The sequence below is a fragment of the Falco punctatus genome, assembly GCF_963210335.1.
Source record: "Falco punctatus genome assembly, chromosome: 1".
In the NCBI taxonomy this organism is placed as follows: Eukaryota; Metazoa; Chordata; class Aves; order Falconiformes; family Falconidae; genus Falco; species Falco punctatus.
Genome location: NC_137580.1, coordinates 53798379 through 53942557, shown reverse-complemented (window position 1 = coordinate 53942557; position 144179 = coordinate 53798379).

Below are 144179 nucleotides of genomic sequence, written 5' to 3'. Positions count from 1 at the left end.
AACTGCATAGTCCTTTACTGAGGAACGGTTACTTCACCTGTCTGTAATACAATATTCTTCTAATACTTTCATCATTTCTCTGAAATTATTTTACCTTTCTTTCATTTTGCTAAAATCTTAAATGGCACAGAGCTATTACCTAGCCCCAGAGAAAACTCACTAGAAACATTGCTGTCTCTCTGTTTCCATTTATCATTTAAAACCTATCAAAGAACTAACTTCCTTTCTCACTTAATGCATGTGAAACTGGGTTTGGTTTCACTCTCATTTCTTATGTGACTCAAAGCTGAATGTCTTAGAGAAATTCAGGACTATTGTCTCAATGCTGGTGCCTTTATCAACAAAACTTGTAATTTTAAAAAGTTCTCAATATTGTTTGATATGATTTTTTTTCCATAAACCTATTGTTTGCTATTACTTCTACTATTAGCCCTAAACTCAGATCTTTTATTTGCTCTTCTGCTGTGCTCCTGGGTTCCCTGTCAGAGCAGCAGGCTGGGCCTTTTGTTCTTACAGTCATTGGGGCAGCATCAGGTCTCTTCCAGGTTGCTGTAACTTAGCGACTGCTTTACTGAAAACCAATAGTAAAGGTCTGATGACCTTCTCCATCAGCTCTTAACACTGAGACTGCAAGTTACCTGGACCAGTTCATTTCCATGGGTTTAATCTTATGTACCTCGATCTCACTTCTTGAGTATTTCTGCCTCCATTGCTGACCTTTATATGGTTCTTAACTGTTAGGTGATACTTACTTGTTGCTCTCAGATTTCAATCTTTTGAAATAATTAGCCATATTCTTATGGTTCTTTTATCTCCCTTTTTAAGCAGGTTGGCATCTTAATCACACCATTAAAAATTATGGTAGTTTATTATTATTTTATATACAGTGTATATATGTAATAAGATTTATATATTTTGATCTTTTTCAGCACCTAGGAAAATTGTCTTAGGCATTCCCCAGCTATTATTGGTATTTTTCTATTTAAGTTTTCTCTTCCAGGTGATTTTGTGCATAACTATTCTTAGCTTTGTGAACCTGGAACTTCCACGGAGCCAAGCATATAATCCTGTTTGCACATAATTACATCTGTTAAATGACCTAAGCAACAGCCAGTTTCTGTTCTGTGATCAGTTTTTCTGTGGCAGTTTGAGATGTGAGGCAGAATTCATTTCATGTGGATACAATTCATTCTGAGCATGAAAACTGACATATAAAATGTCTTCAGGAAACTTTGGTGCTGGCACCAAGAGAGGCCCAGCACATTTCACTTTGAAGCCTGTGTCAGTGCAGCATTTTGTACAGTTTGGGAAGATACTGAAGGAAGAAGGCTCCCTGCGCTCAGTTGTGGTTGCCTAAGCTGCCTGTTGCCTCTTCTTGTGCTTGTGCAGTTAGGGCATTCAGGGCATCTGCTTCTCAATTGTCCATGACCCAGGAATGGAAAATGACAGTAAGCCACTTTCTGACATTTGTGCTCACTGAAACCTTCCTAAATTGGAGACTAATCTTGATGTTGAAGTTCCTGCTATGAGTATCTTGTTATCAGCTTTCAACAGATAAACTGGGGTGAATTTGTGCTCCTATGAGTGGTCTCAATCCCTTTTGTCTGTGGCCTGTGCCCATACCACTTTGTGCAGAGGCCATTGGAGAGCTTCTCTCCAGATCTCATAGTGATGTAATTAGTTTTGTTCCAAACAGCTTTCTTTTGAGATGAAAATATGATTTTATTCCTTCTTTCTTGATTTCCTCCTTTTTATTATAGGATCATGTGCTTTGGTCTAGTCAGCAAGTAAGCTGGAAAACTGATTTTGTTTCTACCAAGATGGAGATGGCCTGAACCCTGCCAGCCCTTCTCTCTGTTCAAGGTAAGATGAACTTCCTCAAATCCAATTTCATTAGATACTCACTATGTACCTCCTGATTTCTTCAACAAAAATTCCAGAATTATCCCGTGGATGATAGCCAGCATCCTTAAAGACCTTCAATTCAACTTCAGAGTTGATTATTTTTGTATAATTTTAAAGCGGCAGCTTTGTGCAGAAAAGTAATTATATAATTAAAAGTTGTATGAAGCACACAAGGAGACTGAATTATGATGGCACCGGCAACATCTGTTCCAATACATTACAACTTTTGAATGCTAAATATATAATGGATTTACGCTGATTTGTGTACATCGCATATATATAAAGGGGCTTCAAACCTTTCCATTTTATGTGTTCCTACATATTTTCATGCTGAAGTATGAATCCTTTTAGATGAAACTTTTCCTAGACACTCTCATAGATCCCCTGGGAAAAAACAAAAAAAACCCAAACACCAGAGATCCCAACAGGGTGAACTACCAGTCAGAAAAACCTGACATACAATAGGGACTCATTCAATTATGGTGATAAAGCATTTTCTGAAAAACAGATATTTTCCCTAAAAACTCTGGATTTGTCTAGTCTCGTCCAGTAGCTTGTTTTGCAACTGAACTCACAAACAAGTGTACTTTACCTCTGTTTGCTGGTGGAACATCATTTACTAGCTGAGTTGCAGCTGGAGATGTGGTCTTTGTTACGGCTTAATTTTTTCGATAAGTTCCTGGCTTTTGAAACGGATTGGGAATAAATGAGGAAGCAGTGAGTAGCCCCCCAGGGCGCTCTCCCCTCTGCTTGTGATGGGAGCTGTCCCTTGGCGGTGAAGCTGGAGCCTTGGCACAGCCTCCCTGTGTGGTTCAGTGGCGGTAAGTCTGCCTAGAGCTGAAGGTGATATTAATCACAGTGCATCCTTGCTGGCAGAAAGGTCAGGGGGAAAAGCAAGCATATTTCATCACTAATACCAAGTAATAATAACCTGAGTTTAGCTACAAGCAGAGGGATGGTGGGAGAGGTGACGGAGGAGGGTCAAAGGGGTCTGAAATAGGCACATGGTCGCTGCTGGAGCAGCCAAAGACTTGAATTTCTACCATTTCGCATGAGGAAGGCAGCAGCAAAGTGATTAATTTCTCCTTGGCAGGTGGCTAACTCTGTGTGGCTTTCAGCAGAGGCTGCCAAAGTTGGACAGAAATCTGCTAAAGGTGCTTAAATACCCAAAGGTGGAGGCTGGATGAGGAGGCAGAATTTACCTCGAAAAAAAGGAAGACTTTACGGAGTGCTTGCAAGGTAATGGTCCAGAGCTGATGGGTGGCTGTGGGCAGGGGGCAGGCCGATAATGTGCACTTTAAAGGAGAGCCAGGAACTCTTGAGTTTTAATCTGAGGGCTTATGCCAGCTCTCTCAGGTCCTGGGCAAGGTGAAGTCCACTCCCGTTGAAACCACGGGGAGTTCTCACTTTCTTGTGAGCAGGGCCAGGATGCCATTTTTCTTGAAGAAGGAGTAACGTTGACTGAAGGGAAGAGAGGAGCCTGGGAATAAATTAGTTGCCTTTTACAGTCATTCAGCTGTATGTTGTTATCACTGCTCTGAACCACATCCAGCAATCCCTTGCATGTAAACTTAAAGTTAGTATTAAGGTTTATTTAAAAAAACTACCCAAACAAGCCAGTCCAAAACACTGGCTGGTATCAACATGAGCTGAAAGGCTCTGCAAAGCCGTACACTGCAGAGTCTCACAGCCCCATTACCCAGTGCTCAACCCATAGCTGCTGAGCTGTTAACTTGCCAGAAACACCTTCAGTCCATCACAATCAGAAAGTAAACATTTAATACCTTTCACCCTGCACTTTAATATGTCTGGAGATGCAGTTGCAGTGTCTGACCCAGTGTTAGAAATTCAGTTTTCACATGTTGACCTGGGGGCAGAGCTGAGGAGGAGTGTGATGGAGAGAGCAGGGCTGGGGGAATGGTTAACTCGTTAACTCTCTGCTGGATGTTGGCTGGGTTTCTGGGTCTTTTCACACACAGGGCAAGGCTCCACTTCTGTCGGTGAGGGAATTGCTGATCACATCGCAGGCCAACAGGGACCAGAAGTGCCTTGTGCCACAGAGTCACAGGTTTTTCTTGTGATACCTGCTTATTCACGTTGCTGGAAAATGAAACAATTCACCACGAATTCAGGAAGTAATGCTAGTTTCAAATAAGCATACATGAAATTATTAGTTTCCTCGTTTTAGAAGATGTTGGGATAGGTGTTTTTTTTCCATGCAGGCAGGTTGCTCCAGAAAGGATGAGGGCTAACGAGTGAGATATCTCATAATATATGACAATTAAAAGGTTTCCGTATGGGACAGAAAACCTTTGGGTTTTTGGTGGGTTTGTAGGTTTATATCCTTTTAGTTTCACTTTAGCTTGTATTTGAGTATGCCCCAGAGTGAGAACCAAGGCTTACAATAGAAACGGTGTGAAACAGTAAAGCCTTTAACAAAGCTCCTGGTCTCGCTGGGCATCTGGCTCCGTTTGAGAAGGGTCAGGCTGCTAAACTATACGCCCCACAGAGTGACAGGGCACTGTGTTACACATGCAGTTTAGTGTTGAACTGCAACTACACAAGGGTTTGGGTCAGCGAAAGCTGTAAAACGTTTCGGTGTCCTGAAAAGACCATTTTATGAAATTACCGTCAGTTTAATTTTCACACAATTTATGCTAGTATTTGTGTTACATATAATCATAAAAAATGAGGAAAGGGCACGTGAATAGCAAGGTGACAACTTTTTAAGATAATACAGAGTTGTTTAGGAGAGAGAAAGCCAGGACTTGAATTACATGCCCTTAATTTGAAGTGGATAATTAGGTCTGTTTCAGTTGTTACCATTCAGACAAAAATATCTCGGAAACAGTGTATATAATTTTCAGAGAAATCTCATACTAGTATTCAGAAGTATTGTAAAGGTAAGTAACACTTTACAAATGATTAGACAAATAATAGAGAATTATGATAATACCACTATATAAATTCAGGTACTCATCCCATATACTAGGAGTAGTTCTGGTTGGTCCAGTTCAAGAAAGGATACAGCAGATTTGCAAAAAGTTGGGAAAAAATAAATAAGAAAATCACAGTAACTTGGCACTCTGGTTTGGAAAAGATAAAGTATCATGAATGGAATACTGCAATTTCTTATAAAAACTTAGAGGTATAAGAGAGAAAATTAGACAGAGTACATGCTATTCTCTTAGTCCAACAGATTCAGAGGCATCCACAGAAATAATGAAATAGAATGAAGTATAAACACAAGGAAAATCTGTTTCACACACTATATAATTATGTAGGATTCATTGGTACTGAATGATGTGGAGATAAAGAATATAAATGGTTTCAAAGGTATTAAATGAAAAAGGGAAGATTAGTCTCTCTGTAGCAAATAAACATAGTACATCACTCAGGGGTGGAAGTCTCTGAAGTTACAGATGGCTGGACTAGGGGAAGCTGGACCTGGGAAGGGATCATTCAGTTCCCTCGTTCAGTGTATCTGCCCACAAGCATCGACTGCAGCCACTGGAGACAGGGGCTGGCTGGTACAGCAGATCTTACCTTCCAGCTCACCTGTTTGGGGATCTGCCACTTCTGTATTTCTGTGTCCAAATTTTAATTTTGGAAATTCAGATTTGCTTACTGATGTAATAAAATCAGATCCGGGTGAGTTAGAATTTCCTGTGGGACAGACCGTCCTAATTTTGTGTAATTCTTACAGCTGACATGAATCAGTCTTATTTGCATGGAGAAGGGAGCCAGGCTGTTTTGAAAAGGAATCTGTGATTTCTCAGATAGGAAGTTTGTCTTTAGAAGTAAGTAATTTTCTTTCTGAAGCCCCACAACATTATGCGTAAAATTTTTGACCCTATGTGATATTATTGCTCACCTGAATACAAGCTGCAGGCAGTAATTCAGCACCTGAATATGGGTCTAGCTGTCAAGGAGTAAGCGTTAAGCAGATGTTAGCAATGTATTCAACTTCAAAGGAGAGTTACAAAACTTTGAATTCTCCCCCAACCTTGTAATGTGCACACAACGTAGCATTATCTGTATGTGCGTCCCAGTAATGCCCTGTAGACAGCACAGCAGAGGGCAGCTGTCAGGTCCACCCCCAAGACAGGCATCCTCGGACCCACACCCCTGGTGTAGCAACAGGGAGCAGGGCCGCTGCGTATGCAGGTGCACTAATTTGTGTTAGAAATTACCCCTGGATTTTTCAACAGTTTAACTAGGTCAGTTAGGGGTGTGTTTGTTTACTCTAATAATGAGTCTTGCGCATAGGCACCTCTTTCCTGGGGAATGAACTAGGAGAGTAATAATACCTTTACACTGGTGAAGTGGAGTCCAAAGGAGATGGTTTATACCTCTGTAGTATTAAAAATGCTGTGTGTGGATATAGCCTGGCAATGTATAACCCTGGGAATAGATCAGCTATATTTTTCCTTCCAGTGTTTCAACTCAGTTCCCAGTATTAATATTACAGCACAAGTGCTAGAGAAACTGAGGCACATAAGACATTATTAACTCCTCTCTAATGTGACACTGGCAGGAAGCCAAGAGCAACACAGGGTGAACTGAGGGGCATCATCAGATCGTTAACCTAAAGAAACCCACCCAAAAACCAGATACCCACACCCATGCTGTTATTCAAAAACCAGAATATCATCAGGAAGTAGTGAGTCATCACATGGCCATTGCCTCTTTGCACTATGATGTTTCCTGAATGTAAAATCTAGGCTTCTTTTCCCCTTTAGACAAAGAATGGAAGCAAAAGCCGTGCGTAATGGCAGGGAGAATAATTTGGTTGCTGGTGTGATGAATGAGCACCCAAAGGATTTGGGCACCAGATCCTTGGCTTCCAAGAACTGGGGAGACGTTTCACAGTGTGGCCAGCAAGTCTCTGCAGCGGCTCGGCTACGTGATGCTACAAATGCCCAGCATGACACTGGAGGTGGGGTGGAGGGCCAAGGCCCCTTGCCCCCAGCCCTTCCTCATCCCATGCCAGCAGAGGTGCTGGAGCAGAGGTCTGAGCTGAGCCGTGTGGGTGTAGGGATCTGCACCAACAGGTGTGTTTGGAAGAGGAGGCTTAGAAGGGCCCAAACAAGTTGCCCAGTGTATTTTTAATAGATTGTTGCCAAAAATAAATGACAGAGGATCAGAGTTATTGCCTCAAGAAGGTCATGGAAGTCATTTGTATTTTGAAGCATCTTGTTAGCATACATTGTGGCATTACTACTAAAGTAACCAGTTCAGCCTAATATAATACATCTAATTATATGATGTGAGCCTCATCTGATGACTTTTGCCAATTATATCTGACAGGGATATTTTAGATGAGAGGCCATGTGTTACAGCAATTTCGAGAGATGAATATAACAGCATATGTTTTCAAAAATAAAATATCCACAATGTTATTTGCCATGATTACGTACCTACGAAAGCAATTGTAAGGTAGGGAAGCAAGCCTTTCTGGTTTGTGAATTATGCCTCTGCTGAGTCATCGCTGGTTTTTTTAAAAAGATTTATTATGAATGAAGGGCTGGGTCAATGCCAAATCCCATGTTTCTGGCTGCTTCTTTTGTTCCCTTGCAAATAATTCAAATCCCAGGAAACAAGTTGTAAAATGAAAACTTCTAAAGTTGCAGGAGAAGTATCTTAAGCTCAAAAATTCAAAACAGCCACCAGAATGAGTGACCCTGTGTACCTGAATAGAAGATGCTACATAAAGTGAAGAATATGACATATACTGTCATTAATATGGTGGTTGACTATGGGAAAACAAAACAAACAAGCTATTAACATTTCTGCTGCAGAACAGAAATGCATCCTTCTATGAGAATGTCTGGGCAGAGGATAAAAGTAAAGTAAAGGCATCCTCCATTCCCTCTGAAAGCATCAGAGGGATGAGAAGTGGGTAGGGATTAGAGGGCTATTCTTGGTGCCTCCTGTTGCTGCTCAGACAGACACTGAGCAGAAGGGGTTCAAAATTCATGGACTAGAGAGAAGAGCACAGGAAAGAGGGAAAGAAATACACTTTATCGGATGTTTAATGTAAATGCACACACAGACTTTTGGACCTCAAAGGACTGTCCACAGCGCTGGCCTGGAACAATGTTCTGCCCTGTATCTGGGCTCAGGCCAAATGTACCCAGCACTGCAGAGAGGGCTGAAGCCTGCCTGTACCCTAAAACTCATCGCTGTGAGGAGAGGAGTGCTGGACTGCCGTCTCCCCAGGCCAGGCAGCTGCAGAAGCTGGTCCCTGACACAGAAGGCAGGTTGTCCTCCTTCATCTACTAAAAGCAAGGTGGTTCCAGCATGACGGGCTGTATCCAGAAGCTGCTGCGGTCCCTCCCTGACAGGTAGAGCCCAAGTCTGTCATTAAGTGTTGCATATTTTCAGGGCAGATGGGCAGTGTCAGCCCCCCTGGGCACGCATTGATGGAGAGGGTTTAGCCTGGATGGTGGCAGGGCTGGCATGCTGTGGGGCAGCAGCTTTGGAAGGGAGCAGCAGCTCGCATGTATATGTGCCACTGAGGCCCTTCTACTCTGTATCAGATGTTCCTAAAACGTTTGTAAATCCAAACCCCAACACACACTGGGGCTTTGCTGGGGTGATAAGCAAGATGCTCTGGTTCCTTCCAGCCTGCGAGTCCTGCCCCCGATGTGTTCCCAGAGCCTTCCTCTCCCCACATGCAGGAGAGCAGTGACTCAGACCCACACTCTTCTTCACCATGAGACTGTCACATTAGTCTGAAGCACTTATCTGAAATATAAGAAACTTTGTCTCCAAATCCTTTCCCTGCCGGCTGGCACTCAGATGTGCCTGTCTCCCAGGAAAGCCTAATGACTCCAATTCAGGGAATTCTGGGACAAATGTTCTCATAATCTCTCATTTAGATTTTTCAACTTTGGCTAAATATTTGCATTGTTAAGCTGCCCCTACCCTTAGCTGAGTGTGAAACCACTTCTCTTTTGCTTTGCCCCAGAAGATACCTAATTGCTTCAAGTAAAGTGGAGCAACTTCACAAGGAGGGACAGAGTGACCCCTCTGAATACCCACTGCTGGGTATTCATGGCTAGACTACTGTGCTAAATATTAGAAGCTGGGGTTTAAAATCCTTCAGGCAAATAAGGGTTCTTCCACCTCTCACCTGAAGTCTTTAATCATGAGATTATAGGATAAAAGGCCGTGTGGGTGAGGAGGAGGCATCATGTTCTTGCTGTAGTTTGTGGTAAAAGCCTGTCTTGGGTGTTGAATGCCAAAAGAGCATTTGTGGTTGAGAGTGCTGTTAGCAGAAGGAGATGATGTCCTCTGGCATGGGATCACCTAGACTTTCTTAAACGCTTAAACTTTGCATTTTTCCTTGACTTCTCTGAGATAATTTAGATGGCTCCATCTCCAGCGTGCAAACTGGAGGATACCTCTGAAGACACGAGCAGGCAGACAGAGCTGTTCTGCCTGTGGTCTGAGCTGGCCAGATGAGAGCTAGCTGCGACCCAGCAGCTATATATGTGATACTAGCGCATTGCTGTGTCTGAATCGATACATCCAGCTGAAAGGCAGGGCACATTTGCTCAGGTACAACACAGCTAAACAGCCTCTGAACCGCAACTGGCTTGCATCCAGCCAGCTAAGAGCCCAAGCCAAAGGAGCCCAGGTCTGCCTACATCTACCTGTATAAACCTGGTTATTAATTAGTGCCAAGCTCTCTGCTTGCTTTAAGGATTTTGGATGCCAAAGCGTTAGACGCTGCAGTGTTATGCGTTGTACTTGTAGATGTTTAACTTCTGATTGACTGGGAGAGTCAGGTCTGAGCTGAGCTGCTCTAAAAACTGCATTGGGACTTGCAGAACACGTAAAGTCCTCTTTTGTGGATGCTGTGATCTGTGGCCGCTAGCAATCAGGCTTTGGCAGTGGGAAGCCTGACTCTCACCTGAACATTGAATAAATACTCCCAACACACAAGCCTGTATCATGACATTTGTTCAAATTTGTCTGCTATCTTCAAGTGTGTTGCTTCCAGGAGAAGTGTTCTGATTCCTTCATGGTTTATTCAATGTCAGCTCCTACAGGTTTAGTTCACTGACACCAACTCAGGTGATAAACATTGAGACATAAACATTCCCCCAGGAAGTTGCCGAATCCTTTTTTCTGGCATCTATGAGATACAAGAAAAGATCCATATTTAGCATGGGATAAAAGTTATTTCCTTGGTTTTTTTCAATGAGTGTAATGGAATTTGATTTTTGGAAGGCAACAGACATCAGTTCTTTGCAGTTTTTGGTTAATGGGTATTCTGTGCTTCATTTTTTCATTCCGTCAGCCAGTGGTATAGTGCCGTGTAATGTAGGAGAGATTCAAGTTAAAGACATGAAAACTATATTAAAGAAAAATTACAAACATCTACAATTCTGCATTCGTATCGTGCATTTTTAACCAAGATACGTATATAACCATATTTGCCAAATTCTTCTAACTAGTGTGTGTGTGTATGGGATTTAAAAATGCAAGGAACCCCATCAAAGGGCCTCTAGCTTGTTGATTCTCTGAGAAATGAATAATCAGCACATTTTTTGGAAACCGCATTTAAGTCAATGCTGAAAGTAGGGCTGGACATTTAATATTCAGAGAATTTTAACATCTTCAACATGAAGTAGGAAAAAGTAGAATTGCATTTGGGATCCCGCTGTCTGCCAAAATAATACCCTCAAGTTTTTAATCTTCACAGCACTTTGCAGACAATGCCTGGATGGATTTAGGTGCTTTAGTCTTGAACTGTAAATGCGGTGGTGCTTAATGTGTACTGTATTCATAAATACATAGAGCCGCTTCCTGTTTTAGCAGCATTGTTTACCTCAGTGTAGCCTAAGGATCTGGCCGACAGCCTGAATGAGGTCCAGGGATGTTTGGCATGGCAGCTCAGGTGCTGATGCTGGATGCCTGCGACGGCCATCCCGGCAGGGGCTGCAGCAGCAGCTGGGGGCAGGGGGAGCTGCGCTGCCTGGCGAAAGATGGCCCTGGTGCCTGCAGCGTGTGTGCCTGTGCAGGGCCCGTGGCTGGGGCAGCCTCCTAGGCTCCATACCTGGATGCCCTGGCTTTCAAGGCTGGATTGCTTGACTGCACATTAGAGTTTCTGCAGGGCTCTTATTTCACTCAGAAGTGAAGACCTGCTTGCTTTGCTATTTGGACATTTTTCTGATGCTGCCAAAAATATTACGGGTGTTAATTTACTATCTTCACAACTTTGCTGTGAGTTTGGGTGATCTTATTATTGCCATTTTGCAACTGAGAAAATAAGTACAAGCTTGCTGAATGCACCTTCTAATATTTATTGTCTTTTCTGAGGCACTGAGACTCTGTGTCACAAAGCATTGAAATAAGTCCAGGCATCTTCACTCACAGCTGTAAGCACTCCTCCTCACTGCTGTGTATCTGCCCCAGCACACTGTAGCCACTGCTGAATATCCCCCTGCGTCTGGACTCTGGAAAACTAGGAGGATGCAATGGGTTACCAAACATTCCCATGCGAATTGGTCTGAAAACTTTGTCTGGTATCAGAAAGGGTCCTTCCGGCATATGATCAGAGAGAATTGTACCTCTAAATGGCATTTCTTTTTAAGCAATGGAAGTATTTTTGTTCTTTCTCTAGTCTTCTGCATTGTTCCGCTCTCAGTTTCTGCAGCAAATGCAGGAAGGCTGCCATGGGCATTTGAATTCACTGCATAACCCAGCTCTTTCCAGGTACACGGACTAAAGCACCGATTGTATTTTTAATAAAATAGCATGTGACTGGCCAGCTTCCTATCTTTGGAGAATTTGACTTGGCAGTCTCAGCAGCTCTGTTGTGCAATAACTTATAAATGTAATAGTAGATTAGGTAGAGAATATTTGGAGAAGAACGTGGATGTGTTTGTGTTCCTGAAACTAACAGCCCAAACACCATGTGATATAAGTAGGCAAAGTACCCTCTTTTTAGAGAGGAGGAAAAGGGTGTGGGTTGATATAGTGACTGGAAGCCAATAGCTGGTTTCTCAGCTGTGCTCAACTTGTATTTCCAGTATTTAAAGGACACACAGGAAGTTCCCTAGTCCTGGAGATGCCAGGTATCCAAAAGCTTCTCAGGTGCTTCCACAGAGCAGGGGTTTTACTACCAGTGAAGGGCAGGTAGGATCTCCTGTCCTGCTCTTTCCCTGTAGAGGGAGGCTAGGGTACAGTTGCACCAGCTGTTAAGCTTGTGAGACCAGAAGTCCTCTTATGCTGGTGAAGATACTCAGCTGGGTCACGAAGATTTGAGTAATTGTTAGATTAAGGTGAAGACCTGGATAAAAAGCTTTTGGGTCACCAGTCCACACTTTGGTCGTTAGAGCACAGATTTATGCGAGTGCTGGGAATAGCAAGAAAAAAGTTTGGGTTTTTTTTTTTTTTCTTTTTCCATGTTAACAAAAGAAAATGGAAAAGGGTGGCAATCTTTTCTCCTTTAATTGTGTGGTCCTGCTCTATTGAACTTAATGGCTATTCCTATATGCTTCTCAGTGGGAGCAGAACCAGTAATGACTGCCTCCCATTACAGTAACGCAGTCTGAGTGGATTTCCTCAGCTTTCTGTGGGGATGCATTCTGTCTCCTTGGCATGATCTTGCAGGCTGCTTGTGGTATGGGAGAGAAAAAAGAGAAATAACAAGAAAACAGTAACTCTCGTTCACCTGTTGGGAAGGAGCAATAATGGTCTGCTGGGCCCTGGTGCAAGCAAGAGTGGCTTCAGGACCTAGTTTGTTCCCCAGGGTTCTGCAGAAGATGTGGAGAGGTTTAGATCCCCTGTGAGTGGGGAATACTGCTGTGTACAGCCACAGGCAGGTGGGCAAGCTCCTCTGTTCAGCCAGTCTAGCTTGAAACTTCATATTTTCTCTATATTTTGTCACTCACATTCACTAAACCCACTCAATGTGGCTGCAAAGCCACCTCTGGGAAGGCAGCTTCACACTCTGCCTGGTCCTGCAGTCCTTGGACATCTCCCCTGCCCTCCCTGGCACTGTGTGCCACCCTGCCCGTCTGCAGGCAGCATTTGTCACTGAGGCTCAGCATCTATAATTGCAAAAGCTCTTACCTTCCATCGGATCCTGTGCTGATGTTGTACAGTTTGCCTGTCCTGACAGGGAATGATCGTAGCTTGATAACTACTCCCAGATCCTCTGCTTTTAGCTCATCAGCACACAACTCTTCACAAGAACAGCTCAGAAGTCTAATGGGTACAGAAAATGAGAGCTTCAGCTGCAGAGGCAGATTTCATGGCATTACAACCGGCTAGTCGAAGTCTCTGTGTTTGACAGGTCCTAGCTGCTTTTTCTTCTTCTTCTCCCCCAGTCCCTTTGCTAACACGCTTTTCTGCTCAGCGAGTGCTAACTATGCTTTTCTCTTAAGTGGACATATCAATTAATATAATTAGTTGGAACAAAAAGAAATTTGGCCTGAGTTTAGTTTGGATTTTGCTGTTTCTTGTCAGACAGAGGAAGAAACCCATTTTTTTTTTCTTTTTTCTTCTTTCAATTGGCCTGATAACAGCTATCACTTCTCTCTACAGACTTAGTCTTCATGTTATCCTCAGACCATCACTGCCACCATGAATAATAATAATACTGTAATTCTTCATGGTGTTTTCAACTCCAGTAGCACAGCCTTAATTTTTCGACAAAGACTAATAACTCTTTCTCAATTTTGAATTCTTAGTTTCACTTTCCAGTAAAAATCTACCACTACCAGGGCACATCACATACCAGTTTGTTTGTCTGGGGACATGTCTCTAAAGAAGTAGTTGAATAGTGACCCAAGAAGCCCCGCAGGAGGCGGGGAAATTCCCCAAAGGCAGCAGAGAGCCATATGCCAGGAGAAAAGCTGTAGCTAAGGAGCCAGGAGAGGCAGCTGGACTCACCTTGGGGAGGAGATATCTTTAAACCCTGTATCCAAGTAAGCCTTTTGCTAGGCTTGCCCATGTTTGACCTCCTCTGTGCTGAAAGCTGAGAGTAGCTGGGAACTGAGCCTGTGCTGAGTTTGTGATGGAAAGCTGGTGCTTTTGTACTGAAAAAGTTGGTAAAGGGCCTGGGAGGTGACCTGAATCCTGGCAGATGCTTTCTCAGCGTTGAAGGGATGGGTCACCTTCTCACATGCATACATAGACCATGTCTTTTGAGCAAAACCCATCTTGGCTGAGCCTTCTCTCCAGTATGTCCCCACAATGTGCCTACCCCCAGTAATAGTGAGTGGGCTCCAGGTTTCAGGTCCCTGTGCCTGCCTCTGGGGGACTTAGCTTATTTTTGTTTAATGAGGACACTTTCTTGAGGGAGTTTATTACTAGTTGTTATTGTGGCTTTACCTTTGCTTTTGATTTCTCTGCCTTTCTGATTTTGTTGTCTTTCCTGTTTTTTAATGGTGCTATACGTTTTCCACAATGAACATTTTGGTTTTCAGATTTTTCATTCTTAAAGGTCCTGGAGTTGTACATTAATTTTATTTACTTGACCGCTAGATGGGGACACTGAACACCACGAACCTGGTTTAGTTCCACCACGAGGTCACCCGTGGACCTGGAGCTGCAGAAGCAGCCAGAGGCCCCAGAGCTGGGTAGGAGCAGGTCCGTGGCTTGGGGAAGGAGTGAGCAGGCTCTGTTGCACAGTGGCTTTAGAGGTCCTCCAAGCACAGGGCAAATCTGACCTGTTTCTGCTCAGAGGAGTAAGTTGCTCAGATTGTTTATCCACTGGAGAGGGAGAGGCTGGAGGGAGTCAGGGGAGTTCCTGTGCTGCCTCTCGCCTAATCTCATCCCTCTTTGCTGGGGATTACATCTCAAGGACTGCTCTGATCCTTTGATCATCGCTTACAGTGAAACTATCTCAAGAAGTGGCCCCCATCACTTCAGAGCTTCTGGCTGTATCTGTGGAGTGAGGTGGGAAGTTGAGTATCAATAGCCTTTTTTGTTTCTTAAACAGTTCAAGAAATTTTTAAAAGACCAAGATCAACCTATACTTCAGATAGTGTTTCTGTAATTCATTTATTTACATTGTAACTGCAGAGAGGGTTTAAAGTGCCCATTGTCCACATTAGCCCTTGTTGTCTTTCATCCGCATTGGGAGGGCTTTGTTGCTGTGGTTTTCCTTCATTTTCTGGACAAAGCTGGGTGCTGAAGAGATGAGACTTTCTCCAAGTAGAGGCAGTGATGTTTGGACATTTCAGATCACCATTACAAAACAGAGAAGGAATGGGACTGAAAAGCAGATATTTTAGCCAGAAAGATCCATGTATTTAAAATCGTGAGGCTAGTTCTTGCTTGTTAAAGCTCAGAGATGAGGCCTGAGGGAGTAGTGATTTTTTTATTTTTTTCATTTTTTTCATTTTTTTTTTACATGGAAGATTTAAAATGAAGCTGTGGTTGCACGTAATGATCAAAGACATAAAACTACAACTCTGCGGTATGGCCAGATCATTAGGGGGATATGTCCACTGACCACAAGAAACAGCTGGGTAAGCTTTATGCAGATTAACTGATACCTGGTGGCAAGGTACTGCTGTCGAACAACCAATTTCTCTGCATAGTTCAGCCCTTAGGATAGGTTTGTGCCATCTCCTGGTAATCCCTAGCAGATGTTTAAAAGATATGGACACCCAGCAGCTGGCTGCAGTGATGTGACCTTGTGCAGCGAGGAGTCAGTACCACCTGGGATGGTGGCTCTGCAGTGAGGATGGACAAGCCTGGAATCCAAATGAGGACTGCACGCGCGTCCAGGGCACAGAGGGTCCCTGACAAATAGCGATAACCTTTAAGGGAGGCTGTGTAAATGATCCTTGTCAATACTACCATTAGATTAGTGAGGGACAGTGACTACTCCAGGGCTATGAACTGCATTACAGTCACTTAACAGAGCTCATTGGTAGTAAACTGACTCAGTGATTTGCTTTTCATCAGCTCTGCTGGCTGACTTTTGAGCCTCCCCTGTTCAAATGGCATGTGAAATCTCTGGTGTTAGCTGGCATCAGTGGGGTAATTTAGCAGAAGTTAGCATAAAAGCAACCAGATTGGTAACAGCTAGCCAGGTGCCTGTGAACTATAAGTAATGCTGGCGCGAGCTTAAGGCTTCTCCTCCAGCTTTCAGTTGCATCATATACTTGCAGAGATAGGGTACCTGTCTGATTTTTTTCCTGTCTTCTTGTTTGCACAGGTCTATATGTGAGACTGTGCCTGTGGTTTATAGCTTCAAAGGCCATCCCTTGGCCGTCACTGTGGCTGTCGCAGGGCCAAGGAGCAGGCTGTGGAGGTCAACCTGGATGGAGGGATGGTGGGTGATGGAAAACTGACAGCTCTCCTTGACTCCTCCACATACACTAACTGCCAAAGGCTTCTAATAATTGCTGTCTCCTGCCAATCCTTGGTTTACATACCTGTATGAAATACTAGATACAAGATGGTTAAATACTGAAGCTGTCAGCTTGAACAAAAGTGTCAAGCACTCTTTCATAATATCCCTAGAATCTGAGTAGGTGGAGATTTTCCTTGTTTTGCAAAAGCAGTTGTGTGGCAAATTATGTATGATGCATGGTTGTTTGGTGGGCCCGCTCTCCCACCACCCACAGCACAGGGCAGTGTGATAGGGCAACATGGCACTGAATTTGGAGCTCCTTGATAGCAGCCCTTACTGAAGACCTCCGTGGGCTCAATTAGCTTTGCTGTCTCTGCCTTTTGCTTATATTCCACAGGTGGTGTGAAGACAGATTCATGCTTAAAGTGATTGTGAGCACTGTTAAAAACTGTGTGAGTATTATTATTGGCTGCAGCAATATTGTACTTGGCAGCAAGGAGACTGGTTACAATTATCTCTCCAAAGATGCTGCAGACACTTAAATGCCTCCAATGCTCCCACCAGGGAAAAAGGACTTTGAACTGGTCGGTGCAAGAATATTTTGTCAATGGAGGTTGGGTTCTGTTTGTAGATGTTTGCATCTCTCACAGAAAAAAACTTGCTGGTGAGCTGAGAAAACCCCTCATCCCTGCTGCTTGAGTACTGCTATCTACCTGGGCAGCAGAACCCTTCAGGCCCAGGAGCACTGCTGAAACGAAACCCGTGTAGACACGCTATTGCTCCTGTCAGCTGCAGCTGCGGTCTGCCTGGCTGCTCGCACATGGATGTATGTTCAGCACAGCCCGTGCTGCGGGATGCAAAGCACTTCCCAGTCTGTAGTGTGCTGGGGACAACCCAAAGTGATACAGCTCTGCTGGCAGAAGGTTTTAAGGCTGAGACTACACTTCTACTGCCATGGCTCGTTTCACTCACAGAGATGATTTTGCTTTGCCACCTTGGTCCTAGTATATACAGCTCAGCTCTTTTTTGCCCTAGAGAAAATATAGCCATATTCCAGGGTTGAGTGATGGCCCTGCTGAAAAACTGGATGGAAAATGGTTTCATTGCAATATTGTTATCATTTTTTTTGATCCAAAGTGCGACTTTTTACTTCACTTGTGGTTTGTTCAAGCCTTTCAGAAATGGGTAGAGGTCTCAGAAGGATTTTATAAAGAAATGTTTCATTTTGAAGTGTCTAAAAAAAGATTTGAGAAGTTTAGGAAAGTTTAGGATTTTTTTTCAGGTTCAGTTTGAGATCCAGGTTCTCTGAAACATCAATGCACATTAGAATTGGGTTGGAAAACATCACCAGCTTTTTACTACAGAGTTGTGGTCCAAGGCCAAGGGTAAAGAATTGCTTTCCTAACAACACATAGAAATGAGGAACTTCTGACAAGCGCAGGTGTCCTCAGGCTTTCAAAGTGATTTTTATGTTGTGGAGAGCCAGTGTTTCAGGCAAATACAATTCTGAAACTTCACCCGAATGCTGTCCTGATTTGCATAGCTGATTAAGAAGTACCAGCACACATAGTAGCAAAGGCTGTGATTGCCATCTCCTGAGCTTCCTACACTGCAGCGTGGTGCTACTTTTGCAGGTTCAATGTCCAAGTGATTCTCGTGGATCCTTCTAGCCTGGCTGGTGGCTCCTCCCTCCCTGGGAGATGACGGGGAATAGGGGGCTGGTGTGAGATAGGAGATACTCTTGAAGGGATTTTTCCCTGCCTAGAGAGCCAGGGGATGATCCCAGCAGCTCACTTGTCCATGGCTCTGGCTCCATGTGAAGGTTAAGCCTGTTAGTTTCTGGAGCAGGGAAACACCAGGGACACACAGATGACATATTAGTGCACGTCAGAAGGTTTGGTTTCCAGGCCCTGGCTGATGAGGGAGTGTACGCAGCATGTCACCCATATCTGGTGAGCAGTCACCCTTGTTTGCTGTACCCTTTCCATTCCATTGCTGCTGTTTTAATAGTAAATCTGTTTGGGAACAGAGATGCTATTGATTTCACTTGTCTTCTCACTTCAGTAATCTGGACACCGTGGACTCATATGGAAATAAAAAGTGAGGTGACTCATTTGCTGAGTCCCTAATGCAGGGAGTCAGATGGAAATCAGTTGTTAGCCATTATACATTGCAGAGCAGAGGTGTCACGCTCTAGCTGTGAAACTTCCTAACAAGCCAGCTGACAGCTCCTGCTCCCCCCACAATTTCCGCATCAAGGGTGAATTGCAGTAATCCCACGTTAAGGTGACACAGGTGTGGATTCATTTCCAAAACTGCCAGTCCCTCCGGACTCCTTGTTTTTAATTAATTTTTTTTCCCTCCGCTGATGTCAGTACAGCAGCAGATTTAAATGCTGGTACTGCACTGATTAAAATTGTATTCCTAAAATAACTTTGTCCTTTGGTATCATTTTGTGAAATGCTTTTGTTTCTTTCTAAATTGTTAGATTTTCAAAGTGAAATCTGAAGCAGAAATTGGAAAGGAAGGTTGTGGAATAACTTTCCTCTACCACAGATATGCACTGCCTGCTCTTGGACAGTCCATTTTTTATAAAAATAGGTACAACCAGTAGAAAGAGAGACTAATAAGGGGTTGCTGAAGGAGCTGGCTAGTGTCCCCGACATCCTTGCCCCTCTTAACATGTAAGTTTGTATTACCCATATATCTCATGTTTTGCGGAACCTTTCTATGGACCAGTTGTGGAACGTTGTCCAGTGTCACTGTTAGAGACCTGTGACTTCCATTTGCTTTTGGTGGAAGTCTTCTGCTGTCCTGAGATGATAAAACAGAGCTTGGTTGCTGCCCCCACCCATCCATTCATTGCACATCCCTCATGTCCCCTAGCACTTGCTTCCTCCTGGGTCCACCCAACCTGAGTGACCACCCTGCACACAGCCTTCTCTCCTCACCCATCTCACACCTCTGGGCTCTTCCTTTCTTTTTTCTGCCTCCTTCTTTTGAGCTACAAAGCACTAAACAAACACTGTACTTTGTGTAGCACTTAATATTGATTTCCATATTCTCTTTAATAGTCCTAAGACTGTTGGTGGTCCTTTCCAGTGACCATGGGTATTTATAAGAGCTGATTCCTGCAGAACATATCAAAATCTTGGTTGCTCATCTCCACTTGCGGCCTAGATTGTCAACTTGGTGGCAAGTGTCAGCCAGTTCAGCCCCTTTCCTCAGTGTGGAGAGCTGGAAGGTAGCACTTGCTCATTTCTATGATAGAACTGCCCTGGATCCTCTGTAGCTGGTCTGCTACCACTGAAATGAGCTCTTTGTGGCACTGTGTCTAAAGTCTGCATGACTGCTATACAGTGCTTCCCTTCATGACCTGTGTTAGACCTCTTTCCATGACTTGCTATCTTATTTACATGTCGCATACCCCTGAAACCAATGACTCCTACGTCTTTTAGATCAGTGAACCTCTGTCATCTTTTTTTTTTTTTTTTTTTTTTTTTTCCCTATGTGACCATCATGCTTTTAATTGAAATGAGCAGTAAGAGTGGTACAGTGTTGTGGATGAGCTATAGGTGACTTGACATGACTTTGCAGAGAATTAGGACTCTACCGACTATGGTTTGGGAAAATTGGTGCAAAGCATTAAATAGACCTGAATGAACTCTTTGCACTTTTGGCAGAACATTTCTTCTCTCTGGCATGGTCAGGAGCTGCCATCTGCTCTGTCTGATGCTGTCTTCTGCCAGTACCTTGGATGCTTACCTCTGGCTAGATGTGCTCTTTGCATTCAAAGTCCAAAGAACAGGCTGACTTACAGGCTTACAGTTCAACCAAATAAACATATTTCAGAGGAGTGAAAAAAAAAGAAACTTGGATTTAAAAAAATCCATGGGAATTTTTCCTCATAACTCTCTCCCTTCTTAGCAATTCTATTTCCTTTCCCTTTGCAATGGAAAAAGGTAAAAGAGAAAGGAGGAAGGATCTGAATAGCAAAAAGTGGTGGGGTTTAATATTTTTTTTGCGGGGGGGAGGGGATAGATACTGGGAAAAGTACATAAAGTTTCTGCCAAGATTTGCTTACATTTTTAAGAAATGCAATTTTTCAGTGAGAATTCTGTGACCCCCTCTTTTTTAAAGAAGTCCTACTGAGGGCTACATTTAGAAAATATTTCATGTATGCACAAGGTAAAAAAAGATATTTGTCTGCAACAAACATAGCATGTGATTGAACCATGTAGGTCTGATAGCTCTTTTTAAACTAGAAACCAGGGCTCAGCTGTGGCTATGCTGGTCTAACAGCACAAAGCCCACCCTTTCTATGGTGAGAGTTTATAAGAGACCTTACAGAGGGCAGGAGGCACCTGTGTTTCCTATTTGCACTTCAGCTAACATAAAGCTGTAGAATATGGAATAATTTTATGAAGAAAATTCCAGGATTTATTAATGAGAGACAATACCGATATCTTCTCAGCTCAGGAGACTTATACACATGCAGCCTCTGGGCGAGGGCTGTTCTAGCTGGGGTTAATGGATTTGCCTGACCTGCAAACGCACTGCTATAAGAAAAAGGGAACCCTTGGAATGACAGTTTGCATGAGAATGGTGGCTTCTAGGGATGGCTTTTCCTAGGAATAGATTTTATATGCATATGAGCTATAAAAGAAAGGTGGGATTAGTGGGATTTGCCCAAGTGCTTGGTTACTTAGGCTCTGAGTGGACTTTTATTCATCCTTATATCTTTCAGCCACTTCGGAAATCTGACCTTGAAGCATCCAGCGCATCCTTGTTGCCACATTGCAGGAGCCATCCTCTCACCCAGAGGAGGATGAGAGGTGAGTAAGGACAGGTCGCAATGTAGCAGGGCTCTGCTAGCGCAAAGATGACCATGTCATTAATGCTCATGAGGCTTACCTAGTGTCTGTCTGCAGGTGTGCCTTCAAATAGACATCAGAGGTGAAGCTGAGACTGATGACTCCTTTGTTTCAAAGTAGGAAAATACCTACTCTAAGCATTGTTTTCCAACTCATTTCTCAGGCCACTAGCATTAATTACTTTTATGGCCGTTCCTGTGGGTCAGCCAGGGAGAGCCCCGGGAAGGTATATCCCACCACAAATGCATTGCTGGAGGATTACAGACAAAATTATCCTCAGGGTACTGAAGTGCAGAGCAGGATGTGGGGGCACAAAATTCACTTTTGTGTGAAATGCTTTTGAGACAGGCTCAGTGGGAACAAACTCCCTCCTCGCCCCCCAGGATGAGACCTCAGCATTGCCTTCACTGCAAAGAAGTGCAATCTAAGTACAGTTATTGCACTGGGCTGAAAAAAGCCCTTGTCCACGGCATGCCAGGTCCCTGATCTTTTTGCAGTCACTTCACAATGAGGTGAAGCTTCAGGTATAAGCATTTAATGTTGTTATTATTATTATTATTAATTATTACTACTATTACTATTATTTTTCATGTACTTGTTCTCTAAAACGATTGCACAGTCCTACATGAGCCTTAGGATGCACAGACAGAATGGATTATCTTCTAATTTTAAGATATGATGGAAAGTTCCGATTTCTTTTCATTGTTTTACGTGGTTTGTTGTTTTTTTGTTTTTTGTTTTTTTTTTTTAATACAGTGAAATTAAATGCAAGAACTTCATAGCACAGCAATAAGGAAAAAAAAATTAATTGAGCAAAAGTCAGCAAATGCAGAATTATGGTTCCCCCAGCAACTGTAATGAAGGCAGAGAACACATATATATGCTGGTGTTTTGAGTTAACGCTGCACACTGCCTGGAATACAAATCCTAACTGTGTTCAAGGGGCTGAGTGATGATTACTGTGAGAACCATAACTTTACATTTCCTGACTTTTTGCAATTAAAATCTCAACCTGGATGATGCATTAGCATAGGCTTTGCATTTAATTTGCTATTTTCTTTAGAATGTATGTGTGTGTTGATTACATTTGAACATTTCTTACCTTTTAATCTCATTTATTGTTTTGTAAGGAAAAAATCAGGAGAAAAACCATTTACCACATCAACTCCCTTCTTCTCCCTTACCAGCAGGGGGGAAGAGGGAGGGGAGAAAAGAACAAAAACCTTAGTGCAAGCAGTGCAATTAATTGTATTTTTAGCTCTAAGAGGCATTTACTGATGAATGTAAATTTATACCGCTGCTTTTCTGCTAATATTTGTACAGGGACAGGCCAATCCATACAGAGATGTGTCTCCTCCAGACCTTTAACCCATACAGAGTTGAGCTAAGCATCATTTACACAGTCTTAGAGTGCCAGAAACAAGTCTGACAAGATCTTTGGTGGCCCCAAGCTCACAGATTTTTTGAGCCCACTGGCATTAAAGTTCAGGACACAGGTCTGCAGTCCTTCCGACTGCATGAAGCTCCGGTGACCTGAAAAGCTCAAACTCGTGAACACGTGGAAATTTGTCTTCATTGTAGGATCTAACTGGACTCTCCCTGTAACATTGCTGTACCTCCTCCCTTAGCCATAAGGGGATTTCATGGATGTAAGGGTGCTTCATGCCCCGGCTAGCTGATGTGCTGCAGGGTACGGCCAAAATCCCACCAGTGTTTTCACTGGGGATCATATCCCTCATGGTGCAATGGAAGATCAGACTGAATTCCTCTAGTGCTGGTGAGATTATGTTTTTCTTTCATTTTCATCTGTCTGGAGGGGAAGGCAACTTTTCTCACAACCTGCTGGAGGCTGGGAGCACAGGCAGCCTTGCGGGCAGAGCCCACGGACCAAACTAGCCAAGTCTGTCTCTCGAGCCAGTCGCCCATATCAGCTCAGTAGAAAAGCTTGCCCTCTTCCCCATCACCCCGCCCAGGAGCAGTCACCTGTGCTGCTCTGGTTTATAGTCTTTGGGCCTAAAGACAGATCAGCGAGAAGAGAAGGATGCACTGTAGCAGGCTCTGTTTATGCTGCAATTTTTGTTGTTTTTTTTTTTTTTTTAATCTATTTGTTCTTAATGTGCTGATGCTTACATAATTTCGTGTAACCTTTGCTTTTGTTCTTTTGTACTTTAACCTTTCATAGCAGCTCTTTTTTTTGCTTTGTGCTCAACCATTTCATGATGGTGACTTCTTCCTATAATTAACTCTATTCCCTTTGTTCTGGGCCTTGTGCTTTTATATCCCACTCCCCGTAGAGCCATCAAAATTCTTTTAACCTAAAGGCCCTCTGCCACCAAGGGTAAATCAGCCTTGTCTAAGCTCATTCACTTGAGCCCACCAAAGAGATATTCCCCTCCCTTTCTGTCCATCCTCATATGAGCTCATGTCCATGTAAAGATGTCAGGCATCAAAGTTCAAAGAGAAAATAGCTTGGCACACGTTTTCCAGATGCTGTCAGACTGTTGCTTAGGCTCTGAAGGAATTAAATTATGTGAGTACTCATGCTGCTGTCAGAGGCTTGATGTCTTCCAAGAACAGGCACTGTTATCTTTAAACATATCTAGTATGCCTGAAAATCACAAAATTCTACCTCATTGATAAATTTACTAAAATTCCAGAAAACTGTGAAAGCCTAGGACTGTTAATTAATGCTGGTGTGTAAGACTGATATGTACCAAAACGTGTGAATCCAGCATATCTCTATTAGAAGTTAAAGAATTCTGGAAAAACAGAGGTGACCTAGAACAATATGGCTTAAAATACTAGAAGGAATAGCTTCTGTAAAGGCAGCATTTACTCCTTTTATAGGTGAAATTTTTACTTTTTATTTTGACATGGTGGATTTTAAAAAACTTCACGTGTCATTCCTACAACAAATAGCAGACAAACAGCATTCATTTTGTTAAAACCTTTACTACATCCCATTGGCAAACTGCGTTTTGTCAAACTCTTTTGTTCGTAATGTTCACGAACGACATTTCATCACATTTTTTGTCAACAGAATGTAATTTTATTCCAATCATTCTGTCAACAAAGAGAAATACCATAAAATCACTTTGCTCACAAACATAAATTATATGGTGATTTTGTTTGTAGAAGAAATGGAAGTATCAAAACTTTTTCTGGGGAGACAATGAAGACAGATCACATTCATTCCGTGGACAAAATATTAATGTTACAGGCAGCAGTTTGTAATTTCTAGGCTGGCTGGAGGGCAGATCATGCCTGAATTTCAGGGTGAAGTAAAGAAGGAATGTATGAATGTGCTTATTTCAGCCCTAATTTGGTACATTGGGATGAAATCAATGGGCTTTGGATCAGGCTTTAAAGTGTCAGAAGTGATGCAAGGCATTGCATACATGGAAAGCAAGGAATGCATGAGGAGCTCTATGCATTCATGGGGAGAAAACTGGGATGCCTTGGAGGATACTGTAAGGCATGTCACACAAGGTAGCTGTGTTTAGGTGATAGAATGGAGTCACCAGTCTGCTCTTTCACTTACTGTGTGATGTTCTGATAAGTTTTCTTTGTGGTTTGTTTTTTTTTTCTTTTCTAAATAACTGTTTTCTTGCACAGCATAAGTATGCATTAGTTTCAAGATACAGCCTTTTAAAGTGGCTATTTACAGTGTAAAGCCATTGCTTAAGAGCCTACATACTCCAGCACAATATGAGAAAAAGCTCTGTGTATTTTAGAGTGATTGCCAACTGCTTTCCCTTTTCCTCATTGCAGTACATGTACAGCCTCTTCCTTTGTCTTCATCTTTCAGCCTAATAGTCTAAACATAGCAAAATAGGCATCTCAAATAATTGTTGGATTTCTAGTGTTTGTCTCACAGCTATATGTGCTTTCCAATTACTGGTCAAAAGCACCTGTGCAGAATACAGATTTAATTCAGATGTATTCAGGGAACGTACGTTCTTTTTTAGCTACTAGCTTTTCAGGAAACTTGGTGCCCAATCAGCGTGTAAAGAAAAATAATGCTGTAGTATTGACTCCTCACACCACAGATGATCACTAGTGAATAGATAATCAGCAGCATAGATGAAGGGTAGGAAAGAAGCTCATCAGTTAAAGACAGTTGTATGAATGATTTTTTGACAATTACAAGCAACGTGCAGAGTTTTTTCCTCTCTTGAACTGATCACAAATGGAGAATAGGGTTAAAATCCTGGACTGGACTGGAATTTGGGATCCTTAAGTTCAGTTGTCAGCTCTGCTGCTGACCTACTGGGTAACGTTAGGGAAATCACTTAATCTTTCTTTGCACAAAGGTCCCATCTATAAAAAAGAGGTAATGGTTCATGTTTCTGTAGTGTTTAATACCTGTGTGAGGAATGCTGCAGAGAAACCAGGTTTTGAATTGAATAAATGGCCATCTCCTTTCCAGTTTGTCATGCTTTAACACCTTCTCTTCCTTCCCCATACACTTGGATGACTGCTCAAGGCTGATGGGGCTTTCTCCAGGTGGTCTCAGAGAGTGGTCCCTCTTCTCTTGCTTGTGTCTAAGGTCTGGCTGATGTGCCTACTCCTTATCTTGACTGCTGCAGACTACTCTTTACCTGGTGATCCAAACCAGTGCTGCCAAAACCTTGTCCACATTCACCCCGTAACGTGGCTCTGACTCAGACTCATATCTGAACACCACTCCCCAGCCTCCCAGTGTGATTTTTTTTTGATCTCCATCTCTCCTTGGCTCAACTTAGCAGTGCCAAATGTGCTGCCAGCATGGCTTAGCACTTGGTTTATCACCAGCGCTTGCCTTCCCCTCTGACTCCTCCTCCTGTTCCAAGCCTGCACCTCCCTTCCTGGGTACCTCCAGCCTCCGTGGCTGGTATGCTGGAGGGAGGAATGCCTTTGTGGCTTAGCTCCGTCAATTTGGCTTTTGACAATATTCTTGCTTCAACTTTGAAAATATCACATATTCCAGTAAACTTCTAGTAATCCTGCTTTTGGAGCCACGCTGATTTCCAGGGAGCCTCTGTACCTCCATTGTTTCTGTAGCTGGCATCAAGTAATATGTTGCAAAGCCAAGAAAACTGTTGTTCACTTGTAGCACCGTATGTAGTTTTCCATGCTAGAACAGTTTGTACTTCATTATAACGCCTAGTGACTTCTGTAACTCTGAATGCATAAGCACAGATGTTGACTCAATTGAGATTAATAAACTTTCTGTGTATGGGTTTAAAACAGAATAGGAGGAAGAGATGAAGAGCTAATTTCTGAATACCCAACAGTGCTGAAAAACAACTTGTTGAGACAGACCACAGAGTTTCACAACTTCTTGGGGTTCATGACACAGCAGGTGCAGACTTTTTGAATCTCGCTTATAAAACAAAAGTTTCAGAAGAATGGAAAAAAACCAACTCTCAGCATCTCTTTGGAAAGTGTGTTACGGTTATGTATTAACACAAGAAAAAGGTTTTAAGTCAACAATAAGTAAAATGGTACAGTAACTAGATTCAAGCATGCAGGCTCACTGTTCATTTTTAAAAGCATCCAATAAGATTATTTTCATGCTGCTTCTTAAACAGTCCCAGAAGAGTATGGTATGTCAGTTCATGGGCTTTTATCACTAAGAATGGTGGTTAAAAGTAAGTACAAATATACATTCAGTCTTAAGCAGTGATATAATATATTATCTCCTTTCAGAAGTCAACTGGAAGTCAGAGAAGAGATAAATTAATAAATACAAGTGCTGCATAATTGCACATGAAGTCCAGTAGCCTTGCATTAATTGAAAACCCAAGCCCTCATGAGATCAATGGGAATTTTCTGTTGACCTTAGCGGGGAGATAAGCTCACATGCACTTTGAAAACCAAGCCTGCTTGCCCAGATTGGTGTTGGTCATAGTTCCTTACCTTGCAACGTGAACATCATTGAAGCAGAAGAGTGATCAGATTTTACAGCCCCTCAGTCCTCTGGGTCTGCCTTTTCCACCCTTTCCGCTCCCCTCTGCACTAAAGCTGTGCGCTGTTGGCCTTTAACCCTTCTTTCCACATGATCTCTCCCATTTTCACAGTAATTGGTTCATCTCAGCCCCAGCACACTCAATCAGGGTGCTGTGAGCTGGCCAGAGGGTCTCACAAAGGTGCCGATTAACCACCTCCGTGGCTCTGACCCTCTGTCTGCTGGCATCCTGCAGAGTCAGAGGAGGTGGGGACTGTGTGATCAGCATCACAACCTCATTAAAAAGTTAGCAAACAGCTTCTACAAATCAAAGAATGGGAAATGGCAGCTATAGTCTGGCAACTCTTTGAAGCTCTGCCAAAGGGGTGGAAGAGCTTGACCCAGTGCTCACAGCCACAGCAGTGGCAGCATCCCCAAGGTGAGTGGCAGGCAAATGAGCAAGGGCACACTGAATGCAGGACAAAAGGCAGGGGAGGTCTTCGATGGTGATGCTGCTGCAGGCCAGGGTGCTGAAATGCCTCTGCAATGGGTGTCTCAGCTGGATCACCCATTTTGGGGGTCATAACTCAAGAATCTGTTTGCAGCTGGAGGAAAGGTGGCAGCAGGCATCAGAGCAGCTCTGGAGCAGAATGGCAGCAGCAGCCCCAGTCAGGGAAATGCGTCTGCACTTTTGGTGTCCTTCTGGAGGAAATTACAGGGAAGGCAGGAGGGATTTTGTGGTTATGACCAAGGAAATAATTACCATGGAGGCCACTGCATATGACAAACTGGCTTTTGACATCATCTGAGGCAAGAGGCCCTGGGCTTCCCTCAACCTATCCTCTTCATTTTCTGATCAAAGATGGAAGCCAAACAGAAGACAAAATTAAGTGTGCAATTTCTGATTCATTCTTGCTAGGTTTTTGCTGATTACTCAAACAAAAAAAAATATCAAAGCTGGAATTACAGGCTTAGCAAGGGAAGTACGTATTTCAGCATATACTGGGCTCTGTGTCATTCTGTCACACTGGTAGGATGAGACTTAATGCATTGTCCCAGGCAGGCTACGTTATGAAGCCCAGTGGCTAAGTTAAATGACAAAGTCCTCTAAGAAAAGCAGCATGTAACTTCCTACTGCTCTCTCTTTCTTGCAGAACTGTCTAGGTGAGGCAGGGGAGATACAGTGGATGAAGTTGTAAGAGCTTTTCATAGAAGAGAAACTCACAGTAGTCAATAAGGTTCCTGGGCAAAGCAGATTTCCAGTGTCTGTTCCCCATCTTACAAATTCTTCTGACTTTCTAAAGTGCTACATGTCAGCAGGTGACAAATATTCCCTCTTAGTGTGCAGGGGAGGAATTACATGGTGGGCTGCAAGTACTTTCCTCAGTTACCTGTTCAGCACTACTGAAAGCATTTGGGGCATGCAGGGGCACAGACATCCTGCTTTTAACCATAACATTTGGACAAGACCAAAGTCACCACTTTTGAAAAGAGCTAAACTACAAATTGTACAGCCCTCTGCATCTGTATAAGTTGTCCAGGGGTGAAGACTTGCCTAATAACTACCCAGTATGCCAGTGACTAACAGGTTCAGGCATCTCTTGCAGGAGACACAAGGACCAGCAGTGGCCTCAGTGCAATTTGGGAAGCCCCGTGTGTTAACATCTGTTATTAGTTCAGGTGTGTTAGTTAAATCCCCTGCCAATGATGTAATCCACACTATTTCTTGCCTCCTAGGTGTCTGGTGCAGAGCTGGCTAGACAAAAACTTGCCATTCTTTGCAGAGATTAGTTGCTAAATAACAGTAACAACCTGCTTTGAATGAATATTTTCTCCCTTAAATTTTGGCTGCCACTGGTGAGGGTGATCTCTAAGGAAGCTGCCTGGGTTTTGCAGTGGACCCAAAGCCACCACCCATCCCTTAGCACCGCAAGGATGAAGCAACTCCCCCCCCTTTCAGCACTAGCTATCAGGTGGCTGAGAGTGACAGCCCACTTTTGGGGAATCAGTACTAATTACAGCTCATAACAGATGTCTCCACTCCACCACGTTAGGATGTGGGTCCCCTGTGAGACCTGCTGTTGCTTTCTGAGAGTCGGAAATGAGTGCTGAAGTGTGTCTGCTGCTGCTTGCACTGCTTTGGCATCCCACTGCAGCACCGGGCATGGGCAGCAGCGTGCAAAGTTCTGGGCAGCCTGGGGGGACCACGGGACAGGGGCCAGGGGCTGCTGCAGGGGGTTTGGCAGTCTCAGGGAGCTGTGCTGAGCCCACGACTGCTCTGGGGTGGGTCAGAGGAGCCACAGGGCCCCTTTCACAGGCAGGGTTTCTGTTCCTGACTCTGCAAGCCACTCACAGACCAAACAGGTCCATCCACCTGCCCATGTCTCAATTCCAGCTGCAGTCAATTGTGCCATGTAAATGCCTAAAACCCCAGACAATGGGTGAGTGCTCTTTATTCCAGGCATTTCACAGAGAAGAAACACAGAACAGGGTATGCCAGAGAGAACTGCTCTTTTAGTGCACAGAAATGCTGGGTAACTTAATGACTGTTTGCAACAGGCTTTTGGTACCAGGGTGAGGAAGGGTGCTATAAAGGCAGAAAATGTTTTCTCCTGATGTTTCTAAGCTGTGTTTCTTCTCTTTCCAGGACTGAACGAGTTGAGGATGTCTTCCCCCACACCTCCCCCTCCCGCCCCAACACTTACAGTGCTTTGTTCCCTTCTTTGTATTTTTCATAGGTAATATTGCAAATGGGAAGAGTTGCCAGTATGAAGAAGACCACCCCTTCCTGGGAGCTGCCTTTTCTATGGGTTTGCCAAGCACAGTCTGCCGGTTCACCAATAGGCCACGGGTAGCTCTTGATGGACCAGCACCTAAATCCCCATGGCTCTTCAATGCCATCTGGCTGCTGGGGTCCCTGGGACAGTTTTGGGGAGCCCATCCAGCCCCAGCTGGCAACTGCCATGCAGCTGCTGCGGGCAGCCCAGTGGCACCCTGCTAATTTACGTCCAGCTGTGGGGGTGCTGCTGGGACTCTTCTCCCCCCATTTCTCCAGCCTGGGCAAAACTGAGTTGCTTTTTGGGCTGCTTTTATGGCAGAGATGGTGTTAAACATCAGTTGATCTGGCAACCTGTCTTCCTACTGCTTCATTTTGAAGGAAAACAAGGCTAAAATAAAGGGGCCTTTTCCTCTTGTATTTGTCATGTTACTAATTGCTGTATTACAGCATTTTCCAAGACCAATTACATACTGTTTGGGGAGATTAGCAGAGCGCAAAACCTACCACAGTTTATTATACAGTGATGGCTCATGGAAGAAAAGTAGCTGAATTCAAGCCCTTACCATTTTGTGTGTTTAGCCCAATGCAGGTTTCAGATATACATATATATAATAGGAACTGCACAACAGTCAGCAATGTTTAAAACAGAATTTCTTCCCCACGAGGGAATGAATAAGAGTCATTTGTCATATGTTTCCTTTAATTCATGGCTACAGAGCATTTTAGAATTGCTTGATGTAAATCTGTCTCATCTATTTGACAACTTTGATATTGAGTCATTCATTTTTATTCTATGACTTAAAAATTCTATATTGCAGCTAGAGATTGGTGGCTAAAGTGCTAGTTTTGGACTATGGCCTGAATGTAACAATAGCTTTTGACCCTAGCTCCAGTCCCAAGGAAAGTGAATTTGGCAATCTCATTTCAATTCATAGTGAATAGCTGTTCACATAAAAAAATCAGCACCTACCATTTGTCATACTTGGCAGCTTCTGCTTAAGAATGGTCCAGAACTGCATTACCATGGAAACTAAATTACCTACTCCTACTCCTGGCTCAGAAGGTGATTTCAGCCGGTTGTGGAGGTTTCATATCACTGACAGAAGGAGGTGGGGGTAACCTGGGGGAACTGCAACGCATATGACCCATAAGTATGCTTGTATCAGTCCCCTGTTTTGAATATTGCCATCTTCTGGTCATGTACCGTTGGGTTCAGGCTAAATGGTTTTCTTACACATTACGATTTATTTACTAATTTTTATTATGATAACAGCTACTGGCTCCAGTCACCAGGACTGTGTTGTGGTTAGTGCTGTACATACATATGTTTAGAGACAGTTTCTACTCCGAAGACCAGGCAAGCATGGGAAGTTCCATACCTTCCTTTTTAACTAGAAAATTAAAACAAGGTAAGTGATTTGCCTGAGATTAGACGGGAAAGCGGTGCAGACCTAGCAAATGAATGCCCCTTTCTTTAGACTCAGCCCTGTGTTACTTCCCCAAACTGCTTTATCTTTCTTCAAAAATACTCCTAGTCTGTGCTAGATGAGCTGGGAATAACACATGGTCGGATACTTTTTGTTTTCTGCCATCTACAAAAGGCTGCTGATTCACAGAATAGTATTTTATTTAAGGCTGCTCAGTCCTGGAATGAACAAACATAATGGATTAGAGATCAATGTTTACTGGACATTGAAAGTTTTTAAGGTTAATTACATACTGTATGTTGATTTTGTAATTGTAAGCAAAAACTCCACTGTAGCCACTCCATCCTTCAATAATGACTGAAACAAAAGATTGTTTCAATCTGATGGGCTGCTTATAATACCCTTTTTCCTCCCAGATACTGCATCCCAGTGAGATGTACTCTAGTGGAAAGATTAGAAAATAAATAGACATACAAACCCCAGACTAATATGGATCCCTCTTAAACTCATAGAGTTAGAAACTCAGCAGAGAGAAACAAAGGGAGAGCTTTGCCATTGCCAGTGTGGTGGCTGCACAAGGATGGGATAGCCACGAGCATCCCGAGATAGTTTGGCTCTGAGGACTGAGCTCTGACATTGAGACTGCAATGTGAGCAGCGCAGATGGGAGAATTCGGGAGCAGCCCCCATAGCTGGGCTGGCTTTGGTTTTAGGGGATGACAGCTCTGCAAAGGCTACCAGGACTTTCTACAAGGCTGGTAAAAACAGGCAGAAAAGCACACTGAGGCACGGGCTGTTGAAGTCTCTTTCTCACCCTGTGGAGAAGCCCCAGCCAAACCCACAAGATCCTGCCTTGTGCAGGGACTGCCAGGCTGAGGCCTGCTGCTTTGCACAGACTGGAAGGGGAAAGTCCCCCTGTACTCCCCTCCTGCTCACCTTGTGTAGCGGGATCACACTAGAGGTGGCTGCAGCTGAAGCCTTCTGAGTGACCTCCATGCCTCCTGCCCATGCCCTTCCTGTGTCTTGACCCTGCAAGAGCCCGTACCGGAGTCCCTTTTGTGCTGGGCTGGGGAAGGTGTGTGCAAGGGGATGTGCTGTCTGGGCTATGGTGTAAGGACCTGGCCAGTTGTGGCTGTTGGCCCACTGTTGGTCCTTGACTCAGCACCAAATTCTTACATGGAGGAAAAGAGTCCTTCCCTTCCTGGGGGCAAGGTGGATGCTGCTGAGAAAAAGAAGATCATGAGCACCCATCCCTGCAGGACACCTTGGCGTCTAGGTGCTTCCCACCCCACAGACCCCTGCTACGTCCTTCTGCATCCATAGGCATGGACTGCTCCCACTCTTCAGAGCACAACACAGCAGGAGCTGCCTGTGGTCACCTGACCTTTGTCCCTCTGGTGCCTCCTTCCACGGGATGCCGAGGGTGGATGCCCTTCCTGCTTTGCCCTTGCCATGGCCCTGGCAGAGTATTTGGGTCCCTTCTGCTCTGCCTTTGCTTTTTATATGCATCTTTCCTATTTAAGTGTCACAGATCACTGCACCAGCTGATTAGTCTATACATGGATGGAATATAAAAGAGCAAGTCCCCAAGTTGTAGGTAAGACCTTTTGTGAGATTGACTGGCTAAAAATAAAACGGAAATTGGCTCTGAGCTTTTGAGAATCTGTCTCTTCCTCAGGCCACGGGAAAGCAGAGCAAGGGGTAGCACTTCATAATTAATTATGAATTTATAATTAATTTGAAGCCTGAATCAACAGCCTACTAGTAGAGCTACTATTGCTTGGTTTGTGTTCCCACAGTCTGTCAGAGAGTTTGATCATCACAAGTAGGTTTCAAAATTTCAGGGTCTTTTGCTATTCTGTTTACATTTTTTCAGCCTATTAGCGTTGCGTACAATTCCGTTTTTTGATAATTTTTTTGTCTAAGGGACTAGACCAGTGTTTGTATTTTGGCTCTCTAGGCTATACAAGTGAGTGCAAATGAAGGTACCCTCCCTGGGTGGAACGATTGGTTTATTCGTGCAGGATTATGTATTGTTTTGAGGGTTGGTTCTTTTGACAGATAAACAATGCAAAAGTATTCTGTGCTTCTGCAGCACATAATCTGATGTTCATCGTGTAAAAGACTCCTTATTCTGTGCAATAAACACAACAAAACTTCTCTCCCCTCAGAGCCGTGTGGGGCTTAAGCAGATTGGCGGGGTGGGATTTTGAAAAGCGTTTGAGGCTGACCTTTCCCTACCTCCCCCCTAAAGCTGGTGGTTAAAATTCCTGCTGACTTCAAGGAGAGCAGTTCTGGGTCAGTGTTGAACACTTCTGAAAATCCCACCTGTAAAGCCTGCAGAGTTCATTATAGGGGCAAAATTTTGTATAAAGCCCAGCAGGGACATACAGAAATTGTTAGCAGCTTATTAATGACCTCCACGGTGGATGTGTGTATTGAATTTAATTGGGTTGCATCCCAGTAAGGTCCTGATATGCTTCTGATTAATTTTCTCTACAGTGTACTCTTTAATTCTCCTCTTAGAAACTGGACAGACGCTCCATGTTTGCACTTTCATAAAAGACTAGCAGTGAAATAAAGCATGCAGGTAATTATTTATTATGCTCTGAGGAAAAGCAGTAAGTGAGGTAGGCCCTCAGTTAATGTAGTTGGATGCTAGTAGTTCAGTATCAATCCCTCTTGATGTCATCCTAAAATAAAGTAGCATTAAATATTTCATTTTGCTGGTGTAGGCATGGCTAAGTTTCTTTGTATAAGGTCTGGTTAGTAGTGTGAAGACATAAAGTAAGCGTTGAGCACAGTGACACACTTGAAAGGGCAGGTTATATTTATTCTGTGTTGTGTCAAGGGCGTGCTGCTTGCTAACTGCAATTAGACACTGCACCCGTAGGTCTGCATCCGAATAGAGAAGATGTCTTTGCAGAGCATAAAAGGACTATTGTGTTAGTCCTTGGGTTTCACAGGGTATGAAGATGTTTCCCTCGCCTGCCTGTTATTACTCATACTTGGTTACTTTTATGTAAATCCAGTGATGAGGAGAGCTGACAAGACTGTGACATAAAGAAATTTCACCTTTTCCACTGAAACAGGGCTTTTATTGTCGAGTAATACTGTCTTAGTCCTCTGGAAAGGGAAGAAAGAGTTGCTGTTGAAAATCCCATAATTAGCAGTTTAAGGTATAAACCATATAGAACCCTGTGTTCTACCATAAAAGCCCTAATTAGCTTTGTAGGGTCTGTTTAAAAGCAAACAGACATGCATCCTTATCACTAAATAATTATTTGCAAATAAACTCTTTCTCAACACATCTTAGGAAAACACAAGATTATTAGTTGGCAGAGTTAAGCCAGCTGAGTAGCTGAAAAAGCATGAAAAGAGCTACAGAAGTTCTTTTCAGAATCCTGCTCTCTTTGGCTTTATTTCTCTAAAGCTTGATTTATCAAGAGGAGAATACAGTATTTGGTTTCCCCACAAGTAAGCTCTTTTTACGTTTTGTCTTTGAAATGAAAATCATCTTTTGGAACAAATATCTGCTCTATCAGATAACTGCATGCTTGTCATCCCTAACAGTGTGCTGGCAGGAAGGCTGGGTGAGGATTTTTCTGCAGTACATTGAGTACACATTGCTGGCACTAGATCAAGAATCAATTCCTCTGATATCGGAATATTGACTTTGCACGGCCAGTCTGATTTAAATGCTTATCATTCTTGACTTTGGGGGCTACATATATACTGCAAACATTTTTCACATGGGTCTGAGAATAAACATCTTTACAGCTGCCTGGCCATTTCTAGCAGAATAACAAAGGGGCTATGTGCATGTATGGGAGCCTGTGTGGGTGAGTGAGATTGCCAGCGGATTAATGCAACTGCCACATCTGCGTAGGGCCTGTTTGGAAGAAGTTGGGAAGGGTATATTTAATACTCGGAAATACGCAGTGTTGTTCCTCCGAGTGTAAACACGGGTTTCACTGCTCAGTCTGGCTCGGTGTTGACCACAGAGCTGAAAAAAGGGAGAACACAAACAAACCCTAACACAATTATTAAAACATTTTAAAATCTTTGTGATGTGAAATAATAATAATACTACTACTAATAAAAAAAGTAAAGATAATTTCCCATACGCAATCAAAACACCTATTAAGTTAGCAATGACATTTAATTAGCATTATGATATGCTTCAGTGAGGAAGACAATGGATCTTGCGGGTGTGCAAGTGGAATGCATTTGCATTTCATAGATGATTAAAATAGATTTGATTGCATTTGTCTGAAGCCTGGCAAGCGAGGGCACATCTGCTGCATTCGATGTGCCCCGCACTTCCTAGGACTAATGGAGTGCACTGAGTCACCGCGAGATGGGCTTTTACCTCTGAAAGTCCCATGGCACCTTCTGCTGCGTGGCCAGCTTCTTTGTTAGCCCTGGAGACCTCTTCTTATAAAGAATTGATGTAAAGTGGAGCAAGATGGGAAGGATTCGAGGCAGTGAACTTGTCTTCATCTGGTTATGCGAGAGCCCTTGGGCTTTCTGCTGCTTCAAGGTAGAATTTATAAGGTGAGATGAAAGGTAATTTAAGTCATTAATTTGTGTTAAGGGCTGGCAGAACAACAACAGTGCATTTAATCTCGCTGTGGAAAAAATTGGTGATTTGCAGAGCAGGGGTCAGAATTAGGGGTCTGATTTCCTCTTCTACTCAGCTTAAAAAGGGATGCTTCAAAATGGAGATTTTTATTTACTAGAAACATAAAGCTGAGTTAATTGACTTTGAAAAAAACATCCAAGAACTTAAAATATAATATAGAAACCAATTAATTAATGGTACTAAAATGATTTCCTCGTGGGTTTCGTTATGCTCCCATCTAAATTCAACATTACAAATACACTCCCAGCAGCACTTCAGTTCAGACCTGTCACCCACCACCTGAGCTCAGGGCTCGGGTGAAGGGCGAGGGCTGCCCTGCGCTGGGCAGGGGATGGAGCCCTTGCCGCCTGCGAGCCCACCTTTCCCTGCCCAACCCAATGGCCATGCAGCAGCTTTCTTTTTGGCAGTGCTGTGCTTTTTTTCCCAGCCAGTGTGACTGTCCTACGGCTGATGAGTAGCTCACAGTGCTCTTTCCTTTCTCTGTTACTTCCTCCACTGACCCTGGTGTGTCTCCAGGCCCTGTATCAGGGTCCTTCTCTATGGACTTCTGCCTTTCATTGTTTTCTTCGCTCTGAGGTGCCTTCTATTTTTGCTGCCATTGTGTTCTCTCTGCTCTCGCTACATGTTGTGCTCTGCTGTCCCTTATTCTCACGGCATTGCTCTCTTTCATATGCCAAATGACTGCTCTATCCTCTCTGAGAAATGTCTCTTAAATACACTCTGCCCTTACATCAAAGAGTGAAATAAAGATGAGCGGACTTGACTGGGAGAAGCTGGAAACTATGCCTCCTCAGGTGATGAAAGCAGCCTGTCCTAGGCACTGAGGTTTTGAAATAGCTGGACACATTCGAGAGCAGTGATAATGGCTTTCTAAAGGAGCAGGTTTCTTGGATGGCTCCTGGGCTGCCACCTCCAGTGGTCCTTGGGTGATTGCGGGCATGATTCTGCTGCTCGCCTTCATGGTGGGCTGTTGGGGTTCCTCACTCTGCCTTTTGGTCCTGGTCCTTGCTTGTAGCATCCTTGTCATCACTACGGATTTGTACCAGCTCTGGCACTGCCTGTTTCTTGCCTTTCACCCTTTCCATTGCTCAGTTCCCTCGAACAACCCCAGCACTGCCCGGCTTGGAGGCAGCGGAGCAAGTGAACCTTCTGCCATCAGGAGAGCTCAGATACCACCCACACCTTGTGCTTTTCACTGAGATCTCCCTGCAGCCCCTGCTCCTTGCACTCCTCCTGCTCATGGCCATGCCTCATTGGTCTGGATTACCTCTGCATGTGGTGTAGGACACGCTCCATGGGTTGGATGGTGGCCACATGGAGATGTAGCACACAGGTGCTGGAGTTTTGTTCAAACAATGTTGCATTTGGAAAGAAAACACAAAATTATTTGTGATGTATGTAACTTTGTTAAAATAATAATTAAATTTTGCCTGTAAGTCTGATTTTAATCATGTATATGTTGCATTTCCCCCCCCCCCCCCCCTTTTACTTAAATAAAGTATTCCCACAGAGAAAGAGCGCTTATAAAAAATTTCTCACCATTTATTGCCAAAGCTTTTCCCTTCAGCTTTGTTGCTACTTAATCTTAGCCCCTGGAGGCAAGTTGCACATATTAACCTGTCAGAGCAATGTTAAAATTGTGTGACACTTAGGAATATATTCAGAAAGTCCATAAAACCATCATAATGGCTCTGTTTTTCCTCCTCATCTGGTCATGCACATTAACAACATTTCTTCATATACTGTACCTCTGACCCTATTGTTTGTTTAACGCAGTCTTCCAGTTGGAAAGGGCTTTTTGGAGGTTTTTGGATCACTTTCCAGAGAAATGTGTGCCTTTGCTTGTGTTCATCACCTAGGTCTCCAAGACTTCAAGACACAGACAACAGAGCCAAAATTCAAGGCATTCTTTGAGTACTTCTGCTTGGCTGTAGGAAAAGCGGCAGGATCAAAGCTGGAGCTGAGTCCTTCTGGATGGTAACTGATGGAGTAGTGTGGGCTGTTACCTCCACAGAAAAAATTAACGAGCTGCCTGACCTGTGTCTGCTTACGCACAACTCCCTTTTATAAATTACCGATCATTTTTTGTTTGCTGTGAATCCCCTAATGGAGTGAGGTGTCTTATTAACCTCTTTTCTCAGGTGCCATTGGCCATCCTTTCTGAGGATGGAGGGAAAGGTATGTAAAGGCCAGTGAAAGAGGAGCGTGAGTAGTGAGGAGTTATGATTAATGTCATCTGCTTCTTAATAATGTTTTCACTTATAGGTTTCAGATTGTTAAATATAGATTTGGGCATCCAGCTTTAGGCACACGGTGTGTCAGAGTCTGGGAAATCTTTCAGACGGGCACCCTGGATTCTGCAGTTGAGAGCAGTCCCCACATAATACAGATTGCTGTTTCTGCATGATGACACAGACACCAAACCGGGGAGGAAATACAGCTTTTAGCTTCAGTAGTGTTTATCTGTGATAAACGCCTGGAATATTCTTTATCAGGGCATATAAATATATGGTGGTGTTTAGCCCCCCCTGTGGAGCAATACACTCTGGAATATAAAAATCATAATTAATACACAGGTCATGAGTTTGTAGATTTCATTTTTATTCAGATAAGGAAAAATGTTTCTTGTTTGCAAGTCAGTAAGCATGTACATGCTAAAAAATTGTTTACCGTGTTTCAGAAACACAAACATAAGGCTAAATTAAGCTTGATCAGTCAAGTCTGACTGTATCCTCTTTAATACAGCATGGTTGGCAACTCTAATCTTGAAGCTTGCAAGCTGTAGAAAAAGCATAATTTTCATACACCTTTGGGAGAGAGAATCCTTTCCTGGTAACTAAGAAGTTTCTTTCACTAGCACAGAAAGAAAAATGTTCATATGCAACAGAAAGATCTTTATTTGAAGGCAAAAATAGCGCCTCTCTGTCATGTGCTCTAATTAACTTGCTGTGATGTAGCTCTGGTGATGGACACAGAAATAGACATTTGCTTTCCTAAATCCTGAAGTAGAAAATGAGGCATGAGTCAGGAGGATACAAGAGGGCAGAACTCATTTTCTTTTAATTACTTTTATTCAGGTTATATCATACAGCAGATGTTCAAGTTTCATTTTGAGAAGCTGAATCCTCCTGAAATCCCAGCATGTCATTTTTGATGGGACTTAACTCTCTTCTTCTTTATACATATACAAGGTTTTTTATCTTAGTGCTGATAGGGAAAGTAGACCCACTGAACAGTGTTCCCATTCACTGTAGAAGGATATAATTGGCCACCAACTCTCTGCCAGTAAAATGGAGGAGGCGGAAACGCTCTGCCAAAATGTGGCCAAGTAATATGAGAGTTCTCATTACTAAGCAAATAGCTAGGGAAGTGTTTTACTGTGTCTCAAGTTGGCGTACACGTGTACCAAGGCCTGCTTTGGGGAAGATCAGTGCGAATTGTAGCTGTGTGGCACATTTTGGGGGTGTGTGCAGGCTCATCGCAACCTCCGCTTGGCAACTGAGTTGCAGGGTGCTTTGCTCACTGTGGCTTTGGATGTGGCGGGCAAAATTAAAGCTGTACCCAGATGAACGTTACTGCCCAGTGGCTCTCGCAGCTTTTTAGTCGGCAAGGCAGGTTTGGCTGAGGGCTGAGGATGCCCCCTCAGGGGTACATCCCTGCCGAGTATTTGCCCGTCTTCTGGCCACTGCCACCAATGTCTGTGGTGCTGATTCAAGCCCTTGGTGCCTGTGCCTCAGCTCTTCTCCTCTGAGATGAGAATAATATGGCTCTGTTCTCCAGCAACGTAAGAAAATAAAGACATAATGCCTTCTGAACTATCACACGCATTCTGCCGCTGAGCCCCACCGAGCGGCTGTAAATGCTGCTGAAGGTAGTTGGTGCCCCTGAGAAGCAGCAAGGGCTCGTCTTCTTCTAGAGGAGGCAATGGACAGACTTGATTAGGACTGCATGGACTTACCACTTAAAATGTTTCCACTCATTTTCCTGCCCATTTGAGAAAGAGTAGGAAATTCTGGACACACATTATTTAGAAAATTCTGATTTTCAGTTCCTCTTTTGTAGTGGCCTCCGGCCTTTTCTAGTGATGGACAAAGGACTGGATCGTCTATACGTGTCAGTGGACTTATTTTTTACTGCCAGGTCTGTAAACATAGTCTCCTGTAAGAAAGCATTTCTATGCTTTTTTGTGGCTAGTTCTTTCTCGTGTCTTCTTTGAGCACAGGAGACTGGGCAACAAATAACTGCTTGGCTTTGTAATTTCAGAAGTTACTCCTTTCTGCTTCACTTCTGAAGCAGTACAGAGGCCCTGGGACAGCACAGCAAAGGCTATAGAGAAAAAGCAAAAAGTATAGGTTAGTACAAAAAAAAGAAAAAGAAAAAAAAGGAAAAAGGCTGAGAATAAGAAGGTCTGGATAGAAGCCACTCTATCTGCAGTATTTTGAAGTTATTTTAAAGTCTGTAAGGTCTCTGAAGCCTATTTTCTGTATAAGTTTAGGATGCCTTGACAACATAAATCAATATTTCAGTATTTAAAACATAGGAAATGAATTGTGTATAAAATGGAACTGCCTGAATGAATTTTGACATCAGTTCCTACATGCATTATTTATTTTTTATTGTTTTATTTTTTACAGATGTGGATGGTGACTGAACCACTAACATAAACTTGTATCCAGATAGCTTTAAAACATGTATTATTGGCCTGCTTCATAGTAATAATGTAGTTTAGTTATAGAACAGCTTTTGTTACAAACAACTTTACAAGCTTAAAATATATATCAAACTACTGAATATATGAGAACCATTCTCATCCATTCCTGAAACGTTCTTACATGGAGTGGCTGATTCATAGCTGGTCCAGAACACATAAAACTCCTGCAAATATATTTAGGAAAGGAAGTGAAGGCTATTTTAAATTTATGGTGAGCTGGAATTAGAAAGTGCCTACAACAGTGGAACTTAACACACAGATTCCTCCAAAGAGAGAGTATCATATCCTTAGGATTTACAGACTGACCAGGAGTTTGATATAATTTTCTGCTTCCAAAGGACCACCTTTTCTCACCATGATGAGTAGCACATTGTGCCTCTTTTTTCCCGACCTAACAATGACATTGCTGTCAATCAGCGTCTCCAGATTGTGTAGCACAGACCTGTGTCCTGAAGGTCCCATGCGACCTTGGGCCCATCCTTGATCAGCTTTGCAGTTACTGGCATCAGCCTTTCAAAGTCAAACATAAAGGCTCAATACTACATATAAACCCTGAAACCCACTCTGGTTTAGGGCTTTCTTCTTTTTTTTATTATTCTCTGTTTAAGCTTCCCCCCACCCCACAAGCTCTGTGCATTTAAGATTCTTCCAAATGGATGCAAATGGCACTTATTAGAAAAACAGAAAATCACTCCAGGATAAAAGCCATCCCCAGCATGTTTTAATGTTCAAATTAGAGTACCCTCCCCAGTGCTAAAATGGGATTTATAATGGAAATGCTGACATCCTCACCAGACTCTATGCGCCTGTTACTCTTTTGTCCTGCAGGTTATTAAAATGTAGCCTGGTTGCCTAAGAGACTGGGTAGCTACTTAGCAGATATTTAGCCATCAGTAAAAATTAATGTCCTACAATGTATTTATTGGAAAAATACACTTAATTAAGTGCTCAAGTTATACAAGCCACCCACCAACTACAAGTGTGTTCTGGCAGCAGAAGTATTGTTGTTACCCTGGTTCTGTTTCCTGATGTTATTTTCTTAAGTAAAAGCATCTTTCAGCCTAACAGTTCTGGCTACAGCATATTGATAAGATAACTGCACTAAAGAGAGCCATAGTATTTTTAGTCTCCATTTCCATCTACTAGTAGTTCATTAGTGACACTGTTGTGAGAGTGTTGATTCATTAAGAGTGTTTTCATTAACAGTCTGACAGTCATATGTAGAAGGAAAAGCCAGGAAAAGTAACAAAGCACTCAGCATTTTCTGCTGTTTCTCTGGTATTTTTATCTTTTGTAGTGTCTACAGATGAGCTGGAAGCTTTCAAGCCTGTGGATTTTAACCCAAATGTGTGCACTTTTTTTTTTTTTTTTTTAATTTGCACACTTATTGTGATTTAAGGGGCAAATTTATATTTTGCATGTGTAAGAGGTCTAGTAGACGGCAACTGCATGGGAAAATCAGATGTGAAATTTCTGTTCTTAAATTGCTTTTAATTGGAGCCTTAAAGGCTAACGTGGAAACACAGGGGAAAATATGACTTTTGCTTTGTTATTTAAATAGGCTGTTGGCCATATCCCTAAACTTTATATGGCTTTGGATAGATTAGAAGCTCTCTGCTAAGCTATCAAATATGTCATGCTCATGTAAATTCCTAGCAAATATATAAATATGAATTTTTCGTTGTTTATAATTGCCATTTAATTGTAGGACCAAATTCCATAGCTTAACATTTATATAGCACTTGATACTTTAAGCATTGCACAAATATTAACTAATTAATAAAAACATCTGAGCAGCCCTTCTGAGACTGACAGATTCCAAAGAACTAAATTCCTCCTCTTAAAAAAAGGGACTGTTCAAGCAAACACACTGTAAGCTTTTAAATGGCAAATCCAAAATGACACAGTGGGACACAATTTCATGCCTGAAATCTGAGCCCAAAGCCTTTATTTTTCCAAGTTATTTTTTTTTTCCAGTCTTGTAAATAAACACTAGGTAATGACTTCTCTTAGAAAGCAGAGGGGAGGCAGACCAGAGATGAGCTTGACATTGGCACTTACTTTGTTTTCGACTGCATATATTATTCCATTGGAATATAGTATTACATTGACTTATGTATTCATTCAATAATGAAATTCAACAGGACTTTTCAGTTCTGTCATCAAAAAAAGCAGCAAGACCAGCAAAGCAAACTGTATGGTTTTGACCTTTGCTCTCTTTGCTGAAAGTTCGTCAAACAAAATTGTGGATTTTTAAGTCCTTTACGAGTTATTTTGGCATTGAAAGGTCTGATTTAATGATGCAAAACTATGTGAATACCTATGGCTTGCAAACAAATCAGAAAAAACAAAACCCTAAAACTAAAACACATTCAATAACTTTAAGCTACACTGGCCCTTTATTTTTCCTAGACTCAGGGCTTTGCTTTCCATGATGATTTTTCATTTCTGGTCCCCTCTGTCTCAGTCAAAGAGATGACATTTTGTAACACACGTGACCAGCAAGCTGTTATTGCTGTATATTTTTATGTTCAGCATCGTGTCTGTAGGACAAGCAGGACAAAGCAAATCTCTGCTGTTGGCATATTGCAATTTAAGATGGACGTGGTATAGTAGAAGATTAGAGTGAGCAAAGGGCAAGAACTGGCTCAGGAAAAAGGGGATGTAACTATATTTTTCTTTTAAAACTTTTCTCCTTGAAAATTGTCTTTTTGAGAAATATTTTTTAAATATAATTTATCGTTTCAAATAGAAATGTTAATGGCTAGTAATTTTTCGGTTTTGGTTTCTTTCTTTCCTTCTCTTCCCTATCATCTGGGACAGTGTGGAGACAATATGAGCAGGCATTTATACGTATTTCTTATGAAAGAATGAATATGGAACCTATTTTGACAGACATTTTTCTGTTTTCTAAAAAATTTCTAAACATGCTTTCCATTTTGGCAGCAGTGTCAGCCATAACTGCAAGACTGCAGGCATTTTTTAGTAGCTGCAATATCACCTTACGTTTATTTTACTTGGGGAGTAGTGTTAAGGATGAATGCTCTGCTAGCAGTGAGCCTCAGAAAGTTAGTCCAAGAAGCAGACTGTAAAAAAGGGGTGGAGGAAATGACAATGACACCGGCATAAGCAGCAGGAGTCTCAGAACACATCCAAGAGTTTGTTCTGTTGCTGTGTTGTCCGGATGTCTTTAAGGACAATGAAGGAGCTGTATCTATAAAAGATAATTTGAAAATGGTGAAAAGATACTGAAGTTAATATAGATGTGATTTCACAAGAGATGTGCAATTAGTTTTGTTTGACAGTCAGGGATAACTGAATGAGAATGAAAGCAGGAGGTATGACTGCAGCATATTCATTACCTAAGTAGCATTTTGACTCTAAAGCAGCTTTCTGCAATTTCCGATTACAGTTCCCCTTCATATTGCTCAGCCTGCTATATCAATATTTTTACATTTTGTGTAACCAGCCAATATTGTACAGCTCGATCTACTTTTTTGGTGCATGTTCTTTTTCCAGGGAACTGTGTTTGAGCTTGTCAGTTCTATGAATACCACCTCAAGCATAAACTCTGGGCCCCCTTATAGCAAGATTTGGCTGTTTCAACAGCCGTCCTTGCGTGGCAAAGACAACAGTTGAATATTATGAGATGAATGGAGATTAATAAAAACCCACCAAAACTCTTCAAATGAGACACCCTCGATAGAATTGTCTGGAGCAGAAGGGAAATTAATAATCACTAAGTGTGAATTTACAAGGTCTGTTCACATTAATAAATTAAAATACTCTCAAGAGAGCATCAGCAGATCTTAGCAGACTGGACAACAATGCTGGAGCAGAACCACAAATAATTAAAAAGTATTTTAAAGCAGGGGAATTTAGAATTTGTTATGCACGGTCAAAGTTGTGTTGCTCTACTTTGAGCAGAATCCCTGCAAATAAAAAAAAAAAAGCAAAAGCAAAAGCAAGGGACCCTGAAATGAGAAATTACAAGCCATTCCAACCACAGAGCAAACTTTTTTTAACCTAATCAATCACTACATGATTGTGCCCTAAATCTGCAGTTAAATATTTGATAAATATCTAATTAATGTATTTACAAATAATGTATTTAAACAACCATAAGATATCCCTAAAAACTATCCCCACGTATCCCATACATTTTTCAGCTCACATCAGAGTGATGTGAGAGCCCAAAGCTCATTTTCAGTGGCTTTTCTGATGTGGGTCTTGTCCCCCCTGAGCCAGCCACTGGCAGCAGGTTTGCTGTGGAGGGGCTGGGCAAGTCATGCTGCTTTGCTTTTTGGGCTACCAGGCACATCAGCAGCCTTGTGCTGGAAGAGGAGGAAAGTTCAGGTTCCCACTCACTATTTTGCACCTCTTACATCTCATGTTTATCAGATGGGGTTTCTTATGAGCCCTGTGAAGGATTTCATGTGTTACTGAGGAGGACTGAATAATCTGCCCTTTTGTACTCTGATTATAATTTCATCAGAAAGCTGAGATGTTCTGGGCCAGATCCTCAGCTGGCAGGTGTCAGCTGCTACCCTGCAGCTGGAGTTGGTCTAGGTCAACTTTTGGAAGGTCCTTTGGTGCAATTTTTTGGAAGGTGTTTATAGTTGTACTACTTGGTGCATTTTTATCCCTAGCTCCCTTGTTCTGATTTGGTAGATTTTCTTTTATTTTTCACATGTTTCTCTCTTGTTCTAAAATTCAGTCATTTTTTCCAGTAAAGGGAAATCCCCATACTCTCCACAGCACTATTTTAAAATGACATTATTCTTTCAGTTAGAAAGCATGTTAATGGTTTCACTTTCTTTCATTTTTTCTATTGCCGTTGATAGCTGTGGATGCTGAAGTTTTTAATATATTTTTGAAAATATTTGTATTAAAAAATAGTTTAAACTCTTCCAGTCTGCTGTTTGAGGAATCTCACAATTTACTTTTTTTCAAATAATTTTCCATTACAAAGCACCATCAGCATTCAGCACAGGGCAGTATACAGTACCCAGGCAGTGTGGATAAGACCCTGGGGACAGTGCAACATAGTAAAGGGGTGCAGTCAGGGGAGGAGAGTGCTGTGGGACCGTGCTGCTGGAAGATGTGAGCTTTCAGATGTATTACAAAAGTAAAAATAAGGAAACTTTCTGCCCGCTAATCTGATGGCTGTTGGAGCAGTGCTACCCACGGAGTAGCTGATGAAACAGCAGGAGGCAGGGGTGGAGGTAAAGGCAGCAGTGGCATTTTGAGATGGTTTGGAATACAGGGAGATGCCTGATCTGAAACAAGCAATGCAAATATCGGTACTCCAGAAAATAAGAGGAAAGTGAGGTCGTAAGGGCATTTTCCACATATGAATTTATTGGGACTGGAGTTGGAAGTGTGGTGCTGTGTTACCATTGCTGCCAGCAGCTAGTACTTCATACAGGGCCCAGTGATGAAGGGCATCTCCTTTTACACGGGGAGATACTGGGGTAGAGAGATCTGCTCAAAGGCATTTTTCCAGGCCAGTGGCAAAACCAGGGGGATGACTCACTCTCCAAAAGCTCTCCAATACCATAGCCACAAGGTCCCAGTGCTGCAAGTGAGGCCAGGCACAGCCTGAGCCTGAGCATTGGGTTGGCATTGAGGCAGAGCACCGAGGAGCCATGCGTGGGGGGGGTTGAGTTGAACTGTACTACGAGTTTTAATCAAACTTCTGGTATTTGTGTTGTCCAAGGAGGAGACCAAGACAAAGCGCTCAGCTCTGCCAGCTAATGGTGACCATACACTGTCTGAATGGCATCGTGTCCCCACTCACCTGACACTGCCTGGACAGCTGCATTTGGATAATTTAAGGAACAAAGTGGCAAAAAATGGAGGGGCAGGAGGGGAAAGAGTGGAGGCAAAACTGACAAGGTTTTGCACGTGGTTGAAGGGCAAAGATGATACAGTAGGGAGAAACCCTGGAAAGGGGAGGGGAAGGGTGATTAGATAGCATAATACATTTTTTTCTTCAGCGTTTAATTTCCTTAGGAGTATATGCTGCTTTTTATGACAGTGACAGATAATGAAGGAGTTGAAAGATAATAAGTTCGGTATTCAGAGAAGATCCCAAGAAATGGAATGTTACAGGTCTGTTTGGAAAGCTGAAATTCTCCGGTGATAGGAGATGGATGGGTTGGCTGGATGCCCCATGAGATTTTCCTCAGTCAATCTAAAATTAATTCCCCTTCATAATTAAAATACATTTTATATTTTTAGGAGCAGCTCTTTAAGTGATTTTTTTTTCCTCCTCTCCCCTACTCCTTTTTACTGTGTAGCAGAAAAAAAAGGCCACTTTAATTGCTAGTTTGCCTGATTTAGGATGAAAAAAACCCCAGGATGTTCATGTCTGCCTGTCTTAGCTACTCATTTGATCTTGTACCCATTGTATAAGCTATAACATATTTATCCCTGCAATAGATCTTTAAAGCAGTGAACTGCTAGTATTAATTTACAGATAAAGAGCTGTGGCACAGTCAGACAATGCAGGTTTCCCAAAGTCCCGTGGGAAGCAGATGATGGACCAGGATTTTGAACTTCAGCCTCTCAGCCTTGGGCTGTTCTTCCTGTGCAGATGTCTGGGGCCAATACCTGTACCAGAAGGTAGGTGTGAGCCATGTGGAGTCCTGCAAGTGACATTCAGCCCTGGGGAGCCTCATGGCACAATGGGCCAAGTGGAGTTTTCAAGAAGATGCTGCACTGGTTTATGTCTGATCTTCCCATGGCCATTGATAAAGCTCCCACTAGCTTCAGTTCAGATGGTCAGGTCACAACTGGAACTCTCTGGAAAAACCCTAAAGCAAATCGATTTGTCATCCCATTTTGGTTTTTTAGCATGCCTTGGTGGAAGCTTCCTCTGGGGTAAACCCAAACTAGTTCACTCCCACCTCCCTCCTAGTTTTCATTTTGTCTGTTTAACCGAGAATATCCCAGCACTGACCCCATCCTACAAGCCAGCTTCTGTTTCTGTTAAAGGCAGTGGGAGTCCAGCAGCAGGAACGACAATAGCAGCAGCATCTGACCCTAATTTAAAGTTGTTGCAAACTGGAAGATGAAAATTCAGTAACATATGTTAGCAGATTTCCTGGTGCTCCCAGACACTGGATCACTGCAATTCATCTGAATTCCAGTTTACCCCATAGGAATACAATGAGTCAATTAACCCTTTAAATAAATCAACTAATTCCAGAGCAATTGCAGCATCTGTTTCTGTGTTTTATCAGTTGCATAATAAAAATCTTCCTCTTGTCTTTCTGTTTCCTATTGCATTCTGTGCTGTGGATAAATACCATCAGTGCCTGCCAAGTCACAGTTGAAAAGACCTACTGCAGAAAATGGAACCAGAGACACACATTGGGAGACATCCTCTTTAATGCAGTGCTTCAAATTGAATGCCTGCAGTGCTACATGGCAAATTTAAAACTAAAATCCACACCTCATTAACAATGAATCCTGATGAGTAAGTTAAGTAGAAGAAACATCAATAATTTATGGTGATGAACTCAGCATTTTCTCTCTCCCTTTTTCTTTTTGTGTTGCATCTGTCTTTGGAAGCCTGTAGTATGTTACAAATGAAGTGCCAAAGATGAGCTAGGAAGAAAAAAGCTAGGAGCTTTTCCAGGGAGACAGAGAACAAATATAGAGTGTCTACAAATGCAAACACACATGCTTTGAACAGTTAAGAATTTTTAATCGCTCAGTGTTTTATCTTCTCAGTACTTCCCAAGTGGCAAAATATATCCCCAGGAAAAGAAATGACAGCAGACAAAAAGCAAAGAGAACCAGAAAACAAAATTCAAATCAGAAAACCTACCATAATACAGTTCAGAATTACTTGTTCCCTGAATGATAAAGGAAAAGTAGTAGTCATGACAATGATCAATTTGCTCAAAGAAGGCTACCAATTTAACGGTGGGTACACGTCTTACAGATATCCTGGCTGAAATAGAACAGAGGGAATGAACCAAATGATTAGATTTCAAAGCGTGAATAAGCTTGTGTCATTTTTAACAGACTCCTTTGGAATATAGCTGTGTTTAGCATTGGTGTTTGTCACTCTGTGTCATTTCTTCAGTTGCCTAGCATGGCTTTAACTTAGGGTTTTAACCTACAGTAGTTCCCAGACCAGACACCCCATGTGTAACAGGAAGAGGAACGTTTTTTAGGAAGGCTACTATAGTTGATGATCTCTGTTATCCAGCTTTATGACTGTCACCTTCCTTTTTGCATAAGGTCTTAGCAAATGGGTTTTCTGCTGGTGAAGGAAATTGAGGATGGAGCCAGGTGTTCCATTGAAGAACATTTGTTTCTTTAAAGACTATAAAAATTCTGCTACCTTGAAAGCAATAAAAAAACCCAAAACATTAATATAATGAAACTTTAAATTATGTAATTTCTTTGTTGAGAGTCTTCAAATCCTTTGCATGATACTATGCCCATTCTTTCATCAGTCATAGTACAGGAAGTTTTCCTGATGTGGATGTCTCCTTTGCCTCCCTTGGAGGTAGTCATCTGCATCAAAGTGTACTGAAATCAAACTTTAGTCTGTCTTCTTGCAGTCAGTGTAATTTTCAGGCACTGCTTCCATTGTTTCAGCAGTCAGTAAGAAGAAATCTTGAGGGTGGCAATAGAGAGTCAGGGTTGTCCATGGTACAAGCAATGGTGAGTATGTGGTAGGTAATGGAGAAAGCAATAATGTAATATAAACCTTGTAGCTCTAGGGAATCCACACTTTTCAAGAGGCCAATAGAATGATGAACCTCTGTTTCCAGGCTCGTGTTGAAGGTTCTTGTCTCTCATGAGTAACAAGATTAAGAGACCAGAGATGTAATTTTTTTTTTTTTTTGTGAAAAGTGTTTTCCTGCTGGTACCTGGGTGTTAGTGTCTTGTGTTGTTTTACTTGTGAGTTTGCGTTAGGAAACAGTGATTACTTGGTTTCACTAGTGTGGTTTCAATGAGGGAAGAAGGTGCGTCCCATGGTCATGCACCTCCCAGGGTGTGTGTTTTTGCGATCCACTCTGGTGGCTGTGGAGGTACGTTGTCAGGTCCCGTATTTATTTCTCAGGCATGGTCAGGTGGACATTTTGAGTGTTCTCCTTAGAAAGAATTTTGAGAGAATTAAGAGTATGGCTGTACGTAATTTTTGTCTCATGCGTCTACTGATTTCATGGAGGTAGGTTTGTTTCATGCTCTATTAATATTTTTTTTTCAACAGCAAGCAGTCTGGAGGCTACCATTCCTTATGATGATCACAGGAAGATTCAGGGGTTTAGAGACAGTTCTGTGAAGAGTTCTATTTCATTAAAGTTTGTTGTTAGTTAAATCAGGTGGAAAACCTGAAATTTTGGTTAGTGGTTATGTTCTCACGGATACTAAAAGAGGTTATGATGCCACCTTGGTGAGGGTTATTGGGATATACACTGGTGACATCCATGGTGGCAATGACATTAATGTGGAGGTGAGTTAACTAAGATGTCACATAAGCTTGTCTACACAATTAATAGGTTAGGCAAAATGGTACTTTTTAAAACTGGGTAAGTCAACTTGAGTTGGATAGCAGGGTTTGAAAAATATCGTTGATCATATTGTAAAAAAAGCCTCAGCCATCTGCAATTGCCTTAGTAGTCTATGATCAGACTCTGCATACTGAAGGATGAAGTTTTCTGCCTTTATGAAAACTACTAAGATTTAAAAGAAATAGTCTTTTCCTTTGGAGTGAAATTACAATTTTTTATTTGTTTAGCTCTTTATACAAAGAACAAGAGATTGCCTGAGACTGATTGGCACTTAATGGCCACAAAGAATTTCATGGAGACCAGAGAGTCAAATGCAGCCCTAAAGTAGAGGGAGGAAGAGGACAGAGATGAACAGTTGCTTTAACATTTCAAGTGATGTGGAAGCATGCAGGCTAACTTGTGTTTAGTAAGGAATTAAAGTCTTTTTACAGACCAAACCATGATTGCTGTACCATAACTAACACACACAGAAGAATGAACCTGTTACCAAACACACCAAAAGTTTAACTTCATACCAACAGGTAAGGAAGTGTGTCGGCTGTATTTTCAGTGCCTGATTAGAATGAGAATAACAGTTATTTCTCAGGGATAGTTTTACAGAGAATTTAAAGATGTATGGTACATGTATCATATAATTGACATCTGTATTGCCTCAGGACTGAACCGAGGTAATCCAAGACTGCAGCTAGATAAACTTCCCCTCTTCTACACGGGGAAGTTTTCTGTGGGAGATGGTAGGCTGCAGTTGAGATAAATTGAGTAAATATCAGTTTAACTATTTCCAGCTTTTTGGAGACAATGGCTGAACTAGGTAAGAGGGACTTCATGATTTTCAAGGGTATTTTTTCATTTTATTACTTTATTTTTGATTGGACAAGATGGGAAGATGGGAAGAATTATAAAGAAAAATAGCTGTTCCACAGGCTTCTGTATCACTCTGGTACTGAGAGATGTTTCTATAGCGGTACTTCTGCTGTTTATCTCAGATGCAGATCTACTGGGCAGTAGGACTAAAAAAGTAGGAATAAAAATGTCATTGGCACCGCCTTGTGCAAACTGTGTGCCTCATGTCACGTGAGGCAGTAGCTGTCACAGACCTGTCCCTGCTGCTATGTCCTCATGATGAAAATAGCAGAAGAAAGCGCAGGATTGTCAGATTCACACCAGAAGAATATTTTCAAACACTTCCTGTCTATTAGGGAAAACAGTGGATTTTAATTAAACAATGGAGAAGGAATATTTTAATAGGTTATGAGTGTTCATTGTATAGTACAAACAGATTAAAGAGCATCCCTGAAAGCTAGTACCTCAAAAGCATGCCTGACAGTGACATGCAACTGGACTTTCAAAGCTAGCATCTTGCACATGTTCTACATGATTCTCCCCTCCCCCTCCCTATTTGCTGTAATACTTCGGGCTCCACCCTGCTGGTTTCCTACTCCCATGCTCTTATTCTGCAACTCTCTGCAACCCCTTGGCTTCTACAGAGCAAAATGCTGTGTGCTTTATTGTCTCTCCTATCATCCTGAGAACAAGACACACCAAAGCTGGCCTTGTCCCCTACTGAATCCTGCAAATACCTTCTAGAGGGGAGGCTGCAGCACCCCTTGAGCCAAGCTTGCTCCTGATGTCTGTACCCAGAACCTCCCTCTCTCCCAGGCGTCATTACCCTGGTCTTTGTGCCACCTGTAACTCTGCAGATATCTCTCCCTCACAACCCAGCATCTCACATTTCAGGCTAAAAGTGGTCTCACCTGAGCTGATAGTCCTGGGAAACTTTGCAAAGCAAAAACCCAGCCTTTTCTGTAGTTCTGGCATGGTTGCATGAGTTCAGCTGGCTGCAACTGTTCAGCTGACTGTTGCCCAGGGATGATGATGATGACTAATCAAATCAATACAATCAGTCATCACCATGCAAGCAGCCATTGCCTTTTGACCCTTTCCCATCCGCCCTTTCTCGTCCCCATGCTCCCACTGACATAAATACCTCTCTTCTCCCTTACATGCCAGAATGCAGAAAGCATTTTGTGGTGGAGATGGACAGGATAGGAGCAGCATTTAGAACACTTCTTATCCCCTAAGAAGTATTACCCTGCCCTGTTAGGGACTGAGAATTGTTGCTTTGAGATGAGCTGAAATATACTGTCTTGCTTATTGCTGCATTCTGGTTCCAAAAGATTAATACCAACCTGTGGCTTAAACACCAGTTAAGCAGAACACAAACACATGGATGACTTCATCTGTTGTACCAGTGTTAATTAGTGAAACAGAGACAAAAAAAGATTTAGTAGTGAGCGTCTCTGGAGAACATGTGTATTTTAAGGACACTGTTATTTCAGTACTATCTAAACTACAAGAATAACAGTAATTGATTTAACAGAGGAGAGAAAAGAGGCAGGCAGCCACTCTGAATATGAATTGCTGGAGGAGGAGAGCTGCACCTCCTTCCTTCCCTCTTGGATGCTGAAGGTTGCCCCACTGTAAATGCCAGCTGCCTTAAGGACTTGGCAGTCATTTTGCTTAATTCAGTACACTATGTCCCTGACTTATGTCTCAAATCTGAAGGAGATTTCTAGAAAGTCTTTTTGAAAGTGCCATGAAACCTCTGAGAAGCCAGGTACGTCAGTCCCCAAAGGGAGGAGGGAAAGAGCAGGATGCACAGCCTCTTTACAGTGATTACATGATAGCTCGTCAATAACAGCCTCCAAGTGTTCATTGGGTCCTTGACACTGGTTTTGCTCTGTGCTGTAAAGTAATTGTAAAACTAACTCAGTTGTGTTCTTAAATCAAAGAGGAGCACTTGGCGGGTGGGTAAGAGGAGTAAGTTTAAGGAAACAAAATTTTACAGAAATACAATTGCTAGCTTGCATGAAGAATCAGCATGCACAAACATCTCGTTTGAGTCCTGAAGCACCTTGTAAGGATCTGAACACTTATTTTATTTTTTAAAAAATGTGACAAAACCCAGTGTCTTTTTATTAAAAAAAAAACCTGCTTTACGTGAATGATCTTAAAAGAGGGCTCTGATAATTTGGACTAGGTAACAATCTTCCTAGGCCAGAGAGGGTTTTTTAATTAACCTGATGTTCCAGCTATTTTAATTAACTTTTTCATTCCAGGTAAAGGCAATATTCACTGCTTCCCAGTCTCAATTAAAAAGCAGTGATGCTCTGCACATTACACCGTGGTGTAATGTTATTCCCATGGCTTAGGAATGGATGAAAAAAAAAATTACGGTATACAGATGTTTAAACTGGGAGGTATTTTAGGATGAAAGACAGTATGGGGGAGGAAAGTACGGTATTGATCTCCCTCTTAGAAAAAGAAGAAAACCCCAAACCCTAAAATGAGGCATCACTGAGCATTACCAGAAGTTCAGCTTTACCACTAAAATGCATCTTGTGCCCTTTATAATTGCTTGCTGAATGGGAGCAGGGCATCAGCACTCCATCCTATATAAAGGGTTATGTCTGTGCACACCATTTGCCTTTACTTTAAAATAGAGAGTCTGAATGCAATTTGTGGCAATCTGAGCCAAATTGGAGAGTCAATGGCTCAGATGACAGTCTGGTCTCAGCATAGCTGGCCTGGGTGGGTCCCTCTCTGATCACTGAGTAAGCAAGCCACGTTGTGAAATAAGTCTTCCAGGCGTTCATAGGCTATATATGCTCTTTCATTAAATAACATACTGAATTGTCACTAAGCCAGTCCTAGAGGGTTAGTGGTTTGGTAGCTTGCCAGCATCTTGTTATAAACTTTCTGGCACAAACTAGTAATATTTGTAACAAATTCTATTGATGTGTTAATGTAAGGAATTTGGAAACATTCACTTAGATGTCCCAAAAGAGGATGAATTTCAGTACTTCCATGACTTATTTCACCAAGAAGATCTTTACCAAAAAAACATCAAGACTCATGCTCAAGAAATAAACCAGAGAATCATATGCCTGATTAATACTGTATGGTGTGGTTTTTTTCCAGCTAGTAGGATATCCATAAGCAGGTCACAAATATCTCTTACATATATCTGATAAATATTTTTCCCCCTGGCTTGATGATAAAAGTTTGCACTCAGCATAGCAAAATTCAGACTTTGTTGCTTAATAGCAATTTGTAATGTAAGTCACAGTGTGCTGTTTTTCTACATATTTTCCATAACTGCGTGGATAAGTAAGAAATTCTGAAATAGCTGTTTCCAGTCAAAAATCAGGCGCTCTGGCTGTAAACAGATGCCTTACTGGATGCCCTGGTGTCCTTGTAATTCTGTAGTGGAACTCAAGAGGCTCTGTACAGCGGTAAGATTCATACTAAGGCATACAGCTGTGCACTAGTGCCTCTAGCTTGAAAACACAGCTTGGCAAATTCTAGTATGTGTGACTGTAATTTGGGGTTTGTGCCCCTAAAGCACCTGTGGCTGTGTGTTCCCCAAAAGAGGGAAGAATCATCCTGAAATAAAGGCATTTTAGAAAACATTCCACAGGACTCTTGGCACACTAATTTCTTGTGTGTAGGTAGGACAATTATTGACACGGTGTTTGAAGGCCACCGTGCACATTTCAGCCCTGCTGTGTTGTGCAAGAGTCGGCATCTGAGGCGGTGGTTTCCTGGAACAACCTAGGTAGGAGGTTGCTTTGACTTCTGTACTTGACTGGAGAACTGGTAGGTGTCTAGGCTCATTATGGCTTGTAAGGAAACGCTCTACAAGCCCAAATATTTTGCTTTAGGAATAGTCTAGTAAAGTTATCCAGAGTGCATCATGGTACATTCTGGGACAGCAGGAGAGTTTCAGAAGGGTTCTTATGGGTTTATACAAATCATGCAAGGCTTATATAAAACACACGGAAGTGTGGTGGCATCTGGTAACATATATTAAGTACGCTGATTTTTGCCGCAGCAAAGGCAGGCAGTTCTCTTTGTCATAGTATCAGTCAGTAATGGTTAATTCTTGATATGGTAGAATTTTGCATGGTTGGAGTAGTTGATTCTTTTTTGGCTTATAGAGGTTATTAGATGCAATGATTTGGGTGGCTAATTCATGAGTCATCATTTAAGAGCCAAGGATGACAATTCATTTTGGCAAAAGGTATCACTAAAATAAAATAGGTGCCCAGCAGTACATTTGAAGGTCCTGGAAGAGTCAACCTCCTTCCACGAGGAAATATAATGTGGTGAGTCCTTTCCTAAGTTAGCTGTTATGCCAGAAGCACATTGTACACGGAGCTTACCTCTGTGAATGAGCTAACTATGGAGTAAGAGTGAATTTTGAATAGGAGCTGATTTACACAATGCCTGGACCTAGAGACAGTGTCTGGGAAGTCTTGTCTCTCTTTTTCTTTCTTTCCTTGCTCAGCTTTTTTCCCTCTGCACTGCACATGGGCTGTTCATGGTCTCAGGCTCTGGTTATGTCTACTCAGATGAGTATGGACAAATGTGAGCGCCTCTTCTTGGGCCTGAGGGCATGCAAGGCAGCTTTTGGCTGGGTGGGTTTCTTTAGTGCAGTGCTGCTGCTGAGATGATTCATTCTTTCTCCCGGTGAGATTTATTCACTCCAGGTATGCTGTGGCCCCTGGGATGAAGCAGGGATCAGTCTGGAGTGCTCAGACTCTGGGTAAAGTCTGTGCTGCTCCGTGTAGGTAGACTCTTTGGGTTCTTGTGGGCAGGGGATGGATTCTGTGCTGGAGGTGGGTGCCTCGGAGGATCTGCACAGACCTGCATGCTAGCCTAGGCTGGAGGGACATCTGGAGATGACCTACTACACCCCTGCTTCATGAAGGCCAGGCCAACCTCAATATTAGCTCAGGTTTCTCAGCACCTGTCCACCAACGTGCTGCACCATAACCTTCCGAGCCCAGAGTGCCTCTGTGGCGCTGTGCTGGTGGGAGCGCAGCCAAGCAGGCTGTGGGAACGGGTTGCTTCCCTCTGCTCAGCACCAGTCAGAGGTCAGGTGGAGTACTGAGCCTGGTTCTGTGTTTCTCAGCACTGGAAAGACATTGACCACCTGGAGTAAGTCTGATGGAGAGGCCACCAGGGTGGTCAGGGGCTGGAGCAAGTGGTGTAGGAGAGGCTGAGGCAGCTGCTTTATTTTAGCCTGGAGAAGGGACAGCTGAAGGGAGGTCTCATTGCTGTCTGCGGCTACCTATGGGGAGACTGCAGAGGAGACGAATCCAGGCTCTTATGGGAGATGCACAGTGAAAGGGAAAAAGGCAACAGATGCAGCTTGAAAGACAGGAAATTCCAGTTAGCTGCTAAGAATTTTTTCACTGTAAGAGCAGCAAAAGGTGGAGCAGATTGGTTGGAGAGGTGCTGGAGCCTCCATCCTTGAAGATGCTCAGAGCTCAATAGTAGAAGTCCTGAGCAAGCTGATCTAGCTAGCCTTGCTGGTGTTGGATTAGATGACTTTGGTTCTTTCCAACATAAATTATTTTGTAATTCCATAATGCACAATGGATCAGCACTGTCTCAAAACCAGCCCTGCACTGCATAGGCAAAGGTGTGTGACCACACCTCTCCTTGGAGAGCACTGAAGAAGTGAGAGAAGGGATACATTGCAGTTGATCTACCCAAATTCTTTTTTAATTGAAAACCCTCCTTCCTATATTGAAAAATGAACTAAAAAACAGAATCCGAAAAGCAAAATATCCAAAAGAAAAATCAAGCAAAAATGGCTTAGACTGATCAACATTTGTATGACTCAGTATAGAACTTGTCACTCGCAGCTTATGTTACCTTTTTGTCTTTTTTTTAATTACTGAACACAATATCAATTTCCAAAGCAGATCCAGACATGTACAGATGTGAAAATGCTGAAATCAATATCTTACTTTACATTTCTAACCCTGTTTTCGGATGATTGTAATGGAAGGTGAGTCAGGACTTAAAGAAATTGTCCAAGCCATCCTCTGAGGCTGATTTAGACATTTTCAGCAAAGGTACTTCCCTCTGGTATGTTTTTGTCAGAGGTCTGCATGCCATTTCTCTAGTTCTTCTCTTCATGCCACAGTAAACTTTAGTGAAGTCAATAGCTATCCTGGCAGCAAAGCAGAAATGAATGAGACTATTTTCAGACCTCCGAAATAGCCACTGAGCCATCCTTTGGAAAGTATGGGTGTCTGGAAGATCTTGTTAGGTGACGTTGGGTTTCCAAAGGCACAGGGAAACAGACTGCTGTAGTCTTCAGAATTTCACACTGACTTTCTGTGAAGTGACAAGGATGGCTTCCCTGGAGAGCAGGCTAACTTTAGGGATGAGATTAAATAGCTGACTCTACCTCTCCTAAATTACGTGCCAGAGATATTTCTGCCTCTCCTGTTTTGGTTCCTGCTCACTGGAACTTTCGCAGGCACTGAGGTCTGGTTAACGTGGTAGCAAGATCTGTCATCAGGGTCCCCTGCCACTTGAAAGTACATACTTAAAGGCAATCTTGAATACGGAAGGGAATAAGGAAGAGAGTGTAACGCTGTGCTGTTTCAGCTGCTAATTGTGCCCAGATTAGTTAATTAGATAATTAACATAAGAATACTCTTTTCATATTAGAGCATCATACATTTACAATAGAGCTGTTCATAAGTAGAGTGCTATGCTGTGGGAAACACTAATTAATTTTGCAAATTTGGACCTTTAATTGCTAAAGTGCTGTGCTTTCTCAATGTTTGTTTTAGGGTAATGTTAACTGATTACTGTCTGTTCGGAGAAGTATTTATTTTCCCTGCCAGTTGGACACATTCCTCTTGCTGTGCAACCAGAATCCCTAGTTTGCTTGCAATATGAACTGCATTGCACTTCAGATGAGCCTGCAAGAGATGAGATTGCCTGCAAACCCAGCTGACATTGGATTCCCTACCTACAAAAAGCAATGCATCCTATCATTTCCAGTTAAGACCTGTCTTAGTCGGATGTCTCTGCTGCCTGCATACTCAATTATTACAACATTCATCCTGGCATGAAAGCAGGATCTGGAAAAGCTGCAGCTGGCAGATGCAACTGCCTGCTTCCTTTGCAGCAGTTCTCAGAAAACATCAATCCATGCACCAGGCACTTCGCTGGCTCCCCAATGATCTCGGGGTCAGTTTTTGAGGGCTGGGGCTGGGTTCTCAGAAGCACTTATGTGAGCTGGGGAAACGTCAGCAATGTCTGCACAGCCTTGACGGGCTCCTCCCCAGGCTCTAGTTCCTACCACCTCGAGAGGATTAGATCTATGGGCAACTCTGTGGCACAGGCACCATCCACACCTCCTTTTGAAGCTGTTTCACTGTCCAAGGAATAATTCAGCAGTTATTGAACCAGCAAGCCACAACAGGACTCTCTTGCCCAACTAGCATTTGCTTAGGTGAAGGGAGACATGAGTTTGATCCCTGCTCTGAGGCTTCTTTATGCAACACATGAAAAGTTTTGAGATAGGAAATCAGAGCATAGGTCTTCAACATCCTGGGTAGATTCTTTCATCACTTAGATAGGTCACCATTTGTGGCCATTATTTCTTCAGGTATGTATGTGGAAGTGACACAGCATTCCCACCCTGTTCTATCTTTACAAGGAAACACAAAAATAGCTAAACTAGGAAAAAGTCTGCTATGCCATGTCTGTCAGGAGCACCTTGAAGGTGAGATTGAAGACATATTTTTATCTTTTTCTACTGGCTGACAGCTGCAGCAGAGCTGTAGATGCCATGCTAAAGTACTTCCCATATTACACAGAGGGCTTAGCTGCCTAGCTCAAGGACATTGGGTCTAATCTAAATAGAAGATGTCTATGCTGCTTTCTAAGCATAGCCCATAATTCGTACAAATCTTGTGGTGAGTGAGAGCTGACTCAACTGAATAAAAGCCTTACCTGTGACTAAACACTGGCTGAAAAGTTTCAAGTTAGCCACTCAGTCAGCAAACCTGAGTCAGCAAAACTCAGATACCAAAGCTGAACACAAGGATGGACTTTAAATAAGCGTGTTCAACCTTTTCCACTTGTTCAACTAATTTTTCCAGTACTGTAATCATCTTCAACAGGGGAAATAAAAGAGAAAAGAACAGAAATATAGGCTGAATAAATGCATATGAAGGTATTTTTAATATAGGCTCGGTCATTTTCAGAAATTAGCTCAAATCTTTCCAATGTGATCTTGTCCCTCAAAGTAGCTTGTACCTTAGCAACATACCTGGAAGAAAGAAAACTAAAAAGAAAATATGTCAGTAGTTGTGGGATGAAGATGAAGGGTGTGGACAAGGGCCTTTATTAAGGGAGGGGCAGTATGACAGTAGAAACTACATAATACATTTACTGTTACTCATATTTTGCTTTCTGCCTAAACTGCCACTGTTTTCATTGCAGGCTTTAAGATTCTGCAAACATTCATATAGGCAACAGTTCAAAGCTGCCAATTTGAAGACAAGACTTTGCTCAGTAGCAGAAGTAATGAAGAATTCAAGGGTAAGTCTGAAAATTACAAGGACCTTGAAAATCCTACAGAAAATGAGCCTTTTAATTTAAGTAAGAAAAGAAATTAAGGTACAGATTTTGCTCTCTGCCTGCTGAGTTAGTCCTATTGATTCCAGGTAGGCTACAGATTATTAAGTACTATAACAGGTTTTATATAATTACAGTATTCATCCCTTGGGTAGCATACTTTTTAGGGTTTATGTCTTGGATTTTATCCCCCAGATTATTTCCAGTGGTATAAATTTTTGCAAGCATGAAAAGACTGTATGAAATGTTTCAAAGAAGCATCTTCAATGCTTTTTTTTGAGGATAATTATTTGGTCTTAAATACCTGGTCCATCCAGTGAGATCTTCTAATTCCTTCTAAGCCTTTGTATTTCTGAACCAACAAGGTTCACGTTTGATCAAGCAAGGGGCAGGATATGGGATTCATGTCCTTGTTTTATTGTATTCTGAAGATATGTCTACATCTGATTATGTGGTTTCTGAATGCCTGCTTTCATCTGCCTTTTCTTTTGCTCGCAGTATTTTCCCTGAAGCAAAGCCCTTCACTTATTCTGGCTCAGTGTTTACTGTGCTGCCCAGTAATGTTATCCAGTGTTAGGATTACTGTGCTCATTTTGTTTCTGTGAAAACAACCTCCATAATCTTTGGAGGCTTGTGCTGGCTGTGGTAAAGTCATCTTTACCCACGAAGGTCAGAAAGCAGTAATGTGCAGAAGGCAGCCCTTCAGTATTTATTTATTTTTATAGTAGTTCCACCAGGCAGCGGATGAGGGAGGCTTCTCCAGCTGGAGGATGTCTAACTGGATTCCAGTACTGCGACATTGAGCAGTAAAGCTTAAAGACACAGTATTTTCTCCCTTGTGCTTTCTCTCTCTCTGTTTCTTGCATGCCCACACACATGCATGCACTTTCTGTTGAAAAAGGTAGTTCAGCTGGTATGTATGCAGATGGATCAGTCTTCTCCCTCCTGAGATTATTCATTTCCTTATGTGCATAGTCTGTTGTGTGTAGCAAATGATACTACAAGGTGCCCTATTTGTAGTTATGCTCATAGGAAACATTTTTTGTGTTCCCCACCAAGGGTGCCCATGCAAGAAGAGCAGAGACAAAGCTGCTGCTTAACTGAGGCCACATCTCACAGGGGAAACCTCTGTTCTTGTTGAACTACTGGGTTTGGATGTAAATTTTTTTTCACCTGCAGCATTTCAGTGCTGGCAAAAGCACTATTGTGGATCCAGCTTAAACATAGAAAAATGTCTTTCCTGGTGTAGTTTAACTTTCAGGGAGGAACAGGCAGAAGCACAACTCTTTCAGCAGGAGCTACATCACTGTGGAGAGAGTTTCCCATCTAGTTACAGTGGAAAATACTTCTTGGTGTCCATGAAACTTGAGTGGGAGTCCTGCAATTACTGCGGGAGTGTGGGGAAAGATATAGCCACAGAATTAATAAGGTTTTAAGATGGAAAGTGTGTTCTAGCAAAGGATTGTCAAAAGGTATTGATGACTGAAGGTGAAAATACAAGGCAACTCGGTTAAAAATTTGGCAGAACATTTCTGTATGAGAGGCAGGCTATTTATGGCAGCTTCTCAAGGAATTAGTGACCTTTGGAGTGGTGCTGAAGTGGCAGAAGCAGCAGAGTGACATTTGGTTTTTTGTGTAGTACTGACTCAGACACGCAATGTTGACTTTATCAAGATATTCTCTTTCAGTCCAGGTTACTCAATCACAAGAGTGCCTGGGAAACAAAAAAATATATATATATATAAATGGGTGATAAAGAAATGCTGTGAGAAGCATTATTTCCCAGCCAGAGATTGATCGAGGGTTGGATTCTACTTTTTTAAGTCTGGAAATCTTGTTGACTTGACCAGGTTTTGGCTCAGACACTTGAAGCAATGGGGAGATGTCCACTTTGGTACAAATGTGTTGATGGAAGAAGCTGCTGTTCTTGTGTACTCATCACTGTCATCACTGACTACAGCGGTAATTACTGTCCCCAGCAATTTCCCAGTTAAAGTCACTTAAGCTATCTTAATTGATTTTTCCTGAAGTAAATTAGAGTTCTCTGATAGAGTGCTCTGCCAGCCCTCTGGTGGAGGCTGTAGCCTCCAGGAGGAGGGTAATTTTGCTGAAACACCTGGATCTGTAAGAGGACTTTTGTCCCCTGAAGAAAGGGAGGAAGTTTGCTGGTTGTCTAGACCATGTCAGATAGTTAATTTGCCTGGGAATAGATGACATTGGACTTCTGGATTATTTAAAAAACTTTGCTGTTATCTCTAGATTATAAACAACATAATGTACTATGCTCATTGTGGTTTTTTTAATGCTATTTCCACTTTTAGCTAGAGCAAGAAATAATTAATATGGTCAACACTTTTTTTAATACTTGTCCTCTGGAAAATGCTTTGATGTTGAAATCAAAATGTCCTTCAAGAAAAAAATGGTTTGAATTGAGAACTGGCTGTGAAAAATGGCTTAGAGTTGGTATAATGTATTATGAAATTTCTGGAATAGACTGTAAGTTATCTTTTAATGTTACTTCTTGAAGTTTACTTTCATATTTGTACTGAAAGAAAACATTTTGATTAAGGAGAAAAGGGTTGACCCCACAAGCCTTATTTTTTGTTATTAAAAATTTTGAAGTAACAAAATGCTTTTGTGCTGATACGCTTTTAGACCAATATTACAAATTGCAGAGTTTTAGGAGTTCAAGTTACTATACATGTGTAGAAACATATCACAGTAGGCAGATGGTGTAGGTGTTCTCTTGAAGCTATGTTGAGTTTCAAGTTTTAAGACCCAAAACTACATGTATTAGTTTTTTCAGGATTTAATTTGATAAAAATACTTATGTGGGTACTACTGTTGTGGAAGCATTTTAATACTGTGATGACATTAAAAGGGTTTCTTCTTGTCATACCAATATTAGCTCCATCAGTAAAATCCACTGGAAAACCTTCCTAGTGTATGCAAAACCTAAGTGCCTGAAGAAGAATGGAAAATTTGATCCTGATTCCATTTATTTCAGTAAAAACATAAATTAACTCGGTTTTGCTCACCTCTTAGCTGCATTCCCTTGTAACATGGTAAGTGAAAGACAATGAAGCTCAGATGCAGTAAAGTTGTTTTTACAGAGAGACTGAAAGTAAAGCCCATATTATTTCAAGCCCTCAGAAGGCACAAACTGCTGCTCTGAACATGTTGAACCCTTGTTTATTGTGAACTTGTTATAAAAGGGAAAGTGGCGGTGGGGATCCTGCTGTGCAGAGGACAACACAAATGACTACAATACTGAGAAGACAAATGAGCATACAGAAGGGTGCATTAGTAATTGTGACCTCTCATTATTAGGCACTGTCCTATTCAGTACCATCATTTTGGTAGTAATTGGTACTAATTATTTTAATTTCTCCCTCCTGAGCTTTCTTAGAGCTCATACTATGAGGTCAGTAGTCCTTGGCTGCCTCCAAATATGATAAATGTAAATTTTGTTTTTATACTTGAGTCATGACTCTGCGGAAATGCCTTCTTCATCTCTTTGTGCCAGTACAGAAAGGAAGCAGAAGAAAATGCTAGAGGCTCCATTGCTTTGCTTTGATCCTTCTCTCAAAGTTATTAAAAATGAAGCCTTTAAGTAAACAACTGTAAAAAATTAAACCACTACATGGGGCTTATAGGAACTGCAGGGTCTGCTGTAGCAGCTGCCCAACATTGTAGCGTTACCTGCATCCCCAGGTTAGGTCAGGAGGAGCAGCAATTCCATCTGCATGGTGCTGTGCCTGGCCAGATTAGTCCCATCCTGTCCCAAGTAGTGCAGGGCAGGTGCTGTACAATGCCGCTATTGCCATATCAACTCCTCGAGTCCTGCCCGGCACAGAACTCCAGCTCCGCTCAGCTGGGTGTGGAAGCTGGGAGAAAGCGTGCACTTTTATTAAGGGATGGTCAGCAACAACCTGCTGAGAAGGAAGATGGATCCTTCATTCCTAGGTGTCCTGTCAAGGTGAAGGGCTTTCTGAAATAAATTTCCATTAAAAAAAAAAAAAAAAAGTACCCATTAGCTAAACACAGATGGTGAATACTTTAATCAGCTAAGATGAGCAAAGCTGTCAAAGAGGGGCTTTCTGATCTTTAATTTAATAAATCGGGGGCGGGGGGGGGGGGGGGGGGGGAAGGGAACTAGAGAAAATTATGGAAGGCTTCTGAATCTTATTAGTAGTTTCTCTATCAAGAAAGTTTAGAACAAGACTTTTTTCCCTGGTTTTTGTGTTTTCTCCATCCCCTCAGTTAAATTGGATGTTTCTATGACATTCTTTTTCACTACAAAATAACTTTAATTAGCTCTCCTATGGAGTAAAACCTTTCCAGCTTAAAAAATGCAGTTACATTAAATGTCCATGTTTTCAGGCTTGCAGCTGCCTGCACTAGTGAGGCAGCCATAGAAAAGGAAAAACGCAAAATTGAGGTGGGAGGAGAGTTTTGATTTGGATCCTTCCTAGTGGGAACAAGTCATAAAACAAATGTTCAGTTTCCAGATTTGGAAAAATTATAGAGTATTTTTTGTAGAGTTGCTGTAGAAGCAACTGGGTATGAGCATGGTATCTCAACAACAGGCACTTTAAATTTTAGAAGAGGAAACAGTAGACTATGACTTTGAGAAAGTCACATAAAGGCCAAAGTCAGGGTTTGGATTGCCAAAGAAAAATAACACCAGTCTAAATAGGATAGAGTCCTTTGAGGTTGGGTTTTTTTTGTGTGTTCTGCTCCTTTCATTTTCACTCTTTGAAACAGAAATGAAGAAAATCCCTCAGTCTGTGGACTGACAGAAAACCAGCTCTTGCAGAAAAAGTACTGATATTAATACATATCGGTAGTGCTGATTTCAGTAGGACTGGTTCAAATGAGGACAAATTAATATCATTTTTTATATTTGATGCAACTGGGAAGTCTTGGCCATGTGATTATGGGCTGGCAACACTTCTTTGGAAATTTATCAGCCTGCTTTGAAGTTTTCTAAACTTCCACTAGCATAGTGATCATATTGATAAGAGGCCTTACGGTACTATGTTCACACATCAAAATTAGCTGTGTTGTCAGAGCAGTAAGGTTGCAGTTTAAAAACTGTGATAATGCAGCTTCAGCCTGAGCTCCTTCCCCTCACTGCATTAGAGCTTCTATGAGACAGTTTGTATTTCACAGGTACCTGGCAGCCACTATCAAGATCAGAGCTCTACTGAATATCCTTTAATGGATGGATATCCACAAGCAAACCCGGTTCAAAAAAGAAAAAAAACAGTCAAAGGGTAGACTCTGACATTTATACTAATTTCAAAAATCCCGTGTTCCACAAAAGATTTTTCTTGCCACAGATAAATTATACTTCCAAATTTCCTGAAGATTACTTTTGCAATAATTTCATTGAAATGGAAAAAGTCCCACAACATAAGGCTTTCTTTCATATTTAATGGTCACTATACCCCAAATCAGCATTGTTTTTTATAGAGGAGGACACAAAAATGCCTGCAGTTTGGAAGGATGTTCTTAGCTACTATTCAATAGTATGGGGACATTATTAGGTATTTATATACTTAGAAAATAGATCTGACCTTATGGAATTGGCAACATGAACTTTACCGCTACTAGTGAAGAATCTTTTTGGAGGTAAAACATACAGCATTCCTAAACCAACACAGATACTGGCATCTTATTCCATTAATATCCCAGGAGTATCCCATTAACTTACTGTGATATAGCTGTTCCTATTATCCTCATTATAAACTATACCTTTCATTGCCTAATTTACCAAGACTCTGAGAATGAACAAACATGTCATTCTGCTGAAGTCTGCCCAGCTCGTCTGTAACTCCTAACCCAAGTAAACCTGAGTTAGGGCAAATTCAGACCTTGCTTTTTAGGGTAAATCTCACCAGGATGGAAATAAACAGCTCACTCAAAGTTAGGTCAGTCTGGTATGTTCTATACTGGATTTAAAAATTGCTGGTGGGGGGAAGGATTTATTTTCCTTGCCCTTGGATGTGCTCCTGAGGCATTAGGTGGGGTCACCTGGAACTCTGGAAAGCCTCTGCAGAGGCAAGCACAGGCTGTCAGCAGCATGGGCTTGCACCGGCCCTTGGGACCACGGTGGGCACCACGGACCGCAGAGCCGGGTGATCTGCACTGGATGGTGATGTGGTAATAAACACGAAACAGCATTCAACACACAGCTGGGAGCAAAAGAAATGGCTTTGTTGTTATTGCCGTATTTAAATGTACTGGCTGGGATTTTGAGTTATGCTTTGGCTGCAACACTTTGTAGCTGAGGAAGGCACTCGGCAAAAGCTGGTGTTAAGCTGTCTTTAGGCTCCATCAGTTCTGCCTGGCCCGTGTCTCTCCCAGCATTAGACAGAGCAGTGTCAAGAAAACCTGCTTTCCTGCTCACCCTGGCCCCTGAGGGTCGTTCTGGGTCTGAAATCTGCTGTGTCAGGTGGGGGCCAGAGAGGAGGGGACCCCCAGCACCACCACCATGGCAGGGCTCCTCCGCTGCGCCAGCATGAGCAAGTAATGCAGCAAGAGAGGAACAGCGACAGAGCTGAGGGCACAGGGGCCATGCGGGGAGCCCGTGGGGGTGTCTGAGCTCTGCCCCTGAGGGGACAGTGTGCTGGCCAGAGAGGGAGCCCATTGCCCTGCTCCACTGCATGGGGCAGCGTGCAGCTCTTCCATGGACCAGCCTGCCCTGCTGAGTGCTGCCAGCAGACCCTCTCTGCCAAACGTGTGCCCCAAGTCTCAGCTGCAGCGTGGGTGGAGGCTTTCCCCGGTCTCCACAGGATGCTTTGGGACCTGGCTCACCACCATTCAGGTTTTCGTTCCTGTTCTGCTGCCAGAGGCATGGAAAGCTGCTGGGGAGAGGAAGGGGAGATTGGTCCTCACTCCCCAGTTACCAGTCCTCAGGTTTCTCTTCATAAATTAAAAGAGTAAACCCACTATGATATATATTATTGTTGCTCACAAAAATGCAATTCGAAAAGATACATCTTTATTTAACTGCCCCCCCACACACACACACATTTGTATCTTGAAACATTCATCAACTTCACAGTGAGACAGCTATCTGCATAGCTTTACTTCCAAGTAGTCATGATATACTCCATCTTAGGAAAAGCCTGTAAGCCTTATTTTGCTATTTTATAGCTAAAGAAAATAACTTCTGATTCTCTTTAGATTATCCCAGTTGACAGCATATCGATGAACATGTCGCTTATCAGGTTATAGATGTTGCAATTATTATGACTTTTGTAGTCCTGCTTTTGCAGACTAGCAGCTGTCTGTATCTCAGCCTCCACCACTGCATTAGCTCTGTGCCTTCCTACCAGCATACTGCATGCAAAGTTTTGTAAATGCCTTTGCTACAGCAGCCATTAGCAGCTTTATTGCCTATATGAAACGATACTCTGGAATGTATTTCTTTACTCTGCTGCAGTGATATCTGCACATGATGACTACTTGGAGACAAAGAGCCATGTCAAAAAGGAAGAAGCAGCTTCAGAAAGTAGGGGGAAAATGCTACTTAGCTCTGAGCAAAGAGTGAGTTTAAAATATCTAACTGCTCCTCGCTGAATACAAGATAAGGACCGTTTCTGGAGAGGAAATGCATTTTAGTCCATACACTGCATATACAAGCCCTTAAGGGAGGCAGAGAGCTTATGGATCTGATTAAGGAGCCAAAAACCCCACAGCAATCACATACAGGTTTTCTATAAGGTTTTCCATGTTTCTGGAATATGTAGTCTCTCCTATCTTTCTGGTATGCAAAGAGGTCAAGCCCACATTTCAGAATGCAACAGAAACACCAAAGTTTTGCAGATATGACAAAAATATATAAGCAGACATATATGTATATAGATAAAATTTATAAATATAGGTTAAAAAAGCCTTGTAACCCCAGATAGGATTTTGAGTAGGTTGTCCCTCCTGACCTCTGAGCTGCCTGAGAGCCTGTGTTTTACTGAGCACCAGCTCCCTGTTTCACTGCGTCACTCCCTGCTTTTGGTCCCTTGCCAGGATGGCAACCTTTGGAAATTGCACAGCTGGTTTTCCCCATTTTATGTGAAATATTTTGCCCTTGAAGAATGAAATGATCTTGTAAGTCAGTGGGATGTAAAGCAAATGTTTCAGCCATGTTGCTGGTGTAGGCAGAAGGGAAATATCGGAGTCTAGGAGTGAGGGAGAGAAAGGAGGGGAAGAAGCTTGTATCGGACACTGGCTGCATTAGAAAAGCATTAGTGACAGGTGTGGACAGCATGCACAGCAAAGAGAAGGAATATAAAATAGCTAGTCACTGGTTTTACCACAAAAGCCGGGCCTTGGCAGTTTCTGCCGCTGAAGAGAATTAGACAGAAACAGTCTCCCCAAGCAGCCTATGATGCCATCTGGCTTATTACAGAGGAAATCCCCATTGGCAGTCTGGGTTTTTTTCCCTTCTTTTTCTCCACAACAACCTGAACAAGTGCCAAGATTATTTCTCTCTCTCATGCTCTCTCTCTTTGGCATTGAAACATCGTAGAAGGGGGAAATATGCACTGCATTGGCTTAGATGAAGGCAGCAATTTAAGGAGCAGGAGCCTTTGCAAGCCTGAGAGGGAAGCAGGGCTGATAAAGGAGATTAAACAAGCTGAGACTCTTTTGATGAACAAACCGAACCATCTTGCTGCTGAAAAAGTAGAGATATAGTCGATAGCTCTGATATACTCTCTGTTGCTTGCCAGGAGAGCTATCTATTTCCATTATTAGCCTAAAGGGTGGTGCAGGCAAGTGAGTCGCTGAATAGGAGGAGTTCAGGTGAGATGAAGGTAGCATGAGCAGGGAGCACCTCTTTATTACAACTCTTCAAATCACCCACTGTGGGCAATTACTCTGTCACCTCTTTGTCTTTTCTGCAAGGTTTCCTTCCCTGAGATTAGCGATGTGCATGCACAACAGTGGTCTGTTTCTGACAGGCGAAGAGTTGCAAGTAGTGTGGTTGGTTTTAATTATTTTTCAGTGAAACATCCATATTAAATGCAGAATGGAGCTGATTTAAATTACAGCTTGTCTGAAAACTGTGATTGACCTGCAAAAAGGTCTTAACATGTTTAAAAAGATGATTACACTGGAGGAAAATGTTGAATATTTTGCCAGATACTGAATATTAATTCTTACCCTAAATACCTAGTTTTGTGTGTGTGGAATCACTCACATGTACACACAGAACTAGTTTTTGTGTATAATATATTTTTATAAATGCTAATTGTAATTTTTTACTAGGTGAATAACTGTTTTGTGAGATGCTCATAATCTCAGTAGTCTTTTCACTGCAGAAATCTTTGCAATGAAGAGCAGCAAACTGATTTTTTTCAAGCTACTAATTTTCATGTCAGTTTGAAATATTAATGAATATTTGGTAAATGATGTAGTATGCATATGGGACATGTGTATGTCCTGCGTGGAAGTCTGTCCCTTATTTTCAATCTCACATTGTGGAGAGGTAGGACCCTTGCTCAGTTCTGGCCCTGATACAAGTCCCTTCAATCTGTGTTAGTACCACATCATAGTTAATCTCTGGGATAGAAATGTGACTGTCATGTCTCCCACTCTCCTTCTATTGTTTGTCGAGTCATAAAATTAGAGATTTATCTCTCAGCCATGCTACTTTTTGAAGATTATAGTTCAGTGGCATCATCATTGTGTTTTCTCCCTTCTTCCCTGTAACATAAAAGGCACTGAAGTATTTGCTTTAAAAATACAGAACTTGTTCAAAGTGGTTATGTTGTGCATAAAATGACCTATTGATACTGAGCTATCCGGGGCAGGGGGTGTTTAACAAACGTAGGAAAAAAAGCAGTCCACTCAGCGGGTTTGGAAGAACTGTATCAGATGTCTGCAAAGCAACTGTTCTTATGTTAACACTAGTGCTTCTTGGCTTTGAAGTGCACTGTAAGTGTATGAAGTGTATTGCCTTAAGTCTAGGGTGTGGGGTTTTTTTCTCCACTTTCTAATTCACAGTGAAAATTTTTATTCCTTCTTTTGTCGTATAATATTCATATTTAAATTCAGAAAATAGTATCAACGTTTCCAGGAAGAAAAAGCTTTATTCCACTACAGAAACGAAAATAAATATAAAATAGTGACTTTCAGATACTGCTAAAAGCATCCCACTGCTCCATGGAAAGAAAAGTAATGGGAGAGGGAAGAAATTAAAAAGAAAATTCAGTATTGTGCGTAAATAAGGAAAGGTGAGTTATATTGTTGCCTGGCAGATTTTATCTTTGATTTAGGTTCCACCTGTTTAATTTGTTAAGATTGTTTTCTATCGTTATAAAAGTTTTTTGCCATGGATTTCAGCTCTCCACTGAGCAACTCCACCTGCCTGGGAGGGGACCTGGCTGAATGCAGATAGCAGACACCTGGGGCAGCTTCACTGAAGTCAGCTGAGTGGTTCTCATGTGCAAGGGGTACGCCACCACAGGACTGAGTGACACCTGAATCTAGTTAAAGCCAGCAAGACCGAGGTCAGGATTCAGAGGTGTCCTTGAGGAGATGCCCTTTATGGCCTTTGTGCAGCATAACCTCACGGTGAAAGGACCGATCTCTCCCCTGCCGCACTGAGCATGGTACTTTGCAAATCTCAGCAAATTATGATTTGGTGAACTCAGCAAATAATGGCTTTGTCTACAGCACTTGATTTTCCCCCTCCGCATGGTGAACCCTGTTGCCAGGTGAGGAAGTGCTGACTGGCCTAGGCTGATGCTGCTCAGGGCCAAACCCTGCAGTCCCCGTGCCCTGCAGTGTCCTGCTTTCAGCTGGGATAGGGTTAATTTCCTCTTAGTAGCTGGTGCAGCGCTGGTTTGGATTTGGTGTGAGAACCATGTTGATGGCACACAGATGTTTCTGGTTGTTGCTGGGTGATGTTTACACTAAGTCAAGGACTTTTCAGCCTCTCGGGCCCTGCCAGTGAGAGGGCTGGAGGGGCACGGGCAGCTGGGAGGGGACACAGCCAGGACAGCTGAACCCAACTAGCCAGAGGGTTATTCCATACCATATGATGTCATGCTGGGTATATATAAGCTGGGAGAAGAAGAAGGAAGGGGGAGACATTCAGTGTGATGGTGTTTGTCTTCCCAAGTCACAGTTACCTGTGCTGCAGCCCTGCTCTCCTGGGGGTGGCTGAACCTGCCTGCTGGTGGGAAGGGGGGAATGAATCTCATGTTTTGCTTTGCTTGTGTGCGCAGCTTTTGTCTTTATCTCAGCCCACGTGTTTTCTCACTTTTACTCTTCTGGCCCTCTCCCCATTCCACTGTGGGGGCAGCAAGCAAGCGGCTGCGTGGGGGCTTAGTCATGTTAAACCATGACACGTGGGAAGACAGTGCTGGGGAAAGACCAGGGAATTTGGAATAATATTTTCTGCAGCCTGGCCGTTAAGATTTATGAGGGTGGCCTCTGGAACGGCTTATTCCTCTAGACCTCACACTGGGTTTTTTCAAAGGGAACCTCCCAGGCAGAGCTTGTGAGCAAACCCACGCTGATGAAAAAGGGTCAGTCACCAAGACCTGTGAGCCCACTGGAGAGCTGTATTAGTTGATGGTAGAGGTGTACCTTGTAGTAATAAAGACTCAAGATGTTTATTACAGGATTGTTACTTTTGATCACCACTGGTTGATATATGAGTAATTATTTGAGAAATTCTCTCCACAAAGTTTGAAAGATGAGAAAAAATAGCCAGTCTAAGCTGGCAAACTATACATCCAAACCTAACCCAGCAGTTAGCTTATTCAAACCTAATGAACTGCCTAGTTGTTTGAACCATGCTGATAAGTTTTCAATAAAAGGCCATGTATTATTGTTTTTACTCAGTTAAATCGCCCTTGCAAAAGACAAATTGCTCAAAACAGCGGACAAACTTCCTTAGAAGTCTCTTCACAGAGAACATACACAAAATTAATGAAATAAATGAAGAAGAAACATATAAACAAAATAGTGACATTTATGTGCAGGAGGCGTATAAAAATTACCTTTAAAATAGAAAAGACATCTTGATTGTGAAATTGGCTGCTGTTGGAATAGCACAATTTTAGTAATCTCTCTACCCCAAGCACAATATTTTACTCCTATTTTCCTTCAAATCCATCACTCTGTTTACTCAGCTATAGGAGTTTTCAGCAACATTGTACCAACTCTATCAGTAATTTATATCTGATAAAAAATGAAAATATTCATGGATTTCTGCAAACCATGTCTACATTGCTGAAAATGTGGCAAAGAATAATGAATAGCCCCAAGTGTCTGAAGGTATTTGTGTCTTCTGTTACCTTTAAAAATACAGATCTTAGAAAGGCATGAGATCTAAATTTTAGACTTTGTTACAGTAGTCTTAAGTGGTGCAGTTAATCTCTAGAAAATAAGGAAATATTCAGACGCCAGCAGCAACACAAACTCATGTTGTTCCCCCTCTGTCCTCTCTGGCAGACTAGGAGGTCTTCAGGATACTGTTTATGGCCTTTGCTGGGATTAGTGAGTTTGTAGCGTAGTTTTGCCTCTTCATTCAGATACTGGGCCTGGAAAAAAGGCGTGTGAAGAAATTAGGGCCTGGTTGGTCACTGGAGTTCACCTTTCCTCAGAACAGACATGTATATCTCTGTTACATATGTAAGCCTGGCCTGTGCCATGCTCAAATCCCCCTGCAAGCTGTGAAAACTGCAGAATTGCCTCTGCCTGTTGTAAAAGTGCTAAATGACATAGTTTAGCTTGTTCTAGCTTCTAGCACAGAATTTGCACTGGGATAGAATGCATATGACCACTTTGCAATTGCAAATGGACAGATACTGTTTTTTTCAGAAAAAAAACCACAAAAGGATATCTGCATTTCTTAATGCAAGGGCTGGGTGTTGGTGGAGGGGTGGATGATAGCAGGATACGAGGCATGGTTGAGTCCTTCCCTGCCCTGCTTATTCCAAAGCACAGGAAGCACTAGAGGTAGACCAGCTCTTGCTGCCTCCTGCAAATCCAGCTGGCTGGAAAAAAAACAGCCCATGGTGCTTCGTTGTAACTGCTGCTGGAGGGAGTTCTAGGATGGTTCTCATCCTTCTGAGCACAATCCCATTAAGAGTAGTTCAGATCTTTCTCAGCACTGTGTCCAAATATTTAGTATGTGCTGTAGCTTAGCAATGCCTCCCAGGAAATATTACTCTGTCAGTAGGCAAACAATTGCTTAGCTTGAAAGAAATGTAATTATTTAAGGCATGCACAAATGTTTTTGGCTGCATGGTGCTGTAACATTATTAACTGCAGGGAAAAAGAGAGCTAGCTCTATTTTAGAAACTGTATTACTATTGTCCTAAAACGCAAAATAGCTGTAAGTCCTATCCTGACCAGAATTCCACATTTGCTCTTGATAGGAGATTGGATTTCAGAGCAGGATTAAGTAAATAAGTCATATTAAAATGACAAAATGGGTAAATAGAATATAATGTGAAATGAAATGTAAATTGGATTTAGGCAAACACTTTTATACAGACCTCCCGTCAAACCCTATCAGACTGCTTCAAATTCCTACTGTGATTTCTGTTCGCAGTTCTATTACATGTTGCCACTCAAGGGCATTTGATGTTTTCTCTCTCTGGAAATTCATTTGCATTTAAATGATTTGAAATAATCATAAAAGCCAAGTGCTATGAAGTTTGAAATTAGTTACTGTCTATAAATTGCGATGCCATTAAAAGATGATTTTGAAGAGCTTTGCTGTCTCAAATGTATGCAGATTAAAATCTAACAAAGTACACCTTGTTACAAAACTGTAAAGAATGGTGTGACATGGACTTAAATTGATTTATTCTCCTACTAGTGCCTATAAACTTTACATACTTGGGTTTCTTCTGAAAGTGGAAAAAAAACTTTCATTTGCCTGCTGAATCTGAGCCAAATTCTATTCTCAGATGGGGTTTCATTGGGTGTACCTGACACCAGTGCTTGGCCCTCAGAGTTTAATCTATACGGTCTATTAAATTTCTGGAAATGCTGTATGAGTAGTTGGGTCTCATAATTTTTTTTATGGTGGGAATAAAGGAGTGGGATCAGGAACAATGGAGGCCATTTACGGTTGGCACTGTGTGTATGTGCATTTATATGTAGATATGTTCAGTTTCCCCCCCTATCCCTTGAATTCCATGTGTTCTCCTGGTAGGTGTTTCTACAGGGTCTTCTTTCTGAGGCAGCCGGTGCTCCTGCTAGGTCACCCTGGAGCCAGCCTCACCTTTGCCTTGCCGATGGAAAACACTGTCCCACTTTTTAACCTACTCCTGCTCTCTGCCTTGAGACCTTATTGTAGTATACTGGCTAATAAATTCCTACTCTCTCTTTGTATATACCATCGGGATATTATAACTTTACATTTTTGGATACCAGCAGTACATTCCAAATGTGTTTTCCTAGCCCAAAATAATTTTAAATGGGCTTAACTACACACACACAAACACACATATATATATGTTCAACTATGTCTAGTTGTATAACTTGATCATAAGATGTTTGTAACAAGGAAAACAAAGTTGCCTTGCTTTATAGGTGTCAGAGCCCAGGGATGGAATTACCTCTTTATAAATATACTTATGTGTACATTTTTATTATTCAGAAGAATGAAAGAAATGTGGAGCACATGTCTTAAAGTGCAAGAAAATGTTTCATTCTTTTATTTCCAGTGGTTCAAAAATTCCTAGTGTAGTTACCTTGAAGATAACATTTAGTCCTACAATTCTTATGGTTTCTATTACAACAATAAAGACTCCTATACTTGTTTGTGTATGAGTCATAAAGTAAAGCAGCTGTTTTAACTACCTCTACAATAAAGACCTTATTTTCTGAAGTTGTCTCAGTAGCTAGTGCAAACTACCAGCTAATCCTTCCTTAATTACAGCGTGCAAATTCAATGTATGCACACTAGTGTGGAGACAACATCTAGTTCCTTGAGTAAGGTTCTTGGTTGCTGCAGTGTCAGATTAGTGATGGAGAGTAGGGGGAGAGAGACAGGACTGAAAAGTGCATGTCCTTTTGATGTGATACAAGGCATGGATCCTATTTAAAAATGCAGGTAAGTAACAGAACACATCAGCTCTAGACACAGAAAAGAGGCCTCAGTCCTTCTCAGCAACTGATACATTTAATACATAAAGAGCCTGTTATTTTAGTATGCCACAGGCCTCTTATGGCAGGGTTCTGGTGGAGTCCTCGTTGACTTACCAGAAGGAAAATCCTGGTAGGTTCATTATGCAGTTCAGGCAAGACAGCCCCAAATAAAGGGCGAGTCTATTCAGTTGTGAGCATTCCCTGGAAAGGCAGACTGAGGGCAATGAATTTTGCTCAGGAGCTGAGAGGTGGGCTCCTTGCCCTGGGCAGGTTTTCATTGCTAAAGTCACTGGCTTCTGTGCCAGTTTTGCTGAAAATCCCGTTGCCTGAAGTATTGACCCAAAAGCAAGCCTGTTTTCCGTCCCAAATGGTTTCATCTGAGCAGAACTACAGACTACCAGCATTTTTTTCTTTCATGGAAATGACCTGGCCGCTTTGCTATCATTGACTTCAGACCTTTTCCACAGTCTGCTTCAGGAGCTCGGAAGGACAGACAAATTTTGCCCAAGTGCGTCAAGGAAGAGCCCTGGAGCAGCTGCACAGAGAAACAGGGGATAGTCCCTGGAAGTCCTATCAGGGCATGAAAGTGTGAGAAACTGCTGAGACACAGCAGTACTTTGGGCAGGGGTGCAATCCTGAATTAAACTGATCCAAGTGGTGACTCCAGGTGCCTGCTTTTTCCTTGTGAGAGGAGCAAATGCTCCCGAGAGCAGTGGATAGTCAGCGTTTCAGTGGGACACCCTTTGTAGGATACTCTGCAGAAAGGCTGGAACAGCTTATGTTTGAGCAGTCCTCCATCAGGGTGGGGTTTACTTAAACAAAGGAAAAGCTTATGAAAAGACTGGTTTTCTTGATGCTTCTTTTACATATGTCCTTTTAAAAAAGAAGCCAAATACATGGGCTATGGTCATTGGTTCTGTCCTGCTTTAAATCTGTATTCATAGCCAACTGAAGAAAGTTTTGCAAATCATCTGGCTTTGAGAACTCTTAACACTCAAAATGAGATCTGGCAAAATAGATAAAAAATTACGGGTAACTGCAGATGAAATTGTGGCAGGAGATTTAACTGAAAAATATAACATTTTATGAACTCAGGGCAAAACAATATCTCCCAGAACATATTGCAATCCGATCTTTGCAGATGTTATTAAAATAATGCAGAGTTTGATAAAAATGCATAAATTATACTTTATTGTTATGGATTATAAAATGTGTTCTGAAAGGGATGGTAAGCACAGCAAGCATTTTGCTTTATCTAGTTTGACAGCGCTTCCTTGCCATTAAATGAGGAGGCATAGCTTTACAATATTTGCAAAAAGCAGAGGAGGAAAGGCCCTAGACTGAAAACTTTCCAAGGATGTGACTATACTCTTGTGTGGTTCAAGAGTGCTTAGCATGGAGACCCCTGAGTGCTCAGTGCTCTCCCTGGCACAGACACTAACATAAATAACAGGAGAAAGTTTCTTCTTTGTTCTAAAGTGACAACTTTTTCCTGATATTTTCAAAACCTTCTGTTCTTGCATAGAGCTAAACACCCTTTTGCTTTCATCTGCTCTTGTTTCCTTGCCACTCCCCATAGGCATCTTTTTTAGTTATGCTCTGACCCACGCTAAGGAACTTTTTAAAGTTTTGGCTCCCCAAACCTGTGTAAGGTCAATATTGCAGCTCAGACCTGTCACCGCACAAAATGAGTTTGAGGGCCAGAACTGCAGTACTGAATTCAAAACACAGTGGGAGGTAAGCCCATCTCCTACTACTGCAATGACATTTTTAGGTTTAGGGTTTTTTCCCTTCAGGCAAGCATTTCTGCATGTTCTGGAGTGGAAACTAACAGATGGGATTTCTTTAAAAAGATAAAAACCACAGCTTAGGGTTTCAATCTGATTTGTATTTTTTTTTTTCTACCAGAAGATAGCTAGACTGTGCTACCTACTTAGGTAATTAATGATTCAACGTGCAGCCACCATACACTGGAGTTTAAGCTGCTGGAAATCTCATTTGAAACCCAAAGAATGCAAAGGGATACAAAAAGCTTGATTTTTTTTTCCTTTTTTTTTTTTGTGGCTTTCTTGAGTTAAAATTAAACCTTTTACCAAGAGCTGACAATGCAATATTGTTGCATTAAAGCCATGTTTATACTTTTTCATGCAGAATGTTTCCTATGAATAATAAAATATAGAATTTGCGGTACTTTTTGAAGGCAGAGGTTAAAGTTGTTATTCTGGTGCTGTAATATCTGTTTGTAGCCACACATTCTGTGCCTACTGCCTGCACATTGTCTCTGCTGCCTGGGTAGTTTGCCACTGATCATTGCAGTTAATAGGGATACCAGGCACTCACTAAACAATTTAGTTCCTCTTAGCCATCCAGTAGGAGACTGAAATTTGTGGGCATGCTGATTATGTCCCAGATTTATCTTTCTTTGAGCCAGCTATCTTTGGAGCCAGTGGATCGTTCATTGTACCTCTGTTCTTCTCATTCATTTCTGAAGTTAGAGTTGCATTTCTGTGCTACGGAGTTCCCACTTACCATTCAGGCAGCTGTAAACAGGAGGCAACTGCTCTAAAGGAAAGCAGTTATTTCATTAATGCATTGGTTTAGATTTGTTTAATATAAACACGAGAATCAATGTAAATAAAAGTGAAATATGGAATACATGGTTTCTCCTCTGGAACTTGCTTAACATAGCAGAGAAGTGCATCTGGGCAAACAGTTATCACCCCCCTTGCAGAGACAAGAGCTTTGTGCCTCTCTTTGCACTGCCCCTGAGGAATGAAGTGGCCTCCAGGAACAAGGTGCTAGTCCGAAAAGCAGTAACAGCTTAAGTTTAGAAAGCATTTAACAGTATGCTTAACTGTAAGCATTTATTTTTTTTTTTCAGTCCCACCGGCCTCAACAGGATTTAACAAGGCACTTAACATCCTTTCTGAACACGGATACTTTCCTGGAGTCAGCCTTTAACAGGGGAGCTCACTAATTCCTCTTGCTAACGTTCTTTGAGTCCTACCTCTTCTGCAACACTTCTGAGGAGGTGACTGTGCTTTAGGCAGGTAAAGAATAAAGGCAAAGAATAAAGTAACTGGTTGGCACCATAGCTTTGCAGAGCATCCTGGTTGCTCACAGCCAGTGCTTTCTCTCATTCATCCTCATTTGGATCTTGCCTGGTAAATGCTGTGGAAGGTCACACCTGGGGTCCCAGCGCCTGCACCAGACTGACCTCACATCACATACCGCAGGCAGAATGAAGCACGGGCAGGGCAGGGGGAGTCGAAAGGTAATTCAGAATTGCTAACTGTTTTCCTGCCTAATTCTGGCCAATTATTTGTCCAGCTTGGATTATGCTGTTGCTGTTGCTTTAAAATTTAACACTATCAATAGTTTTGTGTGGTCTTTGCTTAGGAGGAAAGCATGCAGAAGAATGAACGCTGATTAAGGGAAATGAAAGCAAATCTGTTTACTGATGATACATGTAGCAACACTGAAACACGTAAATTGTATACAGGGATTGCTCTCCAGTTGTGTTTATCATCCTCAATATATTTGTGCATTTCTTAGTTACTGCCCAGGCAAAGTTTGGATTTCCAAATTACAGATGTATCATGGCAATTTTGGTCACAACAAGGTTCCAAATACTATCATTCAACAGACATACTCTGCTATGTAGTAATACTTCTGAATGTGACTTCACCTGCCTCTGTCCTCATTGGAGAATACACTAAAATTCAGATTAAAGATGAATGCCTTCTTTATGCACTGGAGTTTTTCATAGCTTCTTCCTCAGAGCAGCTTTTCTTTTCTTCATTTAATCTTGAAAGGTCATTTTAGGAACTAAAAAGCCCTGTTGCCAACTTTTAAAATAATTATGATCTCCAACAAAATGCCATCTATTTTTAACATTGTACTTTTTAATGCGTCTTCTTTAAAGACACAAAGTAGATTACTTTTTTCATGAATAATGTATGACTTCAGAGACTTTGTATGCTATGACATAAATTATCAACTACTTTTCCACTATTTGCTGATAAAGTGGGGGTGTTTTCCGCATACTCTGTAGTCAGCTCATGTTTGGAGTTGGCTTCTTTTTGCTGCTCTATTTGAATGATGACATTTCATCATAGTTTATACCACTTGATAGCATAAAATGTCAGGAGGAAATGATCATAACACTTCTGCAGGTGATAAGTATTCCCTGCCTGTACTCCACAAAGTACAACATGGCACACTTGTAAAGTAAAAGCAGACACTGTGGCAAAGGTACTGGGATTAGGAACATTAGGAGTGTTTAGCACAGGAAACATCTAGAAGATATCTTTCAGAAAAATGTCTGTTGTCTTTAAAGATTTCCAGGGATGGACAATAATCATAAAAGTCAGAGAGATCCCCCTAAGCTGTGTTCGGGATCTGGTAGAATACAATGGCTGGGCTTCATGGTTGCTGGCTGAGGGACCAGGACAGCAGATACTGATATTGAATACTCTGAGCTGTAGCATCCATGGGCAAAGTATCCTCATTAGCCAGGGTCAACAGTAGCTGAGATATATTTAAACTGTTATTTCATAGATGAAGTAGAAAAACACCAGACCTTTTGAAAAAGGGAACGAAAAAAATATTTTAAGTACTTAAGTGAGGGTTTATAGTGGCAGTTAAATATTCAGGTGGCTCACTGTGATTCAGGAAATAGTGATGTTTAGGATGAAGAGGAGAAGAAAATTAGTGCAAGTGGAGAAAACCAGATAGCATTTTTTCAGGCAAGGAGCATATTAAAGCAAATAAAGAACTTGAGGGGGAGAGTCCACTGGGACCTGGAGCTTAGCAGAGATGTAGTAGAGCAAATAGCAGGAGTTAGAGAGAATAAGAGAGATGGAAACTAAAAGGAGAAAATAGCCTCACAGCATATGGAAGCAAAATATCTGGAGGAGACCCTGGGGGACACTAGTGTGGATTTATGTCCTGCAATTATAATTAGTGAAAATAAGGAGATAAAATGAGATTTTGAATTTTTAGGAACACAGAACTATTTCCAAGTTTTTAAGTAAGTCATATGTTTTCCATGTGTGCTAATGTCTCTCTCAATTCTCTCACACCATTGCTAATCTTCCCAGAAAGTGTCTTGTCTGTGATGCATCCTGGGGTGAACTGCACTCATCGGTGGAAGATGCAGGAGGAAGAAAATTCTGGAGAAATTGCAAGATCCATTTGGGACGAACATAATACAACATCAATAAATTGCATGGTCAGAAATAGCACCCACATATAAACAGGATGTGGCAACTGGAATGAGCATATTACACAATGCTCAGCAAACGCTCTGATTTGCAGTGATACAAGAGTATTTATGAAATTTTCACAAATGCTTTATGGCTGTCAGCTCCCTGGAAGAAGGTTCTGGTTTGCACTGAAACTTCGTGAAGGAGTTGGACAGGCAGAAATGTGAACCACTGTTATCCTTGGAAATCTAGACATGTGTGACTCCTCTGATGATAATATGACCTGCAAAGAGGAGCGTGTCTACTGACAGGCTGAGAAACAGGCCCCATGTTTGCCTAATATAGTAACATTTGTGGTGTCTACATGTCCTTTGGGGAGGAAGATACTAGAAATGCGAGGAATACATGTCCCTGAGTCCACACTTACGAATGTTTTTGAGATCAAATACTCATTAGTGGAAAAACTGTAATATATATATATAAAAATTTGTGGGCACTTAAAATGGCTGTGTTTTAGAGATGTGTTGCAACTTTTTGTTGCCTTGAACATGACCCAGTCAAAATCATCAAGAGTTTTTCAAACACTTAGTCATTGGATATTTCGCAAAAGCAATATAAGTAACTTTGAAGAATGGACAATCTTGGATAACTTATAAACAGAAAAGGTGGCTGAATATTTCAAATATTTAACTACAAATAATTCATTACAGTCTAGCAGTAATAATGTCAAATCTGGCTAGTAGTGCAATAATTGAAGATTCATAAAGCATTTGTGGGAATCACCATGTAATTACCATTGTCTCCAGTGGTGGTACAGGAAAATAATATGCAATATTTCAAGATATTTAATTAAGTAGTGTCAGTGAGTTACCTTGAAGATAACTTCTATCACCCCCATATGACAGGCTTGTTGATGACTAGCTGATGGATGAGTCCCCTCAGTGTGAAAGACAGATGAACTGAGGAACATCAGTGTGATACACAGAACTCAGTATGATGGAGTATGTATAATTGTTTGTTATTTACTCTTTAAAGGTGACCTAAAAACACAATACAAATGCTTTAGGGTTTATTTTCTTGTCTTCTTTATAATGTAATAAAAATGTCTACAAATTTCTTCAGTAGAAACTGTACCTTTTTTCTTCTGTAGAAATTCTTGTCCACTTTGGTTTTCGTCAAAGACCTCTGATCCATGAAGGAAGTAACAGGTTTATGGTATCAGATATCAAGGAAAAAAAGATGTTTGTGTGAGAGTAATTTCTTATGTGGTCTCCTTTGAAAGTGGGACCTGTTATGAAGTCATGTTGGTTCACTAGTAATGTCAACAGCAAACCCCATCATTCCTGCCTTGGGAGTTGTAGAAAAATCCTTGCAGCCTTCATGAAAAAAATATAATATGAGACCAGAAGAAAGACAGAAAAGGGAAGAAGTTAAAGAATGATGTCTCCCCTAATAGTTTGGGGTTTTTTTTCTGTCAAAGGAGTTAAGGAACTACCATTGTCTATTTATGTTATTTAGCATGAACTATGGGCTTTGGGTTCCTTACTCAAGTGACTGCTCTCTTACACTCCTCTGTTGGCTGCATTACCTTGCATTTTGTCTTACTGCACTTTTTCTCACTGTCACCATGCAGCTGACTTGATCACAGCCTTCAGTTTGGGAATCCTTGCTTTTTACTCGTCTGACTCTTGCTTACTAGCCCATTTGTCTTCTACTATATCAGTGCACTTCTCTGTGGGCCCTAAGGTGATAATTACATCAGCTGTGCTTCATCACAAGCTTGTTAGGGCTTGACAGTTGATTTTGGCTGACTATAATCAGCCTTGTCCCCACTTGTCATTGTCCGTTTGTGCAGTGGTTGAACATGGCTCTTTCTACGTTAGCGAGTAGTGTGCTACATTAGAAGTGGATCTGCCGAGTGAAACAACCTGCACTGACGTCTGCACTATCTGTGGTTTTGGGGACTTCTATGCTTGCTATATAGCCTGGTCATGTAAATTGAATGCTCCTTAGTGGCTGGAGCACATCTTTGGGTTTAGCTTCAGCTTAAAGAGATCTGGTTTGTGTGCTCTGAGAAGGCTCTGTCGTGCAAATCAAAGCACAGTAAGGGGGAGATGGTTGGGAGACTTGAAGATGCAGTTCTGACCATCAAGGCTGATGAAGGTGACTTTGCTGCTTGCTGATGTACCTACCCAGTGTAGTACTGCCTCAGCTGGTCAACAGTGAGACCTAGGATCCCTCTGGTTTCCCTGGGTTCTGGATTAAAAGGTAAGTGAAAATTTTCTTTGAGATTATTCTACAAGTAAATATCCTCTTCCTGTGCTCATTTAGCAGACAACAAAGGCCTTTCTTCTCAGTGTTTGCAATCTGATAGGGCATAATCTGGGTTTATTCAAATGTAAGTATCAGTGCAAGATCCAGCCAAATACAGTGGATCATCTCAAAACTAGAACAGGTGAGTGCTCTTGTCCCTTCTACCTCATCAAGATGGCTGGGGCCCTTTTCAGTTCATTATGCATTAATTTGGACATGAACAAAAGAATAATTGCATGCAGCTACACATTCTCTTCCTCTGCTTTGCATATGTGCCAAAGAACTTGATCTGGGCTGCTGAAGTCCATGTTCATTTTCTGTCATGCGTCTCTTATCTTAGACTGTGCATATAATTAATAATAATAATAATAAAGATTTAATTAAATTCTGTCAGTGAATGTAAATTTAAAATAGAAGACTGGTGTTCACTGAAAGACCGCACATGTTAGGTAAGAATATGTGTGGCTCGGAGAGCTAATGACTAATGTTGTGTTTGAAGAAAGTATCCATTTATTTGACAGGAAAAATTATTTGAAATAGGAATCAAGACAAAGGCAGCCTTGTCAATAGTCAAATAGCCTACTGTTTGCAGTTGTTGCAAACACCAAATGCTGGAAATAGAGAAGGAAGTATAAGAGCTGAGAAAGCTGATTGTGGTGGGCTTTGCATCCACCAGCCATGGGCTCATGTTGGGTGTAGAAGTGTGTCTGTTCTGATTCTTTCACTATAAAATCACTGGTGTGGGCCCATCGTTACACAGCATTTGATTCAGTGGGGCCTTAATTCATATCAGAGATCCCACAAACTTTCTCAGTACACAATGTTAGTACTACTACTGTAAGAGGGAAGGCTCCCACAAATATAATATTTGCTCATTTTTTCTGTGATTCTGAATGTGACCTTGTGCAAAACACATGCTAGTTGATTTTGGGTAAACCATTATTTTGAGAAAATGTGGCCTCATTACTCTAAACTCTTCCTTAATCTCTTTCTCCCCCATGTATTTTTGCCCTTTTCTTTCATGTGGGTCTTTCACAGAATATGCATTATTTAATTTACTTAATTCTCCTTTTTTCCCCAAAATTTTCTTAAATAATGCTCTTCTCTTCTGTCTGCATTGTGGGTCAAGGCTCAAAGAAGCAACAACAATGCCTTTTCTTTTTTTCTAACATAAGCTTATGCTTATGAAGATTCATAAATAATTTTAATATCGATAAGTGCTGTTCAAAACTTGTTGACTGCACAGGTGACATGTTCACAGACAGAGTAAAAACATAAACAATGTGTTATCATTGTTTCAAATCAAAAGAAAGTCAGCACTAGGTGAAAAGATTATAAGCATTAGATACCACAAAAGTATCTTGAGAAGTAAGAAACTAACAGCCAGGTCTTCAGCTACAAAAAAATGGGCATAACGCCACTGATGTTTCTAGAAGCATGGCAATTTATACCAGATTAGCCCTGGCCTTCTGATTTTTATTCTGCATTTTACACATAATTTTTGCCATTTATCACCATTAATGTTAATGAAAAATGCACATTTCAAGCAGTCGGGAGTAGCCAAAGAGGTGCGTTCATTGTTATAACTAATAAATTAGTGTCTTTGTTCAAACAACTCACATTTACATTCACTGTTAGAGAAGGAAAAGCTTCTTAAAAATTTATAAGCTGACTATGCAGGTTAACTTAAATGTGCAGTTGTACAGTGTTGACTCAGAGTTAAATTTAGGAGCACTTTGCAAAACTAGTGGAAAGTAGAGCGTTTGTTCAACATCACAGACTTGCAAATGGTTGAGCTAAATATATGGTGAGTATTCAGTCACAGGTCAGGCACAGACAGAGTGCTTGGAGTGCTTTCTGTGCATTGATTGGTCTAATTTTGGAGATCATTTTGTGTTTTATTCAAAACCAGGCAAGGCTGCGAGAAAAACACGGACTTAAAGGATGCAGGAAAAGACTGATAAATAGAGCGAAGCCTGATGCTCTGCTCCTTTTTGTGTGCCTTATGCAGTCACTGCTGGAAACAGCAGGAGACTGTCCTGGGCCAGATGCTCTCTGAGGTGCCTGTGAGTTACCTCCTACGGCTAACACTGGGCATCCCTGGCCCCTGAAGATCTGGCATCAAAAGGATTTTATTGTTTATCAGTTGTTTGTCCAGAGGCCTCCCCCAGATCTTTGCAAACTGGGACCTGGACTTTTAAACCCAGACGTGTACTGTGTGAGTAACTGTGTAATTTATGGGTGTAAATGCCCAATGTGCTCACATAAATCAGTTTCTTTCATCCACGGGTGACCAGGTAGCTGCTGAACTGGCCATGTTCCCATACAAATACCTTATTTAGAGACAAGCATTAGGCATCCATGACACATGGATGTAACTATATGCCTTTAAACTTTTTAATGGGAATTTTTTTTTCCCACTCTTTATTTTTTTTCACATTCTCACCTCTCCCTCCAGCCTGTTCCAGAACATAAAACACTTTGAAATGTCAATCCAGTCTTTTCAATCATAAATTCCTCTGGGTAGGAGGTTTGCTTTACACATTTTCTCTTATAAGCCCAGTGTACTCTCAGGTGTTAGGGAAATGCTTGTGCATGTGCCTGCACTTCTCAGCAAGACCAGTCTCCAGGGCCCATGAACTTCGTATGACAGCCCACCACCTGTCTCCAGAGCTGCTGTATAGTCAGCCTGCGGACAGCCCCCCTGGTGCCTGGAGGTGTCCTAACTTCCTTTGTCCCCAAAGGGTGTGCAGAGGTTGTGATTGCCCATGTTGAGCTTGTGCTTCAGTGTACCCTATCTGAACCATCTACATGACTGGTCTTCAGGTTGGCTTCAGGACTGCTGGTAGCTTGCTGTACCAATGCAGCTACCATGGCCAAAGTGCCCTCAAGGGGAATGAGAAGAATCTCTGCTGTTTTATCAGTTTAGATTTTCTGGCCAAGATTTTCCTTCATTTAGGCTACCTTTTGTTTGTCATGGGGAGAAGAGTTTGAGGATTACTGGGTAGTAACTGTTACAGTGGATGTAGGAAAGAGGGTGTAATTTGTGAATGGAATGTCCACTCCGAGAAGTTTCACAGGCTAATGCCTGAAACTAGTTTAGATTGTTTGATGAAAAAAAGAAATGCAACAAACAAAATGAGGACAATACCTGAAAACTCTTCTTCACCCCTTCTCAAGGGTCTTTTTGACAGAGTGCACTGTTAGGGTAGAGTCCCATGTATCCTTCAGTTAACTGATTTCAGCTGGGAATGCCATTTAATTGGATCTAGAGAAATTTTTAAACAGAACATGACCATCTGATACCTGTGAATTCAGAGCATTAAATAGCTTTAAAGTCATTAAAGAATGAGATGAGTTTAGTTGCTAATGTTACTTGAATAGAAATGATCACTCCTGCCTGGGTACAGAATGCCTCCAATATGTTATGGGAATGGCTGCAGAGTCCTTTTGGAATTTGTTATTTAGCCAATGACTTGCTGACATCTGAATCTGCACAATATGCTATGAATAATTTAAACCATAGACAGCAGAAACTGTGGTTGAATTAAACTACCAAAATACGCTTGAAAATGCTTTCACAATCCTTTTTCTTGCTTAAAACTTGAAGATGAAACAAGAAAAAAATGCAGTTTAGGATTACTACATGCTGTACAAGAAGCCAGCAGAGCTGCATGAGTTGAGCTCATTGGATATATCCGCTTCTAAATGGCATCTCTTTGTAGTCAGTTGGGGAAAAGCTGTTAAAGACATTAATAAGGAAATATTAAACATTTATTTTGTATGTTTTGACTTGTAGTCACAGGGCCACTTTGTAAGCAATTTACATTACTAGATAGGCTTAATTCCACCACTGTCTACAAACTACCTGTTGCTTATTTATTACTCTTGCTTTTCTGTTTACTTTTCAAGCCAGTCTCAGAGGGACATGTATGCGTCTTGAAAGAGTCCAGAGCAATGTTGGAATATGGGTTTTCTGAAGTTTTATAATGGATATCACTGTTACAGCTTTTGTGCCAAATTAAGAAAGTTCAGGATTTCTGCAATGAACTTTGTTTTGATGAGGAGGATTTCCAAACCTGGGCTTTAGGTTGCAAGTTAATAGGCAGTGGGGGTCAAATGAGGAATATTGTCTCTCTCTTCTTTGAAGCACCATGTCCTGGTGGCAGCAGATGGCTGGATGCTGGGATCAATGAAATTATGTTCTTTTTCATTGTCATAATTGCAACACTCCTTGCTGTTTTCTGTGTTCATGATCATGAGCGAATTTCATATATTTGAATAGAAAAAGGTCTGGGAAGGTGTATTGTCTGTACAGTAATCACAACAACTATAATCCTTAGTAAAATCAATGTGTGCAAGGTTGTTAACAGAGTAAGCCAGTGCAGTGACTGCCAGGCTAGATGTGGGTGTCATTGTTCTTAGCAGTAGAAGATGTTCCCTTGCTGGTTGTGTGGATGCGGGGTTTCTGCGGCTCATCACCTCATGAGGTTGCTCTCATCTGGGTGTAGAGAGTTTTGCTTGTGCTATATGGTGGAGGATAAGCAGCTGGGAACACTCAACAGAGACAAGTGCTTTTTTGTCAGCTGGCTATTTGCAGTTAGCCAGCCTTTTCTAACTAACTTATAGGTGTTTTGGAAGTCAGTTTTTTATGGCTTGCTTTGATGTATGATGAGGAAGATGGTATAGGCTGAACATTTACTCCCATGTTTTCTCAGGACAGTCAGTACTTAACAGCTTAACTGTGCAGCAGTATGTATTTAATCACCCCAAAAGGCTGTCCAGTCATAAATATCTCTAGATTTCTGAGCCCAGAGGTTGAAATATGAAGTCAGCAGAGTCCATGTTCCACATGTGGATGTAGGAAGTAGCCGGGATGCATTCCATGAGCGTGCCATGCTCAGCTAGAGGCCATAAAGGCAAATGGTCATGACTCAGTAGTGAATTAAACAGCTTCCAAAGGGCACTCACCCTCCAGAAATGAAGAACTGACCCAAACTATGATGGAAGATGAGTGAAAACAGCACTTATTTCAGTCCACTACTGTTAGCCCTGGATCAGAAAAGACAAAGTGTGAGGGTGCTTGCACAGCAGTAAAATTTCCTATTTATTGACTTTATTTTCTGCAGCAACATCAACAACGTTTCAAAGTCTTTTTTCTTTTTTTTCTTTTTCCTAGAATTTGTTTGAAAAATTCTCTGTGTAACTATGATTTCTTCTAGAAGACTGCCAGGAAGACCTGTAAGCTGTTTTCTGACAGGAGATGTAGAGGGGAGAGAAAATGAACTGTTAACAAGAACACTGCCTGCCGTCTGGATTGCCTTAATTCATGAAGGGACATAACCCGTAGACTAAAATTTATGGTGCCTTAACCCTGGGAATGACTCAGTTGTTTAACAGCATGTTTGTGTTCACACAAGCGTAGATCGGGTCTGAACCAGAGCGTGAGGCTGGAGCGCTGCCATGGATAGATGGGGCTCTTCAGGAAGAAACCGTCCGGGTGGATGGCAGGGAGTGCCATGTGAGAGTAGCAGGGATACATGGAGCTTTGCCCTGGAATGGATGATGAGCCAGCTCAGAGCCTGCACGTTAGGATCAGCATCTGTAACAATGTGGGTGACTTGGTGGTGGGTGCCTGCTACTGACCTATCAGGAAGAAGTAGATGAACCCTGCTGCAGACACTGAAGAAGCGTCATGTTCACAAGCCCGTGTCTTCATGGGGGACTTTAACCACCCAATATCTGCTGGAAGGGCAATGCAGCAGTACACAAGCAATCTGGGAGGTTTCTGGAATGCAGATATAATGATTACTTCCTTACACAGGAGATAGAGGAGCCAACAAGGGGAGATGCTCTCACAGACCTGATACTTACAAACAAGTAGGAACTGGCTGGGGCTGTGAAGGCTGGGGCCAGCCCTGGCTGCAGTGACCATGAGATGTGAAGTTCAGGTTCCTGAGAGGTGGGAGCAGCACAAAATTCAGGTTCACAATTCTGAACTTTGGAACAGACTTTGTCTTGTTTCAAGTCCTGGTAGGATGAATCCCATGGAACATGGCCCCGAAGAGAAGAGGGGTTCTAGAAAGCTGGTTGATTTTCAAGATCACCTCCTCCAAGCTCAAGAATGGTCCATCCTGACAAGCAGGAAAGCAAGAAAAAGTGGCAGGAGCCTGCACGGATGAACAAGAAGCACCTAAATAAACCTGGATATAAAAGAAAAAGAATATGTAAGTTAGGAAGAGGGTCAAATCATCCAGGATGAATGTAGAGACAATGTTTAAACAAGTAGGGATGAAGCTAGGAAAATCAAGGCCATCTGAAATCGGATTTGGCGGTGGATGTGAAAACCAATAGGAAGGGCTTCTACAGCAGCAAAAGGAGTACTAGGGAAAATGCAAACCTGCTACTGACCTGATGATGGAGGACACAGAAAAGGTCGAGGTACTTGATGTCTTCTTCACTATGGTCTTTACGGGTAAGGTTGGCCTTTGGGAGTCCCATGTTCCTTGGGACCAAAGGGAAAGGTTAGAGCAAGGAATCCTTATCCTTGTTGGAGGAGGAGTAAGGTAGAGAATATTTAAATTGTGCGTACACAAATCGTTGTGACCTGAAGAGATTTGAAGGAATTTCCCTGTGGAAAGAGGATTCTGTGTTTTAAGCAGCCTCTGCACCTTTCTGTGACACCTGAGCTCAATTTTTTCCTTCTGGTGGAAAAAACAATAATCTACTGAAGGCTGATTTACCTTTCTCAATATAATTGCTATTCCAACCTTGAAAACTCAACTTCATAGCTGCAAGGCAATAGTAAAAGTGTTCAGCATTCAGTTTAAAACACACAGTCACCCAGGCAAGAAGTAAAACAATAATTGTAAACAACTGAACACCTCAAGTGATCTAAGGATGAAGTAAATAGTTTATGAAATGTACATAGATAAACTACTATCAAGAGTAAATTGCAAACAGGAAAAAAAAAGGTCTAGAAACAAGAGTATATCCTCAATAATAATTTGACCAGCTCTACAGTTCAACAATTCTTAGGGCCATATTGACATATTTATAAAATAAACATTATATTTACAAATAGAGATTATAAAAAACTCTGAAGGCCTTTCCTGAAACTGTATTATTTTTTGTGCATGTTATTTTTTGTGTCAGTATCTGTTAATTAACTGTGGTGTTATATTTTTGAGAAAAATATAATCAATTTATCCGAGCTGCTGTTCTGTTTCAAAAGATCTCAGAATAAGATTCTTCACCTATTCAGTTGAAAGCTAGCTATCCCACAGAGCCATTCTTTAATCACTTCAATGCACGCCTCCATAGAGAGCAGAAAGTGTTCTTGACTTTATTAAAACACAATTCTCCTTCCAAACTGAACACTAATCCAGATTCAGAGTCAAAAGATCATCTTGCTCAGTTCTGGAAGGTTTTTTAATTTTTTGTTTCTGATGCTAATAAGCCTTGAAAGTTTAGTATTGTTGCTGGTATGTACTTTGATCACTGGATTTGAAATGTAAGCTCCTTGGCCATGGCCCTTATTTTCATTATATTCAGGCAGCATTGAGTACAGTGGAGACCAAATTCATTTGGAGGTCTCTTAATGCTGACAGCAATACATAGTAATTATAGAAAGAATATTAATAAGCACACATGTTTTAGTGAGACAAAGACTTTGATTTCTGTTCCTTTCTTGCCCCGCCATAAGAACTGAAACGGATTCCCTAAGAGTTGGTGTGTTTGTCAGACTGAAGAATGTTTCTCTGAGCTGAGTTGGGTAATACAAATGTCCTCTTCCCAGCTGCAGACATATTTGTGGGTCCAATGGCTTTTGCTTTTAAAGTACCACTAAGATAGTTTTTCTCACATGACTGAGCATGTCTGTGAGCAGAACAATAAAGCAGGCAAACAGATGAGGATGCTGCAGCTGGCCCTAATCCTCTCCTCCTCTCCAGATTGCAGTTAGATGGTTTTGCTTCACTCCTGGATCTGCTGTAACAGCCTGTTTGGAGCTTGAAAAGACAAAGTCTTCATGCTCCTCCTTCCCTCCACCCTGTAGGGTGGTTCACAATGTGAGGAAGCCTGGCTAGGAAGTGACCAGACATTGAAAAGCAGCATTGGTGATTGCTTTGTTAAATGGGGGGCAACAAGATGGAAAGCAAAGGTGCTCTGAGGATGCATCGCCTGCCTGCTTCCTTCCAGCTTTGACGGACACAGAGCTCCCCACTAGCTGTAGGAGCCATAAGAGCTAGGAAGCTGGGAAGCATTTATGCAACCTAAAGATGTCCTCATCCTTTTACTGGCTTGGTTCTTGATTTGTTTTCAAAACCTACAAATGTATATTATAGCTTGAGAAGCTATAATAATTTATTTGGATTCTGGTTTTGTTTTCTTGCAGACTACAAAGAGCATTATTTTAAATCAGCAAGAGTTCTGTTTTACATTAAAACATCATTATAATACATTTTTCTGTCCTTCTGGCACACTGCTTCAGATCACTGGCATCCAAAAACTCACCTCACCCAGCTGAAAGATTGATCTGAATCACATTTTCAGGAAAAGATATAATGAATGATCGGCTGTGGCTTGAAAACTTGGATAGCAGATTCCAAACTGAGCAGCATTTATGGGTGATTTATAAGCACTTAAAAAATAGAACGGAAATACCAATATAGCCTTGACTACTAAAGAGCCTTTATAAAATCTCCCTTTAAATTATAATGTCTTGAATTTAATGCATTTTAATGTTCTTAATTTTGGATTAGGAAGCAAAAGGAATTAATGACATTTGCACTATGTGGCTTTGCTATGGAAAGTCACAACGTCTCATAATGACTTAGATGGCAATAATAAATAAACTAAATGGGCCTTAGGTTATTTTTTCTCATTTGTATGCACAAAGATGTTACCAAAATTGCCTGATTTTTCTCCATAATGGTAACATGGTCCTTGTTTAACCTATCATAGTCATTAAAGTCAGTTACCATCATCTTCCTAATATTTTTTATCATATGTTTACACTCCTGAGTTTACAGTATCTCTTGTGCTTGCTGTAGAGACGTAGTTGAAAATCTGGACAGAAGCGTGAATTCACCCACCTAATGAAGCATTGTATCATAAAACAACCCAACAGTCTTGCACATATGTCCTGGTTAATTACCAGCCAGGGTTAAATGAAGACAGTCCTTATATATGGCACTTTGGGTTTTCCATGGCATAAAGGAACTCACTGATGGGAGCACAGTAAAAATGAGTGTCTGGATGGGAGCTGGTCTTGGTGGAGGATAAAGAATTTCTTGTATTTTGAGGGTAAGTTAACTGGTCTTTTTTGTTTCTCTGTGGTTTATTAGGTTGCACTTCATCATTTGTAGGTTCACTGGTTTGATCGCAGTTCTTAATGAGAAGGTTTAGTTGTCATTTGTGGTTTAAAGGTAGTTCTGTATTTGTGTGTGGTGAGAGGTCAAAGGCCTTGTAGCTAAGGGAGTTAGGTTTCCTGTCTTTAATTGCTGCTAATGAATATTCAACTGTTGAAAGGGACAGGAAAGTATTAGAAGTCCAAGTGACTAGCGAGAGAGCCCAAAGACCAGAGAGCTGAAGAACTTACTTGGGGATTTGTGTGTTTGGTGGTTTATGCATTGATTGTGTGAATAAGCAGCAGGCTAATACTGTCCTTGAGGGGTTACCTGAGGAAAGGACTCTTTCTATGAAAAGACAGCTGAAAGAGTTCTTGGATGAGAAAATTCAAGGCTATGGATAATGATGCAATTCAAAACAGTTTGAAAACGGCAAGGAGAAGAAGGGAGAGGAAACTGCTAGGGCAGGTCAAAATTTGGGGGTGCATAGTGTACTAGCCTGCCAAATGTCCACTGAAAGAGGTGCCTCATAGAAGTACGTCCCCTTAAGGCCAAGGCAGAAGCAGAGCTTGGACAACAGAGAAGTTTTTTGTTTGAGGAACAGAATATTTTTTTTCTGCACTGAAGGAGGATAAGCAAGCAAAAAGAGAGGACAACATGGCAAGAAAGAAGACACAAGAGCAGTCAAATTTCACAAAAAGAGAGGAAATAAAAATGGAAATAGCTAGGGATAAAGGCTCCAGGAGAAAATAAGGTAACAGACTGTGAATAAAAAGCAGGGAGTACAGGTAGAGAAGTGGGTGAAGAGAGTGCAGTGCATCAGTACAAGGCAAGGTAGGTGATGGGACACTTGTTCAATGTTCAACAAAATGAAGCATGTCTTGTTTGAGGACGAAAGCTCCCTGAGGACCAGAGCTATAGACCGCAGCTCAGGAGTGTGCAAGGGAGTGGGTAAGAATTCGTGGCTCACCTTCAAATCAGGATAAATGACACTACCAGGTAGGACTAAGGAAGCGATGGCTAAGGTGATTTTTAGCCCTGGGAAGAGGGTGCAGTTGTGAGCAGATAATGCAGTTCAACGGATAGCCCAGGGCAGATGCTATAAGGTCTTGGGATATTTGGCCATATTTGGCAATATTAGATTGGAAGTTACCTTTGGATCAATGAATGTAGCCCCTGCTACTGTAGAGAAATGTGTTTTGTGATCTCTGTGAAATCACAGAAAACAGACTCCCCATTCTCCAAAAATATAATTGAATTGTAACCCAGTATCAAGAGTCCTGCAGCTGATAAGAAAAATGTAGATAACTAGGAAGTGGGAGGAAAGAAAGCTGGAAGAGGTTCCTAGTCATCCCCCCAATGTTTCTAAATGACAAAGGAAAAATGGCAGCAGTAAGGGCATATCGCAGATTCAGAGAGAGCAGGCAGAAATGTTCTCAGTAGTCAGTTACTGGGGGGAGTGGTGAGTCCCAGCTACATCTCAAGGTACAGTTAAATGCCAGAGCCTGGAAAACAAAATGGAGAGACTTTGCTGTGCTGGTATAGGACACTGATGGTTCAGAGGCTATAGAAACCTACTGAGATAGCAGTCATGACCAAAGTACCAGTATTGATAAATGCCGCTGTTCAGAGAGGACAGATATTGAAATAAGGTAATGCAGCCATCTTAATTACTCCTGTCTGTGGTAAATTGCAAAGTCTTAAAACCAATTTTGGTCAAAATCGTTCAGACATGAACAGAGAACTTGGTGCCAAAGTAACTCTGTGGCCAAGATTCACATTTTCAAGAGGGAACGCAACATACTAAAGGAGTAGGTGAAGGCAGTCAGCCCAGACTGAGGAACTTGGGAACTAACTGTGAAGACATCTGGGAATTTCTGTCAGAAGTAGCAAATTATCTCAAAGCTGTTTCCTGAGCTAGACTCCGTCCTTACAAATCAGACAGATATTAGAAATAAATGGAGAACCTATACTGGAGAGAAAAACTAATGAGCAAATAAAGCTGGTTTTTGCAAGGTAGGCACTACTGGTGTAGAAAAAATAGTGCAGGAAGCCCAGATAAGTTAGAAGTAGGAAAGGATATTAAAATTAATAGAGAAAAAGCTTTCCTTAGCTGTAGGAAACTTAGGTCAAGGAACTTTTGTCTAAAACTAGTCCTTTTATTGTAATCAAATAATAGAAGTATTTTGCACAGGCAGAGCTAGGATTATTTAACATGACAGAATGAAAGTTGAGAAGGGATATATGAATGCTGTCTGCAAATAGCTGTGGGTGGGAAGGAACCACAGAGGAATAAAACTTCAGATGAAAACAGAGGAAAGTTTCTGACCATGAGAACTGTGAGGTTCTGGAAAGACCTTCCAGTGGGAATAAGGTGGAGCTGGCACAGTTTATGGATAAGATTATCAGGCAGAGTTATCTATGACAGAAGGAATTTTCACTTGGTGATATGGGAGTTTCCTTCCACTGTAAAGTTCTAATTTGAGAGTTAGCATAGCAAGTCTGTCTGCCAAGGAAGGGAAAGACAATTGCGAGGAAAATAGTTGAAATAGAAAGTTAGCTTGCATAATGACATAAATGGGAAGTATGACAGTGGCTTTGATGGTCTGGCTGTATAATTATTGTATCTGGCTTATTATTAGCCAAGATTTCTGGGTCTATGTAGTTTCAAAACTCCTTTAGTCACAATTAATCTGTGGCTTATGGCATAACATTTCTTCAGCTAAAAATGAAAATAGAAATATCTCAAGAAAACCATGAATATTTTTCTTTCATGAGATGAAAACAGGTTAGGGATGGACAAAGCAGAATGATTCAAATGTAATCTCTTCTAAAAGTTTACCAAACCTTCACCCCAAAACTGAATTTAATTCAATTCTTTATCTCTTTTGCCTTGGCTGAAAGCTTTTCATGAGTCTCTTAGAAGAGCATTGGTCTGCAGTTCCCTTGTTCCTTCTGCATGTCACCTTTTCTAGCAAAAATAGTACAATGACTGGAAGAAATATCTTCTCTGTCTGAAAACAGATGCAGGAATGCCCATGTTTCAGCTGTGGGATAGATCAGTAACGGTTTCCTACTAATGATGGTAACAGAGAACAGACATATGTTTTGAAAATATATTTTCAGAGCCACCAAGCTGTATGGATATGAATGAACAGGATTTTAACTGGAGCTGTGGTGTGAAGCAGCAGCTCTATTAATGTTTGAAGAGAATATTTTTAAAGTCACTTCTGAATAAACAGGTGGAGAAATTTCAAACAGAGCATTCTTTGCAAGAAAGAGGATGAAATGGATCTTGCCAAGATTCCCCAGCAACCTTAGGTGGCAGTCAACTGTTCTTAACAGGCTACATCAACATTTTGCGGCTATTTAGAGATGCAGCACTGCATACCCAAAGGGTAGGAAAATGTGGTTTGTAGTAGAACAGCTGCTGCTAATAATGCAAGTGATGAACTGAAATAAACAATGGATATTAAGTTTTTAAAGTTTCGCTGGTCCCCTCTGGCTATGCTACCTGTTACAGGCCTGCTTTGATTTCACACCAGAGTTTATCACAATTCCATAGGAACCGTACAAGTTAAACCAATATGAAATTCAAATCAGACCATGTGTGTTTGTGGAAACAAATGGGATAGGATTTACATCTTTTGTTCATGTGTTATAGTTTTCCTTACAAACAAGGGTTTTGTTTTTTTAAAATGTATGTATAAAAAAAAAAAAGGAAAATAAAAAAAGAACAGGCAATCTGGGAAAACTGTCTTGCAAATTAGAACAGCCCCAGATCTTTCTTGTGATGATTTATGACATTATTAGGCTTAAACTGAGAGATGCCCATGCTGAAACAGGTGATTGAGAAAAATGTGAGAGTGCATAGAGATGTGTCATTTGTTTTGTGCAATAATAAGTCATTCAGTTAGCAAACAGATTCCTAAAGCACTTCAATTGTCTTTGTGACAAATCTGTTGTTGCTGCAGACAGAGGTTTTTAGGTGCTAGAAACAAAGCAGAGAAGTCGAATTCAGTGAGATTCAGTCATGATGAGGAGCACTTTATTCCCTTATTTGACCTATTGTTTTCAAGTAAGGCAAATCTGAATTCAGCTCAGTTGTCAGACCTGGACTGAAGCAGGACTGAGGGAACACTGTAGGCTATTTTTTTTTATAATGCATCTCCTAACTTTTGTCCTTTGATTTTTATCCATTTTGTCACCCCTGAAATGTTCACAGTTTTTGTGGCAACTTGGTAGCTTGCCTGGATGTATGTGGAAAATGGTTTCTATCTTCCAAAAAAAAAATAGTGCTGCTTGCCAACAGCTCACGGGAGCTTGATGAACATCTTGTTTGGAGAACGGAGACCAAGTCAAACTGCACACAGATACATAAATGCTTCCAAGTTAATTTTGTGAAATGCTTCTGAACCTTTGAAGTGATTTACTTCCTCAGTCTGGATTGGAATGTTTACTCCAGCTATACCTAAGCCATTCAATTCAGTGTCTCTAGAAAAGAACAGCTAGCCACTATTTTGTTTTGTATTGAATTTCAGTTTTTCAGTTCTATTCATGTTTTAAAGAGTAATTAGCAATTTTATTTCTACAGTGCTTTAAATGATTGCCATTTGCTTCTTTTTGATCTTTCTTCTCCAAGGAGTCATCATTTGCCGCAACATCTTTTACTTGATACCCCCTCGCAGATTTATTGTGCTGTGTCTAACCTTCCTGCTAAAATTGCACCAGAAAGAGGGAATGAGCTGCTCCCTGGGCAATTATTCCCTGAATCTCATGCATCTCTACTTTTGGTATCTGCTTCGATGTGCAAAATAATTCAGTAGAATATTTCTGTAATGTAATTGATGAGAAGATCAAACCCCATTTTTTCTCTGAAAGCTCTTCCTTGCCCACTCCCCTGTGATTTTTCTTGCACTGATGTTAATTTTACATGTGCAACATGTCCCCTCTGGAGTGAAATTGCTGTGTTGTTCCATAATAAGGGTCCGAAACAGTGTACCCTGCAGAAGTGATCATGCAGTTTTGACTTATCTCTATATATTATTCCAGTGAGGATTGTTTATAAGAAGTGGAAGGAATCACTTTTCAGAATGCAGCAGAACCTGAAACCCCTTCAGAAATAGTTAACTAGCTGGATTTAAAAGCAAGCCACATTTGATTTCTTTTTCTTCCATGTCTTTTCTGCAACAAAGTAAAAGTTTAATTATTGCAGGTCATTTTGTATTTTATCTTGTGTTTTCCAGATGACTCATCCTTCTTCTTGGAATGTGTATGTCTTCAATGGCTTGTTTTTGAGAATTCAAATCCAGAAATGTTCTTATCTTGGTGACAGCCATTGAACTGGTGATATCTGCAAAGAACAGTTATAAAGAATTGAGTCAAAGGAAAGGGACCACAAGTCCTTTTGAACACATGCAGGAGACCCATGCAAAGGACGGAAAAAAGGAGCGTTTGGCTTGATTAAATGCAGGTGTTATGAACATGGAGCAGAAGAAAAGACTTTATTAAGCTCACGGGTTATTTAAAAATTTATGAGACTATGAAAAATACCAGCCTTTTTCCAATTAAAAGGAAACCACCAACAACAAAAAAGGATCCTAGGAGCTGTGAAAGAGCAAGAGGTAGCAGCATTAAGCAAATCTTGTTTCACTTGATTTGTTTGCTGAAAGGGGCCTGGGAGTTGGCTCAGCCTTGCTGCAGCCACAGCCTCAGTCACACCTCAGCCGAGATCCAGGGTCCCTCTCACTCATGGCGCTGCTGCTGCTGCAGAATGACTTTGTAATCTCTGAGCAGCCTTCTTGTCCCAGTTCATGTTCCTGTGACGCCCTGAAGCTGAAGGGCAACTTATTAATACTCATCGCAGCATCTGTCTGGTTTGAAAATTCCTTGGAGAGCAGTCACATAGCTTCAATTCTGGGTGGCCTCAAACACTTTTTGCCACTTTTTATAATCTTCCTGATACTCTTCAGAAAAAAAATGCATTAAGTTAGCAGCATAGTCTGCTTATAGGAGCATACCTACAAGTCATTTCTGCTTGCAGGAAGATGGCTGGCTGGATTGCCTTCTCTGCCTATACTGCTCGGTGCTTGTCAGCCAGAGGGCATGGTGATGCTTCCTCTATCAGCAGCAGAGGCTGAATTCTGATTTCATGCTGTGGAGATTTGTTCTTCTCAGCGTCCAGTCTCTGAATGTTTCCAGTTTGTCTGTCGGTTTCGGCAAATATTTTCCAGCATCACAGAAGGATTGAGACACTATCTAAAAATATCAATCCCATGACATCTTTTAATAATTGTTTGGCCAAGGAGAGACTTCTGAGGGTGATAAATATACTGGTAACATTGCAGGTGACAACAGTGGTGCTTCTAAAACCAACAGTTTATTAATCCTTTCTCAGAATGAGAACACGGTGGTGTCAGAGCTCAGCTGCTCTCTTACTGCTTTTCTTTTCCACTCAGCAGAGCAGATCTTGTGAACTCTTCAAGTGTTTTCCAGGCACATCTACAATGCACAGTGAAGTCTGGTATGAAGAAACTTGAAGAGAGGCTGCCATGAGCTGATTATCCAGGGCCAGAAATCTGAGAGAATTGTGGGATCCAGGACCCACTGGGATCAGCTCTTACTTCAGTGGAATGGTATGTGCTCAAAGTTTAATGATGCTCTACTTTTTCTTACAGCTATTTATGGAAGAAATTTACAGAGGATTTGTGGTGTCTGTATGAAGTGATAATTGTAGTATTTTCCTTAATGACAGTAGGTGAAAGATTGCCCCTGTCAGGTTCTGTACTCTTGAAATGCATGGAAATGAATTACACTGACATTGAACATGGAGTGGAAATTGGTCAAAAAGAAGCATTAAATAACAACATAACACTCTCACCTCCAAAAAAACAAGAGAGGGAGAAATCTTTGCATGACTCTTACATGTGTAATGTGGAACTAGCTGCTCATTCTCAGAAGTTACCCAATCTGTGTGCCCCACCTTGTAGAGTATGATTGCAGTATATACATTTTCTAGGGAATTAGAAGTGTTAAATATTGATATTACAGTGTTAAACCCAGAGTAGCAGTCATAACATTGAAGAAAATTCTTGCTGACTTTCAGCAAAGATTGAAGAGCTTCCACAGGATTTGTCCAAATCATGCTGCAAATCCATATCTCCCAGAGTAAATGGCACTTCTTAGTACTTGGAAATTACATCTGGAAGTAGTATTTTCTCTACAGCCTAGAAAAATCTAGTCTCTCAGCTCCTCTGGCTCTCCAGCCTCCAGAATTGCTGCTTGAATGGATATATTGTGCAAAATCAGATTGATTTGGCATACAACAGGGTGCTCTCATCTTGTCGCACAGAAAGCCAAATGCTTCATTAAATATTTTGCCAGTTCTACTTTTTAGAAACAGCACTTAACTGCACAGTTACTACAGCCATTACAATCCACTGAAGTACTGCAATTTGCAATAAATTGCCTGTCACCTGAATGGGGAGGTTTACATGATAGAACAAAATACAAGTTTTTATACCACTAGTCATTGAAGAACATATATATATATATATATATGTACATATACCTATATATATATATATAAAATATATGTGTATGTGTATATATCTATCTATCTTTACACATTTATACAGTTTGGACATTGGATAAAAGCTGCTGGCATCACAGTATTACAGCCAGGACTGCAGTTAGAAAGTAATATTAATGGTCACTGTCTTTCTCAAAAGGTTGCTTTTAATTTCTGGTTTTAAAATGAATATTGCTGCTTCTGAATCTGAATACTTCAGTGAAAATGAAAGGGCCTAGTTCCTTTTTCTATAGCTAACAGTCCTAGGAATTAGGCGCTATAGTATGTATTTAGATACAAAGCCAGAGCATGACCTCTGCTGATGCTGACTTTCACCCACTCTTTTTGCCCCAGTGGTCCTTACCTTTACCTTCTTCTGCAGAAACATAGTGTGGAAAAGGGCCCAGGGAAAAGATTTTGAACTGGCATTGATTAGTTACAGACACCAATGTTTTCTTATTGCAGACAGGTATGTCTGGTATCCATGTATGAAAAACGTTGCATTCTAACATATGTAATGGAAGTATTGAGGCTGAAGCAGTGTTTTGCTCATGAAGACCGGTGATTTCCACAGCAGGCAGATAACAAACTAATCAGAGCTTCACAGGTCAAAGGTAATCTATCCAGAAAAGCCATGTCTGCTCACAGAGCACAAATACCACATCCCTGTGGCAAGGCACTTATCAGTGGAGGCGATGTTGCAAAAGAGCTCTCTTTTCCACATGGGTTGTAGGTGGAGCACCGGCACTGCAGCTTTCAGGTGACAAGGGCTAAAGCTGTGGAGGCAGAGGCTACAGGCAAGAGAAAAACTGCCTCCTGGTCAAGCAGGCAGTTTCAAAATCCACCCAGCACCCATGTTATTGCTGCTGTTCACTGGTGATTTAGAAGTTGGGACTATGCTTAGACGCAGATGGTAGGAAGGTGGTGTCAGTGGGTGGATGCTGCCCCTGAGTGGGATAACTACAGCCTCTGAAATTCCAAGGCTGTTGATAAATAACTAAAATTTAACAACTTGCATCAAGTATAAAGTGATTTTAAAAATATACACATATATATCTTTACAAAGAATCAGTCATAGAATCACAGAATAAAGACAAATGAATACATTCAGAACCTCTGCCATGAAAGTATTTTTTTAGACTCAAATGTTTTAGTCATTTGTAGCAGTTCTCTTCGTTATCTGAAGCATATGACAGGACTTACTGCTTGCCCAGGGTACTCTGAGTGCATCATTGTAGTCTTGCAAAGAAAGGCTAGGCACAATACCCTTTCATTTTCATGGACAAGCTTGGTTGAGTCAGTGGAGAAGCGATCCGTGAGCTATTCATAAACAGGGACCTTTAATGTATTATGCTCTTCATATATATTATGAACTTGTGTGGCCGTGGCCCTCTAATTACCATCCAATCATCAGAGCATCAAAGTGCCTTACTTTATTTACGGTCCTGAAAAACTAGAGTCAGGTTTTATGAGCTTAACAATATATCAGGAAGCATCATTTTTGGTTTATATTACGAGATACTTTTTTTATTACATGAGAAGAAACTCTCTACCTAATCAATGCAATAAAGCTTTTGTGAGACTTTTGGAAAATTATTTTGTATTTGCACTGCTGAAAATTGATGCTGGGTCCTATTTATATGTTGGAAAATAAGTCCTTAAATCTTTTAAAGTACAGAGAGCTTGTGGGAGCTCCCTGTAGGTGCCCCTGTTTATATTGCCAAAGTTTAGCTAGTGGTTGCAAAAACCCAGCAGCCAACTTACTAATGAGCTTGTTTTGACAGGACTGCATAGCTCATTGCTTATTAATGCACCATGTTGCTGGCTGGATCATGCAACACTTTCTGGAACTGTAAAAGTGATTCAAGAGACTGTATCGAAAACAAGCTGCAAACATAATTTGGAATCACATTCATTGGATTCACAATCCAGTTTAAATATTCAGGGAAAGACTCATTTTCCCATCCACGGCTATTCTCTTCAGCTCAAAACTTTTAAAGTCTTCAGTACGCTGGGACAAATTTATCCTGGGGATAACTCTAATGAAGTGAGTGAAGTCACACCAGGGATCCATTTGGCTCATTACTAAAAACTGGTCTTCTCCCAGCATGCTCTGCATTTCTCAGTTGACACATTTTGTGCTGTGATGAAGACAGAATGGTCAGTTCAGCTTTCAGGCTCCTTTGTCTCTTCCATATGCAAATTGGTTTGGGGATTTTTAAAATCAGAAGAGTGTAAGGTCCATGGGCTGAGGAGAGTATAGAAACAAGACAACATCAAAGTCATACTAGAGAGAACTGCAGCCATCACTGGGCAGATACCTTTCTCAAACTGTTCCCTCTTATGATGCTGGGTAGTTGAAATTTTGCAGAGTAATACATCTTGTGAATGTACCTAGGGATTCATGAGGCCTCCATGGTCCTGCTGACTTGCCATACCACTTCCTATGGGATTTCCCATATGCAGTATTTCTGGGACAATCTGTTTCCCTGCTCATTTTCTACCTGAAATGTACAAAGATTGATTGACATCAATCATCATCTATGACATTAGCAATCTGACAACCTTGTAAAATTGATCTGTTTGGCCTGAGTATTAACCTGGCATTGTAGTCTCCACACTGTCTACTTGGGGATGACCTCAGGCATGTCTTGCAAAGCATTTTTATTAATTTAGATTTTTACTTTGCATAATGAAACCTCCAGAGTAAACACAATAGCTGTGCTTTATTCTTCTATTCACACAAATTCATAGAGAGGAACTGTAAAGGGAGAGAGAAGAGTTAGAAACTTTTTATTAAAACATTTTTCATTTTTAAATTAAAATGTTTGTTATATTGCAACTGTATTACATACATAAGTATACATGCATGTGGATACACACAGACGTGCCTACATGTGAATACGTGCACACAAAGACATATGCACATCTTCCCTGAGTACGTATGGCATTTATATGTCATTGATTATATGGCATTATTCTTAAAAATCACAGGTCATAATGATACTTAAACACTATTGCCACTGTAAATCTATAAAAATTATCTTAAGGTGACAAGAATCAAGTTACATTTCCAGTTTATGGAGGAGTTATGAAGATATCGACATTACACAAAACTTTGTCAGTACATATCTGCCAAGACAACGTAAGTCTGTATCTACATGGCACCATGTCAGATCAAGGCTCTGGGGATCAAGGCTTGAATAAAAATATTATATACCTATGCAGATAACTATAACTGTAAGTAATTTAAAACGTATCACTGATTTTGTTCTACTTTTATAGGTTAAATGTATTATGGCATATATTTCCTCTGGCATTTGAACTCCAGTACTGCTATTGAGATGTAGTGAATGACCAAAAATGGGCTGTCTGGTTTTTAGGTTTCATAATTATCTGAGAATCGCCATCTTACATCTGCTTTGGTGTGCAGAGAGGTGCTCAGTGGTTGCTGACTGATTAGGTCACCTCCAGGACTGACGAGAGATCATTGCAGTGAACAAGCAGGACCCTCAGCATCTTCTGGGTTTGTACTTCTTCAGCCCAAGAGCTCCAGAACATCTTGTTTGGGTGGCTCTGATGCATTCTTCTGAAGAGTGATAAGAAATATATTTATCTACAAGTCTATGTGTCTTTCTCTATATATGTGCACCAGATGTGCTTGCCTAACCTCCTCTGTAAATGAGTTTTCAAGACAGAGGTATATTACTATGTTCAGAAATCAGTGATCAGACTAAAATCTTGTCTTATATTTGTAGATCTTTCACAGAAGTCATAGGAGTTATTGAATATACCTGAAAGCCAAAACTGGTCTTAAGTTCATAAAAGTTAATAGCATCAGTAGAATAATGCAATTAGAAGATCTCGTACACTTAGCAGGAGCAGTAGGTTTTAGTAACTTATGACATGATTTCAATTCTGGTATATATTCATTGGGTTAGAATAAGCCTTTGTCTTTTCCTTGACTGCACTAACTGGATTTGCTCAGGATATTTCATATGATTTGTAATGAAAGACTGGTTTTGTTATGTGAAAATGAATTCAAGGAACACCTCTTATTTTAAAAATATTTCAAATGGTTTCAGATTTGCTCTCTGTATATGTCGATTAAATACAGTAATACTCAAAAAGATTAGAAATGCACCTAAATATTACATTTTATTTTTACTGCTAGGTATTCTGCTGTGCTATGCCCCTGTAAACTTTCAGCACTCTTTGCTGAAATCAGGAACGAGACAATGCAGTACGTTGTCTTTAGCTTTATGATAAGATATAAATGTTTTGGTTTCAGTCCGTGTTGCTTTCACCATCATGGAATTTGGCTTTTACAGATAGTTTTGAAAAAATATAACATCACAAATTGAAGAAAGCTGACTTAAAAGAAAGTAAAACATACGTTATCTTGCATTAATTTTTTGATTTATGATATATTCATATGGTATCCTAAATACTAAGAACTCTCCAATCTTGGTTGAGTTTAACAGAAAACTTTTGTGACTCGGTGAAATGTCTGATAAATATTAATTTATCTGTTTTTGTTGAAAAGCTAAAAATTGGCTACACTCCCTACAGTATTTTTTTCCCTGCAAATGTTTGATTCTTGGCCAATGAGGTAATTATATGGTCTTTCACTCTCCTCTGAAAAAAATCATCCACATAAAATAAGGCTATTATTCAGTGCATTGTCACTTACAGGATTCTTCAATGTACACTAACCTTATCATGTTAAATCTTACTAAAAGGGAGAAGCAGGCTACAATGCTGATGATGTTGTGATCCTTTCTGATCACCTGTACTGGGATTAACTCACCTAATTTTTACCACCTTTAATGCAGGGGTCTTGTTTTAGCTGATCATTAAATCTTTAGCTATTCTAAGGTAAGTGACATGAACCTGGTCCCTGTAGTGATACTGAAGAGCTGGAAAGGACTTAAAGAGAACTGAGGAGAGATGTTACAGGGAGAGGTAGAAGGAATCAGCATGCTAAGGAGGGTGAGATATCCAAAAGGGGATGAAAGGAGAAAAGGGAGGGTTCCTGTTCAGCAAGGGAAAGGAACAACTAGAGTACACTTCAAGAAAAACTTTCATACTGTAAACAAATAAATTTAGGGTGAGAGGAGTCTCTCAAGGGAAGTTGTAGCCAGCTTGTTGCTTAGGAGATTCAGAAGTACAAGTCATCTGGGAAAAAAAACCCAGGCAGCCCAGAGGAGGGGCTGAATTCCTTAACTTGTCAGTGATTTTCCATGCAAAGACCAATAAAATTAAAATGATCACTAATAGAAATGCATTTATAAGAGTTTCCCATTCTGTAGAGGATGCAGAGTAGTTCATCAGAAATCCTGTCCTCCTCAGGAGGTCCGTCATGGTGACACGCTCCAAAGTGGGTTTTCCTTTCAGTTTCTATTGATTATTCATTTTCTCTATAATGTGGCTTTTTCAAGGAATTTTTATAAGCTTTATTGCCACTCTATAAAAAATTAAAGCTTTGGTTGAAATGGAGGTGGCTTTTTCAAAGATCTACATCCATTTGGATCAATAGTTTTGCTGAGAAAAAGGATGAAATCTAACACTGGTAGGTTTGGAAATGAGAGTTTAAAGATGGTCTTTTATGAGTGCGTTTTATAAACACTTGTCACATTTTCTTTAGACATGTTTAGATGTATACCATCTAATGCCCATCTTTGCTAAGAAGAGAGGAGGTGCATTTATGTATCTTTCAATACCATCTAGGGTAAAGATATTTGGAGATAAAACAACAGCAGTAGCAAAAACAACAAAAGCATTTTTCAGGACTTGGAAAGTAATAAGACTCAATGAAAAGCTCTTCCAGTCTAGGGTTCTTCAGCAAATGTGCCTGCAGCTTTGGCATACTTTGGAGCAGATGCAGGGTATGGAAACAGGTAACCTGTTGACATGGAGGCCATCACATCTCAGTTGCTTGGGCATGGGGAGAGAGGCCTCTGTTTAATTAGCTGAGTAAACATAGATATCTATGATTAGACCAAACTTGTTCAGAAATGGCCTCTCACAGCACGTTGATAAATGCTGCAGTTCTTTGTGGAATTAGCAAACAGGAACACATCAGTAGCTTAGCATAGAATGAATTATGATTATCTGCATAAACTCAAATTCCTCTTCAACTTGTCTTCAGAAATTTTTACAAATCAAATAAGAGTAAGGTTAAGACGCCTGATTTTTTTAACAAAACCCCCTCAGGATTAGATACAGCTGTTACTGATAGTTTGATGAATTCTAGTTTATTTTTTAGGTGTAAATGAGTTACCCTTAACAAAAGACTTAAAGAATATGATGAAGGTGTGATTTTCCAGATGTATGATATTGCCATATTGCTAGTTTGCTTTTATATGGCCATCATGAATTTCAAAGTAAATTTAACCTTAATTATGTTGCAAATCTCTAGGTTTTTTAAGTAGCTGCAAATCTTCAATGCTGAATATGGAACAACAAATTCCCTATTAAAGAAACATATTGTTAATTTGTTAAACAAGTCACACCTGATTGCCAGTTACACCTCATTGGTATGCTGTTAAGGCAAGCCCCTTCACATTTAGTTAGGCATTGTTTCAAACAACTTGCCAACAAAGATTTTTCCTTGGTTCTTGGAAGGCAATATTTTAAGCATACTCCAAAACAATAACATTTGAGTGACAGTTATTTTCAACTTGGGATTTTGACAAAGTCTCTTAATTGTTATTCCCAGGCAAAAATCTTCATTAAGAGGGAGTCTGGGTTATAAATATTTATCAATCACCTAAGGGAAGAATCCTTGAGAGGAAAAGGCATTTTCTAAATAATTCAACCTATAAAAATTAGTCTGGGAATTCCTAGGTAAGTTTACATTTAAAACACATATGAAATTCCTCCAACTCCTGAAACTTGAATTGTCTCAAATCCTGGTTTAACCACTGCTTTGCCCGTGCTTGTACCCGTGCACCTGCCACACTTGGTCCTATGATCCAGGATTTTTTCTCTGAAGGAAAGGAAACCTGGTATTTGGGATACAAAGATAGTTTATCCGTAGTTTGCTTACTCTACAGTTATGAATCTTTAACACAGAGATTATACTTCCTTGAGCTTCTGCCTGTCCAGTGTCAGGTTATGTCACAAGGGCAGGCTTGGATGAGCCGTCGTGTGACAGCAGGAGCTGCAGTGGGAAACGTGGCTCATAGAAGTTCACACAAGCTGCCTGGAGGAAAAGGACCTGAGGATGCTGGTCAACAGGCTGAATATGAGCCAGCAGGTGGCCAAGGAGGTCGATAGCATCCTGGCCAGCAGAACAAAGGCAGCGATCATTCCCCTGTACTTGTCACAGGTGAGGCCACATCACAAATACTGTGTTCATTTGTGGGCCTGTCACTTCAAGAGGGACATACAGGTGCTGGAGCCTGTCCAGAGGAGGGCAATGAAGCTGGTGGAGGGTGTAAAGCACAATTTTTATGAGGAGCAGCTGAGGGAACTGGGGTTGTTTAGCCTGGAAAAGAGGAGACTCAGGGGGAATCTTGTTGCTCTCTACAGCTACCTGAAAGGAGGCTGGGGTTGGTCTCTTCTTCCAGGTAAGAAGTGACAGGACAAGAGGGAATGGCCTCAAGTTGCACCAGTGAAGGTTTAGATTGGATATTAAGAAAAGTGTCTGCACTGAAACAGTGGTTGAGCATTGGAACAGGCTGCCCAGTGTGGTGGTGGAATCACTATCCCTGGAAGTATTTGAAAAATGCATAGACGTGGTGCTTAGGGACATGGATTAGTGATGGATTTGTCAGTCCTGGGTTAATGGTTGGAATCAATGATCTCAAAGGTCTTTTCCAACCTAAATTATTGTATGATTCTATGATTTTAGACATTGAAGCACAGTACAACTTTCTGATCCAATCTAATGGAAATGGGTAAGATGCTGATTTAAGCAGAATAGCAAAATATTGACAAATAAATGTATTTATAGAACTGCTGAAATACACCATCCAGAGTTACAGTCCAATGAAACCTGTAGCATGTCATTGTTCATTGTACTTTAGAGAAAATACCTAAATTCCTCTCTGCTGCTGTCCAGTTTTAGTGAAACTGTTATATTAGACTAAGAACAGGAAAATGAGATGAAGAGCCATGGGACTTGCTGCTGCCTGCATGTTACACAGCAGCAAGTACTACATGTACCACGTGCCCTTGCTTAAAGCTCTAGCTCAGCTATTTAAACTCAAATTCATAATAAAATACAAGTTTCTATCAGCTCTAGTTGCAAGGGAAAGCTAGACAAGGTTAATGCAATCGCCAGCTGGTGCATGCCTGAGTCTGCAGGCAGCCTGAAACAATTGCCCTGCAAGGTGAGCACAGTGCTGGAGTGCTAAATTCATGACTCAATGTTTCATGAAGCTCAGCTAGCACCAGCCCAGGAGAAACAGAAAGACAAGAACACAGGAGGCTTACACTAACCTATGCGGCTTAAATTAAGCATAGAAAGTCTCCCAGATATTGCCTGCAGGAAGGGAGAGATGGCAAGCTCTGCTGCCAGGGCTGGGAGGAGTGTGCTCTTCACCTCTTGAAATGGAAAGGGAGACCTGCAGAGTAGTAGGACTTCCGGATAGCCTTGACTGCTCATTAGGAACACCGTTTCACAGAAATAAACCACCACACAGACTTAAGTACAGCTGGTTTTCTAGGCAGGGAATTGCAGAACTGTTTCTTGAGCTACCTAAATGTTGGAAAGTGGGCATGTTCTCCACTGAGCCTTACATTTTTATCCTAATAGACTAAAATCCTGGTGATGAATGTCAGTCACTGTGTAGGTATATCTGTTTTAATGTGTGTCTTAATTTTAGGGCTTGGTTTCAGGAATTAAACTTCCTTAAGTAAATATGTAACAGTATCCTCAGGATGATGGATATTTTGAGACTGTGCCATTTACCAGTGCTGAAAATGCATTTTCTGTGCAATGGATGGGTTATTGCACTACAGTTCAGTCAACACAGCTGGTGGATACTTTATTCCCAGTCATAGCTTAAATTTTGCATTTGTCATCTTGGTTGAGCCGGGAAATCCTTAGTTACTGATTGTTCAGGTGTGCTGGTTTTGGCTAAGATGGCATTAAATTTCTTCGTAGTAGCTAGTATGGGACTATGTTTTGGATTTGTACTGGAACCAGGGTTGACAATTCAGAGACTTTTAGTTATTGCTGAGCAGCGCTGAGACAGAGCTAAGGCCTTTTCTGCCCCTCACCCTACCCCAGCAGCGAGTAGCCTGGGGGTGCACAATAAGTTGGCATGGGGCACAGCCAGGACAGCTGACTCCAGCTGACCAAAAAGATATTACATACCATACAACATCATGCTCAGCAGATAAAGCTGGAAGGAAGGAGGGGGAGAGATGTCTGGAGTAATGGTGTTTGTTTTCCCAAGTCACAGTTACCCATGCTGGAGCCCTGCTCTCCTGGGGGTGACTGAACCTGCCTGCTGGTGGGAAGTGGGAATTCATCCCTTGCTTTGCTTTGTTTATCTGCAGCTTTTGCTTTACCTATTGAACTGTCTTTATCTCAAGCCATGAGTTTTCTCTCTTTTACCACTCTGATTCTCTCCTTCATCCTGCTGGTAGCTGGGGAGAGCAAGCGGCTGTGTGGGGGCTCAGTTGGCAGCTGGGGTTAAACCACAAGTGGTTTAACTCTTAAAGTGGGAAGAAAAGGAGATTTGTTTTTATCTATCTGTACAGAACAGAGAGGCCACTTTGACTGACTTATCATACAAGGGAGAAGACTGCAGACTCTTGGAGTCCATCCTGCAGCCAGTCTTTGCAAGTGGAGCTCAAAAAATATTGTCTGCCATGGCCAGAAAAATACTGAAGGCACTAAAACTAAAAAACTAAAAGCAGGTTTGGTTCTGGGGCCCTGTTTATGGTACAAAAGATGCATGACCGTCATCATTAAATATCTAGTCCATTTTTCATGAAGTGACTTTGTTAGTGTGTTAGCAGCAAATTTAGCTAGATGTAAACAGAACAAGCTTTATTAACAAACTGGACAATATGGTTTCCAACTTAGGGTGTGGCTAATTCCCTTTATAATGCATGAGAGGAGAAGTGCGGACTGCATTTGAGGATCGCATCACTTTGTGAAGCTTTGCCTCAAAAACATCACAGGTTAATAAGATCTAGAAGCAGTGTTCATACACTCTCTGGAATGAATCACTTCTTGCCTTACTTTTCTGCTGGGGGAGATACAACAGGTGAATCATACGTGGCCTGACACTCTATGACGTTTCTGCACTGGCAGCTGGATGGCAAAGGCAGCAGCCATGCTGTCCTCCCAGACCTCTGCTGTGTCATCTCCCAATTCCTGCCTTGCTGCTGTTTTCCTCAACCTAATGTTCAAGTCATTCATCTTAAAAGCATCTGACTGTTCTTTCTCTATGGAAATATAACGACTGGAAACATAATAGTGGGGAAGCAGCTAGGCAACAATTTATATATATATATATATATATTTAGTATTTAAAATGCTTTGCTTTCAGCAGCACAATATTTGGAGGAACAAAAGGGATACGAAGCAGAGACGAATTGGATAGGGAGGGAATTGAAAGGGTTGAAAGATAAATGACAATATGCCCAAGGGTTATGAGAGCCATCTAGCGATAAATACACCAGGAGTGAAAAAGGTCACTCTGAATAAGTGAGTGCAAAAAGTAATCAAGCATTAGAAAGAGGGACATGCCATGTGTAAAGAATGAGGTACTGGAGTTAAGAGTATAAATACTGATAAGGAAAGGAAAGCAGGAGAATGAAAGCAGATTGCCCAAGAGCTTTGGAAAGTTGCATAATGAAATTGGCTTCAAGAACATCAGGACAAAGAGGCTGGCGGGGGAGAGTACAGAGCTGCTGAAAACAGCAAGGGCTGCTGTCAGGGAAGCAGATCCCTGGGTCCGGCCGAACAGCAACCAGGCAAGGCAGAGAGGCAGAGACGGGGTGTGGAGGCGAGTAAGCAGGCACAGCACAGCCTTTCTTGGGAAGCTGGTGTGTCCAAAGGCAACACCTGAAGCTTTGGGGCTGCTCTAATGGAGAAGAGAATCAGCTGCAAATGGGGCTGAGGCTGGGAGCGCAGCACAGACATATCCCTGGCAGCCCCTCGCTTGCCATGCAGCACTGCTGGCAGGAGAGGCAGAAGCTGTGTGTCTGCAGGGATCACTGTGGGCCGGTCATGCTTGTTCTGCTGTCAGATTCTGCACAAAGCCTCCGTCTGTCATTCAGGGAAGATCTACCCTGACATACAGCGATGGTAGTTTGCTGGGAATATTTTTTACTGCTACGAGACTGAATCATAAGCAAAGCATAGTCATTTCAACACCCACCTGGTTCAGTTTAACATGAAAAGACCTATATCTATAAATTTTACAAGTCTTCCATATGGCATATACAGAAGATTAATTCTGGAGCCCTACTGCATGTTTACGTCTTGATTCTGGGCATTTTAAGATGTAGTTAATGATGGAAAAAAATCTCAGGGAAAAAATCCCCATGTTTCCTGCCAGCTTGTTTGACTAGTTCCTATCAGCCTGTCTCCTGGGTTGTGAGAGGGATGTGAGCTTCAGGCTTTTTGTCTCTACACATCATGGACTGCCTGCTGGGTAAGGACACTGAGAAATGGCAGCTATAATGCCAACATTTAGCCAAAAAAGATGAATGTATCAGAAACTCAATCCCACCTGAGGGATGGGATGCCAGCCAGAGGGACCTGGGCAAGCTCAAGAAGTGGGTCTATGTAAACCTCTTTAGGTTCAACAAAGCCGAGTGCAAGGTCAAGCATGTGGGTTGGTGCAACCCCCAGTATCAATACAGGTTGATGAAGGGGTTGGGAGAAGCCCTGTGGAGAAAGACATGGAGGTACTGGTGGATGAAAAGCTGGACATAAGCTGGCAATGTGCACTCACAGCCCAGAAAGCCAACTGTATTCTGGGCTGCACCACAAGCAGCTTGGCCAGCAGGTCAAGGGAGGTGATTCTGCCCCTCTGGTCTGCTCTGGTGGCACCCCACCTGCAGTGCTGTGTTCAGCTCTGTGCTTCCCAACACAGGAAAGACATAGACCTGTTGGGGTGGGTCCAGATGAGGGACAAAAAATTGGTCAGTGGGGTGGAACACCTCTGAAGACAGGCTGAGAGAGTTGGGGTTGTTCAGCCCGAAGAAGAGAAGGCTCTGGGGACACCCTATAGTGGCCTTTCAATACTTAAAGGGGGCTTATAAGAAAGATGGGGGCAAACTATTTAGTAGAGCCTGTTGCTATAGGACAAGAGTAGTTGTTTTAAACTAAAAGAGGGTAGATTCAGACTAGATAAAAGGGAGACATTTTTTACAGCGAGGGTGGTGAAACACTGGAACAGGCTGCCCGGAGAGGCTGCAGATGCCCCATCCCTAGAAACATTCAGGGCCAGGCTGGACAGGACTCTGAGCAACTTGATTTAGTTGAAGATGTCCCTTCTCTTTGCAGGAGGGTTGGACTAGGTGTCGTTTACAGGTCCCTTCCAAACAAAACTATTCTGTGATTCTATGAAACCAAGGATTTGCTTTGCCATTCAGATAGGCTTGAATGGCAGATAGAGTCACACAATATGGAAGAAAGTTCTCCAGGCCTCCTCCCTTAATATGAGGACTGCAGGCATAGTAGAAGTATGGGATATTTAGGAAAATTCTAATGGATTATACAAGTAAAAAGGAGTGGTGGAAAACATAATTAGTGTGAAAAAAAAACCAAACACAAATTCTGAGGTAAAGTTTTGATTGGGTGATGAGTTTGAAATGAGGAACACTATTTGCCTATGTACTGATAGGGTGGATTCTGTGTAAGCTAGTTTAATTTTGGCATTTGGGGGCTAAGTAGTGCCTGAGCCAGCTGAAATGTCTGTCGTGTTGTTCTATAGTCGTTTTTGTCTGTAGGAGCCCTTGGCTCCCATTCCTTACTCTGGCTTTGCTCAGGTAAAAGTCCACATGACTTCAGTCAGAAGAAGACTGAAACCTGCATCACCAGTTGAGGACCACTGCTGAGGACAGGAGTGAGGCACAGGCTCTGAAACACCTGGTTGGGACTTTGCAATAAACACTGTTAGAGAGTTATAACTATTTTCTATAAGGAAAAAAGATTGCCTACAGTGAAGAGATGCTTTTGCATTTTTCTCCAGAAATTTCTTGTCTTCCCCTTTGCTAGTGAGAACAAGACAAACTCTCTTTTGTTTAGAAGTCTTTTCACCTGACTTCTTCCACAGTTATTGAGTTGTGGTTTTAATGTAAGGCAACCACTGAAATAACATTCAAATTGAGATGTTCTTTTCTTATTTCAAAGGGAAACTAAGCAAAAAGAGGGAACAATCCAATACAGAATTTCTTTAAAGATGATTGATCTCTAATTCGAAGGAGTTCATCTGCATTTCTCCCTTAAGAAAATAAAGCAAACCTTCTTTATAATCTGGAGTGAGCTCAAGGCCTGTTTTGAAAAAGATTAACATACACTGTACTGGGAATAGCCAACATGATACACGGTAAAGAAAACTTCATAACAATGTGTAACCAGGATTACTGGAGGTTGTGGTTGATTATAATGAAGATAGAAAAAAAAGTTAAGAAAGTCCAGTTTGTGGTGATGAAAATTACATTAAGATGGATAGTATTCCTGCTTAGTTTGTTGTGCCTGGGGCGGTCTAGCTGCCTCACACCATTATTGCTTCTGCTTGGATGCTGAGGATGTCTTTTTGTACCCATGACAGCAATGTAGTTATCAGAGAGACGTGTGTCTCTCTGCTATGCAAGAAAAAATGTGTTAAGAAAGTTTCTATGTCCACAGTGAAGCAGTGGCCTCTCAGTGCTGCCTGGAATTGAAGGCTAAGGCATCTCAGCCTATTCAGTCCAGCAAATGATGGGCTGCTTGACCCTAGGCTCAAGGGTCTGGTATTTGGCACAAGAGATGGATGGGCTCTTTTGTTCTGGCAAGGATCCCAGCAGCCAGTTTGCCTGGTAAATGATACCTTGGTTGTTCACATATGAGACTGTGTGTATGTGTGCAGAGGGCAGCATCTTCTGTCCCCGTGAAGGGGACTTTACAAGGAGTATGTTCCAGATTTTTATTTATGCTCTTCCTAAAGGCACTAGAGGGGATAGACCTGCCTCCACCTTGTTTAGATTGAACATGTTCCATCTGACATAGCAGATGGACAAAATCTGAATTTACTTCCTAGGTGATAAGAACAGGAATATTACCTTGGCTGAGCCCCATGTCCCACTCACATGTGATGGTGTGTCACACCATGTGTGTGTCGTGCACAGAGACACTTGTGTCCCCAGGAGCCGAGGAGAGAGATTTGTTTGCTGTCTCTGGTCCTTTTTAGGTGTTTTGTTCTCATCCTTTCAGCCTCAAACAGCTTGCCTGTAGTCTGCATAATCAATGCTGCAGTGCTGATAATCAACACAGTAATTTTTCATGAAGCAAAACACAAAAGCGTGGCCATGCTGTGTAGACAACATGAATGCATTCGATTTGTATTTCATTCTTATCATGTGGATACTGACCCTATAATTTTCCCCTATGACCATCAGGCTTTCAGTACAAATGGCGCAGCAGAGCATGTCTGGCTTGCTTCATATTGGGGTATGTTCACAGTTGTTGATATTTCATAAATCACATCTGAACAACTGGGTTTTGGTAGGGGTCTTGTAATCTTATATTTGCTTTGTAAATACAAACATGGACAAAGAAGTTGAGAGGAATATGTTACAGTTCTGTGGACTTTCATTGGGAGCATTTGCTAGTCCGTGCAGAATTTTTCTATGCTGGCTGTCTTCAGGTCTAGTATTAACATCATGTCATGAGTGTACAAATGTCAAAGATGTTTTATCATATTATTTCATTTTGGTTTTGCCAGTAATATGCACCTACATTCCTCCCTCTTCTTTGTCCTTACACTCCAGTTATTAAAACACTTTAATATTCCCTATGGATCTTGTTTAGTCAGCCTATACATATTTAATACAGGCAACTCCTCTGTGGGAGGCAGTCCTTCTATCAGCACCCTCACCAGAACTAGTTTACAACTTCCTTGAATACAAAGTGCAGGCATACCCTTGGAAATTGAATACCTTTAAAGAAAAACATCATGGGAACATCACAAACTCCTCAATTCCTTATTTCTAAAACCTTACACTTTGATCTTCTGGAAAAGCCAATGTTCCTCAGTATGTGTTGGGCAGAGACTTGCCTTAGAGGGGTGGGGTGCCACATGGCAAAAGCATATGGGGATCCCTGAAGCAAAAAGAACTAACTGGTACCCCTAAACAAATTATATCTGGCATCTCAAAAATATCAGCTTGGTTGCATGGTGGAATGAGGAGGCAGCGCTGGATTGAAACAACAACCTTGCCTGTGGTTCTGCAGCCATCTCTGTTGGAGGTAGATTCTCTGACCAGTGGAGACACACACAGGCTCAGCTAAGTTCTTCTCTTAAAAAGTTATTTGAGGAAAAGGCTGACAAGAGCATTCCAACCAATCTGAAACATTTTTTAAAGCATTTTAGTTGTGCTTAACTTCCACCTTCTGATGTTACTTTCCATCCGGGTCATACTTTTCAGGTTTTCCCCTCCTCCTCAGCAGTGTCCGCGAAATGAATGATTCTTCCTGTGGATGGCATGTGTTCAAGAAAATTTCTATTTCGTTGCACTCTGCTCATGCTCTGAATTGCATAGTATTCTTGTTCTTCTTCAGTGCTTAGCATTATTTGAAAAATGAACTAATGTAGCTTTTTCTCCTTTCTGTCATGCGTGTTGATATTCAGGCTGGACCTAATGCAGAACTCTTTTCTGGAGAAAAATCACCTCCTCTGCCATTAGCTGGGTCTAACTTCCTGATGCAGAAAAGGATTTGGGGGTGGGCATACAGCTGACTTTTCGCTGTCACATTGACAGCTGGCTTTCCAAACAAAGTATCTCCCCTTTCCTATAGTTCTATGAAAATGAGACCTTTTTAGCTCCCTTTGCAGACACCAATTGTCAGTGACATTCTGCCCTTTTATGAAAAGTAAATTCAGTCACTGAAAACGTAAGTCCCAGTCTTGCAAAGAGATTTGTGTGGGCAGCCTGTGCCTCTTTGCTGAGCCATATTGATTGGGGATAAGGGTCTGCCTCTGTAGATAGCTTTGAAGGTTCAAGGTCTCTGTTGTGGCAACATAAGCAGTTTGCTGAGAGCCTGTATATAAAAGGAAACTGGGAGATGAAGTGGAAAATCTTGTCTCTGGCCTCCCCCCTGTCAGCATGGGAGGAAGGAATGTCAGCTTGGGCATTTTTCAGGTTTAACTGTGAATAGCTTCAGTGGAGTTAATGATACATAACTAGTGTTTCTGTAGACAGCTAATCTGTTCTTCTGATCCTCCCAAGGCTCCCTTCCCCCTTTCCCCCTTTTATTAAAAAATGAACCCAGCCAAGGCAAAATTTAAATCTTTTGTAACCTGCAGTTTTCATAAAAAGCTGGTTGGACAGAAGCAATCACAATTTCTCTGTATCTGATGGCATTGTTCTGAAGCATTTGTTGTGCTTCCCACTTGTGGTTTAGCTGATAAGCACAGTTCAAGGAACAGAAAAAGCTTTGTTGATTGTCAACAGGCGTAACAAAACCAGATTGTGTTCTGATGGTATTTTAATGGAGATATTCTTAAAAAAATGTGCAAAAATTTGACTGTGCTCCTTTGGATAGACATTTTCTAAATGAACTAAGTACAGTGGGAATCACATAAGACATCAAAATCCTTAAGATAAAAGAAATCAGACAGAGGTTTTTCTGTCCAATCCATCCAGTTGTCTTTGGGTTGGATTAAGTGATGTAATTATGGCTATAGATGGACTTGACTTAATAATTTACATGGGTTATCATTAAGTAACTTTGAAAAGAACAGCTACATATATTTGTATGATATAATATAGATACACACATATGTATGATATATATATGTCATACATATGATATATGTATATATCATACATATGATACATGATATATATGTATATATCATGATCAACAAATTTGTGCATACATATATATTTATATATATACACAGATCATATATATAGTCAAAGAAAGGCACCTAATGATCACAGGGCTTTTCTCCTGTCAAATTTCAAAGACCAGCAGCTAAAAAATGAGGAGCTGGAAGTCTTTAGGAGAAGATTGCAAAGAGTTTTATAATCCAATGCAGTGATAAGAAACCAACATTTAAGAGCTGTAGCAGCTCTGCATATGAGTAGTATTGGTATGGTGGTGGGATGCAGAGGACACTATTGGAAGTTTTTGCTATGTGTTACGTTTGTGCCAAGTGCCCCTCAGTGAGGCATAACACATCATATAGGCTCTGGCATTTGTTGGAGGGAACTGCTGAAATGCCATTGAGAGAGGAAGTCTGAGATCAGATAGGCAATTTTAATGCAAAGATTTTCCAGAGACAGAAGCTTCTTCAAACTCAGGTTCTAAATTTAGTCTTGTCATCTTCTCTTCTCTTCTCTTCTCTTCTCTTCTCTTCTCTTCTCTTCTCTTCTCTTCTCTTCTCTTCTCTTCTCTTCTCTTCTCTTCTCTTCTCTTCTCTTCTCTTCTCTTCTCTTCTCTTCTCTTCTCTTCTCTTCTCTTCTCTTCTCTTCTCTCTTCTCTTCTCTTCCCTTCCCTTCCCTTCCCTTCCCTTCCCTTCCCTTCCCTTCCCTTCCCTTCCCTTCCCTTCCCTTCCCTTCCCTTCCCTTCCCTTCCCTTCCCTTCCCTTCCCTTCCCTTCCCTTCCCTTCCCTTCCCTTCCCTTCCCTTCCCTTCCCTTCCCTTCCCTTCCCTTCCCTTCCCTTCCCTTCCCTTCCCTTCCCTTCCCTTCCCTTCTCTTCTTTCTCTTCTCTTCCCGTCTCTTCCCTTCTCTTCTCTTCTTCCCTTTTCTAAACAATATTGAAGAAGGCTATTGGGAGAAAAGAAATATTTATTGACTTTGTAATGGGATTAAGGAGAATTGGAAGAGAGTATCATTAACCCAAGGGATAAATGTTATATACGCAATCACTGCTATCCAAACCATTGTTCATCCAGAAAACCAATTTAAGTTAAGCCTTTTTTAATTGCTTCTGTATGTACGTTTACTCAAGTCAAGGAAGGGGCAGAAATATTTATTTTCTCTCTGCCAGAATTTTGTTGTGAATGTCTACCTTTTTTCATTTTTTCCCCTTTTTCTTACAGATACTTCTTATGAATATGAACTTGAAAAGAAATGTCTGCCTCAGAGTATCCCTGTCCATGGAAGGAAAGGGGGGAAGCACGCTGCAAGAACAGGGCTTTCAGTGCAGCTGGACATGTCTAGATGAGACTCAAGAGTTCTTAATACCAAATAAAAAGCCCCACGTTCATGGCATATGTGTGGAAAAAAAGCCCACACCATGCCTTGGCACAATCCACCTGTGTCTTTGGAAGCAGTTCCTGTTCTGTATGTGATAATAATCTAGAGAGGAATTAAGTGAAAAAAAATCTACTGTCCTGAGAAAATTTAAAAGTTTAATATCTGGAGTAGCAAATTCTGGAAATTTTTCTTCCTGTACCTCAAAATCCTTATGAAAGCAATCTCTTCCTGTACCAGTTACTTTTCATTCACCTGTCCTTATACCCTTGCTTACGCTCCAGCATCAGAGGCTGTGCACTCCAGCAGGGAGGAAGGATCACAGAGTAACTCAGGCTGGGAGAGACCTCAGGAGGTCTCTCGTCCAGCCTCCTCTCAAAGCGGGGTCAGCCGTGAGATTGGACCAGGTTGCTCAGGGCATCATCCAGCCAGGTCCTGAAAAACTCTACGGTCCACACTGCTTTGGTAACATGCCAGCAGGCTGTTGTGCAGGGTTCAGTACAGGAACAGAGCAGCTTATAGCATCTGTATGTGGGCATGGCAAAGGGGATGGTGAGTGACAGTCCCAAAAACGTAGATGTCAGCAACAGATTCAGACACAGCCTTGGCAATCTGTAAACCCAAAGGCAGAAACCTAAGTAGCAGTGCTGTTTTTTACCAAAATGAAATATTACGTTCTCATTTTTCTTTGGCTCTGGAAAAATGAGAAATTCTTTGGAAAACTTGCTACTTCTTTTTCAAGGAAATATGTGATTTTCTGATCAACAAAACCATGCAGCTTTACTGCAGGATGGTAAATAAATGCGGCAAAGGGGCTGCATTGCAATTGTAGCTGTAATTCAGGCTGGTTAACTGTTCCCTGTTTGTTTAGAGAGGAAGGAGATTTGAGATGAACTGGGCAATGTAAGTGTCGAGGGCAAGTCTAACATTTGGGACACTACTGACTGTATTTATTTCAATATTGACCTTGAGTGCTACCTCCTCAGTAACATACATATTAAGCCTTCGAGCACCAACATTATTTTATTGATGAAGTAACCTTTTGCTTGTGGCAGTACTGGGAAACCACTACATGTATTTCAATGGAATTTTCCTATGTGAGAAAAGAAACAGTAGAAAGCTCAATTTTACCAGCTTCTTTTAGGTGCAAAACAGCCCACAGACCTCTGCATAAACCATTTTCCCTTTGTCAGCATTTCAGAAGGTAAATGCTCAGTGCTAAATCTTGGCACAGCATGTATATGGAACTTCATGGCATACCTGTCAGATGTTCTGATTCATTTTTAGGACTCTGAAATATCACAGCTATAAAAGATTTAAAAGTTCAGCACAGATTCAGCCTCTCAATTCAAAGAACTGTATTCATTAACTGTTTACCTGCCCTTTGCATACCCTCCAGGCTCAAAATGGGAATTGGCATCTTAACAATGAGCAATGCACCAGCATTACGCTAATGAGCTGCTTGGCATATTCACCTCCATGCCACTTCAGAAAAGTTCATTCACTTTCATGGTACATCATGCTTAGAGAAGGCAGCGGCATTCAGGCAGGCAGGCAGGCAGCCCAGGCAGATGAAAGCCCCAGAGTTCATTCAACATGACAACAGCACCCTTCTTTTCTCTCACATCCACAAGCAAATATATATCTACCAATGCAAAAAACTTGTTACCACAGATTTCCTTACCTATCCCTTTAATCTTCCTTTCATTTCATGCCTCTTTCGATCAGCTGGGGGACTATGGACACAGACAGGTGGTCCTTGCCTTGGACGATCTTCTTACAGGTGCTGACAGCAAAGCTGCAGAACAAGTCTTTCCTGATTTCATGGTACAGATTTCGAGGCTGCTTCATGCAAGGTTGTCCAGTAAACATTTGATCCCCCTACTCACCAATAGAGCTGCTCCAAAGTCTTCATAAGAAGTGAAGCCAAACAGTGCCTGACAGTGCTTTACAAAGATCTGCTACTGCCCGAGCCGTTTCCTCCTTAAGAACTAGATTATATTTACTGGAAATTTTTGGCAGACAACCACAGGATGGTGAATACCTACATGTTTCAGTGCTGCATTTTCTTTGCTGGGAGATGCTGTGGAATGTAAACTTCTATAATGACAGCTCCTTCAACCCTTTTTCAATCTTGTCAAGTTCCCTTATTAATAGCAGAGAAGTAATCTTGCTTCTTTCAATGGCAGCAACTCTCTAGGCAACTGCTGAATTTGTAAGAATACAGATGGTGCCTGCCATTTCTTTTTTTCAGCACCACACTGCATTCCTCCTCTGACATGTGGAACTTGTTTGGTACCATAATGCAGCAGCTGGAGATACTTTTTGTAGAGGTAAAAGCAGTTTTGCTTGCATTTTTCTTGGCAGCAATGAATTTTGCCCACCTGCAGGCAAGATTAATATTTTTTCCCCTTCTGAGATAGCAGAGCTCATGATGGTGATCTGACTCAAAATATTTTGGCACTGTGCCTCTTCCTCTCTGCCACCATAAACTGAGAGACCTAAGCATCCTTCTTCTTCTAAGCAGCAAAAAATGCAGGCAAACATCTAGATAAGTCTGTACATGTCATTTAAAGTGTTTAAATGGAAATGTTACCCTTTGGGCTCTATCTCTGGCAGACGACAATGCTAGTATTGAATTCTACCAAATTAAACAAAACCAAACCTCTTTATTAGAAGACTTAAATGGACCTGAATGGTATAGAGCTGGCTGCTTTGCAGCTCAGGCTGATCTTTCCTGACAGTCTCTGATGTGCTGCTGACTGTGCTGGAGCAGCCAGAAAATGGACAGAAACAGGAGGATCTCATGACTGAAGTTCAAAGTGAAAACCTGCATTAGTCATAGGGAAGATGGTTATTTCTTAACCTCTCACAGCAAAGTCCATATATCTGGCTGATCACATGCTGCTAGTTAACTGGTTTCTGAGGTATTTTTGTCCTGTGTCAACAGCTGTTATTGCAACAATCTGGGTTTCACACTCCTGGTTTTGTAGTTTTAACTCCTCTCTTTCATGATAACTCTCAAAGCAGTCTGCTTGTCCATTGTACAGCACAGCTGAAGAAAATTAGTAGACCTAGATCTAGATCTAGAATAAAATGGCATCAAAACACTGGCTACTTATTCCCAGTGTTGAACAGGCTTGTTTTTTTTCCTGAGCATGTGTAATGGTCTGTTTCCAAGGAAGAGGGCACCTCCAGTCTCAGTATAGATGTGCAACTTCAGCCTTACTCCATCACTTGTCTTTAGAAATAACATTCTGCTGACTCTAATGATGACATCTCGGGTGAAGATCCAGACCAGCCAGATGGTGTTTTAATTCCAGCCTAACGTAATCGTGCTCTTGGAAAGCCTTTAGCATCACTCACGCAATGAATTGGCTGGACAGGTAGGACCATGGTACCATTGTTGATGCTTTAGATGATGCTTTTAACAACTGCCCTGCTCCTGACCCTGTTGGAGTGCTTACTAACTCAGTTTGTCAGGCTTCAACTCTGTGCTACTTAGCAAAGTTTTGCAGCTGGGATTATTGTGTGCTTACTACCAGTTCTCACTGGTAAATATATAAGATTAATCAGCGTTAAAAAAGCTCAAGGAGTCTTTTCAAAGTAGGGCAATAACTTCTTTTCTTTGACAATATTAAAGGTTTCTTTACAGTTTTAACCCAGGGTACATAGGAGAAAGTATGCAAGCAAATAAAGAGAGATACCTGGGTGCAAGGACTTCTACCTTAGTTTCTAAGTGCAGATGCTGACAAACTGACAACTTTCCAGTGTGCAGGCAAAATCTCCCAGTTGCTCCATGCATTTCAAATTAGCACGTTGCAAAAATCTGGTTCCAATTGTAAATATCAGCAGATTTCTCTTTTCAAATGTGCAGTAAAAGAGAGTGGGAGTAAACCGTATTCTCCAGCTGCAGCTCAGTCAGATATTTTCTTCACTTCTTTAGTGCACTGGCTTATTGAAATTGGTTAGGTAAAAAACAAAGCAGGCATTTTTTTGTGCAGGTCACTTGGATGTTGACGTGAATTACAAGATCAGCTGTTCTGACAGGCCAAAAGGAGTATTTTTAGTTCCACAGTTAGTAAACCAAATCAGCAGGACATGACTTTTTATGTGTTCTCTCTGAAAACCAACTGTTCCCTAGTGCTGGAGGTGAAAGGGTACATTTTTGCTTTGGCACATGGAACTACTGAATTTCAGCCACTTTACTGTTCTAGCAGAGCTCATTCTCATAGGAAAAATTAGTGGGTAATCAGAAATATCTGTAAGGGCAGCTAGAACTGCTCCTTATTTGGCCCTTATCTAAAGTGTTTTTAAAAAGTAGCTGAGTAATTTGATAATGAGCTGTTGAAGACCATTAATATAACACATTGAACAGCAATGTTATGACTTTGTGGACTCTTTGATGCTTAGGTTTTGCTACAGCATCAACAAGGTCCATGGTGAAGCACAGACACCCAGAGGTGTGGTTGGCAAATCGCTCTTCTTACTTTCCCCTTCATTTCCAGGGGTGGGGGTGGGGGGGTGGGGGGGAAGGGCATGAGACAGATATGAAAGAAAATCAATGTGAACTAAGCCATAGAGCAAAAACAATACAACTGGATGCTCCCATTTTCCGTAGAATTCTGTAGGCAAATGGCAAAATGGTAAACATCATGTAAGATCAGCAAAGCCTTCTGGTAACGGTGCTTGATCTTTTGTGAGGAGAGATTGGATTGGCATGTGGCAACTTGGAAAAGCAGCGAATGAAGGGAAGATGATAAAAATCTACAAAACTCTACGAGTGACAGAAAAAAGCAAATATGGAAAAATTATTTACTACTTTTTGCAGTTTCACAAGCTGCCTTCTAATGCTTGCATGACTTGAGCCAATCTGAGGAAGTTTTTGCCTTTTTACCACAGGATGTTGTGGAAGTTAAAAAGTATAAATGTCTGCAAAAGGCAAGTCATGGAATTAATGGGAAAAAAAAGATCTTCAAGGGCTGTTAAACACATAGTTAGATACAATATCTGGCTTAGGATATTAAGATTTTCGACAGCTTAGAGGATATATTAGGGAGAGTACCCAGGTGTGCTTGTCTTTTTTCTATAGTTTTTCCTTATGCATTAATTCCAAGTTTTGATCTGAATACACCTCTGTTCTTTCAGTTTTAATATTGTTAAAAGCAACTTCTGCTCTTAAAGGAGGGGAGGAAGACATTCTATCTGATGCCTGTCAATTAGTGTGCTGAAGTCTTCTTTTCATGCTTCCCTTATATCCACAAAGTAGTAATTTCAGAGGAGCTGCTGTCAATTAATTGTGATTCCAGTGGTAACAATTACCCAAATCTGGGGTTTTAATTTTTCTCATAAAAGTGCCCTTCTCCTTTATGTGAAAAAATTCTGAAAAAGCTCAACAGTGGAGCAAAGCCACTCATTTCATAATTAAGTCAAAGTTTAATTTGTCAGCACTCACCTGTGCTTTTTTTAACCTCTGATGCTCCCTAAAGCTTTGCCATGCCTACAAAAGGCACGCATGTCTGGTGAACACTTACCATCATATCACCACAGTTTTAAGTTCACTTTTTCAAGATACTTCCGTTCACATTAGTTGTCTTTCAGTTTGATTTGTACATGACAACGTAATATTGCTGGCTGAATGAAAGTCCCGATTTTATAGCTGAGTATTTGGTTTTGAGGTTTCCTGTTGTTGCATGCCCATAAATTCTCAGATGGCTAGATTCACCCAGATAGCATGTCTCTTATTTTTTTATATCCAAATAAATGCAAAATACCTGTGTTTAGTCTTAAGATTGATATTTAAAAGATAATTTTCTCATCAATTATTATGAGCTTTTTCAGTGTTGCATATATGGGAGAGAGGTATAAGACAGAGTTGTGGGACAGTTCTCCTTGGTCCTGTTTCTGTACTTTGGCAGAAGCAGAGTTAGGACAGCTTCAAGATCTTTCTAATCCCTGGTCTCTTGGTGTAGTTTTAGGGGCTTTTCCAAACGGTGAGTCTGTTCTCCTGGTGTCTCTGCTCCAGTTTCAGCCCACTCCTCTGGCCTGCACAGGAGCCACCGGACAGGTTATTAACAGCTCTGCGGTCTGTCTCTGCAAAACAGCAGAAGAGAATGATACAACACTTTTACCATCACTAAATGCCTCTGACACTCTTAAGAGGAGGTTATTGTAAGAACTTTCCAAAGGTCTTATTGACAAGCTAAGCCAGTTTCTCCGTTTAAGAGCCCCGTCAGTCCCCCCTTGATGGGAGGACACAAGCCAGGCAGGTGCGTGGGACAGGCTGCGGTAGGCAGGGAATGGCTGCAGCATGCGTTACTGCAGCCTGGTGCCCTGGCTGAGGCAAGCACTGCATCGGTATCATCGACACTATTGATCCGTTCGTTTCCCAGCTGTTCCCTGGCTGTGCTGCAAGTGTAAATCCTTCTGGCGGGGCTTCCAGCAAGGCAATTTTTCATTCACAGGCATAACAGAGCTCCGTGTATCCCCCTTCTCAGGTCTTTTTTGGGGGTGTGGGTGTAAAAAAAGCTCTAGAAAGTATTCATAAATGCATATCTGCTATTGGCATGTTACACATGTACACTAGTCAGGTGCCTAGAGAGAGGCTGATGAAGACACTAGAGTGCTACCATGTAGGACAGTTGCTAAATCGCTTTCCCCATTAACTAGTGACATTTAAGTTAAAATAATGAGAAGTATGTCTGCTGCAATGCAGTGTACATTTATTTTTGGAGACTGCTTTTTTTCAGCTTATGTACTGTTTCACCAACACTCTTAGCCACCATTACAGCTGATTAATGATGCCTTCCATTAAAGGGAAACTATTACGGACAGCCTTATTTGATCTACTTTGAAACTTTTCTATTTCTGATCATCATCTTCTGTCCCTCCCTTCTCCTCCTTCTCATCTTTTCTCAGAAATGATAAGCGAGGCAAGAGATAATGCATTCACAGCCTTTGATCAACTGCTGTACATATGGCACATGATGAAAATCAGACAAAAAGCAAAGTGATATTCTCAATAAAACAGGTACTTCTACATTAATAATTTGCCATCATCTAAATTGCCTTAAAAATCTCAGCTAGACTGATGTAAGCCTAATGCCTTTTGCACAATAGGCAGGTTTTAAAGTACAAAGCTAAGTCTCTTCTCTGATACAATCTGTATTTTAATTTAACTTGCTCTATAAGAGATGGCCTCCGGATTTCTACACTAGGGTATGCAGCTGCTTGCTTTAGGCTTATCTGACCTTGCCTGTTTTATACTTAGCATTCTGCAAGGAGTTTTCAGTAATATTAGAAGCAAAAAACACTCAGTTCTGATTTTTTTGAACAAACAAACATGCATGTGTGCTCTGGATAGACCCATGGGTCTACAGGATGGGGAGTGGTGGCTGTGCCCCCATCAGAGTATATTTCCTTTTTGAAACCAAGTTACACCATTTGATTTTCTGTACAGATGTCTCACTTTGTACAATGAAAAGAAAAGGTGTATAGTGGGGATATTTTCCCCTTTGGTTGAAGAAGTGTCTGCATTCCTTGGAGTTTCTCAAAATAATCAAGTGGAATAGCAGCAATTCCTGGAAAAGCAAAGTCAACACACTTTCTGGAGTTTTGGCGTTGCCTGCCTGTGGTGTGACAATGTGCGGAGGGCATAAATTATTCCCGCCTCTATCCATTCATTGTCTGTTAAACAGTCACAGAAGAACTTTGTATGATTGGTAAGGCAGAGCAGAGGCTGTAGCCCAGAAAAGAAAACACATTTTTGAAAGACTGTGTATACCAGTTATGTCTTGGGAATATTCATAAAGAACATATGATCCAGCTCATAAATTCCTTAAAAATATTCAGCCTACTGCAAAGACAGCACCTAATACTGTGATAGAGAAGTGAGGTTCTAATACTGTGAGAGAAGAAGAGCGATACCTCTCTTTTCTCATAGGGGTGAAGTTCCAAATATTTTTGCACCATGATTTATCAGCTATGTGTGACTTGCAACTTATCTCCTCAATTTGCTACTATTCAGCTCTCTAACTTCTACCATGGTGTATCCTAATATTCTTGAGCAATATCTTACTCAGTCTGAGTTTGATTTCCTTTCATCTAAACCCAAAGAAAATGAAGATGTTTATCAGCATGTCAAGAGAGTATCTGGATTGAGAAAAAAATGAGAAAGGTAAACCAGCCAAGATTCCCATAGATGTGAGGTCTTGATTGAACCATCTTCTGCCATGGCAGGAGGCAGCCTGCTAGGCCAAATATCTTAAAATGCCTCTTTGAAGCAGTCTTTATAGCACTCACCTATAGATGCAGTCTCTTGTGGAGCCATTATCAAGGTTATATTTATTTCCTCTACATCACAAAAACAAATAATCTCCATTAAAAAAAAGAAAGGTATAAAAAGCAAGAAGTTTATGCTGATGTATTTCTTTGTACCAACCACTGTTGTAGTTAAAACTTAAAGGTTCCTACAGGACATTTTCCCAGTCCTTTAGGCATCTCATATCTTTGTCCAATACGGAGAAGATGGCTGCGCACTAAGCACTCAGAACTGTACATCAAAATATTTTCTGAAAATTATTCAGGAATAGTGAGTTTCCTGATTTGGAAAAGAAAAGCTTTTTACCCCTGGAATTGAAGCCACAGTGTTGTACGTGAGCAGCTTCTTAAATATGACAGAGCATAGTGTATGAGGAATACAAGGGCAGTGAATGGCTTCTCAAGGACAGGAGCTGTTGGGAGCATTTCTTACCCATAAATACTATTCCTATTACCCACCAGAACAAATGGGGTGATTACTAAATGTAGAACATTAGAAATCAAAACAAGAAGGTGTTACAGAGCTCAGTGGACTATGGTATTAGGAATGTGCTTTTAGTTAAAACGGTCAGAATTTTTATTACCTTTATTCAGAGAAAGAAACAACATGATGCAAAGGGGTTATTTTGTGATGTCAAAATGTATTTTTAGGCTGAGTTCTTTGGGAATGTTCTCAATTCTGCAGCTCTTGAATGATTTGTTTATACGATTTTCCCCTATTCAGCGTTACAGAGCCTTATGAGATACAGTCTTCACAAAGTGTATTATAAACATAATAAAGGCAAGAAAAAGATATGTGATGATATAATGCTTTGGTTCAGTGTATGAGCACAAGGTCAATAAGCAATACATTGGTGAACATTCAGTCTGCACTGAAGTGAAAGGCGTAAGTCACACATTTAAAATGAATGCTATAGTCGAGAAATTTTAAACAACTAGTGTGTGTCCTGGTGCTGATTTACTTTGGTTGCCCTTTACATTCTGTGAGGGCTCCCTGCACTGCACAGGATATGTCAGCATTAGCCTTCTCTTAACAGTGAGAGGGAGCACAAATTTTAAATCAAAAAGGACAAGATGTAATGGAGACATCTCATTTGCAATCAGTTCAAATCACAGAGGACCCCATAGTGCTTGAGATGCCAACTTGTCCACCACCCTGCCATTCTCATGGCTTATCTGGTCTTCAAAATTCCCAATATTTGCTGAAGAAAGCCCATTATAAATTAGCTAGAATTATGCTCAGCTCTTTTTTTCGGAGATCTGTTCTTCCAATTTCTAACAGTCAGTTGTGGTTTTGAACACCACCTTATCTGCTCAGTGCCTGGTTATTAAGGGAGTTACACAGGACTTGCAGAAACAGTAAGCGGTGGGCATGACTTGAATGTAACCTTAACACCACCTTGCTAATGCTGGGGCTAGTGGCTTAATCTAAATATCTACTTATATACTCTGATTGTGGCTTATTTTGCTGCAGAGACCTTTGTCAAACACACAAGAGTTTCTGACTATAGATCAAGAGCAGTATGAGCCTAGTCTGCTCTCCTGATCTTTTCTTGGTGATTAGCTCTGCACTACAGGTCTGCTGGAAGTCTGTGTGGCATGTGGCTGGCCGCGTTGCTAAGGTCCCATACATCTCTTTGAATTGCCTGGGTTTTGGATGGGAAGATTCTTTACTGTCTTCAGGAATTCTTACAGGTATCTCATTCTAGCTGTAAGCAGTAAATTTTTTTCAGGGAAAAAAAAAAAAGTGTTTAAATCAGTGATGGTTGTAAACCAGAGAGAAATAAATAAATAAGGTTTATTCAAGGTTTCAGATGGAAAGAAAAAGCTTTGCAACTAAATATTTTGATTTTTTAAAATTTTTATCCTTTTTTTTCTTAGTATATCAAAATGAAACAGATAGTATTTCATCACTTCTGTCTGTGGGAATAATGTGCATCTTTCCCTTCCAATTTTTCCTTTTTCTTGCCTCGCTCCTTTCTTTTTGGAAATTGTTATGCTTCAGGTGTACTTGTGGGTACTGTTATAAAGTCCAATCATACATTTCAAAATGTTACACCCTTTGAAAATTTAAAACTGTAGGCAGTAATAAAAAGCTGGAGATGCAGAAAGACTGAAGTATATTTCAGTCTGAAAAAAATCATAGATTTCACTTCTGTTATTAAAAATTTCACAAAGGAATAAAGAAAAGGGGGAAGGGGATGAAAGGGAAAGTCTTTCTACTCTTTCTTTCAGAATTTAGTATTAATATTTAGTTTTGTTATGTCAAATGGAAGATTTTTTTGTCATCTGGACAAGATGGAAGTCAGATGGAAGATTTTAATGAAAATTTCATTTTAATTTTAGATGCTTTTCATCAAAATCATCAGAAATGTCTCCTGCATTTGGCTTCTGAATTTAAATACCTATACAGGTGGGAGGTGTCCCATGCAGGGATTCATGCTGCCTGTTTTATGATGCAGGAAGTCTGCCTTGAGAGGTGCCTGTATATCTCCATCCACCATTAGAAGGAAAGTAGCTTAGAAAACTAGTTTAGACAAGGCAGTTATGTTTGAGAGGGCTGAAGTTAGGCGCTGTTTTCCACTTCTCTTTCCTTTGGAAATTCACAGTGGGCACCCCTATGCATCTGTAGGTACTGAAATCACTGTGATGATCTGCCCCATAGTCACTAGACCACAAGTTCTTGAGGCATGAAGAGTTTCTGTGTGTGTGTTTAAAGCACTGAGCGTTATAGGACCATGATTGTGATTAGGGATAATACAAAACGCTGTTATACAAACTTCAATAGTTATTGTTTTGTATTGTTTTAAGCATAACATTTTGTACAGGTTATGAAGCTACTAAGTCCATTGAACTGGAGTATCATGGACAGCTAGTAAGATCAACAAATTTCTGGGATTTCCTCCCTGAAACAAAATCTCTTTCAGTTTGGTTTTCTGCTGAATGTTACCTATAGCTGCCATGGGATCCATGGCCCGTTTCAGCACCACAGTGTGCCATAAAGGGGTGCATTTGCCTCATACCCACAGTGCATGGAGAATCCCCACCAGCAAGTCCTTTGGACTTTCTCCTGCAATGTACCGAAAGGCTCTGCTGAAACTCATCACAAGCCAAAGCAATGCTATGCCTTGTGTGTTCATCGTATAATCACATTTTTTTCTTTGTGTCTGTTCTCACTCTTTTGCTTTGCTACTTTGGTTCAAATATTTTGCTTTTTCAAGGGAGGAGATCTTTGCCAATTTTCTCTACAAGTGAACACAGCACGTGCTCTGCCAGCTTTTGTCCAAAATAGATGAGCTTGAAGCATAATGTTAGGCCCAGACTGAGCTAAAATATCACCCTCCTAGAAAGTAAAGAGTGAACAACAGTGGACCTGAACTCCAGAAGCTAAAGGTTTGATCTGAGCTTCCAAAATCAAGCAGGTACAGGTAATTCATAGCTACTTCCACATGTACCCTCCACTTCAGAGGAGGTCACTAAAAATAAGACTACAATCAGATAGAATGGTGAAAGTTTGCAAGGTGCAGGCAATGTTTTACAATATCCCACATGTTGTGCTCATAAAAGCAGGCAGAACGTAAAGTTAATCTTTTATCCTAGGCTTCTGAGAATGCAGGTGAAAGTAAAAGGTTGGGGGCAAAAAGCAATTTCAGCTTTGAAGGCACCCACACTTTTGGCTCTGGTTTATATTGTTCTGTGCTTCTGTATTTATTTTAGCTTATTAATTTTATCTCATAAAATAATTCCAAGGAGTTCATGGGATGTTGCTATATATATTTAGGTAAGACAGAATACAAATGGTTTGGCATTTGTGAAGCTGAAAATAATAAATACGTGGTATTTCTTTTATGATGGTTCACATTTAATATTACTGTCCTGATAGTGAGCCTGGCTTTGGAAGGTTACATTGCTACAGATTGATCTATAGCTGTGAAGCACATGATTCAGTGAGAGCTGTACCAGACCAGTAGCTCCTGAGCCTGTCTATTCCTTCTTTCCTAATGGCATATCTACCACCTTGTTTTCTTTCTGACCCTTCAGTATCCCTGTTATAGATCATGGCAACATGCTGTCCATGATATTTCATGCACCTGCTAGAATTTCTGGGCTGGAAGTTGTAACTGGATTTCAGAAGACTTTGTAGTGACTGATCTGAGTTTCTACTTTTCTCAGAAGAGTTTCATTAATATATCCAGCCAGTTAAAGCAGCTCCTACTGGTGACTCTAGTAAAGAAAAGAACATTATGTGAGTAATCAAAAATAGAAATTAAGTTTAATCTGTAGCATATTAATTCCTCAGTTATATTGGAAAACATTACTAGCCCTACAACATAATTCACATTTCCTAGTATTGGAGGATAGCAGGACCATTTAGGGAAGGGACTGCAAGAGGTCTCCAGTGCAACCTTCTGCCCAAAACTGAGCAGCTCTAAGATCAGACCAGGTAACTCAGACTTTATCTAGTCAGGTCTTTGAAGCCTCCAAGGATGGAGACTTCACAGACTCTCTGGACAGCCTGCTCCGCTGCTTGACTGTCTTCGCGGGGAAAAAAATTAGTATCTTACTGTCATCTTAGTCATGTTTATCAGCTACCTCTTCTGCAGCTTGAACACACTTAGTCTAAAAGTTTTGTCAAAACAATTTCTTAGAAAACAGCATATAGAACCACTAAGATGTTTTGTAGTGTGTTCCCATTTAAATCAAAGACATCAAGGAAAAAATTGCGGTTGAAAGCATTTTGTTTTGGAATCACTATCATTGAAAGAGATTAGTGTTACATTTTGAATTTTTATATATATGTATGTATGTATGTATGATGTATGCTTTGTTTTTCCACATTTAGGCATTCATATGTGACATTTACACAGTCCTGCTACTGAGTATAATGGAATAAAACAATGTAAAACCATAACTGTATAATGAGCAGGTAAAAATGTCTGTATTTTGAAATAAATGCTGTATCTTGCAATTGGATTCAATTATTTTTTTTCCTAAATATCATTTCCAAGGTAAGTAATTTACTGTTATAGCAATGTTTCCAAAGCCTTATTTTTTACTGATAATGGAAAAAAAAAAAAATCCAAATTTCTCTTAAAACAAACATACCCAGTTTGACCAGACCTAACCCTAAATTCTACCTGCTACTTTCAGAAAGGACCTCCGTTTTCTGGAAAAGTACCATGAACATTACTTGATCTCTGTCCCATCTTGAGACAAAATTTCTCTTTATACTTTTCACTGGTTAAGCCTATTTAGGATGTTGAAATTATTTCTTTTGGCATTATTAATACTCTCTTTGCTTTGTATAATCTCTGTTATATAAGTTGTACCTGCCTGTTTGATATGCAGTATGCATATATATATATATATATATATATATATATATATATATATGTTATTTCTTTTTATCTTCAAAAGAGAAAAATATAAAGTAAAGTTTTTAGGCTGCAGTACAACACAGATAAAGCTAAAGGTTTCAGATCAAATTCTCAGCAGGCACAAATAAATGACATTTCATTGACTTCAGTGAAGGCACTGTACTATGTGCCAGTGAGGATCAGGAATATGAAAGAAAAGTATTGCAAGAGCCATGAAGAAAACAAAAGCATTGAAATATTCTAATATGCTGTGATTGTGTGTGGATCCCCAGAGAGGTGCATTCTGGAAATACACCAGGAACAGCAATTGCAATGTGGATAAAGAAAGACAATGAAACCATCTCATTTTAGATTCATGGGGTCAGAAAACAGAAATTGCCTGGTTTATATTTCCCCCCTTTGAAAGCCACATATGTTAACAAGGGAGGGAGAGCACAGCACTAAAACCAGAATAATTTGCTGCATTACATTTAAAAGCTTTTAGAAAGGAATATTTTCAGGTACTTAAGGAAACAACAACACAGAGTTAATTCTGCAAATGGGGTTAGCCAGAAGTTTGAAGAGCTGAGGTGAAACCTGAAGTGAGGCTGAATATTTACAACTTCACTCTGTCTTAATCCTAATGCTGCAGCACGAATACATTTTCATAATCTTTGTGCTTGTGAGTCATCTTGGCGTCCTTTGCAGCACAAATTCACACTGGGCTATGTAATTATTTTTAGAAAATGGGAACTTTGTCATCTTTGCCATGCAGAGGGATCGGGTGATGCAATTGGATCCCCATTGCTTTCCTGAACTTGTGACAATGAGGAACAAGTTCATACCAGTGATTATTCATGAGCTTTGTCATAATCAGGATGTGTATATGTAGATACAGAGCTGCTGGGAACGGTTTCAATTAGAGCTCTGTGTGCTTGGGACTGGTGATGCCCGCTTCAGGCTTTACAAGCTGGTGAAAATAACCTTCCAAATACAGTAACCCAGACCTGAAAAGCCTGAGGGGTTTCCCATCCTGAAGGAAGAATCTGGCAAAGGGAGAGAAACATTCTGCATGATTGGATGCTCTCTTGCCCAACAAAAAAGTGTGGGCCAGACAAAAAGTTCTTGGGATTACTGCACAGCTAAGGGGCTACGTAATTAGATACGGAGACCTTCACCTTTGGGTCACCTGTGACATGAAGTTATTATCATCTGTCAGCTGTTTAGTGGTCTATGTGAAATGAGTGTTGTCCTCTGTTCCCTGTAAGAAACAGGTACATCACACAACTGCAGCCAGCTGAAATGGCATGCATTGGCACATTTGCAAGGACAGCAGTGGCACTAAGATCTCCTGTAGGGCTGAGGTTGAACATTCATTGTTTTTTTCTCATTGGGCATTTGCCCTGGCTTTACTTGAGCTTGACTTTGATTGTAGGATTATTTCTGCTGTTTTGATGCCCCCCACTCCCTCCCATCAATGGCTATTTAACATAAAACTTGTAAAGAAGTTTGGGAGTTGGAGCCACTACCCTTGCAGGAGAAGGTCCAGTAGAACAGCCCTTCTGGTTCAGACCTGGTGTCTGCCTATCCCAACACCCTGTCCTGAGTCAGGGAAGAGCATGTTAAGAAGATAAATGTGGAAATATCTTTCTACTGATGTGCATCTTCCCCCAGCAATCAGTGATCTGAAGACTTTCTGAGCAAGGTGAAGTTGTCCCTGCCTTTGTACTGAATAGCTCCTGATGGACCTATAGCTTGTGAATTTATCTAATCCTTCCTGGAACACATTTGTATTTTTGGTCTCCACAGCATGACAGCAGAGAGTTCAGAGTGCCAGGCTCCTTCCTGCCCATTACCTTCTCTTTTAAGCTTCATCAATTTTCCGTGCCTGTCTCAGGAGTCACAGCCTCAGCAGCATAACCAAACGTCCTGGCTGAATCACAGCAAGATGACCCGGGCACTTCCAAGGGACATTTCTGAATATGTCTGGGCAGTTCCTAGGGAGATGAAAAAAGTCAGTTTTCCAAAGGCTGTGAGGAGCCTAAACCCCCAGACTTCACACTTCTTGTGTGTGTGCTTTAACCCTTACGTATTACATGGAAGGATAAAGCTGTTGCTCTCTTCAGTATAGCAGATGGCCATCCTCTGGGCAGCCCAAAGCATGAAAAGTGAGAGCCATGGCACCTGGTTTTGTTCTGGCTGTTACACAGATGAAGCAGTGGAGGTCTAGCAAGGCTCTTCCACCCAGGTACAGACCAAGAAAGTGTGTTAAGAGAAATGCATCCAGCTGCCTCCTACCCATGCCTTGCTTTTGACCTGTCCCTTTTGCACAGTGAACTTACTGAGGATAAAAACTGTGGCTGATTTCCCAGTACAGAGAACAAAAGGGGAGCAAAGGCAACTGAGGCACGGTGTGCCTGCTTTCCCAGCTTGTGCAATGCTGTCCAGCTAGCTCAGATATTAAAGCAATCCAGTAAGAAAGGCTAGTGATCTGTTGTGATACCATCTCTGACAAAGCCTCAGGTTGGATTTGTGCAGTGACATCAAATTATTTTTGCCTATAGATTTGCTATTCATTGTACTTTATCCATTGATTAAACTGGACCTTTGTAATGTTCAATAATTACAGTCTGATTATGAACAACGTATCAAGACTTGTGAAAATGTAAAAGGACCTCTGACCACTATCTCCTTTCTGCACAGTGCTAAAAATAACCCCTCATCCCCAAGAAATATGGGAGGTGGGAACAAGATTCCAGAAAGCATTTCCAGGCACAGCTATTCTCTCCCATGAATGTTGCCCCATACTGTTTGCAAACATTGAAAACTTGTCACACAATAACTTGCAGCCTGCCCAGAGAGTAAATTAAAGTAATTGATTGAATAGATCTAGATAAAAAAATAAGAAATCAAAAGCACACTCCATAAAATCACAAGTCCATAAACTCCACTACAGCGGAACTCCCCTGTAATGAAAGGTAAAACTCTGCAGGACTTGTCATATGTTCCCTCCTTATTTAGCACAGTGCTTGGGTTTTATACTGCTCCTGATAAATGAAAGCCGTCATATTGTTGCCATTGACTACACCTTGGTAAGGGCTTTCCAAAGGAGTAACCTTACAGGTTACTGCATAAACATGGATTTGATGTATAGAGCCCCTGACTGCAACATTGTGTTGCCGAAGATGTTTTCAGGATGTCCTACAAATATTTCTGAGGCAGATACAACAGTGTTTTACACACTGACTCATTATGCTATGTCTTGATTCAGTGCCACTGAGAAATTTAGACACATCTATCCGTTGATATAAGAGGCAACTTGTAGTGAAAGCAAGCATCTAAGTGTCTTTGACTATTGATGTCTAGAACAGTAATGAAACTAATAGCAACACTTAAAATCACTGATATTATTTTCTTATGCCATAAAGAAAAAAGAACCAAACCAAGTGCACAAAACCACACAATTTTGACCCAGTTCTATAATTTCTACAACTTAATGTTTTTTCGCCAGAAGCCATCTCTGCTGACAGCATTATTAGTACAAAGCACTGTGAATAAAATCATTGTTGCATCATGAAGTCAAAAGTATCCATCCAGAGAAAGCAAGACAGAGAATTCCAGTATTTTTCACCTTGAGGTTTTGCTCTGTTGTGTGAATCCCAGAGATTTTTCATCTGAATGAATATTTTGAGAATTGCCTTTTTCTAAATTTGCCAATTATGCTTGTAGGAGCTGAACATTTTCTGACTTAAATCATATATTTTCTTCAGATAAAGAAAATCTTACTTCTCATAAATATTTCATTAGAAAAAATGAAAACATGTGAGCTTGTCTTACAGATACGATGTCAAGGTTTTAGGAAAAAAAATTGCCAGGAAGAAGTTGAATTTCAGAAAGAAGACCAATGAAGAATTTCAGAGTAAATTAACTTACGTTAAAATAAAAAAGAAATACATTAAATGCACATTTATACACTTAAAGAGTTTGTGCAATTCCCATAATTACATATCCAAATAATCAGTTATCAGAAACTGCCAATGTTAATGTGGTGAGTAGCTGAAAATAAACATACAAATTTCAACATAACAGTATGTCAAAATCTATTTGTAGATTTATATTTATTTGTCTGCTTTCTAATTTAAAAATTATATTTTATCGCTACTTCATAAATATATGTGCATGTGTGCATAGGCTACACTATTCAATACTATATTTTGAAATGCACTTGTTTTAAAATTATATGCAGCAAAAAAATAAGTTTGAACTGTTTAAATTTAAATTCAAATCCATAAATAAAAATTTATATTACAGCAACCATTTGGAATTGTTGGTCTTTCTCAGCACATTACTGTTGCTGATAATGGGATGCACTCTGTGAAATTTCAACTTTCTGAGTCAAGGGGTTAACATTTAATCAATAGTTCTCACTGTTATGGGCTCTACTGGGAAATACTAGGTTGTGATATACGCTATGCATCATGAAGCAGGAGTTAGAGCCTGGTAGAAAAATAATCTGATTGCAGAGTTTCATTGACAGTGCTCTACTCATACATTTTATATATTTCATTATTTTCCATAAAGTCCACATAAAATTGCCATGGTCTTTTCCATTATAGTGTCTAAAAGATGTCACATACCAGATTGTTATTGTGTTCTCAAATGTTTTTCCATGCTCCTGTGAAAACCCATGCCTGCTTCCCATTGAGATTTACTGAGGCATGTTAATAAATCGGAGTGTAATGAACTGGTGCCTGTTTTTTCCAGTCCAAGCATAGGTATTGGGGTTGCTTCCTGTCATAACTGGCAAAACCGGTGTGTATGCCATATTAAAATAAAAAGATTAATCCACGCAAAAGGCCTTGTTTTAAATATTTCAAAGCCTTCACAAATGTAAATCCAGGGTCATAAATTAGTAGATTTTAAAACCAGAAAGGACAGCCGTGATCATTTAATGTAGGAAAAGTGAGAGGCGACAGGGGTAAGGTGATCTTTATTAATCAGAACTAGTCTGTTTTCTGAATTGGATACCAAGGGGTCATTTCCTAGTGGAGGCATGCAGCCTTGGCTCTACAGAAGAGAACAAGGCCTCACAAGCCTACATATGAGCAGCCTGAAGACCAGACAACACCTGGACTGCAGCCTGATCTCACGGGCAGGTGTAGCGGGACAGACGAGAGCTTCATCAAGCCGTTCCTGCTTCTGCATGCCCTGCTGATCAGGGCATGGCCGTGGCAGGGAATTTTGCTGAAAAACAGTCAAGAAATTCTGTAAGTTACTGTAAGAGAGCAGATCTTTCTTAAACGTTATCTTCAGTTAAAATTTCATAGTAACATGTATCCCTTTTTCCTTCTGTCTGAAAGACACTAATACCTCCGTGCTGCTTCTCAGGACTAACTTTCATGTTTTGCATGCAAGTCTGATGTTTTCCTAAGAGCACACATTTTCCAGTTGGTTCCATCGTGTCCACGTGGTCAGCAGGAGACCTTCTCACTGCCTTGGCTTGGCCTTTGTGGAAGGGGAATACCTGAAAATCTCCACACGCTTAGAGGGTTTGCTGGCCACTGTGGGCAGTGAATGGAGATTACAGGCAGTCCCATCTTCCCAGATGATAACGGCAGATAATGGCTGACCAGGAGAAGTTTTATTTCTGCATTTTCTTTGGAGACAGCTATTATACAAGAGTACTGAGCCTACAGAGACACAAGGTGGAATCCTATTTATTTTTCTATTGTTAGGATCCGTGCTCAAAATTTTTGCTCTCTCTAAGCTGTATTTCAAGCAAAGAATATCCCATCAGCAGCTCCATATGTGTTTCTTTTCATGCTAAAGCTGTTTTACCCTGGGGTTTTGTAGGTAAAACTATAACACAGAAGAATTGTGTGTTATCTTTAATTACAAACAAGCTTGCTATTCTCACAATCTTGGAAGAACAGTCAGCTAAAAGAGAAAACAGATCACTCTTTCAGTATGTTTGTCACCATTTTTATACTGCAAAGAGCAATGACAACTTGCAATGTATCAGTTTACAGGGAGGTATTACATGGCAACTGTTTAGTACACATGTCACTAAAACTAGCCATCTAACTTGAAGGAATCATTATTTTGCTACATAGCTTAAAGGCGACCAGTCCCTATAAATCACTCATGCACTGTGTCTGTATATGGGCTTTTTTACTGCCTGTTTTGGGGGAATTTATAGAGTAGTTCTCCAATAAATAACTTAATTACTGAAATGTAAAGGCTGCAAATGTGTTGCAGTGTAGCGGTGCTGTTCCAAAATGAGGTTACACCTTCCTTACAAGAACAATGTATGCTTGAAAAATATTGTACTGTTAGGATGCCTGCAAATGAGCTGCTAAGGAACACAGCAACTTTTGTGTTTTCACACAATCTTTTATTTTTCACCATACATTTACATTACCCACTTTCATTTTCCTCCATTAAACTATGGGCTGCAGGTAACAGAAAGGGAATGCAAAGGAAGAGTCTATCCTGTCACTGTTAAATCTGTATTTTTGGCAGTGTTCTCCTGACCCAGGGAGTGTGAGACTCTTAAAAAATAAAACCAAACCAGACTGCATGTGGGATGACTTGACATAACAACGTATGGTACACAAAACATCTTGGAAGCAAGGAAAAAACAGTGCCACTTTTTGGACAGCTCTGCTGTTCTCACCTCCATATAGCTCTGCTTCTGTTGAGAGCTTATACACATGCCCACCTTCCTCCCTCCATTTGAGTGCTAGCGTCAATAAGTATGAATTAAATTTTATTTTAGTTAGCTAGAGATGCCTGGTTTCCTGCAGATTCGGGTCACATTCATAGGCTATGGATGATGGCTGCAAATGATTTGTGGCTCTGAAATATCTTAGTCTGTGAATGCTTAAGTGTGCAGCATAAAATTCATGGAGTAAAAAGTAACCATATTGGCTTTACTGAGTTCATACTGAACCATTTCCCAATCAGTTAATGCCTCATATTGCCTGTCATGTGACATACATATTTGACAAGTCTGAGTGATATATCCAGCAAATGTAGCTTAAATGTGTGTAAAAGCTGGGAGCGCGGGCTCAGTTCTGGTGCAGCTAGCTCAGCATCTCCTCCTGCCAAGGCAAAGCCAAGATGTGTTGTGACAGTGCATCAGGCAAAGCCCAATGACAAATCTCCCTTTGACTTTGATGATGTGGAACTGGGATATTAAACACTAATGCCCTGATCGCCTCTCCATGGGAATTAAAAATCTCATTGAACTTTCTCTGGTGTTTCTCTCTCTGGCCTTGTGGTCATCTTTCTCTTTGGTGTTGGCTGCTTGTACAGAGGCCACCACTTCTGGTTGCTCCCCCTGACTTCAGAAGGGCTTTCACTCCAGTGTTTGCTCAATAACTTACTCCGAGTACAGAGCACAGAATACAGTCTCACATCAGAATATGATCCTCACATCTCGTGCCTTACACCATGTCTGGCAAGACAAAAGCCAGGGAAAAATTTGGTCCTGTTTGATAAAAGAGACGTTCTCATCTGAGCACTGTATCCAGCACTAGTGACAATTCATTGGCGTTGCTTTCTGAACAGGGTAAGACAAAGCAAAACAAAACAAGCAGATCCATGTGGTAAAGATTCAGTACAAGGTAGTAATTTACTTTGGCTGCTGACTATATTCAACTTGATTTAAATACCTTAATATTTAATTATCTACATTCGTCTTACTGAAATGCACATAAAGGAACATCTTCAAAGAAATTAGCTTTGAACATTATTTACAGACAAGGTGACAGCTGTCTAATTCATTCTCTTGTGCCAAGGGAGAACAGCAAAGTGATGTAAAAAGGTTTTGAACTGTATTATTTAACTCACATAATAAATTTCAAGTAGTCATGTGGTAGGATTCTATGTGGTTCACTGCCTTTCTGCTGATTGTCTCATTAGATGTTTGCACATCTACGTCTGGCCCACCTAAATAATTTCTCTGGTTGTTTGCAATAGCAAAATACTCTTTTTCCAACCATGTGTATGGTTGTTTTTTCCCTCCTGTGTGTATGCATGTGCATACGCAGCATGAAACACTCTCAAAAGCAAAGTACTGTTTTGAAGGCCTTAAGGCAGAGGAATGTTAATGTAGTTGCTTTCAGCGCTGATTGTATACCCTGCGCTGAGCAAGTTCTGTTCTGCCCCAAGCTGCTTATTGACCACAGCTTGATGGCAAATGTCAGGAAAACAATACTGCAGGTGGGTAGACAGGAAGACCTCTTGAAGTTCTGTCCAGTCATGATGGGATGCCAGCATTATTTGTAGTGAAAAAACAGACCACTTTTGGCTTTGATTCTCTGCATAAAACAGAGTCAGGAGTGCTGTGCTCTGCAATTTCTGTAATCCTTTTAGCACTGAGCTGTGTAATGCTTGTCTTTCATTAAAATGCTCTTGAGGATAAGGAAGAACGGAAATACTCCTGACCTTACCAAACTTATCATTTCGGAGAGAAGAATACAAACTTTAACGTCAAATAGCTGGTGTGTCAGTCCAGAGCACAGTAAGTGAAAAGAGGACTGAAAAGCTGAGATGTAAAAAGGTTAAAAACTATGTTTCAGAAATAGGCTTTGCAGAAACTGATTGCTCTGATGTAGATTAAGCTGTACACTGACCTTTCAAAGAATAAGCATTTTTCTCAACTGTCACTGTATCAATGCACAAAACAAGCAATATCATTAGGGAAGGCACCCAGGCTGGCAGACTTTGAAGAGATTATGTCGATGAGTCATGACCCACCCATTCAGCAAATAAAGTGAAGGTTAAAGCTTGTATGTATAAAAATAAAGTTGACTGAAAAAACTGCAATTACAATTCTCTCTTAAAAAAAGAAAACCTGGACACAAAATTTGGGATTGTTTAGAGCTAGTGTACTCAAAAATACCTCCCGCCCCACAAAAAGGGCTAAAATCAGGTGTTGTGAACCCTTCCAACCTTTTGCACTTATGTGTGTTTCATAGTCAATGGGAGACAATTTTCTTAGCCTATGAAAAAGACGGCGATTTCAGACACCTTTCACTATGCATTTAATAAATTATATTGGAGAAATACCCTCTGAAAAACAGCTAGCTTATTATGACACAAACATGGACTTGAATCTGGAACTTTCTTTTAAGCAGGTGTCAAATGTTTAAGGAATTCTTGGGAAATGTTTTGTTGTACATCACAACTTTTTTCAAGTGTCTTATTGAACCAACACTTGCTGAAAAAATATTTTATCGGAATAATTTCTCACCAGCTCTGTACGCACATGTTGGAGTCAAAGGCAGACTTCAGGCAGGAACTCAAGAGCTGATCTTGGCTAGGTGGGTCTACAGCAAAGTTTTTGCAGACTCCACCAAGTACTTCAACTCAGCTGTATCCAAAGTGGTAGTGTATCATTTATGTGAGAGAGCCATGTCCAGTCATTCTTAGTACTTACTAAGTTGAGCCTTTCTGGGATATTTTCACTGTTCTTTACAGAAAAAAATGTGACTGCTCTTCTGAGTCCCCCCCAGAAATTCTGCCACCAGGAAAGTATGAGTGCACATAGGTTTAGGCTGTGCCAAACTGGTGGATTATTTCTTCATTGTGAGCTGCAGCCAGTTGTATACTCCTCAGATGAGCTAGCTGTTCAGGTTGAAAGTGTTTCCACCCTGCAGGAGAGAACTTACATGGCAATGGGTGCAATGAATGCACTGCTTTTAGACACAATGCCAAGCTGGATTTATCTAACTACACCAGCCAATAAATGGAGAGATGGTGGCACAAATTTCAACACTGAAATACTGAGCAAGCCTGCCAGAGAGTGAGAGCTCTTACTTGAGAAGCTGAACAGTGTAAACACATCTTTTCTGCACTAGAACACAAACTACCAAGATTAAAACTAGATTTGGTATATTTATTCATGTTGCAGTCAGAACAGACATTGCTCTAAGTGTGTGGGCTTGGTGTATGAGCTGCTGCTGACTGGAGGGATCTAATTCAGGGTTGAATGTCTGGGTTAATACAGCAGTCAGTAAAAGCTTCAGACTGGAAGAGCAGCAAACCACAGGCAATTGAAGCCTTTTCTTCCATGCCTTTCATGCAGCTGGGGAGAAATGGTCAATATCCAGCTCCCTACCAACAGCCTTTGCAAACAAGACAAATATCTCCACTCATAAAAAGCACAAATAAGCAGGGAAAAAAAATTGACTTCTCTTATCCAACCCCTTCATCTGTGCATGAAACTCAAGATCAGACTAATCCCTGGTTGATCACAGCTCACCGAACCACTTCACATATGTCAATCAAGGTTATGTAAGCTACAAAGTGCAGGCTGACAGGAGGAATTTTACATGCTCGACTCAATCTCTTTGAAAAGTATCATTGATCTGGGTGATGCAAAGACATCAGTCTTTGTCCTACCAAGTTTGAAAACAGCAGTAAGGGAAGGCAAGGCGGGAAAAGAGGCCATGGCTGTGCAGGCTTCAGCTTCAGCTACTGCAAGGAAGCCAAAGAGGCAAAGGAATGATGCAGGAAGACACCAGTTGTGTCTTTCTGCTAATCACTCTTCACTCATTTGGCGTGACTGGGAGACCAGGTGCTCTTCATTGAACAAAGACCTGCTTTATCAATGTACTAACATCATAGTAAGATGGATATAAATGTTCTGTTCTAATTCTGTGCCCACTTAGGTCATGCTGTTCCATAGACAAGGGCTTTTTCTGATGAGGCCAAGGAGAAAATAATTTTTCTAGCTCAGTTATATGCATAGCTATCGATGACACAGGCCTAACATGAGCCAGTTTTTTGTAACATGGTTGAATAATTAGAGCTAAGATGTCTGGACTCTTAAAAGCCGTAACTTGCTGCAAAGCAGAAAAATATAGCTGAATACATATTTATAAACCCTTCCTGTACATGTGTTTGACATTTGAAGCTCTGAAAAGTTTCATAATGAATCTGGAGATCCCTGATCACAGAACAGAAGCTCATGGACTTGACTGTTACATTTCTTTCCAGTTAAGAGGGGGTCATAGCACCACTGTTGTGCTCAAGAGCTCTATTCATGGTGGAACTCTTCTTGTTCGCATGGGCTAGTGGTGCTCAGGATGACATCCCGAATTCTGCCCACTGCCTGGTTTGGAAGTAAATGTGTCATCAAGTGATGTGCATAATAATGCTTTTACATCTATTATATATCTAATATTATTTTATCTCATTTGTACAATACTTGCCACATGACATTTTAATATGGGCTGTTATTAAACCACATTAATTTCCATAAATGTTTTCTGTTAAGAAATTCTAAACTGGTGATGGGTCCATAATCTCTGTCTTCACTAAGTGAAGGTCCATTATTCATGCTCCCACACACAATGTTGTCTTTCCTCTTTTCTTGTCTTTGATTTTTAAGAGGGACACAAATGAAAGCAGGATGTGCTATTTTATTCTGACATATAAGACTTCCTAATAGTACATCTTGCATGTAGACAGTAACAGTATTTTCTTTCTCCTGGACCACCTCTTTCACACTCCCTATTTGTTTAATTGTCATTGCCTCATAACAACATGCAAGGCAAGAGCCTTTCCTTCACATTTCTTTTGGTGTAATGTTAGTCTCAATGTTTTTTGCTGCTTTTTGTAACCCTGTGACTAAGTCCAAATTAAATCTGGACTTCATGCTGCACAGTCTTTGCCTGTGTTGCTGCAGAAATTCAAACATCTGCATCTGCATCCTGAGGTGACTAAAAAGAACCTCTGCCAGAAGCTGTCACTAAACTAAGTTTCATCAGTTCAGATAGCCCAGTGTACTAGAAAAGGCCTTTCACAGATCCAGTTGTTATTTGATTTAGACTCATTTCAGTTTCCAAACAGTTTCACCCATGTAGAGGTTCACCGCTCACTCCTGTCCTTGTAGTCCCTCAGTTTGAAGTTTTGTCCTTCTGGACTATGTGGTCCAATATATGAAGACTTGCTCATGATATTATACACGAGAGTTGCTGGAGTGTTTTCAGAACTACAACACTTAAGAAAAAGACTGGTTTGCACTCTGCTGAGGTTAATAGCTTTGCAGAACTCATGAAAGCATTCACAATTGTTCTTGACTGAATCATCATAACAGCAAGCAGGTGCTTATATATAATCATACCTTTTGGGAACTGTCTCAGATCATTTGTCTGCCTCAAAGGATGTTCCTCACAGCTATTCATCTGAAAGACATAAAATGTCTCAAATTGGCCACTTGGCTTTCATTTCTACCAAAAACCGTGTACAATTCAGGATTACTTTGTTGTTTATACATCTTAAGCAAGAGACAGAGAAATGGCACTTTTATATGTCGGAAGTAGTTTCTTTTCTGTTAATAAGTAAAAAGTCCCTCCACTTTTTCACCCTTTTTTGTACTCTGTTATGTGAAATTGATTTGTTTCATGAGATATGTTGGACTGAAAGGATATAAATGTGCTTTCTGGCCACTAATGCTTTTGAGCTGACTTCAGGCACTTTTAACATACAGTGCATTACTAATAAACAGACCCATGGAAAGAGAAGCCAATGAGCCTTTCACACATACAGTGATATCATTAAAAGCAACAGAAAATGTTATCTTTTTAGCACAATTTTAACAAAAAAGACCTCAGCCTTTCCTTTAAATGACAAGTGGGGAATAATTAAATATTTCTCTTTCAACTGTCCAGATAATCATGAAGAAATCTGGCTTTATTATATAGCCTCTGGATTTATATCTAGATGGTTTAAATTCTTAAAATAAGTATTTTGGTTTTGGTTGTTGTTTTGGTTTTGTTTTTGTTTGTTTGTTTTTTCCTAGGGAATACCAGGCTAACCACTTTTGAATATTTTTACACCAGTTCATGGAAAAGACCCCCCATAATTCCACAACTGCTCCTTTTTTCACAACATAGTTTGGTTAGTCTTATCCTACTATATAAAGCTGTACAATGTATCAGAAGACTAGA